General features: G+C 42.5%; 2 protein-coding genes across 7 annotated transcripts; one reads left to right on the top strand and one right to left on the bottom strand.

Annotated features, from left to right (window-relative positions):
* Positions 1–16,677: 16,677 nt before the first annotated feature.
* FAM120B (family with sequence similarity 120 member B) lies at positions 16,678–69,431 on the bottom strand. Of its 4 annotated transcripts, none has more exons than XM_074580178.1 (11): positions 69,310–69,333; positions 64,841–65,886; positions 61,389–61,569; positions 55,570–55,665; positions 49,444–49,616; positions 45,316–45,408; positions 28,401–28,607; positions 24,382–24,490; positions 23,000–23,113; positions 20,861–20,939; positions 16,678–18,605 (listed from the first exon to the last, which is right to left on the bottom strand). In XM_074580178.1, the coding sequence occupies exons 2-10, from the start codon at positions 65,858–65,860 to the stop codon at positions 20,878–20,880; spliced, it is 2,055 nt and encodes a 684-aa protein (XP_074436279.1). In that variant the 5' UTR covers positions 65,861–65,886; positions 69,310–69,333; the 3' UTR covers positions 16,678–18,605; positions 20,861–20,877. The 4 variants fall into 4 exon arrangements, with proteins under 4 accessions (XP_074436279.1, XP_074436282.1, XP_074436281.1 ...); XM_074580181.1 differs by having other exon boundaries at positions 64,841–64,964; positions 69,310–69,329; XM_074580179.1 differs by lacking the exon at positions 16,678–18,605 and adding an exon at positions 20,273–20,390.
* Positions 69,432–75,787: 6,356 nt separating this feature from the next.
* On the top strand, positions 75,788–85,067 carry DLL1 (delta like canonical Notch ligand 1). 3 transcript variants are annotated; one of them, XM_074580184.1, is made up of 11 exons: positions 75,788–76,927; positions 77,137–77,448; positions 77,691–77,751; positions 78,024–78,281; positions 80,756–80,816; positions 81,296–81,426; positions 81,567–81,736; positions 81,885–82,101; positions 82,817–83,609; positions 83,719–83,833; positions 84,226–85,067. In XM_074580184.1, the coding sequence occupies exons 1-11, from the start codon at positions 76,868–76,870 to the stop codon at positions 84,229–84,231; spliced, it is 2,184 nt and encodes a 727-aa protein (XP_074436285.1). In that variant the 5' UTR covers positions 75,788–76,867; the 3' UTR covers positions 84,232–85,067. The 3 variants fall into 3 exon arrangements, with proteins under 3 accessions (XP_074436285.1, XP_074436286.1, XP_074436284.1); XM_074580185.1 differs by having other exon boundaries at positions 82,817–83,657; positions 83,719–85,067; XM_074580183.1 differs by having other exon boundaries at positions 83,719–85,067.
* The last annotated feature ends 59,112 nt before the right edge of the window (positions 85,068–144,179 follow it).

Below are 144,179 nucleotides of genomic sequence, written 5' to 3' on the forward strand. Positions count from 1 at the left end.
GGGAGCCCTATAACTCATGCAAAGAAAATGCCATTATCAATATAACTTTTCAGTGTTTGGACAACCCTGGGAGCTTTCATCAGGCTTCTTTCAGAAATCACAAGAATTCACATGCCATCTGTTTGTCCCTAAAAGTGCAACAACCGATGCCATTATCAACCCTTCTCTGCCAAAAGGGATGAAATCGACTCCAGCCAGCTTCCCCCATGCAAAGATTGCTTATTCCAGCATGAACTGCATGCAAACTATTAAGCAGGAATTTGGAGATGATTCCTGCAATGTGAACCCACTCTGCTGGATCCAACAAGTTATGGCTGGACAACTGATGCCAAAGGGAATTTGGACATTCAGTGGATGCCTGAATCATCATCACCCAAAACTGTCTTGAAGCTTATGAATTACAGATGTGTAATGTCCATTCCTGCCAAATTGATGAATGCTTATGCATTAGTAATGGATTCAAATGCACAAAGATATGCAAGTTCCAAGCCATACCAACTAAGTGACTGATGGTGGAAAAGATCAGAGTTTGCAATATCACTCCAGTAAATTTGGCAGAGAAAGGTGAAAAAGAGAATAATTGTGTTATCTGCAATACCATGTTCAAGAAGCGTAGTGTTATACAAGACCTGTGAAATAAATATATGACATGCTTCCATAGAGGGAAAATTCCCTACTTGTGTTCAGAGTCTCTTTTTCACTCACAAACTATATAATCAAAGTTGAGGATCATCATCAAAAACACGCTTAGCAGCACTGAACTACGCCACTGAGAAAGCTACCACATCCAGAGTTTAGAGGTAGAAACACCTGCAAGGAACTTTGTAAGAATTTTGACCACAGGAACCATCAGCAAGAGGAATGAATGACCTTGCCTCACCGGCTGTTGGCTGGACAAGACACTCACTTTACTTTGTAAGATCTCCTCAAGTGGCTTCTTTTGGAAGATGATCCAGCTGCTAAAAATGGTCAAATTTACCAAATGGAAAAACAGACAATAAGCTAGTGCTAACAGAAAAAAAAAAAAAAAAAGTGCTCCTGCTCTTTCTCTGGCCTGGGTGCTCAGTTCTGTTCTTGGTGGTACATGTGCTATCTACTGACACAAGGATTTGTGTAGTCCTGCAGTGAACTTGACTGGGAAAAATGGATCCACCTATGTTCCCTCCATCCTCCCGCCCCAAACTCTGAAGTAATCTGAGAAGGTTATTTCCAGCTGAATCTGCTCCAGTTCACCATTAGGCTGCAAAAAGAAAAGCATGGTAAAAGGAAGAGAATAATACAAGGGTGAGAACAAGCAGCCACAAGCAGAGGAAGTGTGGAACTACTGCTTTTATCAACACTGACAACTTATGCCGGCTTAAAGTATTTATCCGACTACAATCCTGGGATCTTCTAAATAGCATCTCATTTCAGCTTATATATTACCACTCCATAATCCTGTCATCACCGCCTGGAGCTGGTCAAAACACTGCAAGGGAAGAGTTTTTGGAAAAGAGAGTTTCTTTTTCAAAAACTAAACTCTAGCCTTTCTTCAGGTGTCAAAAGGACTGAATACCTGAAGACTACTCCTGCACATCTAGATCCAACGTGATTCCTCACCCCAAAATATCTTGCCTCTGCCCTTGACAAGCATGACTTCCCAATTACCCAGCACCCAAAGTCTAAATCAGAGAACATTCTATTGGGAAGACAGCTGAAGGGACTGAGAAGGAAAACCCAGAATAAACTTGTGAAAGCCAAAACTGAATAAATCCATCGGGCATATTCATAGACCATTTTGCCCTCGTGGCTGACTAATGTAGCTTCAGCACTCCTCTCCCCAAGCTACGGAAGTGACAACCATTACCCATTTCCTTCTTTCCTCTCACAGCACACACAGTCTGTTGTCCATGTCTGATAGTGTGCAAAACCTGTGCAGGTCTCTCGCCTCCGGTGGGAAAAACAAGCAGACTTCACACAGCTCTGATCACTTATTTCTGCTCACCAACGGTGTCGGCAGCAAGTGCCAGCTTGAAAGCCTTCAGACAGGATTTTAAAATAAATGTTTTTCTGTCCATCAGCCCCCTACCCCAGGATGCCTCCATTTTTCACACTGCTATAAAAAAAACACTTCGCCCTGAGCTGCAGCTCACTAGCAACAATTTTGCTTGTACTTTTTTGTGAAATTGATTGTTGGGCCAAAACTTTTCCATTCAGCACCAGTCCCTCTGGCATCTGCATGCTTATTTACTTCACCGGAATTCAAAGTTTCTTTGAGATCAGGGGGTTTTGCGTGTGAAAAAACACTCATGCCAGTTCAGATGATGGTGTTAACCTTCTCGGTGTTCAGGTGATGAAAGGGGTCTCATTTCAATCTAATGACCCAAACCCACCTTTGCTGTAACAGCCTCCTATCCCAGGCAGCCTATAAGACTGTCTGAAAAATGCCTGGAGCTCTGGGAGTCATTCTCTTTCTCTCCTTCCTCTCTCTGGGCACTTGCATCAGCGCTGAAAATAATACCAGAAACGATAAGAAATTCCTACTGGAGGGAGGGACGGTGCGTCCGGGAGGGAGGCAGGTAACGCAGCTCCCTCCTTCTCCCCAGCAGATCCTCCCCTCAACGGCCGCGCGCACGAAAGGTTTTATGAAAGTGACATATGTCTAATTGGCTGAAAGGTAATATTCAAAGGCCCGCCGCTCCTCTCTCAGCTCAGGGACTGCAGCTGGCAAAGTGTTAAATCAGTTAACAGTTGGGCCCATTACCGCGCTGCACCACTGCTGCTGCTGCTGCTGTTGTTACCGGGGCTGCTGCCCAGTTTGGCTCATTGAGCTCCCCAGTCAATGGAGAAGGCATCTCTATTGTGCACCTCAAAGCATGCTCACAGCCCCTGAAAGAGAAACAGGCCCCAAACTACTGGGGCAGATCGTATGACAGGATTACTTGCTTGTTGTTCCTCTTTCTTTTTTTCTTCTTTAAAGGACTTCTATTGGACTACAGGAAGGAATTACGTGAGGGGGAGACCATATTACATAGTGACAGCTGGAAAACTGGGGATTGCAGACTAGTAACAGAGCTGGGTTCCTTCTGTGCCGGCTGGACACCTACCTAAGGCATCTTTTAATTAATTTGTGCGGAGAGCGATCTCCAGAACCCAGGCAGTGCAGAGCAAATCCTCGCGCAACTGATGTTAGTGGCAGCCTGCCCCCCCGCGCTGCGGCGAGGATGGGATTTTTTCACAAAAGCACACTCAACGGCCCCGTTTTGCAAACCTTAGAGTACAGCAGTGGAAGCAACTATTTCTTGTTCTTACAGGATCCAACCCTCTTGACTCAGGAAATGTGTTAAAGCTGTGATTGAGCAGATCTCTGAATGCCGAACGCTCCAGCCACAGCAGAGATCAGGTTCTTGGCTGCTAAAAATCAGTATTTCTCTAATGGTGTCAACAGACATCGACCGGCTGCGGAATTTCCTCAGCAGCCCAACAGTGCTTCTGTAACTGGTTCTGATACCCGTGTCTAAGCAACATCAAACAGGCAATTTATATCCGCCCCTTTGCTTTTTGCAAGCCAAGGCTATGTGTGACCATCTCAGAAACCTGCACGTGTGCTTGCAATAAAACAAGCTGTGTCTGCTGCAGGCAGACACAGCACCAGGGACCTCCACCACCACTTCAGATGACAACAATAACTGCTACCCTTGAAGGCAGCAAGGGCATCGCTATCTGTAATTTCAACATGACCTTAGTTGTTACGCTCTCCTAGAAACGTGCAGACATTACAAATTTCTGGTTAAGTACACACATATGCCTCACCTCACCTTGTTAGTGGCATCTCAAAGCTTCGAAACTCTTTAATTTACCATTCTCACTGTTCAAATACCACTCAGTAAAGCCACGCTGTAATCTATCTTCTCAGCCACATGTAGAAACCAGTGCAATCATTTAATCTGAGCCTAAAAACTGAACAAAACATGCAGTCCTGTTCTGCGTGAAAACAGTACTTTCAGTTCGGAGCTGCAAATCCTGCTGGAGGCTGGGCAGATGGTGGCTCATGCTACCAGTTCTCCTTCATGTTTTTTGACTGAGGGAAAATCAAGTTGTCAAATCTTAAAGCAAAGTGTTAAATTCTGCATTGTTTTGATTCAAAATGCATAGCAGTCCAGGCGTGTAAAGCCAGCAAAACCCCCAAGCTCTATGACATTCTTGGAGGGGAGAAAAGTTTGGCCCAATTTTCATCTATGTCCTGGCACATTTGCACCATTCTGGCAACAAATAAGGACACCAAAGTGGATTTGAAAACAGACCGGCACCACACGAGTTGCCACAAGAGAGGGTATAAATTTAGAGTGCTGAGGCTCCATTGTGGTAATTGTGATAAACTGCAGATAAATGCTTTTATCATAACCACAACAAAGGCAAGGTAAGAGACCCAGCTTGCCACTCAAAAAAAGCGCAGAGCACTACCTCACACGCGCCACAGAATAAGACCCAACACTCAGGCACTCACCACAAAGCAGATGAGGCAATGTAAATCCCCACCCTTGCTGGCCTTGCGGTAATTTGTTCGTGAACTCGTCCCCGGGGTGAATAAAACCAGGCTGTTGTGCCAGAACATCCTGAAATAGCAACATATGCTGAAGCTGCACATTATTATTAACACCTAGAATTATGTCAGTATGTATCATATCTTATCCTGCTGTACCACACACATCATGTAGTCTCTGAGCACACAGCATTATTGTACTATTCAGTCATTTAATTAAAACAATAATTGATGTACAGGGTGAAAAATAAATAGCCCTTTTTCTGAAGAGGTTAGGCTTATGAAAAGATGGTACAGATATCTGACAGGATGCATGAAAAAATGGCAAGGGGAATTTTGTGCTAGGAACAGAAGAAAAGAGGACTTTAGAAACACGAGAAGCGAGGGGAGCTGGCAGAAAGGCCAGCCAGAGTACAACTGAGCGGCCAGGCTACAGGTACCTTTGACAGAGGACTGTGGTAGCAGACAGAAAGGATAGTTTGGAGGACAGAAAGGCTAAAAAGTTCACTTTTGCTATGTAGGGACTGCAAAGGGATAACATATCTCAGAAAATATTTTGGGAAAACAGGAGAGAGGCAACGCTGGACAGAAGGGAAAGGAGAGGAATGGAAGGACGATGGGAGAGTCTTTGTCCCCGAGGCTGGGGCTGACAGATCCTGGAGGTGACTGCTGTCATCCAGGGACCAAAACCCCACGGTCAGCAGGGAAAACACCAAGGAATACCAAAACAGCAAACAAGAGGCCAAGACATTTCACAGCTTCCGAGTGTTTAACACTGTCGAACACCTAGACTTTCCACATCCTAAAGGCCATTCCTTTTTACCTTTGTTATCATGGTCAGATTCACCAACAAAGTTCATTTATCAGACGCTGCTCTTTTCCCTTCACATATAAGATAGAAAGAACTACAGGACGCAGCCTACTTGGCCCTCGTGTCTGGTATGCAGCTCCCGTTGGCACCAGGGCTGAGCTGGGGCTCTTGGTGTGTAATGAAGGGCAATATGGTCTGGTGATCTCAGCAGGCGAGGGCTGGGAGGTGGGCATGCCGCACTTCTGGTGCCAGCTCTCACACTTTGCTTTTCCCACTTTAAAATGGGAATACCACCTGCCAGCCCCACAGCCTTGTCATGAGGATTGATTAAGGTTTGTAGACATTTTTAAGAGCGGGGGAAAGCTCACCAGACAGAGCTGCAAAAAGGCTGCATGAGGGCAAACGGTTTTATTATCACTGCTACGGCTTAACGTGGCTTTCACTCCACAAACAGAGGTCTGCACCGTAAAGGAATGTAAATGTAAATTTGGATTCAGTTGTGCCTGAAAGATTTGGCTGTCAGGCACAGCTACAACGCACAGCAATTACAGAACCAGTGATTCTTAACCAAGGGAAAAGTTGCCCATCTCTTGCCTTTCGCTTGGCTCTAAAAATCCCTCCGTAGCTTTGCTATAGCTTTGGGGCTATAGGTTTTTCTGTGCTCTGCCAGTCACAGTTTCTTCTTACCACACAAACCTTCTAACCACCACCAAACATCCTCCCCCAACCCTGGGCTCCCATGGGAAAGCGTGCCTGCCCTTACATCCCAGCCTGTAATGCCAACAGTTTATCAGGGGCATGTTAGCTCTGCTGCAGCCTTTCACATTTGCCCTAAAACTTGTAACTTGAATTTTGACTGCACTCCTCCAGCAAGTCGAGGGAAAAGGCAGGGATGGGGCAACCCATGTACCGCAGCGGGGCTGCCATTCCAGAGCACAGATAAAAGTGAAACCTGAGCGGAAAATGTTTGCAGTGCCACTGGCAATCAAGGGCCGGGTTGTCCCAGCAACGGGAACACTTCATCAGCTCAGCTAACAGATGGTCAGTGAGCAACAGGCAGCATATGTTCCAATAAGCACTGACATCAGCACAGATGGAGGGTGGGCAGGAGGCTGGCCCTGAAACATAACCTGACATTTCCTTCTCATTTGGTGCTGCATTGTTATAACTCACACAGGAAGATTAGCAGGGAAAAGTGAATAGCATTAGGGAATCTGCTCAGGAACCGATTACTAACACTTCACTGCAGTTTTAGATTTTTACTTAACCAGAGTGCAACATTGTTAACAACATTCAGGGGCAGAAAAGGAAAATGCAGTGGGTTTTAACGATGGGGCTTTATTTTCATCACAGGCGGGTTTTCCCAAGAACACTAATTAACAGATTGCCACCTTCTAGGACCCTAGATCTCCAGTTCCACTGATTTCTACAGCTTTTTCTTTTACTCCTTCCATCCCTCCTCCAACAGAATGCACCCAAATACCCCACAGGATTAAATAAACCCACACAACACATTGTCACAAAGGGTATAACTTTCCTCAGCCCACAAATAAACTTTAACGGTTGCTACAAAAGACAGAAAAACAGTCAGAAATAAAAAAAATAATAATCAAGCATATATCCCTGCTGATGAGCATTCAATAACAACTAGGAATCAAAGGAGACTATAGTCCTTGGAAATCAACAACAGATTGATCGGAGACACAGGGAATCAGTATGCAAACAGGTTACACACAAGTTGTATATTTATAGACTTGGCATTGAGGATAATGGGAAAGCACGCTGGCCGGCTCCAAAATGCCTCTTTGTGACAGACAGCAAGATGTCAAGTAGATACATCCAAATGATGTAAGCTACAGCTGTATCGCAGGCAGATATTAAAGAAATGCAACATGCGCAGCAACAACCTTCTGTTACCTCGTGAGATACCTTTAGAAGTCTTTTCCTCTGCTAACGCGTGGGAAAGTTTAGCAGGCACCTCCCTCCAATGCTAATGGGACTTGTATGTACATCCATCTCTTGTGTGAGCAGAAGAACAGACCCTCCAGTGAAGCCAGTCTACAGTCCTGGGGGACTGCCAAGCTGTTTTGGGGATGGCAAACCCTCACAACCCTGTTCCTTGTGCCTTTCTTTGGTGAGCACGGATTTGATCAGAGATTTGCAGTTTGGATAACCCTGTGTACACCCCCCTATTTATTAACATAGTTTCTTCTCTGAAGCTTTACCCAGATACTATGCAGTCCTATAGCCCATTCACATAAAGATCTCCTGCCGTTCCTCAAGCTATAATCTCTCTGAAAGGTGAATATCATCAGCCCTCTTTAAAAAAAAAGCAGCACAGGAAGTCAATTGCCCATATTTTCAAGTGTCTTCTAGTTTTGCACACCTCGGTATCTGGCCCTAGCATTACAGAGTTATTAGGGGTAATATTCCACACATTTAGTGGCCATCCACTACAGCAATCAGTGCCCAATGGATTTAAGCTTCATAGAGAACTCTAGAGATAGCGGGCTGTGCTCCAGCAGACGACAATGGGTAGCACAAGATGTTGGTATGTCTTGACCAAGGTCATAGAGTAAGTAAATGACAGGTCTAGGAAGGAGCAGAGGAATTAATCAGGTTTTCTAACTCTGTCCCATATCCTACTGATTAGACAGAATCCTCTTATGGAAGACCAAGTTAGATGCTCATCAACTCTGAAAACATGTGTTCAATGAGAACTCCCTAATGAAGCTTGTATGCCAACAACCAAACAGACAATCACACACAAACTACAGATTTCTGCTTATGCAAGAAATCGCAAGCAAGGCATCCCAAGCACGCACTCTTGTTGCTGACCTCCAGAGACACTCAGTGTAACTAGTAAAAATATTTAAGAATGCTTTTAACCTGAAAAGACTGAGTAGCTGAACCATTTCTGATTCATTTCAAGCACAAGGATGCCAGGCTGCTGAGATGTGCCCATTTTTATGCTCTGGGATGCTTTATGCAATCAATGACTTTTAGCCTATCTGCAAGGCAACCTGGAAGTCTGGGATTGTCCTGTCAGAAGCTCACCTTCTTCAGTGTCATTTGGGGGACGCTTTTCCAGTCATAGGGGATGTTTCTTTTCCTTTCCTCCACCACACATGAGTAAAGCTTGTGCATACTTACTAGTTTGGTGCAGCTTCACCATCCCCATTACACCAATGACACTTAGTTCTTTGGCAAATCTTCACCGAGGTTAAAGCAGCATGGATCCTTTATTGATCAACATGGTTCTTACATGGAAATTTAAGATGGTCAAAGATACACAAAGTCAAAATGAAAAATCCAAAGCATGTCTTTTAATTGCAGCAATAACGCTGACTGTTTACTGCAGGGTGAGCACATACGACCAGTATCTGCCATTTGGAATGACATTTAACAAATGAAGACTTTTAGGATCCAGAAGGATTGGCCTGGTTTTGTATAATATGCTCTTTATCAGAAAAAGTATCTTCTGTATCTTTATTTGCACTATGTATGTTCTAAAATATGAGGCAAGTAGGACATCTGAATTAGTTATCCAACAAAACAGGCACTGAGCGTGCCATTTCCCCCCATGTATATAACTGTATGAGACAGGGTCTGGACAGAGATAATCTCTCTAGTAAAACTGGCAGCCTAAGATTGTTAACATTGTTTAGATCTTCAGAACATTCCTGCCTCCACGTACATCCATCAAAGAATCAATCTGGCCAACGTACCTGAGCACCCCCTTCCAGTAATTCCCTCAGTTCTCTGAAGCAGTATGGATAAGGGCTTGGACAGCTGGCTAACCTGAGCAAGAAACAGGAAGAGAGGAGATGATTGCTTCCACCTCTCCTTCACTTTCCAACTTCCTCATTCCCAGAACAAGAAGCATCTTCACGTTTTGGGACCAGCACTATTCAATATCTTCATCAATGACACAGAGAGTGTGACTGAGTGTACCCTCAGCAAGTTTGCAGATGACACCAAGCTGCGTGGGGTGGTTGACATGCCTGAGGAATGGGAGGGACATGGGCAGGCTCAAGAAATGGGGCCATGTGAACCTCATGAGGTTCAATAAGGCCAAGTACAGGGTTCTGCACCTGGGTTGGGGCAACCCCCAGTATCAATACAGGATGGGGGATGAAGGGATTGAAAGCAGCCCTGTCGAGGAGGACTTGGGGGTACTGCTGGATGAAAGGGACCTGGGGTCCTGGTAGACAACAAGCTGAACATAAGTCAGCAGTGTGCTGCTGCAGCAACAAAACCAAATTGTATCCTGGGCTGCATTGGCAGAGGCATTACTAACAGAGACAGAGGCATGATGATCCCACTCTACTCAGTGCTTGTCAGGCCACATGTGGACTACTGCGTCCAGTTCTGGTCCCCGTAATTCAAGAAAGGCACGGACATCCTGTGCAAAAGAAGGCCACAAAGATGATCAAAGGGCTGGAGAACCTGTCCCGTGAGAAAAGACCTCACAGGATTAAGGTCTTTTCTCTCTGGAGAAGAGAAGGCTCAGAGGGGACCTCACCACAGTATTCTACTACTAAAAGGACAGCTACAAAGAGGACAGAGGCTCTATATTCATAAGGAGCCACATGGAGAAGACAAGGGGCAATGGTTACAAGTTGCCCTGGGAGAGCTTTCATCCTGATATAAAAAATAAATCCTTTCCAGTGAGAAAAATCATTCACAACAACCTCCCCAGGGATGTGGTAGAGTCATCACTGGAGGTTTTCACGATATCATTGGAAAGGGTGACAGATAATCTTATCTAGGCTCCCTTTCCCATGAAAGGTTGGATGAGATTATGTTTGGACATCTTTTCCAACCTCGGCTGTTCTATGATTCTGTATCTCCCACTGCTTAATAAAGTTTTACAAAAGGCTTTTGGGAAGAGTCTGGGTTCACTTTAATATGGAGCAAGTCCTTCCACTAAAGGGAAGGCCCTGTGTTCCCTCACCTGCTCCCAGCTACCGGTTTCTGCCCCTCCATTGTGCTGGCACTAGCTTTTGTGCAGCCACAGCAGACAGATCGAGTAACTGATCAAAACCTAGTATTTATTTTTAGTTCCTTAAGCAGGTTAGCTTTCAGTCAAGCCAACTCCCTGACTTTGTAAACAAGGCATGAGCAAAGCAAGTCTGTGGACAGCAGTTTTCAATTTGCTATAAAGCAGTCCACTGGAAATTTTCAGGACAGACAACAGTAACATCAGTCGACTTCAACTTCTGTGGACATGAAGCCACAGAGATGTCCAAGAATTAAATGGCAGACACTGACCAATGTGGGCCCTGTCTTGAATTTTAACCATTGAAGCTGCAAAGTACTAGCACAGACAGGACCCACAGCAAATACGCCATACTTACAAGTAAAATCTCTGACAGGATAGAGAAACGAAACCAGGGCATTAGAAAACACTTCACTGTGAGCTTCCTGAACATTTGCCTTTGGGACACGGAAAGTAGGGGTCATAAAATACAGAATAGTCCTTACTAAGAGCAGATCCTGGAGCCTATGAATGAGCACAGCAAATGGTGTAGTTGCTTTGCCTAACATCCCTATCAATATGAGGGCTTCAGTAATATGTTAAAGCACCGCAAATAGAGAGACCCCAGCAAAATTTGCTGTGAGGAAGCATAAACAGAGCAGTTCTAACGAGGCTCATGCAATGTTAGGAGCATATTTGTGCAGAGACGGGCAAGCAATTGCAGGTGCCTGATCTTAATGCTAGCAACCGCTTCTTTTTGTCTGTACTGTAGCCAGGACTTGTGAGTGTGAGAGAGATTGAATGCTTTGTAATGAAGGTATATTGTAACATTTCTCTCCAGGTGGCACTTTGTTAACAACAATTAGATCCTGATTGATCTTTGAAGGGCTAATTCTTATGTGGTTTGCAAGGGTCCTACAAGGAGCAAGTGTTGAGTGGGGGCACTTTAAAAGTATTAGTGAGGAAAAAAAGAAGAATAGTGCCATAAGAAATTTGCAATACAATGCCCAAGCCTCCTTTGCACCCCATAGTAATTTGTTCTTATTCCTGTTATTATCCCCTCGGGCACTAATGGTCACTTTATTAATTAGTTGAAAATTGCATTCTAGGTCAAATGGCAGCTTTTTTCCTTCCCATTGTTGCAAATTGCTAGTGGTATGGCCCAGTAAATGGCAGTGTTACTGCAAAATGGGAAAGATCCTTTGCTTTTCAAGAGAAAGCCCGTGGACCAGCTGCACTTTCCGTGACATTTCTAAGCAGAGCATTTCCCCAGGCCTGCTTTTAAGCAGTTAGAAATTAAACAGAACTCACTGTCATTGTTAAGATTTCTAATCATAGGCTGTTACTGTATTTGCTCTCGCTCTCCTCACCCTCCCCCCACCATTTTAATTCTAGCCGAGCTTGTTTTCTAAGGTGCATCTCTGCAGTGCTTAGCCTCATTTTTCAGGAAAGTAGGCAGTGTGTTTAGGTGCCTTCGTTTCTGGTGCTCTAATGGAAATACTTTAGAGACATCTGCTTTAGCAGAAGGAGACAGATCCTCAGCAATTTCTGAGAAATAAGGTCCTGTCTGTGGCATCTGAAGTTAGAGACTCGAAAATTACAAATCGCTCTTGAAAATATTTGCTGGCTACTGAATGTAGAAATAGAGCAAACCACAGTCTCAGAAAACAAAGTGGGAAATTACAGATTTTGTGAAAGTTTTTCATAAAGAAAACTCCTACTGAGGACAATAGATGTTTAGCCTTTAAACCAGAGGATCAGCCCACCAGAAGTGAACATCAAAGCAGTCTATTTTCCATTAACTACTTTCTGCAGCCTACTGTGCTGGATGCAATCTGTCATGCGAGTTTGTAGTCCAGCAGTCAGGAAAGCTACCAGAAGTCAGAAGGCCTGGGCTAATTTCCCAGCACTGTCAGACTAACATATCTAAAAGGGTGCAGTTAATCTCAACACAGTTGTACAAGCCATCTAAGACAAAACCTAGCCCTTAATTTCTATTTTTTAAGCAATTCTGGCTTCATATTCTCTTAATCTTCTTCTGTAAAGTTACCTTTAAACTGATTTACCTCCTCTTCTGGCCCAATTTAAAACCAACAGAATCCAGGGGAAAATACTCCCTCTGGCCCTTCAAAGACTTAACCGAACTCAGAAAAAAGAGTAAGGTAACTTTTGTATGGGAGAAAAACGCTACAGAGTCTCTTACAGAAAATTCACATGCGCTACCCTCACATACCTAGAAGTACAATTGTTTTAGGCTTCAAACTACCCACTCTTGAAGGACAGATCATATCCAGCACACAGAAAGGCAAATGCATCTTATTCTCCAGCAGGCTGGACACTCATCCTCTCAAAATCTAAATGCTGTGGGCAGGCACCAGCTGTAGCCCCTAAGTGAGCACTACAGAGGGCAGTTAACAACCCCTTGAATCACTGCACTCCTGGAGCACAAGCAACAGAAGAGAAGCTTCCCCCCCCCCCGCCTCGCCCCGATCCTAATTTCTAAAACAACAAGCTACCAGCCTTGCTAGGTAGCTCCCTACAGACAGATGGGGGCATTTATCAGGGAGGGGGATGGTGGACTGATGAAGCAATAACACATTAGTGTAAACAAATGCACAATCACAAATTTGGGATTTCTTTCCTACTCCAAACAAGTAAGTGTTAGGACACACAAACTGGCTTCTATTAGCACTTAATACTTTCTTTCTTTGATGCTTTTTTTTTTTTTTAATTTGCTTGGAGCAAGTTTCTCACAGCCCTATTTGTTGCCAAGAATTAATATAGTAATCACTAATGCAAATAAGGAAAAGTTCATTCTCAGAGTAAAAGGAGGATGAATTTGCAGGTTATTAATTACTTTTTGTTTGACCACTTCAGGAAATCATTCAAAATGTAACCTTTATGTAAAGCATAAACCACAATCAGCGTCTAGGCTTGCAGATGGGTCACTTACAGCTGCAAAATGAGCCTAGATATGCAGAGAGTCAATTAAAAAAATATAACTAGATTATGTGTATTGCAACCATCATGGAAGTATGCCCTAGGTTTCTGAATTGTTTTTAAAACCTAGAACTTTTGGCCTAGCAGCACTAGCCACCTTCTTAATACTCTGCTGCTGTGCATCAACTGTGTAGCTGCCCCCCCTCTTTTGTTTGGAAATGAAACGTCGCTAGTGGATTTTTTTGAACCTCTCTTATTTGCTCCTTTGTGGAGTCACCCCTCTGCATAGGAAAGGCAGAGTAGAAATTAAATCACACCTACAAAATGAAGGCTTTGTTAAGGAGAGAAGTATTGCAATTTGCCCAAAGATGGTTAAGGTTCTGAGCCAGCCTTATCACCATATTTAAATGCGATGATCTTTCATATGCGTATTACATAACAAGAGGTTTAGCTTTATCACCAGCGTGCCTCAAACCTGGGTAAACTTTACTCAGTCTGAAAACCCTCCAGCAGAATGTAGATCAGAAGGACTAAAGGATCTGATGGGTAATTAAACCAGAGGGCAAAGATGATTATCAAAAGGCATCACACTATACATTTACATCCTTTTAGATGAGCTGCATCATCATCACAAATGAAAATTAAAAGTATTCTCAGAAAGTAAATACAGAGCCTGCTGGGGCTCTGCTATTAACAAACAAACAAACAAACCGTTGACTAAAATAAAGCTTGATCTGATAAAGCTAACTCCTGAATGGTTACCTTAACTTAAATTTTCCAAATGCCACAAATGACGTGAAAGTTTCTCATCACTTTTCTAAAAATTATGATTGCTTTCACTGAACACTGTCTTTTTGAGCTACCTACAGTATATTTAGAAATCACATCTGAGATCAGAACAGTTCTTACAGTACAGTTTTGCTCTTTAATAAGAGTCCAAAGGCCAGCCGCATACTTGGCTACCTAACTTTTGAGACAGGGGGCACCATTCTCTATTAAAAAGCCTTCAGTTATCAAGCATTTTCAGAGGGCTTATATACAGGATTGGTTTCTGTGCCTAGTATTTCTTGTGTCTTCTGGCATGAAAAAGAGAAGATGAATACATTTGAAATATCAACATATTTCATAACAAAATTCATACCTAGATTAAGTATATTAACATTAAATATATCCCTTTTTATCTATGTGATCACTACTAATAATAGGTCATTCAATAAGTGATCTCATGACTAACTGTGGGAGAATAAAAAGAACCAACACAAAGATAAAAGCCTAAAAATATTAAATGTTGTATGCGTCTCTTGTATTCTATGTCTCTTCCTTGCTTCCTAGACCATGTAATTTTCATGTTTGTGATTGTATTAGATTAGCAAATCAAGTCCTTCATCTCTGAAGGACTGGTGAGCAGTAGTTGCAAATGTAGTCAACAAGGAGAGGAGAGTCTTTTGGTGATGCTTACTGATGAAACACAATTTTGATGTCAAATATGAACACCCAGGGCAGAATGCAAGACTCTGTGATAAATTCTGCAGTCAGAGCAGTTCTTTGGCCCCAATTAAATGTCTACCTCCCTATTTGTAGTATATAGAGATATGGGAGACAGATATTACTGCACCTGAAGTCCCCCCTGCACTCTGATTTCAAGTGCATTAAAGAGTTTTTAGTTGTGCACTACCGTAATTCCTATTCATGCAATGAGCAGTGCTTAATACAAGATCAGGAGCGGTTCTTGGTTTTGATTCCTCACCTGAACAAACAAGCATTCAAAACTGTAGGGTTGTTTTTTTTTAATACAATAAAGATATGTTTAGCCAGTTGGCACAAGCAAAACCAAACATTAATCCTTAATTTTGTAGTAAGATCAAATAACACACATAGGCTGGTGAGTACTAAGGCAGAATACCCTGCTAGTTCCCTTTTTGTCTTTTACAGACAACTCTTCAACTCATCATGTGTTGTCTCAACTGCAGAGCCCCCAAAAAAATACACACTTCCAGGTAAAAAATCCTAGCCAAGACACTGTAGGTTAAACTTAACACCTAATGTCTTACCTAGGACTTCAAAAGCAGTACAGGCCAGCAGGGCTCTAGGAGTATCAGTTGCAGGAACGTACTCTTTAACAAATGAGATTCCATGTTCTGAACCAGCTTCACTTTTGTGGCATGTAATGTTGAAACACAGTGTACTCAGTAGCCTGATTATGAATGAGAAAGGTCTGGATGTCAGCTGCAAGGTCTAAGAAAGCAATGAGTGCAAGCTCCTAATTGTATAGAGATAAAAAAAGGCATTTTACTGGTTGCCGCTCTTTTCACTTTTTCAGCAGCAAGTAATCCCACAGGCCATAGGCACTGTTTTGACACTGTCCAATCACTATGGTAGCTACAGGCAAACTTTCTGACCACCTGTGCTGTCTGGGCCTTAAAGCCCACTGTCATGGAACAGCAAGGGTGGGCTCCTCCACAAGGGAAGCAAGGCAGCAGCTGCCAGTGACAACACAGGTAGGGCAGTGACTGCACTGGTAAGGGTGCAGCCCCACAGTACCTGAGCAAGAGCAGAGTAGGTCTGATGATGGTAATCAGGTTCACACAACAGTCCTGTGATCGCTGGGCAAGTCCATGGTGGTGATGCACGTCCCAGGTCAAAGCAGGAAGTCAGCAAGGCAAGGGCAGAATCAGCAAGGTACCAGGCTCAACACAGGCATGTCTGCAAAGTAGATTAGGCAAGGACCAAGGGCAGGACCTGAGCTTAAATGCATGTCTTGAGCCGAGGGGCAGAGGCCTCCCATGAGACTTTTCACAGCTTTCTCACACAGGTCTTTCTCACACACCAGCTGGACCCAAGGTCACCCAGCTGCAGGCAGCCAAACCCCTTGGGGGTCAGGAGGAGAGCCTGGTAGAACATTCAGGGTGCAGAGTACCACGTGGCTGGCAGGCACCTCTGCCCCTGAGACACTAGCAGACACTAGAGCTTGTATACTTGCCCCCATTGAGCCCTGTCCTGAGCAACCCCAGCAAGTCTGAATGACCTACATTCAGGAGGAACCTTCCCAGGTCATCAAAATGTACCTAGGAGGGCAGCCACACCAGACTCACACAGTGCCATGGTATCCCTACACGCTCAAGCATGACTTCTACAGCCCCTAAGCTTTATGGTACTCTGACCAATTTAAAGTTCAGTGAGACAGGAAAGTAGCACCTCTATGTTTCAACTTCATGCTTCTGCTTTCACTCTATGATTACTGGTGGGAAAAAAAAATAAAAATCTTTTGGCTTGGAAATAATAATAAGCAGCTTCTGCTTATGGTCTAACATTAGGAGGAAAAAAAAACTCACAGAGAAGCTAACAGTTCTTCAGTAGTCAGGATAATTATTACCAACAATTCATAACATACCACAACTAGCACAGCAAAACTCCCACTCTAACTGTATTTAACTTTGTTTATTGAGGCCAACAGAAATCTTTTCTCATATCAAAGCCTGAAGGGAGAATTACCAACAAATTCTGGCACACAGTTACATTCTTTTCAAATACACTATTATACATCATGAGATTCCTGAAACTAGAGAACTTTCCATAAAACTCAGACCACATTATTCCAAAAGGTTTGGGAAAAAAAGAAAAAAGGAAAAAGTGGTAGTACAATTACAGTCAGTACTGTAATGAGAATCAATAGAAAAAGGATGCAGGAATGCCCCTATCATGACAGGACCCCTGGAACGCAAATCAGACAGTGTTGTGTAAAAATTGTGTCTGTTCAGACTTTTAACAACTCGAATCCTGTCTTGCTGCTAATGTATTTGTTTAGCTGGACTGTTGCTACATGCAGAGTATGAAAGAATATATTTATTGGGTTACAAACAGAAAAATACATGCGAGGAGATTACAGTATTGAGTTGTGTATGTCTGACAATACTATTCACTTTGACATAACCTGTATACTAAATAGGAACTAAGTTCCACTGACAGTTGACTCAAAGGAGTTACCAGCACAAAGCCTAAGCAACAACGTTAACACAACAATAATGGACTAAAACCAACAGAGTTTAAATCAGTAATCATTGTACCTTAAAGATAAGTTTACGTTGTACAGTAGCTATAGTGCTTCTTCTGAAATAGATTTCAAAATTAGAGCTAAATTTTCTCTTTGGAATATAAAAATAATGCTTCTTCCTTATGCTAAACACTTCTAAGGACATGTAATTTCAAATGTACTTACGTACTATTCTAAAAACATACATATCCCCAAAGTAGTAACAGTCTGTGTGATGAGTAATAGACCAATGAAAATTAACACCTGATTGCCCTACCTGTACTCTGTCCATTTACTTAGACCTCTTGGGATTACCTTACCAGTATAGAGTGAACTCATGGTGCCACTAGTATCTGCAAAAGAAGCAACAGTGATGTCAACAGGGAATAAGTTTTACCCTGTGTACTTCGAACAACTGCCACTTAGGAAAAAAAAAAGCAAGCATTCAAAATGTCTGTTAGTTTCCCCTTGATTTAGAATTTCCTCCAAAATTATACTGTCCAGAGGCTCACACTCAAACCTTTACTTTGAGGCTAAAGACAGATGTAAGGTCTGGCATAAACCTTAAATGTTTTGTAAATGACTCATTAGATATGGAGGAGAATTCTATGTATTCCAGAAGAGGACTATGCATTTGATGCAGCTCTGAAAGACCCCCAAATAATAGGACATTAAAGCTGTAGCAGTTTTGTACATAGAAACCAATTTTACATCTCTCTGGAATATTTTAGCTACCCTTTTCTCATTCTCTGACACTGAGGAACTATGAAAGTAAGACATATGACAGAAAAGTATCATTTTTTTAACCATGACATCATTGTAAACACTTTAGAAGTACCCATTTTTGTCCAAGACCGGGCACTTTCAGTGTCCTATAGCATAAAGGTCTAACAGAAAAGACATGATAGTTTTGATGACACAGGCAGATGAATTCTTAAATTCTTGCAGCCTTCTTCAACACTTCAGACTGGCCTCTCTTTTTTAGACATAATTTTTTAATGTTCATTATTCATAACTGTGTCAACAAAGTTTTTGTAAAGCGCTCCAAACAGTACTATCTAGAACCTAAATTATATAATAATTGTTTCACAACATTCCATAATTTACTTCTCTATGCTATAGGCTAGAAAAAAAAGGTATACAAAATAAAATGGAACTAAAAATGAGGCATGATAAATTTCTGATTAGAGTCTTCCCACCCCATTCTAGAAATACTGATGAAGTTCTTATGATCTTCACCATACGACATTTCATTAAGATGTATCTTGTTCTCTTATCCATTTTCATCCATTTCCAGTATGAATTGGGTCATCTGGATGATCTAAAAGACAAACACTTGTGAGGAGACAATTAAAACACATGAACATCAACAACGAAAACAACTTTAGAAGTTACAGCCTGTTGCAGGGTAAGATTTTGTGGTCCGTATTACGTAGGTAATTAAACTACCATAACGATGCATTCTGGGTTTAGTGATATATGTTTTATATATCACTATATAGCACCTAATATATCACTATATATAGCACCTATGTTTTGAACCTTAAGTTCTGCAAGTCTCAATGCAAGCATTAAGTTTTATAGCGTCTGCTACTCACTGTTAGTATGGGTCAGGAGATTGATAGTTTTCAGATATAAATCCAATTTTCCAATGCTTATAAAAATAAATAATCCTGGCAGTAATACAATAAGAAGCCTAAGACTGAGATCAGTTTTTGTAACAGTAAAATCTAGAACAATGATTATGAAAACTACACTAACAGAATACTAATCCATATTATTGAAAACAAAAAAGAAAAATAATCCAAAAGAGTGGACTTTCCAACATAATAAACATTAAGGCCACAGTTTTCTGCATAAATACAAAGTTTTGTCCGTGTGCGACACAACTGACTTTACTGTTTGGAATAGTCACCATCCGCAACAACTAAACACACTCTTACGAAAATTTGCAAACTGTATCAGATTTCAAAGCTTGCTCTTAACATTTTGCCTCTATCTTTGGATATCCTCTTTTTCTGCTGCGCAGTCTTTTTTTGAGAGCAGGAACAGACAACAGGCTTTCATTCTTTCATCACATACCTCCCGTATGAGAGGAGAGGTTATTATATAACTTAAAGTACTGAAAATGCTGAAATACAAAACTAAAGATACTATGATTCCAAAGCACATAAGTAGACAAAAACCCATCAGTTCCATAAACATCCACTTCAGTCAACCCAATTCAAAGATTGCTAGAAACCTAAGAAAAGCATACAATTGTTGAAGATTACATAGATGAAGAAAATTTTCACTTAGGTTAAGATGCAGATCAGTAAAGAGATAACCATGGTTCTAAGTGTGTCACTCACTTTCTATGTGACATAAGTATTGACACTTTTTTATTCTGCTACAATTTTTACACTTTGTGATTTAAAATGGGATTTCTACATAACTGTCTAATTTTTCTTGCCTGAAGACATCGATTAAGTAAATTAATTAAGTAAAGATTATTTTTAACTGAATGGGTATGCAAATGTAAGACGTAAGAAAGTTGCTGTAATCTCTGAAACAGTTTCTTAAAAACCACAAGTAATGACTTGAAGAAGGACTTTCATGATACCAGTTTATCAATATATGATCCTATGATGCTGTTAAAAATCGCATGTGCTGTTATTTTATGTTTCTTTGGTACTATTTACAATAACTCTATATAACATGACTTAATTTTATATTTAAAGAAATACATACATCACTGAAATTGATTCACAAAGTGAAATATATCAATTTTTAATAAATAGTTCTGAAGATAAGTGTTTAAATTACAATTCTGGATAAGAAATAATACTTAGTTCTCATAAGTACCATTTATTACAGAAGTAAAGCATGACAAGACTCAGACTCTTTCTCTCCTCAGCAGGGATGTGGGTTTACTCCACACAGTCAGCTGAGACGGGTAGAAAAAGTTGCTTAATTAGAAGTTCCAAAAGTAATAGCAATTTTTGGCTCTTGAAAGAAAGTGCTGCATTTTACAGGAAGGTCAGTTTATTTCACTGGCAGATGATATTTACACGAGTGATGTCATGTTTCAGACTTTTCAACAGATTTCAGTAACAATGGTATAACCCTTAAAATAAAGATATAATCCGCAATCAAAACACAAATCACAATTCAGCATGGATATGCACATTATTCATGGTAAGCAAACTCTTGTAATATACACAACTATAACAAAAATAGGCAAAACTTATAGTTTAAGTCTTAAAAGTCACAGTCAGGAGTATCTATGTTGCAAAAGCACTTCATACCTTCCAGTGTCAAAGGGACAAAACAATCTAGCTATACTGGGATGCTACTATGCTTTAACTGGTATCTTTAACCTAAGTTTTAGTGATTCTGGTCTCATAGCAACCTTAGACCTAACATGACCAGTCATTAACAGTCTGAATACCCTCATCTTTGAGTGATTTCCTCCACAGTCACATTTTACTCTGTAAAGTTCATAAAGTCACAGTTACACTGTACAGTTCAACAAAAGAGGCTCTCATAGACAAAAATTATCTCAATGGTAACTATCCCATCATCTCAGTTTGCTACCTGTATACGTGTATTCTTTACTGAGGAGGATGGTGGAATCTTCTCCTCCGGTCTGGATGTCCCGATCTATATTCTCTACCTGGAGGGAGCAGAAGAATTAAATATTTTTAATTAACATTAAAGCAGGACAACAAAAGCTTATTCAGATAGGCTGCAAGAAAAAATACATTTACACCTATACATATATAGGCTTGCTACCTCAGGCAAGACTTTTAAACTCAAAGCATAAATATTATGAAGTACTGCAATGCAAAGTTTTATATCTCAATAACAGAAGCCCAACCTTAGTTTTAAATTAGATACTTATGATCTGTTTAACAAGCATCAGAACAGATGGACACTCAGAATGGGATACACAAAAGTCAGCGTGCTAAATAGGAAGCCTTCTAAATTAACAAACAAGAAACACTAAGGAAAAATCTACTTCACTGTGAGGCTTAGATGTCCTGCTCTGAGTTACATGGATGCACTCTCCATTTGTGACACACAGCCAAGAAATTTATGAAGAGAACTTTAAATAAATAAATATAAAAAATCAAAACAAAACAAAAGAACCGCAACCCCCTGAAAATCCAAAACACCCACAGCTGAATTCCCTTCTCTCAAAATACAGCTAGAGGATGAGCTGTTAATTACAACAGATCAGTGGTTAGCATTCACCATAAAATGAGGGATGCCTAAATTCATTTCACGTTCCACCTGAGGGGATTCAAACCACCACCTCAGAGAAACAGCAGTGCTTCTTAGGTTTATGCTTTCTGGGTGGAGGCACTCTTTCCTCCACAGGCTACATAATGAAGCAACCCAAATACCTCTCTAAATATTAGCAAACTTTGGAAAAAGAAACTTTGTCAAAATGAGTCATCTTAGCAGATCAGTTCAAAAGGAGTTCTAAAATATTGCAGGGCTCTTTTGTAAGGACAGATATATTTTTCCAATAAATCTTTTTTACTTATAAGAGAGACAATTTCACTGCACTTATGGGATCATGTTTTAAGAGCATCCAGAGGGTAGTAAATAGGGCTAGAGTAGAAGAAGCCAAGATGAATTAATAATGCTACTGAAACACATTTATGACACAGTTCAGCACAGTTACTGAGGAACACACTTTGTGGAATACATCTAGTCATAAGATCTCTGGAGTTGGTCAGAGATGACCCAAGCCCTGAACTGCAGGCTTCTAGAGATAGTCACAGTAACAACGACCGGATTTGGTTCTGCTCACAGTCAGCATGCACGCTCTGTATTTTAGCTTTACATTTTGTGTACAAAATCAGTCTTATCTGTGAATCAAATGAAAGTATCTCACTCTCAAGCATAGAACAGTGGCAGCTGAAACACATTAAAGACTTTACTGTATTTATTTATTATTTATCCTTCCTAATCACATCATCAGTCTTCTTTGAAAACCTCACCTGAAAACACAGAAGAAATTTAGGCTCTGCAGACTTAATAATTGATCTTTCTTAGACACTTACCTTCCTTTTCCTTATTTTCTTCAATCTACTTGTATATGCTGTAACTCGTAATAATAAGGAAAAAAACCTGAATTATGTTAGTTCAACAGCGTTATCCACAGTGAGGCTTCATTGAAATGTCTGTTCTGTTCAGGAAGTGAGGTCGTTGAATTACTTAAGATTAATGCCAAGACAAGATAGAACTTGCATTTATATTACTTAGGCAATGATCTGGAAACTGAGACCCTGACCTAGAAAACCACTTAAGAATGTCTTTAACTTTATTCATAGGCTTAAGTGTTTTGTTGAAGTATGAACTAAGATCTGCAGCTAAAGACTTCAGACAGACATTTCTGTGCAGCTGTGCCAATTTGTTTTAGAACTATTACAATTTTAAACACAGTTCAGCTGAGTCCAAGCATGGAAAGTTCAAATATCACATGAAAGCTTTTCCCTGGAACACTGTGAGTAAAAGATGACTCCAGATTATAATGCTACACTCTACCCCACCTTGCAGAGTTAGTTTTTGCTAATGGTAGCACGCAACCAGAACTGACACAAGTTTTGTTACTGACTGCTGTGGCCACAGGGTAACTGCACACATACAAATGCAAACTGCATATAGACACAGAGCTGTCACACTGCCGATAAAGACGATTCCAAATACGCATGTATTTTTTACCTTGTGGTTGAGGATTTCTCCATAAGAAGCCCCTCATCTGGTTATGATATGGAGGAACAAAAGAACTTCTGTGTGTTTGTTGGAACCTGGGATTAAATTCTCTTTGTTGTGTTCCTGAAAAACAGTATTTCCTAAGCAACTCTGACTGTATATAAGATTAAATGAAGAAAAAGAGAGACGCCATATTCTTTTTTGGGAAACAACATTTCTTAGTTTTATGCCAAAATACTTCTGCACAATTATGATTTTTTCCACACTAAAGTCAGCCTAATAAGCATGGTTCTTCTCCTCATTTCCATCTATGCACATCATGATTACAAGCTGTTAACAAGAGTATTTAGAAACCAGATCAAAATTTTATGACACAGATTTGGAGACTGCAGTCATTAAAACAAAACAGAAATCTCTGTTCAAATTGAAATCACTAATCATAATTAAAATGTACAGCTCTCAAGCAACAGCAGATGCTAACAAGGTCTGGTGTCATAAATCACCAACAGATACCCTTAGTTTTGAATGTCCAGCACCAATACGGTGCAGTAACACATCAGAAGTTTTGCTGTCACATAATGCAAAGTACTGAAGTAGCAGAAAATAATTTCTGTCTCTTGTAATTTGCTCAAGGAATTTTGAAGGGGTATTTTTTTTATCCTCACAGACATTATAACAGTGATCAAGTATTAAGCAGGTAACAATACCAGCATAAACACTGAGATTCAGTGTGAATTATTTCAAAGCCTCAAAAGCCTCAACTTTGAGGCTGATCTGTGAATGGTGCTGAAAACCTTTTAGATTTCTTTTTTCCCCTGAAAGTCAGGGAGATCAGGTGGGAAAACCAATGTCTGTAGTAAACTGAGGCATAAAGTTGGGGCAAAAAAGCTCAAGGTCTTAGGCAAAAAAAGGCCGTTCTCCAGGTTGCCCAAAAGCTTTCTTTTATTTTGAACTGTATCAACCAGTCCAATAAGGAGCACTCTCTCTTCAATGCCTCGCTCAGACCTTCAACTATCAATGTTAAAATAACTCCCCTGAGGGAAAGGAAGAAAAAAATCTCTGAGTCATCTAATTCCTCCAATAAAAATAACTTTAGTCACTGAGTAAATAGCAGTGATGTTTCTGTCGGTGAATGTATTTTATTTACTGCATATATCTCACTAACTATGTAGCTAGATGGAAATATACTTTTATCCAAACTTGGGTAATCAAATTCACATGAATTCCAAAAACCAGGAAATGTTTTCTTAGATGTCTCCTTTGGTTTCTTGGAGAAAGACTTAACGATTTACTTAGCTTGATGGGCTGCCTATGTAAATGCTGCTGCTGTTGAAGGATAATAGACCTCATCAATATATTGACTTTATTGAAAAAATTAACGCAATGCCAACCTGTGATAAATCCATCCCCTCTTGGTCTGCTCTGTATTGTTCTCTTCTTCGCTGTGCAGGCCTTGCAAATGAAAGACTTCAGATTGTGGAAGGGTGCATACAAAGACTCCTGCAGACAATAGGGTTAAAAAGCAATGACTGTTCTGCTTTTCTCTCTTCAGGCGTAGCACAAATCAACCGCATATACAACAAAAAAAAGAATTTTCTTAGCCCACACTCATACATATATGAAGGTGGTAGATCTGGTTCGCATTTTTTTGGGAAGCAATGTTCAAAAATTTCATATTACAAGTGGATCCTAGGAGGGATGAGTAGGGGACAAAAGGAATGTTCTCCCCTTTCTCAGTGAAGTTTGGTTTTCTTCTCTGCTCACATCTGTAAATCACTTGCTTTTCCTATTCTATTACCTTGCACTTGTAGATATACTTAACTAGACTTCTCTCAGCAATACCTCAGGCAGAGATGGTTAAAGCCTCCAGATAAGGCCTGATGAAATCATGGAAAACACACCAGTGAAAATCAAAGTATCTTAATCTCATACATTAAAACAAAACTTAACATACAGTTAACAAAACTTAACAATACATCAGCCCCAACTCCTGACTGATGAAATATAATGAAGTCTAAAGAGAAATGGGGAATTAAATAGAAAAGTTTACCTTGTGGTGTGATGACAAGTTCTACTATAAAAAGGACAAGCTGAAGCTATTTAAAGACACAATACTAAGAGATGTGGTATACCCTTAACTTTCACTGATTTCAGTGAGCTTTGAAGTATCAGATCTTAGAATCTATTTATTTTTTATTGATTTTTACTGGGCATATGGGTAATAGCACACATTAAAAAGAATTATGAAAAGACAGATTTTAGAGCAATAGCATAATTTGTGGTTTTCATAAAACTGAACCAATTTTTACAGGATGACAATTCCTTTTTGTAACGACCAAGGTGGAGGGTGAGCAGGAAGGAGGGGAGAAGATTACAGGATAAGGTAAAAATCCAATAGGTGGCAAGACTACAGCAACTAGAGAGGTTTCTTAAATTAGAGGCAGAATCTGAATCCCTGAACCCTCCCACGAACTTTCCTAGTACATTTTTTAAGTTAACAAACCTCTTTATAGAGCCTTAAGCAAAACTCACAGATATTTCTTTTTTTTCACACAAATGAGTACATTCTGTGAAGAACACTCACTAACTTTTCATTATATTCTTGGGAGAATAAATTCAGAATGTGTTGATGAAGGCTGGATGAAAGGCATGATCAGAAAAGGACAAAACATACCAGTTATGCTGACCCCATTAGGTAATTTGGTTTTAATTTAAAAAAATTGATCATGAACATACTCATTAGTAAGAAGCACAATAAAAAGGCTAATAAAGTGATAATATCATTGCCTCACTGCTTTATGAGACTATTATATCCAATTTTCTGTGTGGATAAACAAACTAATATGATTACCGTTATGAAAAACAGATAACTAGCATAATATGAGCTTAGCATATTTTTTTAAAAAAATCAAGATGCCTCTATTTTTGATTCTTATCAGAAGCTTTCCATTTTTTATCTTTAACAGCTGCTAGGCTACAAAGAGCTGAGCTACAGAAAAACTTGCCCACAAATATATCAACTGCATTTTATTTATACATTTTCTTCTTGTTGGTACAAGAATCTGTGGGAAGCAACCCTAAAATGTTCAAAATTTCCAGTATACATGTAAATATTTAACTGAGATGCCATTTCTACTGTAATTTTCATAAAGCTATTAACTGTATTTAAGCCCATCATAATCAAAACAATGCTGATTCTGAGATATCCTGAACTCCCTCAAGTAACGTAACCGTCCAGATCATAGAGAAGGGACCTTAGGAGTTAGGAGACAAGCATCAAACACCAAAAGGAGTAACTTTTTCCTATTACTTACCTTTTCTATGACAAAACATCCCATCTAGAATAACCTTTTTTTTTCTGAATACAGTGCTGTTGCAGTTATCAGATTAGATTTATGGTGCTCAAGGGTAGGTTGTTAACAAAGAAGCGCTGAAAGATCTTGGCTTCCAGTGGTACATTAAGCTCTGCCAGGAACTAAGTACCAGTTTTATTTATTAAAGTTGAACTTATAATAATAGGAAAAACCAATCACATATGCTTGTTGCCTTGCCAGTGTCCCCAGCTAAACTGGCATCTCTTGGCAATTCTCCCAAAAACAGATTCTTGCCTTAAACTGATAAGCTGGAAAGTTATATGTACCATAAAAACATACCTAAAAAAGAAAAAGATATTTAATCTACTCTAAAAGTTCACAGGGACTAGACTATTTTTCCCCACAACAGAACAGTTTATCTGAGGTTCGGTTAAACTAGAGTATCAGGATTTTAAAAACCCTAACCTAGATATTTTAGTTGATCAAGCAAATTTCCAACTCTGTTCTAGGGATCTAAGCATCTTTCAAGACAGGTTAAAATATAACTTTAACTTGACCACTTCAAGATTTTCAAATGTTAGCTAAAACATACTACCTAACATGTTTAAAAATACTTCTCAGCCAATACAAATTTTGTACATATTTAGATACATATTGTAAAAGTTATTCATTAACCTGAATTCTACACAAATGGAAAATAAGTATCAGTTTCACATAGATTTGTATAGTTTATTTTGTTCCATTTATTTTTTAGACACTATTGTTCTGCAAAAGTCCTACATGAAAAACTGGATGAACCACTGGCCCAATGCAAAAATCTACTGAAATCAATGGAGCAATTAATGGGAACCACAGGATTTGGATAGAGGCTATAGTCCTAATCATATGATTGATTCCATATGGAAAGGATTATCATCCTTTTCTATGCTGAAAACACATACATTCCACCCACCCACAAGCGTTCCACTCATCACTCCAGATCAGGACAGTATGTAATTGGACACAAAATTAGAAAAGAAAACTAATTATACAACAACTGATATTGAATGCATGAGATTAAAATCATTCAAACCCAAACCCTTTTTTCTCTGTAATCAATTCTATTTATTTTAACCTCAAGTGATATATGTATCAGCAAGTAAAAACATTTCAAAGGTAAAATTTTCAAGAGTAATTAAACAATACAGGATTTTCAGTTCCACATTGAAAAAGAGACACATTAATTGAAGGCCTTAAGAGCTATCTACATAGATGAGTATAGACCTATCCAAGCATCTCTTTACATATTCTGTGCTGGTGGGGCACGAGCCAGGTCTGGTCTGAGGCTTCACTGGTGCATTAGTAGAGCCTTGTACCCAGCCTAGCAGACGCTACCTCTGAGCCTGGACATGATGCCACCCAAGTACGCCAGATATGGCACATACCCAGCAAGACTCTGCTGATATCTCCCTGCCATTGCCTGGGCAGACATGTTTTAAGTCATACTGGTTTTTTGGTAACATAACATGCAAATTGTACAAATCCCCAGCTTCTTAAAAGTGGGACTGAGAGCTAAATAAATACTTAAAGGCACAGGAAGGTACTTGGTGAGATTCTAATAAAATACCTACATATATGCCTTCCTCTGATTTCCTGTTCCTCTTTGAATTCACCAAACCTTCATCTCAAACTTCAGGTTCCTTAATACCTTTAAAACCATCATTCTTAAACACTTTAAAAATTACACCCAGTACGCTTATTTAAAGGCATTCTTAATATTTTGCCTAAAATCTTACAGGAAAAAGATCTCATTAATATCTTAGTACTAGAAAACCATTACAGGCATTTTCATTTTTTGAAACTGAACCATTTTGACACTTCTTTATATTATTTTCTGACTAGTGGAAACAAAATAAAAGGTAACATTATAGCTTCCTTCATGGTCTCAGTATTTCTACCTTTTTTTTGGTGGAGAGAATGAAAGAGGAATAAGGAAGAGAGGGAAAATACAAAGAAAGGGGACCAGTGTAAACATGAATATTAAAAAAAACCAACAAACATGGCCAGCTATATTTTATAAAGAATACAGAACTATCTAAGAAGATGCAATTACTCACATTGCCTTCCAAAAGCCCTTCCAAAGAGCAACCTCGGTGCGACTGCTGGTATTTTTCTTGAAAAAGTTTCCCATCAAACATTTCCCAAGGCATCAAATCATCCATCCTGAATGGAAAGCCACAGGCACTATTGGCCAAGAGCAAAGTTGTAAGGCCACGAACAAACACAGCACCAAGATGTACAGCTCTGGAGTCCACTTGCGGAAGCTGTTAAAATTAAAAAAAAAAAAAAAAAAAAGTAGGCCTCACAAATCAGGGAATATAAGCAACCTTACCATCATATATAACCATGAGAACAACAGAGCAAATGATAAACAGTCCCAAAGCTGTGACAATGATGGTCCTCTATTGCACAGTAGGATTCATCAAAGGATTCTGTATTTGTCTTAGTTCAATAAGTGAAAGAAGTGAAGTTCATTTAAACAAATACAGCATCTCACTCAAGTTTGTAATACAGATAAATTCAAAATGAAAATGTAAATACAAAACAAATGGCTGTTCTCCATAGTACTTCTCAAACATTAGCAGTCCCCTGGAAAAAAATGTTAGTGGAATGCAAAACATGAACTGGGAGTATAAAATGATGTGTACAGTGATCCATTGACCTTCCGCAGTTTGATCAACTGGGAAATGTTACAGCACTTAGAAACCATTTAAATTATAAGATTTGACAAAACAAAGTTTATTGTGCCCAGACCTTTATTTTAAACACTCTGAAATTTCCTCTGACTGTAGTCTGAAAGTCAAATTATTTCATTTCAACATAGATGTCTCCAGAAGAAATACCGGAATGGTATGACAACATCCAGAAAATGCAAAATGAGAAACTCAACAAGACAATTAAAACTTATGGCCAAAATAAACTTGATGGGTGAATTTAACATCCTGCTGTGGCAGAACATAGCAAACTATAAAAGCCTTGAATCCAATATGGGAAAAACTGTGATTTTAAGTATCGTGTAAACAGTACAAAGCTCCTCAGTGGGGAATGCCTCTTCCACAGTCTGTACTGAAGCAGTCTGTCAGGATCAGGTGGGATTCATAACAATGCAGCCATCAGTACTGTAACCCATGGCAGCTGCTGTACCCTTACAGTAGTTTTCCTTACAGTCTAAGTTATACCAGGAATGGAATTTCACCTGAAATAGTCCAGAACAGAAAGGACAAATATGTGGCTCAAATTTGTCTTAGCCCTAGCTCCTGAAGAGCTGTAAATTTTTTGTTTGAAATGCAATGGAAGGGGTTGGCCCATTATTACTATATGTACAATAATAACATGTTACATCTTGAGAGATCCACAAAAGACTTAAAGGTACGAACATACACCATTGGTGTCCTATTTTAAAAAATGACAAGTAGCAGCAGACAACACGAAATGTTGTACTAATGGATCAGAACTTTTACCCCCATAAGGTCCACATAACAAAATCAGGAACCCTTTGCTAGCAACACGGATCTACAAAACTTCTTCCAAAAGAGAAAAACCACAATAAATAATTTCGACAATATTGCTAGAACCTGGTCAAGCACTTAGGTTTTCTGTATTATTATGCAATGAGATGAAGTCTGTTGTACAATTTAACTACATGAAAATGGCTTCCGTGATGGGGTTCCCCCTAACCAGAGGCAAGGGGCAGTAGGGTTCTGTGAAGCCGACTTGAAGATATGAGGTGTACCTCTACTGGCTGTTTTTTCTACAGTGTAAAAGCAAAAGAGGACCTCGAGATGCTGATGCAGGCAAAAAATATGAGGCAGGGTGGGCCAGAGCCCTCTTTGAAGACATTCTTCTGCCTCTAGTGATTCCTGGAAAGGCATCAAGCTGGCCACCAGGGCACTGACCCAACATGACATTCAGTATTTTAAATTCACCCCCCACTTCAGATAACTGAAGGCAATCACTGACCTCCAGAAAAATGCAGAAAACACAAGTCAATTTGAGCAGTCATTTAGAAAATGAAAGGCCCATCCTTTTCTGACTGTGACACTCATGCTTGAGTAAGGGAGACCTCCTTCTTCCCTCCCTTTAAAATAAACGTATTTTCAGTATGGGATCAAGCTATTTAGTTATTGTCTCCAGATGTAAGCTATCATTTTGCCAGCTGAGACTAGTAACTACAAGCACACTCATAACTCTTGCTCTGGCAAGTAAAGCAGGTTTTTGCAAACCACTGAACAATGCTGAAAGGTACTTGAAAGAGGAATGTGGTTTAAGTAAACCAGTATTATTTGTAATAAAGTAGAGTGTAAGACTGCACACAGCCCGTTATCATGTTTCTTGTATCGCACTAGCCAGATTGTTTCTGATCACCTGATCAAATCTCAAGACCTGCTAAGGAAATGAGTCCACATCATCAAAAGTTTTACGACGAAATCTGCTTGGTTTGTGATCACAAAGAAAGACTTTTTGAGCAGAAGAGTAAGAACTGCTGGGAATATTCAGAACTCCTTTTTTTAATAAACTAATCCAGCTAGGGAATTCTTTCATAATTTATACACCCTGGTCTCTTTCTCAATGCAACAATAAATTGAACTTTAAATAACTTCAATAAAATACTTTAGAACACTTTGACAAGCACTAAATGTAGGTAAAGTTTTGCTCTTAAAGGTGTAAGGAAAATGGATGTGTCAAGCTACAATTAGCAGTAGAGTCCAAGAGTGACCGTAGCACACCAACCAGCTGAATCCAACTTGGTCAAATTTATATGAATGTGATTTATACCATCAATAGTCTCTTTATTATAGATCAACACAAATTCCCTGTCATACAAATCAGTATTTTCTGTCACTGAACTATCAGTAAGTACTGATAACGTCAAAAGATTTAATTGCTGAAAACAAACTTCCATTAAGAATAATGAAAACAAGTACTTAACCTGCTGAAAAGAAAACAGTAAATGCTGGCATCTGCAGCAAGCAATTTCCATCTTCTAATTTAATGGCTGTGTACCTTATGACTATTAATTCATACCTTTTTGTCATTTATTGACAAAACTGCTTTTACTGTCCTTTTTAATCCCACTGGTACCAAGGATCTAAAACAGCTGTTAGAACAGATTACTAATACTATTGTGGAAGCTGGATGCCATCTGGGACATAAATCTTAAAATAAAGCTTTTATATCTTTATTTTATTTTGAAAACTCTAAGCATATACCCCAACACGAATATGTGATTTTCTTCAGTGACGTTATTCAAGTTAGTGCAAAACAAATGCATACGTATTTGCAGAAAAAGTGTCTAAATGAGAATTTGAAAAATTTTGCTTTTGATGGTGACGCACAAAACAGTAAAATATAGAAGAGGACCTTGAGTGCTGTCTCAATCTGGAGATCAGTGCAGTACTGTCACTAATGGTAATTGTTACTTACTGCCTAAGTGAGCATGAAGTCTGAGCCACCAATACAACCCTAGTTGTGCTCTTTTCAACTCCACTGGACACATACTGGTTAAAAAGATAAAATAATATTGCTGGTGACAGGTTTCACAGGTAGAAGACTTCACTGACTAGGGATATCAATCCAGAACTTTCCTAAAACACTGAAGTATCGGGGGTGGATATCAGGTCAGGCTTGTTTTTTTAATGGAAATCAATATCAGCAAGACCAAGGCAAGAACTATTAACAGTGATTTCTTTTCCATGTCCGGCATTGAAAAACAAGGAAAATGAAAGCACAGTGAGTCTGTAACAATAAGCCTGTGCACATGGCAAACCACAGACTTGCTTTGCCATGGGAATGCTCACAACTGCTTGGTGCCTGCAATGCAAAGACATCACGGCGAGGAGAAGTGGAAAATTCCAAAAGAAAAGACGGCTTGCTTCCAGGGCATTTCACCCTAGAGATTACTTCTTATTGGAAATTGTGTCTGTTCTTTTTACTATTTTTATAAACTCAGGACCCCAGTGAATCATGTGAGATACACCCCTGTGATCTCACTGCTGCTACTTCTACCACCAGCTGATGACATTTGTGTGTGAGAGACGGGGAGTGCGTGAGAACTGCTCCTCCTGCACCAGCTGCCTGCCCTGTGCCCCTGCTGCTGCTCCTACCAACAAGCAGCTCCCCACCCTCTCAGGGTCTGGGGGAAAAGATTACTTTTCCTATTTGCCAACATTAACTGAGGACTGAGAACAGAACTGAATGCCCACGGTCCTCTGGTATCATTGCAGCAGAGGTTACTGATATTGTGCTTAGAAGGCCTGAGCTAAACTGGGTAAGCCCACTTGAAAAGAGCAAGAGAAGTGCTATAGCACCCACATCACTAATGAATAATGTTTTTTCTAACAATTTGGGAAATGTCTTTGCTAGAAGAGCCGTCATCATAGACTCATCTCATATCACACCTTTTTCTGCTCTACAAACACAGGGCTATAGCCTGTGGACCACAAGTTCAGGCTGATCTCTGTGCTTGTGTGCATCCTTGCTAACCACACAAAGAGGCTTTGCAAGAAGGCAAGTGTTTGCTCACAGGAGCAGTTTGCAAATCTTACACCCAGAGACTGTACATCCTGCTGAAGAGTTTTTACTTACAGGAAGAAAAATACATGGATCTTGTATATGAAACACAAATTTCCAGTTCAAATTACATCTAATTAAATAATAATTAAAAAATAATCAGGATCTAAAAGTACCTTTATGTTTTAAGGAAATGCTACTAGTCCTCTGAGGCTTCTTTGTGGATTCACAACTGATTTTTTGATAGAGGTGTAAACTTTATCCTATACACTTTGAAAGCTGCACAAGCTATTTTCAGGAACATACTAAAAAAACCCCACAACTCCGTCATCCTTTTAATAGAATTTGAACCCTCTAAACTCCATAGAAAACAAATAGGTTCTACCGCACTTGAAATGTGAGGGCAAGTATCTGAACATGCCAGATGTCAGCAGACAGAAATGAATGCCAGAAGTGTACCCACCGGCAAAGCGTGTCACTGTCTTCATTTGTAGAAACCAAGGAGAAAGGTAAAGATATGATAATAATTTTACAATTCTTTACTTGTGCTACTTAACACGTCATCTGTATCTCAATGCACTAAATACTACATTTCATTTAAGAACTGGTTCCTTTAGTAGGATTTTCAACATTCTGGGGATGCACTTTTTCAATGCAAAAAAATGGTATTAATAATTGTTATTCGGGTTAAAGTTGTTCTTATGCATTTCATTTTTTTCCCTAATCTGCTGCCTTCTTCCTGTGGTTGAGCTGAATACAGAATATATGGCATGGCTAACATTTTGAAATATAAATTTAAAAAGAAATAACTTGAAAATTATATAAGGCATTTTTCCCTCCCCTCCCCCCTTCTCCACCCCACCCACCCTCAAAAGAGCATACTTGTTTCTGTTATGAAAACACAATACTCAAGTACAGTTTAGTATTTGCTAATTCCTAGTTAAAATTAATCAATTGCAGAACACCAATTAAAAATCAATTAAATTTGACCCAAGCAATAAACTGCTGGAATTCAAGTGATGGTGATCAAAATCTGAGTACTTTCCTAGTTTAACCGGTTCTTTTTAGATCCATTTGAACTCAGTCAGTATATTATCAGTATACTACTTCTTACATTACCTCCCCCAAACCCACCTGTATCCTTAAATGATCAAATATTTAACCACAGGCAATTTATGCTTGAGCAATAAAGGCAGCAGGTAGATCCTATCTCAGGAAATTGTCATTAAAACAGTAAGGCTTAGCTTTGCCTAGGAGAGGCAAGGCACATTGTGTTCCAGATACGTAAACTGTCAACTGATGACAACTTCACTGAAGTTAAATTCTCTGCAATGGAAAGTATCACGAAACAACTTATTTTGATCAAAAGACAGAGTGCTTTCCTGAATTTCAGATCTTCCTGCCTCCAGCCATTAGTAGAAATTCCCAGTGTGAGTTGTCAAAAGACACTAAAACCTCTGTGCACTGGAGTTTTATGCTCTGTTCTTGAGCAAAGATGTCCTAAACTGGTGCAATGGTTGTGAATTTAAGGAGCGTTATCCTACAGAGACGGCTGGTGAAATAGTAAGTTTACTTGCCATCCGTCAGCTTTAAGCAATAGGCTGCTGGAACGTAGTACATCACCGGTTTCCTTGACCTGTCAAATTGAGCAGGGAGAGGAGCAGCAGTATTTTGAAAACATGACAAAGGTTTATTCTGATAAAAGATTACGGCTTAAATTAAGCTCTTCCTGCTTAAACAAGGCGTGTGCAAAGAAAAATGGGGATTGAAAAGAGATCCTATGAGGGCATCTGCTGCAACAGAAACTAGAAAAACCAGTTTTTAAACACTTCTAGGGCTTTGCAGTAAATATTTAGCAGTAAACAACCCAATTGTTTAGTGTTTATATGTTGAGAAAAGTTTATTTACTGGGTTTTATCAGAAGTTTGATGTAAAACGATACCTCTGTGGAACAACACTGTTATTTACATTAAGCTGAAACCTCCAGTGAAGTCAACCTAAAAAAAGGTTCAAAATTGCTTTTACCTTCAAGCACCCTACAAAATAATACCACAAAAGTACTACTGCTAACCAATCTGCAATCAGATCAAAATCTCCTGCAGTTCCAAATAGATTGCTTCTCATTTCTTGTTTAATTTTCAAAAATATTGGCCTTTATCAGAGCTCTTAGCCATACCTACAACAAAACTCAGCATAAATGACATTTCTGTGATGATGAATATCACCGGTTAAAAAGTTTCGCCCCTTCAGCTTATTCGTACATGGTTATGTAATAGACAGTGCACTAGCACCTACAAAAAAGATTAAAATAACATTACTTTTCTTATTTTAGCCACATCTGCTTGACTCAGATCTAAAAGATTACTGGGCTAATGGCAGTCCATAATACATGTGACATTGACAGAACATTCACATAAATTTTGAGTTATAGTCATCAGGCTAACCATCTGAGTGTAGCCCAGCCAGCGGCCTCATCCTTTCTATTAAAGTGAATCGATTCATTAGGATTTTAATTCTTACTGTCTTAAATACGTGCTTGTGTTTTTGGTGACATACTTATCTTTGAACCTCCACACCTTTCCCTCATGTAGGATTTATTTGGTAGCAATATATATTTTATTTGTTTGTGACTCTGAAAACTCTTATGACCACATTTTTTACCCTTTTTTTTGTTTTCATATATTAGTTAAATGTTGTGGAATTATGAGAAGGGGAAGTATTGGTAGCTCCATCTGTCTTGCAACTAATAAAGTTTGGCCTTGCTGGGGGACAAAATGCTGACAGACTCTTGGTACATCCGCAGCAGGAACTGATGGGCTCCTCTATGTGCTATGTCACTGGCATCTGAAATGGTTCACTAATTATTTGAAATTTTTTCCCATGCCTGTAGCAATGTCTCCCTCTCACATGGATGCCCTAATAATGTGATGTCACATTAAAGCATCCTCCTGTTGGGCAATTTAGAGAGCCTTCCCCTTCTCCCCAGCTGTCCATTTAAAGCAATCAGCAGTAATTTATTTCTCTCAGAGACTCCTACATCTCTGTCAAATGTGGCTGAAATTAGCCAACATATTCAGAAGTTATTAGGGGACACAGAGAAAAAATTAAAGAACATAACAAAAGGTCACCTCCCTCTCTTAGTTCCAGTAACTTTCCATTGTAAGCCTTCAAAGATCATACTTCTTCCACTCCCTTACTTTCTGACAGTCGCTATATATTTCTGTATTCTACTCCACACCGCCTAGCTCCTTTACCAAAATCTTTAAAATGAGGGGCTTCATTTGCCACTACCTGCATCTTGACCATACTCCTAAAGTCCTTATCCACACCTTACCCCAGCCTTTTCCCTTTGTTTAATCATAGGGACTGGTTCACAGAACAAAGTTTTTTGGAGTAAAAATTCTGCCACCAACACAACTCCTGGGCAGAGTGTGCTTGGCTGCCTTTGCTAACACAGTGTGTCCTTCCACAGCCACACATTATACTGGCAAAGGACAGCTGGTTTGGCATGCAGCTGCTCAGCGGGCTGCTGTCTGGTGGCCTATCTTGTGGACATTTTTTGCAGTGTACTGTGAAACCATTGCCGCGGATTAAGACATCATTGTGACTGCAAAGAAATTTTGATAGGTGGGAGTTCACTTCTAAAACTGTCCAAGGATTAATTAGCCAAGCTTAAAAATTAGTTTTGTGTTTTTTCCTCCCCAGAGTCGGAGTAGATGTTTAAGATCTATTTAATTGTCCTAATGTATGGCCATTCCCTCTCTTAAACTGTTTTGAGTATATACTTTTTAGGGGCCCGATATATTTCCCACTGAAACCAACAGAAAGACCAGTGAACTTCAGCAGAATTAGATTAGGCAAAATTTAGTATGCCCGAAGCTCTGTAGCTTCCAGAAATATTATGACAACTGTTACTAATGTCATGTCTGGTATATGAGCTTTTAAAATAAAACTGTCATTGAACCAGTATGGTTAGTATAGAGAATTCCAGGAGAACAAATACTGTTTGCCAGTGCAATATAGGTTTTCTCGGGGGTTTTTTTGCCTTTTTTTTTTTTCTCCTCCTAGGGTTTCTTTGTATTGCAAAGCAGCTGCACAATAAGATTGTTGATACTACGGTTCACCTTTTGAAGTGATATGGTCCAAGGTAAACAGCCCTGGCTAAGGAATTTTCCAGGTGTTAAGTCCACAGGTTGAGGAAGAAAAGAACTGGTCTGCTTCTATTTCATGACAATCCCGAGGTCCAAGACAAATCAAACTACGAATCAATGCAGCAGTATCTCAGATGACCTATGAAAGGAACCGGCAACCTGCAGCCTGTGATCAGGTATGTTCGAGATACTAGGAACTGATTTGTAATTAAGCTGCAATAGGGTATTCACTTCCAGAGCACCTATTTCTTTTGGAATGGAAAACTGCCATACACGGCTTGAAAGCTGCTACCTTTTGGCACAAGAACATCAACCCCATGCTGTAGTTTAGATGAACACATACAGTTAAATCAGACAATCTTTGTTTGGTGCACACAGCTGTTGCATGAAGATGGTCTTCTGAGCTATTCAAGAACTGGCTACAAATAAAAGTTTTAAAGAAAGTAACATTACTTACATGTAATAGTCTACATTTTCTTGTATCAGCACTATGTCAGAGCAAATTGAATACAAATAGGGAAACAGTTTATGTGAGAGTAACTTGGCCATTTTTAAAGGTGTACTTAACATGGAGAAGAATGCTCTGTAATAAGCCAAATGTTGGGATTTCAGCACTTCAGCCAGCATTGGAGTCTGCAGGCACTTTGCTGATGAAATAAGTGTTCACTGACATTCCAGCCTCAGAAACTGATCCACAGCCATTTTAAAACAAAAGGTACCTATTTTTTTTGGCACAAGGGTCTGTGCCAAAATAAACTTCCTGCAGAACCACTATGCTTTCAGCCTCCTATATTTGAAAAAATATTACTTGCCATTGTTGCTAGACTGAAGTATGCTCTCTGTTGTATTGAAGCCTCACTGTACAAATACAACATACAATTGTATAATTTTGCTAAAAAGTAAAAAACACTGAGCAGATTGAGGGATGTTTTTTTCAAAAGCGTATTGGCATAGCTCTGCTTTTATTAAATTCAGTAGTAAAGCTCTCATTCACTTTAGTAGGAACTTATGGAACTTCAGGCCTAGCATAGAAATATTTTCTGCCAAGATGTATTTCTGTATTCTATATGCAGAAAGTAAATAGAAAACTATTGCTAAATAGGAAACGATACTTAGGTATGCATTAACTGCTCTTGCTGAAACCAATACATACATAATTTCATATTTGTCAAGGAACTGAACGTCTCTTCTTTTAAATCTATCAGGGGAATATATAGCAGCCTAGCTGAATGTAATATACCTTTGTAGTTCCTGTGCATATACTTCCTACTAGTTCTGGTGAGACACTAGACACGCTGATTAGATTCCTAAACAATTAACTAAACCTCCCCCATATATCACTAATTTTGTTAACACACAATCACATTTACACATCTGGTGTTTACTGTCCCTGTGTGTTGTTTTCTCGCTTATAACACTGAGATAGAATTGTCTTAACGAGTGATGATGTCTTGAGGTACTGAGATATAACACTGGTATGGGATGTTATAATGTACATGTATCAATTTTCTCTTAACACAGCTCCATTTCTTTATAGAAAGCTCCTTTAACCACATGTCAGTATATGACGTTCAGTGGACATCAAATGAAATAATGCCAAAATAAAGGTGAAAGGGAGGAGAATATACTTGACATCAGTATTAGTGATAAGAATATATTAAAAATTCACATTTATACAGCACTTTTGACTAAAGAACTTGTATTATTGAGACTACTGGTTCATGAGTGTTACAACTAAGAACTAAAATATGAGAAAGAACTGAACAATTTGACCAAAGTCATAGAGGAAGCAACAGATAGGAACTGGGCACGGTCTTGACTTTTAACCCCTGGACAATGATAATGTCAATCAAGAATACACTTGAGAAGAAAGGGAACAAATCAGTTCTTGGTTAGCTTTGCTGTTTCTGGTATCTGCAAGATGAACATTTCAACTATTGTAATTCGAAAAATTCCACTACATCCTGCAAAGCACTGTAACCATATGCCTAAAGGCTTGTTTTATCTTCTTTCTCAATCCACCTATAAATGGCTCATTAGAGGCCATTTCAGAAAACATTTTTGCTTCTCCAAAGTTACACACAGCCATCTGCTTCTCCAGGGAAAGCCTAGACAGATGTGCAGCTTGCATTCCTGCTCAGGGGTGACAGGGGCAGGCAGGCAGGTGCAGGCAGCCCTGAGCAGATGACAGGCAGGTGCACACATGCCATCTCTTCCTGATGGCACGCTCCCTTCCTTCCCCGGCTCCAGCCCCTCCATGTCACCTGCCCTGTGGGTACACAGGTCAGCCCTTAAAGGCAATGGAGAGCAACCCCACCTACGCTACACAAACACACCTCCAACCCTCACGTACTGCCTGTCCCTTCTAACATACAATATGCAAGGAAGTGAAAACTATTTATCTCATTAGTAAACGTACACTTTGACCAACATCAGCTTAGCAGGAAAACGTCAGTTGATACCAGAAATTATTATTTTCCCTCTCTAATAACTTATCACTGACTTTTTCAAAGCTATCAATTTGCTTAATATTTTGGGAGAGGTTTATTACTGTCACTACCAATAACTACATTTCACCTTCTGCAGTATTATGGAGCATGGATTAAAAATTAACAGTAATTTTGTTATCTGAAATTCCAGAGTGTCTTTTACCTTAAACATCGTGAAAAATTCTTTATGCTACATGAAGTCTAAAAGGAATTTATAACTGAAACATTGCTGCTGTTTCCTTGCTGTTGAAACCTTGCTAATAATGAGCTACATGGCAGTAAAGGGGAAAACTCACAGACAAGCAGAGCAGACTCATACAGTTATGGAGAAAAATGCAAGATCATCTTCCACAAAAAAAGAATATGAATCCTCTGGTTTAAGGCCCTTGCTCAAAATCTTGCTTAAGATTTTCTCCATAAGCAAACTGTGCCCAATGAAATGAATGCATTTTTCTCAGAAGGTAGAAGAGCTGATCTAGTCGTGCTGGGGTTTGTATTTTTGCCAGTGACACATAACAGAATGCACGGTTATGTGAATTCTGATACGTGAGCTGATGCCAATGTAAAAAACGTTCAGGGAAACAGACTCTAATAATACTAATAAATATACCCAATTTGATAAAGAAGAAAATGGGGGAGAGCGAGGCAGAAGAGCAATCTCGTCTGGAAGTTGAATATGTTAGCCTAAGAAAGTCTTTTTTATATATTTATGAACCAACAGCAGCAAGGAAAGATAGAGCCAGCTGTCCATGCAGCAGGACCAAGAAAACTCGAATTTCTTCAGAACTTCAGAAGGTTATTATGAAAATAGCAACAGATTTAGAGATGGGACTTCAAAAAAAATACTGTAAACAGTGACTAACTTCAGCTCCAGAGATATAATTGTATTTGCAATGCTTGATCCATGCAAATGCAATACTTTACTTTCAGTAACACAACGGGGGAGCCATACCCACCACTTCAAAGTCATCAGAGAAACTAAATAGATGCTGCGATACTGAACTAGGCATGGAGGCCTGGGAGGCCAAAACACAGTTATTAAGAGACAAGCAGAGTATGGAAGCCTGAATACATTCAGCCTTAATGCACAGATTTAATATAAGCAGGTTCATTTGATGCAACTTCCTCTTGATTAATCATGTAATTTTTTTTTAATGTTTTAAACCAGAAGTAATTTAGCTGCTGGAGGACTTTAACTGTTTCTATTTGGATTAGTTCATTTAAGACTATCTTGAGGAAATGACAGGAAAGTTATATTTCTGAGGTTGAACAGGGACTAAACCAATCTCATCTTGCAATCACATCTCTTACTGCTGACTTTTGTTCCAGATTAGCCCAGAACACTGGGAAAACCTGAAGACTGTGGATGAGAGAATGGGCTGGGAAGCAAAGCCAAGATCAGTAACCCATCTCAAACCCCCACATTCCCCATTCCCTGCCAGTTACAATCTCACCTATCATTTTAAAACCACTTTTGACAGATGCAAATTTTGAGGGAATATAAAACCCTGATTCAGTAAAGCATTTGGGAATACACTCAAATTCCGCTTTAGTTAGTATCAATGTACATCACAGAAGCAGGTCCCAAGTATGTAAGAGAAGTTTATCTTTGAGATCTTTACAATATTCTTACTTGTATTTTATGTTTTCCTCAATCCAATTAGACTTCAAGCTAATATTTACTAGGAAACAGTCACACAGGCACAATAAGCATACACCCCCTGGGAGAGAAAGGATTTTTTTTTAAACAATTATATTTTGAAAAACATAGAGAGCTCATAAAGCCTGTTCGGAGTTTGTCTGAAAAGCATCATATCTAATGGTGTTGACAAACGTATCTAGGCTTGCCAAATAGGTCAGAAGATTGAAATTCTGGAATGTTCAGAATCTGGATATTATTTATGCTTTTCTGTCTGCATGGCAAGGGAGAAAAAATACTGAGTTTAAAAATACAGAATAGATTTAGCAACATCCTTCTGAAAGTTGCGAGACCCTAACCAAGATACCTACACACTAAAACATATCGTGTTTTTGCATGCATGAAGCTATCTATCCCTCAGGAAAATATTCAGAGAAAAATATCTTGTGTAATATTGGTATAATACTATTACCAAGCTAATTCTGCTTCTATGACTCTGTGACTCTTCAATGACAATGGAAAACATTCAAAGGTTCCATGCAACTACAATTCTTGCTAAAGCTACTTCTGCCTGCCAAACTAGTTAACTAGTTTGGTGAATATTTTTTTATTATTCCAAAAGCTAATTAAGTAATACTTAATATGCATTTTGTGGAAGTTCATTTGCAATCAAATTGCAAAGACTCTCTGGAGCTTATCATTTAAGATCTAAAATGACTGTGCTCATTTCATATCAGTAATACTTTTTAAGTAACTGGATGCACTTGAAAAATTGAAGGAATACAATTCAGCGCTTGACTTTCTTACACCTCATACACAGTCAAACTCTTCCTTTTACAAGTGGCACAAAAGATATAATTATTTCAAAGCAGGTATTCTGGCATAACTGGATATTTTATGGCAAAGCTATAAAGAGCTTGCAAATGCCGTGAATTCCAACAGTAGGTGATGTGTATGTCCAGCCATGCATCTGCTACAAACTTTGAGTTCATATTTTCTGACATACATTTCACTTTTAAAAGCATTTAACAGGATCCAAATTTCATCTACCATTTTCCAGGTGTATTTCCTCTTTAACCAAATTTTTCTATCTCATCTTTGGCTACAATGTTCGAAAAAGATATGATTCACAACTTTACACCTCAAATAAATACAAATTTTTCATATATTCACACACTTAGAAAAATCTTAGAAGAGGTATATTTCTGTTTATAATTCACTATGGCCTCTCCTGTTTGGACAGCATTTTACATGCATTACAGGTGAAAGATGATCTATAATTGCAATTGTAAACAACAGAGGCCAGGACAACATAAGAAACAAGACTGCAAGCATGACTGCTGGTGCCTCTTTCTCTACAATGGCCTCAAAGTTAGACTGATGGCTCTCTGGGCTTTTTGCCAAAACCACACACCAGATTAAAATAGAAAGAAGGGAAACAGGCAACCTGGGGTCCAAAATTTAATTCTGACCTTATGTATAAGTTCTATGGGAGGTTCGGGCAAAGCAGAATGTTAATCTACCATATAAGGGGGGGGGGGGGGGGGGCAAAAGGAAACTAGAAAAAAAACTTATAGGGGAAGAAAAAAGCCCAATGTATAAAATCTCTTCTCTATCGTGTGCACATTTTGGTATTTTGAAACCTACGGTCTTGAAAAATAATCAAATCTTCATGTATAAACATTATGTTATTCTCAGAAAGTAACTACTTAATGTGCATTTAAGTTATATGTCCACAGCCCGTTTTCTTTCAGCATGAGACAAACTATATTTTTTATGGATTTAATCCACTTTATTCAAACCATGGACGTTTCTGTTTCATAAATTTGCAGGTTTATGGACCATTAACTATGAAATATGGATAGCATATCAGAAAGCAGATTTGAAAGTGAAGGCTGAAAAGAACTCTTCATCCTATGAGAAGAACAGGCTCTATTTCCATTTTCTCTCATACTTCACAGTGGAAGTTAAGTTTTCTTCTGATAAAACACATTTGCTAATTGACTCTCTTGCAGAAACAGAGCAATTTATTTTTTTAATCAAATCAGTGTTCTTCACAGAACTGTTTACAAGGAGTAAACACTTCTACATTTAAAATAACAATACGGTGTTAAGTCCAAAATTGCAAATGACCATTTTCATAAAATTTGGCAGACGCTACAGTTAACAGAGCTTTCAAGGAAGTTATGTTATTAAATTATTTCTGGGGATCATGTTTGACTTCTCAGTAGAGAAGAAAAAGTTAAACTCTGTTCCTCTGTTTTCCTACTATAAAACCCATATATTAATTAGCTACATACTAGTGTAATTCATTGCACTTGGATTCTCCACTGATTTAAAATACAAATACCTAGAAAATTAAGCTATTAAATATCTATTGATAACCTACTTACTACCTATTAAAATAACTTAACATCATAACTCAATTTTGTAAAACTTAAATTAACACAGTAATGAGTAAAACCAGTTTAAACTATTTGAAATGGAATCTTGAAAATAAGATACTTGAATTAAAATGCTCAGTATGTTTGCTTTATTGATCGTTATTTTTAGAATATTCATATAAGATATTCTATTAGTTCAGTCCCCTGCCCTTACAAGAGAAAATTCACAGGACATTAAGTTCACCCACACACCCCATTTCATAAGCACAGAAACGAGAAACAGACCATTTTACGCTCTTCCTGTGAAGAAAGATTAACCTCATATGAATCTTCAAATTGATCCTGGTGCTACCAAAAAATTACAGGTGGCTTATATATGAAGAAAAAAAAAAGTACTTCTATGGCAATTAATACAACATAACATCCTCTCTTGATATAGCTTGACCAGTCAGAGATACACAACAAACTGAGAAACAGCAACTATTTGCCACTGGGAGATCCAAGTCATTAAAACAGAGGAAGGGAGGTTAACTGGAAGGTAAGAAGGGAAAATTGTGGAACTCACCTATTCACAACCTCGGAAGGGAAAGAGGCCAAAATCTTTCCTCGCTATTCTCTTCAGAGGGATTTATTCTGGCTCAAACTACTAACAAAGGCACTACCATGAATTTCAATAGAATAAGACAAGGAAGTGCTCTACAAAATAGGCTGGTACAAAAATTTCAACTGCATTATATGAATCTTTTTTTGGTTTTTAGCACAGCAGAAAGCATTATGTGTCAGCGCGTGAAGGGCTTACACAAGTGGCAGAGTGATGTAACTTTGGAAAGAACCTGCCAATAGCACACACAAGTCGATTCCAACAACATACTGTCCACTTTCTGGGGTGATACATGACACAGTGTACCCCAGACATACTTTTATGTCAACAGTGGAAGAGCAGACAATATCTGATCTGCCATAAGCTTTGTGGGAATGTTACAAAATTTTGTGAACAGCTTTGAATTAGTAGAATGGCTGCTGATAAGTAGTATACATTGATTAATATTATGTGTTTGGATGCAACACTCATTTATAGCTTCATAGAACCACAACACAAGTGAAGCACACAAACTATTTAGATGGTTCTACTGCAATAACCACCAGGGAACCTGCTTTTCCACATGTGGATTCAAGAAGATAGGAAAGCAAAAAAAAACAGATTTGCACAGAGTATATAAAATTTTTTAAAAAAACTCCTGAAGAAGTACAGAATAGTGTGATCCAAAAAGTCTTCATTACAGTGGGCCACATTAGGTAACAAGACTTTTTTTTTCTGGTTAGGTTCATGTTATGTTTATGGTCTCCCGTAGGCAGTAATACTAAACTTCATTTAATGTAGTGATTTTCATAAAACTTATGTCCCAAAACACTATCCTCCTCAGGAAAAAAGAATGAAGCAATGTTGCAAGACAGGATTCACCATTACAAATTTTCCATCAGCTGGAAGTCTGGAAGCCAAGCCAGGAAGAAATTTGAGACTAATTCGCTCACCCTAGGACTGCAACCACTAGAATATGTTCTTTCTATTTTATTTTTTTTTAAAGTTATTAACAAATTTAAGTATCCACATGAACTGCAGCACATTAAAATTTGGTATGGTATATATTGGTATACCATATGGTATATAATGGTATATATTTACCATGACCCTCAGTTCCCGTAACTGAAAAAACTTAATGTAGAAGAATTTTACCCAAAAATATTTATTCCAAAGTTACTATGAACATTTTATGTTACTCAATTATTCCAGTCCATACCTGCAAACCGGCTAGTTGAGCAGCTGACTTCCCTTTGAGGCAGAGAATGACTGCCACAAATGCATTTAAGTCCTCCAGAGAAAGGCTGCTGACCTAAAATAGATGAAGAAATAACACATTATCTGAAGACTCTGAAGAGAAACTTTCTGAAAATTGGCTTCTCTTGCTCAAACACATCAAACTTAAATCAATGATGTCGAGATGTTACAACCACCGTGAATGTATCATCTAGGAAAAGACATTAAAGGGAAAAAAAATACTTACTTTCACAACTTGAATGAAGTGCATATCCCAATACCCGTATATAGTGTATATACATGGATTTTCACACACCAAACAAAATGCCCACCCTTCATGTATTCCCTTTTCCTCTTCCCTTTTTGTTTCTTAATAACAGGAAATTTCTTCATGTCTATAGTACTAAGCACAGTAAAAAGCATTTATAAAAAATATAAATTGCTTTACAATCAAGACCTAGAATAAAAACCCACCTCAATGAGCCACAGATGTGATGACCATTAGGATTTCTTTCAAATGTTTACACAGTTATCTGTTGGAAACTTTAAAAACAATCTAAAATATTTTAACTACCTATTTTAAGCTAAATTGTAGGATCTAACAAAACACGTTTGTATTCTTTTAGTTTTTTAGGTTACATATTGAAGTGTGAAGAACTCAAAACTATATGAAAACTAAGCCTGGGAAAACATAAAGGAAAATTTTAAATTTGTGTAACAGTTCACTCTAATACTTCTATCAGAAAAGGGAGAATGGAGGCATTTACTGTTGTGAAAAAGTATTCTGAGATTCTGTAGAGGCACACGGTCACCTCAGGAGAAAAACAGTGTCTCTAAACCAGCTGGGCTGATTCCCTGACAGTACCAGTGCAGTTCTGATCACTTGCTTCCTCTTACAAGAACACTACTGATTATACACGCGCACCAAGACCAAATACCTATTACAAATGTTGATGCTATAAAGAGGGCTCTAAGTGAGACCCATAAAGCATTACAATTTGTTATGAATTGGATTTGGAGGGAAGATGTCTCCTGCAAAGCGTGGAAATGTGCATTGTGGGCTTACGGTACAGTTAAAAGGCCACCTAGAACTCTGCATTGCCTTTCTTTTAACACCTTGATTTTCGGGGAATGTTGTGTTCAATCCATTAAGAGTTTCTATTAAGGCTACTAAAAATCAAGAAGTGACATAAAAATGAAGGAGAGAAAAAGAAAAAAAACACCACTAAGAAGCCGTTTATAATTACTTCATTCATTTATTTGCTTAGGAGGAGTAAACCATTCTTTCCTCCTCAAGATAAAAATTATTCAGCCACTACTGAGAATTTCTTTTCTTTCCTTTTTTTTTTTTTTTTGTTTTAAAATCAGGCCTTGCTGCTTGTCCCACTGTAAAATACTTTGCCCCCTATGTCTCTGTTAAAACTTGCATAAAGTACAAGAATGTGAGGGGTATCAGAAAAGTTTTAAGCTTTCAAAATGCTCCTTGGTATTCATTAACTCCACCTGGCTGTTAAGATCTGATAATGGCCCTACTTTACCCTGTATTTCAAGTCAGGTGTCGCCTTTGTGCAGATGGCAACAAGATAGATTTACTAAACCTGCATATTTCATACATTGCAGTAACAGAAAAAGTGACTTTCATCTACAAAACAATTCTTAATACTTGCAGAATTTTGGACTGAGACAAGTAAGTCAAAGATCACTTGCAAGTACAAGAGCAAGGAAATGCCCCCAACAGAGCAGATCAGCCAACATGCTTATGAATGTCAAAACACTTTTAAGAAAAATACTTTATTTAGTAACCAAACTTGGTGAGTTATCACACGTCCACTGTTAGACTTCCAAAACTGTAAGATCTTGAAAAAGAAATTCCCCCTTTCTATGGAGGCTCCACAGTTTGATATTTGAACTCATCTACTTCTTTCCCTAACCTATTATTTTTGGGTTTTTTCACTATTTTTATTCTTAAATATGGAGGATATTTGAAAAGTAACCTCACCCAAAAGATTACTCTTCAAATCAATACTTTCTTTATATAGTCAAGATTTGCTTATTGGAAATTTTTTCTCACTTTAAAAAAAAAATTGCATCTGAAGTTTTCATTAAATACTTGCACATAAATTTTGAGGAAACCAGATGGGTTGTCCATTATGCTGGTTCCTGCAAAAACCTAAGTTTTAGGTTAGATTAAATGATAAGTAACGAAATTTTTAAGAAGCGTATTTCTCCCTCCTTCCCTGAAGGAAATTATGTCAGTCTGCTTCGAGGCAACCTACAATTGCTCAACTTAACGTTACCTTTAGGGTAACAATCCACTTTCCCTCTCTAATACAAATGTAAGACTAAATTAGGCCACAGTTAGACAAGCATTGTTTTCCCAGCTACAAAACAAATGGAAGCAGTATGGCAGCTCAAAGCATGGTTGCTGACACTCTAGTTCTCATTTTTTCCTCTCAAACGCTCCAAGAAAACAAATGGATAATATCAGACAACTAACAAAGTTTAGAAGAACTCAGCAATGAAAAACATTTTAATGCAAATAAATTCCCTAGTCTGGTTCACAGAGTAGATTTATCATTGCAACTCAGAGGGCAGAAGAGAACCAGGAAAACAGGACACGTGTTGAGAAAAACTGCCATGAAAAACCTTCTATCAAACAAAGCCCTTTGCACGATCTCTCTGCTATTATTCTTGTTGAAAACATGAGCTGCAAAACTCTTTTCATCTCTGTTTTTAACACTAGCCATTGGATAATAAATTCTTAAAACCATATCCCTAACAAGGAATTTTTTTTTCATTTTATTAATACGCTGTGATCAAGACTCAGTAAATCCACATTTCTGTAGGTGTTCTGTTATTCCTCTTCTTAATCCCACTAAAGAAACACTTCTCAATTTAGTAACCATGCTATGGAAGGGTGCACAATAAATAAATTATATAGCACAATAAATGAATGAAACTGGAAACAGACAGATAAATCAAAAGGTGATTTCATATCCAAATATGAAAAACACTTAAAAGTTTGTTTAAAGCTAAGTACATGATATGTATCTTGCTGAATAGAAACCACAAGGTATAAAATGATGTTTCATGAGTTTCATCTTCAAAAACCTTTCCATTTCCTTTGCTATACAAAAATTAAAGAAAAAAAATAGCTATATGGATCATTTGTATAATTCCCATATGTACTCCCTCAATGCGTCATCTAAGTTCAAACAAACACATATGAAGCAAAAAGAAAGGAAAAGTCAGGGAGAACTTGTTTTCATGTTATCACACACCAGTATAAATCTGTTATTGAGGCAAGTGAAATCTGAAAAAGCAAAATGAAAGACAAAATGTAGTTCGGTGTAAGTAAAAATGCAACAGAGCTTATCAGATTAGATAAGGGCATTATAATTTCCCCATCCTTAGAGAGGAAAATCTGCTTCCAAGATCAGCGTTTGAAAGGTGGCAAGTACAGACAATATACTAAACACCTAAGAGAAATGTAAACAATGAAGCAACATTGTATTTAATCTTGTGTTCCTTTTTATTACAATTAAGGTAGATTGCAGGCTGCCAAACGTTTGGAATTATAACAGAACTGCTACCTAATGATCACCTATTACTCAGAATTTAATGAGAAGGGCCATATCCTCAGTTCTGGCTTGAAACCGAGTAGATTGACAAGATGGCATGAAAGAGTAGTGAGAGCTGACTAAATATTTATATTGTCTGTTTGCACAGCCTGCATAGTCACCTGAGGGAATGTTTTCTTTTAACAACAAAAAGGAAACACAAAAAGAGTAGCTTTAATTTGCAAACAGGTCCCAAAACGTGGGGGGAAAACCCTCAGTTTATACTCTGTTAAACTGCCCAAGGGGTTTTGTCATGGGCATGCGAGAGTTATGATTAACTACTAAAAAAATCCCAAGCGTTTCTTGAACAGGATGACGCACGTTAAGTGGAGTAATTAAAAATACTGTAATGCAGTGCTATTGTATTTGATCAACTATGCCTACAGTAAAGATTAAGACAAAAATCCAGCCCAGTCTAGCAAGAAACATTTTATTAGTCCACCACATCTATCAGGGCTGACAGCGGAAGAAAAAGCAACTGTCTGAATTACCTGCATCATAAGATACGCCAGCAAGCAGCAGAATGCTGCAACAGGTGCTTCTAGAGCTTGGAGCTCTTCCATTCCATCCTGAAGGTGAAAGCATGCCAGAAATGTACTATACCGTTGCTTTTCCACATCAGGGCCTTTGGCAAACCACAGTGTTTTCAAATCAGGTGTTCCACCTAGAAAAGAAATCCATTATTTTATCTTGGCAGCAACAAGATAAAACATGCCTACCTCATTACAATCTGAAAGGAAACAACTGATCTGCTCTTGGCACTTGCAAGGACCACAGAGTTGGAAAAAAAAAAAAGTATTTGACAAAACTTGGCATTTGAAAAAAAATTAACAAAAAAAATTAAGGCCTATAATTTAAACAAATTGCATGGAATACAGGCATGTTTAAGCAGAGTGGACTGAATTCAACTGTTACAACAATATAGACAACTTTGAGACATCAGGCTTTTACCCTTTGCAAGAACAAAGTTTGCCTACAAGTGTGTCCTTTCCCTTGGGAATCCACAGCATTAGATGAAGTTAGCTTCATCATAAAATAGCGATTTAGCAGAAAACAACCATACCTGTTTCTTCTCTCTCTCTTAGAGCTAGCATATCAGGAGTCCTTGAGGGATCCTCGCATTGCCTCCCATATAATCATCTGTTTCAGTGAACAAACCGGTCACCTCTGCCATTTACTGGCAAATGCATTCTCCACAAAACACTGTGCTGGTATGACTCCTCTGCAGTAGGTTCCAGGTTGGGAACAAAAATCAAGGCTATCTAGTATTTTGCACTCCCTAGACTACTGTATGAAACGCTGTTGCAAACACACACAAAAGAACTGCCATCAGTTATGTATAATGTATCTTCCCAGACTTTCTATAGTATCTTCCACTCTGGTCTCTAAATCCTTAATATTTACCTCATGTTGCCATCTCCCTACTTGTGACACGTGTGAACTAATGTAGAATTTGCTCCCCATTGAAATTACATTTAATCCATTATCAAAATAAACACTAATGCACGTGAAATAACAGAACAGCTAACTGGTTATGCCTAAGAATCCCAATTAAAAACAGAATCCTCCCATAAAGTACTGCTGCTTCTGTAGTTAAATAGAACGAGGTGTGAATTTTAAATGTGGACTAATTAAGCTACATTTGGTAACACCTCTTTTTTGTGTGACATGCAGCAGCTGTAGTCCAGTCAGGAACACTTGGTGATAATAAATGGTTAAAGTGACAAGGTGCCGAAATCTACACAGACAATGTTTATTTAACCAAGAAAGCCCATTAACCAAATGGTACTAACTCTTTGGAGAGGGGGAAACTGGAAGAGAAGTTAGTATTTTCTTTCTTCATCTCCCTGATGGATGTTTCTTTTACTATTTTTAAGACTAACTGCCATCAAAAGTTTTAACCATGTAAAGAACTCCCGTCATACAATCTGTAAGTTTCTAACTTTAGTTTGTAGGGAAATATATATATATTAAGAAAAAATGCCAGTTTCTTGATTGGAGTTAGAAATGCAAATTAACGATAACACAAATGCTGGCAGTGAGCCGACCAGTACAGACAGCACAATAAGACTTGGATTACTGGTTTGCATGCTGGTAATTGCTGCCTTAAGAAAAAAACAGAACAGCAGAGACTGACTTCCAGGAAGAAAAGCAAAGATAATATGCATAAAACCAAAACAAAGTCAACTTTTCCTACCAAGGCTAAGCAACTTTAATGTGTGAGACAATTTTTACATAGGTAAACTCAAATAGTTTTGATGGTTTCTGCTTTCTAGAAGGTTCCCAATCAGCTGCATATGAACAGATATGCCAAGAATCAGTTAAAGGAAAGTAGTCTTTCCATCTGTAAAGTTTTTTTAAATGAATTGCATCCAGGGGTATATCCAATAATAGAAATCCTTCTTTCTTCAGAGTAAAACCATGAACTACACCAATAATCAAGATTGCATATCTATATTGAGAGAGCTGAACAAAAAATTCAAGACATCTCTTCCATAAACACTTCCTTACACTTTCAGAAACAACATCTACTTGCGCCTGGGAAAAAAAAAAGAGGTACTGATGAATTATGAGTTATTCACTCTGGGAAAGAAAACTTGACGCTATCTCCTTGTAAAACATGCCAACCAAAAGCATAATTTTTCTGAAAGGATCTCTTCTATAAGTAATTAAATTCCATGTGATACCCAAGAGTGAGCCGTTATATTAACCCTTAAATGAAAGATAAGTAAAACAAAGAAAACAAACACACTGAAATTTAATGACTCTCTCATCATGCATACAGTGACAGAATCATAGAATGGTTCATGTCGAAAGGGACCTTAAAGATCATCTAGTTCCAATCCCCCTGTCAACGGACCTAAGATTCATATACAGCAGACCTACAAAACTGTTCTCTGCTCTAGTTAATCCTCACGACATACTTCACAGCAACTAGAAAGCATTCCTGAAAAACAGAAATTTTCTGGGATAGGAGGGAGAAATATTTTAATTTCTGAACACATCTAAATATTTGCTAAATTAACCTAAAAAAAACCCAAAACTGAGTAACAAAAGGGAAACACACCAAAACATACTTAGATATATACAATTGATACATCTTTACTGTAAAGATTAGTCACGAGAAAATGATCTATCCTACTGGGGTCGTAGGAACTACACGTTCCCGTGAATTATAGAGAGATACTCAAACACTACATATGCTTATGGTTATTCTCAACATGCACAAAACTGTGTGAAAACCATATTCAGTACCATGTAAACTGTAGTCCTTGGGAAGTCCAAGAAGAGGAGCATCACAAAGACCTCCACGGAGGTCAAGATGTACTACTTGCCTAAGCACAAAAATGGACAACCAACAAGTTAAGAGAGAAAGCATTGATTGTGTTATTTTTTCTTTTTTCCTTTTCACTCACACATTTAAAGACATTGCCATGTAGAAAGCATCATGATAAACAAGAGCACTTCAAGGGAATACATATTTTTTTTTCCCATTTGTTTGAACTTCAATAACTGATTTATGAATATGCAATGCACACAAAAGTTGTGGAATACACTAATACACTAATATTACAGAATCACAGAATGGTAGGGGTTGGAAGGGACCTTCGGAGATCATCTAGTCCAAAGCAGGTTCACATAGAGCAGGCTGGACAGGAATGCATTCAGGCATTCCTCAACAACCTTTCCTGTGGTATGAAGCTACAATATCCTACACATTTTCAGAAATAAAATGAAAAGCAGAATCCATACATTTCCAGTAAAGACTTTAAAACTTCCTCTGTTCCATACGAACTGCACACACACACCAAATAGATCAGCAATGTTCACAAGATATGGATGTTAAACAGCATTTTCTTGGATCACAGATCTTGTAACAAAATTCATTTCTCAGAGACATTTTTTATCAATTTAAGTGCTGCTCTGTCAGTGTGTGGGAAACATCATGTTCACATTCATTCAACTGAAAGGAAACATTCCAGAAGGGAGAAAGAGAGACAGAGAATGTGAGCGAGCGCAGATGCTAATTCAGAAGACTGCCTCTCAAGAAAAATACATATACATAACATACACTATATTTTAAATATATTTTAAGCTATCATCTTACAGCCTTTAGGATTCAGTATTTCATTTTTTAAAAAAAGCTAACATTCAATAAGTTACCTGCAAGCTTTTCAGATGCATGACAATTCTGCTGTTCTATACACCCACAAAAAAATCAGTGGGAATTCTACTTTTTTTAATTTATTTAATATCAATGTGAAATCTGAAACATTTATGGTTACGCACATTACAGTTCAAAGTTCATATCAAATGTTTTTTCTTCAGACTTTTTAATCTAAATCACTTTCAAGAGTCAGGATTTCCCATATATTCTCAGTACACTTCTAAAGTGGTTGTGATGATGAGGTTATTTTTTCAAAAAAAAAGATAAAACAAAGAACCTTTTCAGATTAATTGCACCTGTGATTTTTCAAATAATTTCTGGTAAGGTTTTTTTCTCTTTTTTGAGTAACCTGATCTTGATTGACAGCTTTGAACTTTAACTTCCTATAACTACTTCTTTAAATTTAGCTCTAAGTATGATCCCTGTCTGAAAAATGTGATGCGCTGTTGAGAACCTTATTTGGTGAATTAGAAAGTCATGCGGTGGAAAATAAAAGATGCATGAGCGAATGTAAGGCATACAAATATGGACTGCAAAAATTTTAGAAAAATATTTGTTCGCTGAAGGAATGACAACAGAGCACTAAAAATAAACACTAGAAGTCCTCCTCCCCCTTTTTAATAGTCTGCTTGAACAGCCTTTCATTACTGAGTTAGTAAAGATTATGGCTGAAAAGATGCTGTTTTTATAAACTCCTCTTGTACAGTTGCTATAAACAAACACACACAGTGATTTTAAATCCTGTTTATCGTCAATATGAAGATGGGTTCTATGTGTAGCATGTTTGCAGAGCAGTAGAACCAGAGTACATGAGATTAAGTGGATTCCTCTCCAGAAAGGGAGTAAGGTACTATACTATCTGGGAAGGAAAATTTCATAACAATAAATGCAGTGTATTTGCCATGCAAACTGAAATTAACTACCTAGGTTTGGTTTATACTTCATTGAGTTTTGTTTGCTTGTTTTACAAATGCATGTTCCCAGACCATTGTATGCTGAAGTAAAACAGCTGTACAGTACAGACCAATCAATTTTTACCCTGCATACTCATATCCATTTGGAAAATTTCACAGCAATTTCATGCTATCATCAAGTCAATCAGATAATCACTCTCCTAATATTATATCGGGGTACTGGACAGTGCAACTACTGTATATCAAATGAAACCTTGTTTGTACTTTGTCTATGTAACTCATTTCTTTCCAAACAGTTCCTTTCAAAAGGACTTTGAAAAGGCTGATTCTAAAGAGCAACTGTTTTTCCTTCATCCTTGAATTTGAAGACTCTTATTAAATATGTGAGTTTCAAATATGAAGATAAATGTACAATCTTAGGATACCTTAAAAGAAAATTTACTGTAACCCTAGAAAATTAAAAACAAGTAGGTTCTAAAGCAATCCCTAACCAAAATAAAAATATAAAAAATATGTGCATGTTTTTCATCGTCTGAATCTGGACTTAGATGAGATCAGAACAAGGACTGCTACAGAAAGCTCCAGGGAAGAAGAACTGGTAATTACTCTGAAAAATCAAGTAGATAATAATTTTTCTTAATAAGATATCAACAGTATTGCATATAAGTCATTTCATATGAAAGACTAAAAAAACCTCTGAGCTCTTGATCCACATGACAGCAGATGCTAGACAGAGAGTGAGCTGTGAGAGTAAAGATAGAGGGGTTATGACTACAATAGCATGGACAAATAAACCCTCTGAAATAACATCATTGATACAGTACTGTTTGGTCCCTATCTTAAACTTACATTGCATGATACAATTTAGTGATAAAGAGATGAGTGACATATACAGTGCCCAATCTTTTCACTAAAGTCTATGATACTTCCGTGTAAATGTAACACATTCCTTGTAACACTAATTTCACTAAAAGCGTTCACGAATGCGTCCTTTACCAAAGGAAAGAAGACAAAATTCACACAAAACACTTGATGCTTAAGACAGTAGAAACAGCTTCACAGAAACAGACAGCCTACTTATTTTTTATTGAAAGCTGGATTCTCTTTTTGGGTTGTCACAGGTGATCTAAAAATGGTCCTTTTTTATATTCTCCACAAATCTCGTTAACTCATTCTCTCAAACAGCTTAATAGAAGAATTTTAGTATGGCCCTACACAACCACTTATCCTGGCCTCAGAGCAGTATTTAGCAATATTTAGAACCTCTAAGAAATTGTTTGCATTTTAGAACTGATGTCTGAATTAGCACTGGGTTTAACAAGACATAGTAATAACATGTAGCTCAAAGCTGAATCCTATTATAATTACATGGGGTAACTAAAAAAAGAAGTCACAAGCATGCAGCATTTCTACTTGAGCTCCTTGTTCTCCACACTTGTTTTGCATTCCATATCAAATATGTGATGATGGATTGTCTAACCTGATTTTAGTGATGTCATTATTTCAGTTCAGATTTAAACACATTTTTATTCTACCTGGAACAGAAGGTTGTACAGGTTGTATCAGCTCTGGCTGCTGGAGAGGATTGCCAAAATAGACAAACCACTCTTTTACCAAAGGATAGGCTCCACCTAAAAAAGACAGAATTGCATCAGTAAGTCAAATGCAAGCATTGACAGTAGTGTAAAAGTTGGAAGCAGTGGTGATCAGGATTGTAAAGTAATAGAAGGCACTTCATAATGACTTGTTTGCTCAGCTTCTTTAAAAACAAACCAAGAAAAATTAGTTTTAGTATCTTTATGACAAATCATCAGAACAAATGAGAAGAGTTTGAATTATGTACTATAAACATGAGTTTGCAGTCGGGAATTGCAGCCAAAAATGTAAGTACAAGTGCCTGTGGAAAGCGTTCTAAAATGGCTTTCAGCCAATTTTAGGCCTTCCCATTCCAAGGCAGTTCAGGAAGCTGTGGAGGCATCTGGCATAGCTTAGGGACCTACATGAGCTACCTCAGTCTCTCAGGGCTGTCACACTGCCACATATGCAGGCAGTCCTTAATATGATTCTCCTCCCAACTTGCCCTGACATTTCCCGTGTCAGGGTTTGAGGCAAAATCTTTATAAGGAGGCCTTGATGGCTATTTGAAAGCTGACAGCAATGGAGTCATCCCACCATCAGATGCAGAGCTTTTACAGCCCATTGTTCCAGACCTTTTATCTAGTATAAAGGGATTGTTTATGCATAATAGCTCAAGTGGCTTCCTACCCTCTAACCTCAACTCTGCCCCGCCTCCCAGTAAAGAGCAGGGTGCCTCTTAAATTAAAAATTGTACTACTTGAGTTAGCATATAACTACTTGATGCTTCAAAACAAACAAACAAACAAAAAAACTAAAAATGAAAATGCCCTCAGAAAAAACTCAAGCATTTCAGAATTTTTGAAATGCAGTCTATCCAATTTCCAATAATCAGCTCATAATCATTCCAATGCAAGTCTTAAAAAACCTCCTTCGTTATTGTTATACCTGGTGCTTCTGCATTCTGTCCAGATTTTGCTTATGGTAACCATGTCATAGTGCCCTAAATTTCCACCCTCTGCAGTCTGGTAAACAGTATGAAGTAAACAGATTCAGCCAGTCCTGGGCGCTTGGAATAGTGTTTTCAAATCTTTTCCAGGCAAATCTCAAAGCTTTTTTTTCCTTCCTTTGTCCCTTTCCAGATTCACAGAATTGCATTTCTAATTCCTTCCAGCTCTCAGCCAGTGCTGAAGCCACTGTTCTTAAAAATTCCTACCTTTTGTCATCAATTCCAATCACCCCGCACTTTACTGCACAAGTATTTCCGATGCCACATTATGAACCCTAATCAAAAACTTCATCTAGCTTAAAACAAACCAATCAGATCTCTCCAATGCTCCCCTTCCCTTCCCTATACCACGCCAAACCGTTTGGTCACATTAATTTCCTGATCACACTCATAGCTCAACGCTGCAAACGACTGTTGGCACGAATGAACAAGCAGTGTGCTATGGTGCAATGGCAGAAATTCCTCAGATGCTAGTGTCAGCGATAAGAGCGGGGGAAAAGAACATGACAAAATCTGTTTTACAGCCCTGCTTCTTCTTCCTTCCTTACCCATGGACCTACAGCACAAACTCCCAATAAAGGTGAGGGACTAAAGAACCAACAGCTGGACTATGCGGGACAGCATTACAGTTGCCTTGCCATGCTTCACTGTTCATAAACAGATGACATTATGAACAAAATGAAAAATGCCTATACTAGGGAAAAAAAAAAACAAACCTTAAACTGCACATTCCAGTAGCTGAATAGTCTCACATCTTGATTATAAATCATTGCCTATGATAATGCTATTTCATGAATAAAACCCACCAATTTAATATCCCAAAGTCACTTTCAGAAAGCTTCTGATGTTTTAGCATTCTGTTTTAAGATTTATTATGTAAATTACTCTGCTTTATTCAATCTATTCAGCTCAACCTCCCAAATTTTAGCCTGGCTTCTTAAGGAAGAAAGCCTAATACAATTAGGACATCTGTCATAAGTAATTCATGGATGCACTGCTCTGTTTCAACTAAATCTGACAGAGGAGAAGAGATTTCAAATGTATTAAATTCCTAAACAGTTTGTGAAACTAGTGACTCAGCTGACAGAGGGATGCTATTAGGGCACCAACTGAAAGACAGACATGAAAGTTCAAGTTACCTGTTGTATCTGAACGCACTGGATGGCAAGTCAATACACAAGTAGCTATGGAAGAGCTAGAGCTGAATAAAAAGGTAGACAGGATGTGGGGAGAGCAGAAGGCAATAGGAAACATACTTGAAAACACCATATATTGCAGGCAGGAGTTGTGAAGGACATGGGAAGAAGTTAAGAGCTGCTAGGAAGGAGCCTGGAAATATAAAACCTTTGCTGAGGGGAAGCTGGCGAGGAGAATCACTCTTTCCGAGTTCCACAATTCACAGAACTTATCAAAATGTCACTTGATTCCAAATGGCAGTGAAATACTACCTTTACATTACCCATCAGGCCCAAGCACAGTAAAGAGAGAAGTCAATAGGAAACCTCTAGTTTTTTTTCTTTTAATCTATGTGAATGTTAGTACAGGACATAGCACCACATCAGTACTTTTCACTATTATAATCCATTAGCAACAAAAGTATATGACTATTCATATAAGTAGCCAAACAAATATAGCTGAAAGCAAGATCCTGCAAACTGACAGCACATTAACATACCAAGAAAAAAATGGAGACACAATTACTAAATGCCAACCCTCCTTGCATGGAAATGTCTCTGGAAAAAAACAGTAACTTTTCAAACTTTTTTTCCCCACAATGCACATACAGAATATCATCAGTCAAATTCGAAACATAGCAGTTCCTTTGTTTCAATAGATTCCAAACAACCTGTGGAACAACCTGAACAACCTAGGCAGCCTAAGGAAAATTTCAACTATGTACAAAACACCAAAACACGAGACAGTTGGAAATGCTGTTATGTGTGCTCCTCTATGCCTGCAACAATGCCAGCCCTCCTGAGTGGTCACTGGTGATAACTGGCAAAAATTCTGCTAATGGACTTTTTTTGACAGAGTCAAAGCGAGGGTCAGTCTGGCCTGCTAATGTTAGAACTGGGAGTGATGCCAGGACTTCCAGGAGCTGGCCACAGGCTTAGGCTACATTACACAACCTCCTAATTGGCAACAGTCACGCAGGTGCAGGTATTTCCATGGACTGTGCTAGTGCCAAAACCTGCCAGCTTTGTTCTGAAATCTTAGCACACAAAAGAGAGCTTGGCTGGCCTATCAAGCTGCATTACTGTTATTTTCCCCTCCTTCTTGAATTTTTCCAATAGTACTGTTTTTCTAGGAAAGATGCTAAAAGTTAACAATTTATATGTCACTAGAGGCGATACTCCACTTAATGATCAGAAACGGTTCAATTAATTATAAAAATGCTTTTAAAATACACAGGCAACAAATGCCATGTTTTCAGGACCACCATCAACCCTCTATATATTTTTGTAGGGTCAAAAATAGGCTGTGATTCTAGTAACATTTCCATGAGTAAAGGTACGCACATGCTTACCGTATACCAAACTATGCCAAAGGCATAGCTTCATGAGCTTTCAGCAGCACTGCGAACTTTTACAGGCGACCATGGATTTGCTCATTGCCACTCCCTGCCATTCCCTTGGGCTGTTTCACCACAGCTGTTTGTGGCTACACAAAGAGTCAGGTGGAGAAACAGAACCAGGTTAGTTACCTGACTGCAAGAAAGGGAAGAAAGAGAGAGGGCTATTTTCAGTATCTCAAACTAGGCCACCAAGCAGCTGCACAAACTGCTGCACCAGCACAACTGAGAGGTTGCACAGGGACTGAAATGAGTGGCTCTGCAAGAGAATTACCTAAACTGGCACTGACAGCAAAAGAAACACTGGTCACACTATAGCTTCAGGCAAAGTGGCATGGTCTATGCAGGTGATTTCAAAGGATATGACAAAATCCAGCTCCTATGGATTCTTGGGTCTCTTAGGCACATTAATTCTACGTTATCCTACAACCCACATACAGCGTAGGTTACTTCTTCCTATCCTACCCCTCATCAAATTGCAAAAAACAGTCAACTTGACCTCATCTGAGGGAAACTGGCATAGGATTCTACTTACTTTGTAAAGAACAAAACTTCCTTGTAGGTCTAGCAACAAATTCATAAAAAATAATGCTGACACTTACTTATGAATTCCCATACAGACTCTGATTAATGGTCTACACTCTTGACTTAGAAGCAACTATATGCTAGGATAAAATACCAACCCATGAACTACTAGGAAAAGACGTGGTTAAAGCAGTTAGAGGTAGACACATGCACTAAAAATGCAGATTTAATAGGGGTGCCCACGCAGACACACTCTACCTACCTTTCTGGAAGGGTTAAGGACTGAGGATGCACTATGATTTACTTTAGAAAATTATCTCTGAAATTTGAAACATGAACTGAGAATAAATAATACATGTTATCTGTGATTTTATTCTAAAATCACTTTCTTAAAAGAAGACCTCTTTCACGTCCAAATTTCATTTTCAATAAGATTATAAATTAATGTTTCTGATTTCATTTCTAATCTTTTTCATCTGAGTACTACAAACACTGTAACACAAATGCAAATCTGCCTACTACCCTGCCATCTTGCAGCAACAATTGTTAATTAGAAGTTTTGGTCTGGGTGTTTCTGAAAACATCAATGAATATCCTGCTGCTTAGAGGAATAAACAAAACCCAACCAAGTTATAATTGTCTACAAAACTTAGAGGCAGTAGGCCGAAAAAATGAAAAATGACAGATGTGCATAATTACTGCTGAGATTTTTGTTACTCTCTCCAAATGCCTACGTAAACTCTGATTCAGTTTTTCCTATTTCTTTTTTCCTATTATGGCACAACATCAGCTTCTAGTTGCTGAAAGAAGTCAGGTACTTAATTACCTTTCTGTGCCCTTCTAAGCACATAGTTTGAATATTAGGTTTGATGGCAGTGCACTTTCATCAGTAAAGATTTCCTTTTTACCAAGGAAAAATCAACATATTAAAAGGAATAAAAGTTCAGTACATTTTTAATTTTCAACTCACTGCCTAGAAGACACTGTAGCTAAAGAAAACTTTTAACTACTGGAAGTCTTTAGAACATAAAATTTGTCCAAGGATGTGAATAAAGAATTACCTGTCTTAAAACAGAAGAATGTAAGCATAGATACTTATACCTGCTACAGAATCTGTTTACACCACTGGATAAAGAAATCATATTTTCTTGCACTTTGATGAAAGAACTAACAATCACTGGCATGACTACTTACATTTGTATTACCACTATAACCATATTTGACTATCCACTGTTCTTAAAATTGCAGACTTAAAACCAACAGAAGGTAAAACTGTAACAGTGCATTACACTGTATTACAACTCACTAATTCATCAGGAGCTAGACTTAGCAAAGTAACATAAGGTTTCACATCCTCTCAAACTTTTAAAATCTTCTAAATGTTATCGCTTTGCTCTACCCTTTGATCATTAACAACTTTCACAACTTAACAAGGAAAAAAACCCCCAATTTTTAGAAAATCTCTTTAAAAGCACTGAAATCGAACAGCATGTAGAAAAACTGCAATTTCATTGTCACATTTTCTCCTGATTCCTTAAGAAGTACACTTCAGCTGCCCACAGTTTTTATCCTAAATGTCATGCTGATGTAGCCACTGAAACAATTAATTCAAAATTTCATATTTCAAAATTGAAAGCATACTTGAATAATGGTGTAAGTAGTTTAATCCTTACCTTTTCCAGATTCCAACAGGACAGAATAAATATGCTGACGAGCAGGACGGTAGATAAGTGCCTGTCCGGGAATCTCTGTATCACATTCATCTTCCAAAGAGTTGCTGCACTCAGTCTCTCCACTGCTCAGGATATTGAAGATTGTATAATTCTCAGATCGGATATGCTGTTCTTTAGCTACCTGTTTGTTCAAAAAAGGAAGAGGGCATTATCTCCAAAATTAAAAAGGATCATAAAGCAACAACCTGTTCAAGGAAATGGCACTTTCCCTATCAGTGGAAATGGAGGGAATAGCCAGGGAGAGAAAAAGTGCCTGTTCAAATAACAGTAGTATGGCATACTTTCAGACATCTATCTTTTTTGTGGACAGGAATCCCCAGGAAACCCTGGGGATCACTGCCTTTTTTAGCCCCTCCTTGCATTCTTAAAACTTGGCATTTTTAATGACAGTTTTTAGGGAGTAATTATTCTTAAAAATGAATTCTGAATTCAGAAATAGAAAAATGAGCTGCCCTCCTTTAGTCACCTGAAAACATACCTTCCCTTTTTAAATAGTGAGTGAAGGCATGACAAACCCCAAACTTCTAATTTTATTGCAAGATGAGCTACATAAGACAGCTCCATTTCTTTCAGGAGCTGACTTTGCATAGTTTACATTGTGGTGAAATTAGAATACTTAAATTCACCACACTTTTACTTTGCAATAGCTCTTCCTCAAGAAAAGAAATACAGTCTACTCTAGTGAGGGGTCTGCAGGCTGTTGCTGAAAAGTAGAATCACAGCATCACCCAGGCTGCATACTAACCATGCACTGTATGCAGACGCACCTGGCTACAGCAGCAGGCTATAAGCAGCTTCAGTACCAACAGGGACAGCCAGTCTGGAGCCGCTTAGATGCAGAAGCAACCAAGCTGCTCTCAGGCAGCACAGAATTTCAACCAGTAACACCTGTAACCTAGACTGGCCAAGGGCAAAACCAGACAGACTTTCTACTCCACAACATCAGACCAAAACTGTGGGGGTGTTCAAACAGCTGAGCGGAGCCAATTATTTCCACGAGATGCCACTAATAATAATTCTCCTGGGCTCTCCATGCTGGATGGTGAGGAGGCACTGATGTTTCTCTGCTCTGCATTCCCTACACGTGCCACGCTATCTGCATGATTTGGATTGTGCTATCCATGCAGCTATCTCAGCCTTTTTCACTAGGAATTACCAGACCACTGGCCAGAGCCAAATTCGCCAGTTCTGCAGAATTCCAGTATCCGCAAACCTGGGAACTCAACAGGTCAAAGCTGCAGTCAATCACTGGGTCATTACTGATCAAAACTAATTCTACTGAAATGTCATACTTTCAGAAGAAATTCTCACATGAGCATAAAATCAGTGATAGGCTTCTGTGTACGATGCCTATCAACAGAGTATTTTCTTACAGCAATAAATTAATAGTTGCCCTGAAAGAAATACTTCAATATCCCCTAATATACGTAAACAATGTAATTCCCCAAATCTACTTTTGTATAAAACAAAAGCAGAGTTAAATATTTCTAAGCATGATTTGAATGAAGCATTGAACTATTTCATACAAACCACTATCACAGATATGAGATAATTTGAAAATACTAGTTTCTTGCAATTTGCCAATAATCTATACATCCTTACATCCTGAAAAAGACACAAGCTATTTCTAGAAGCATTGCTGTATTCAGTGCTGTATCTTTAAAAATATTTCTGATTTACACATACAGTCAGCTAGAAAGTTATGCTCCTTTTCTAGAGAAGCAGCAACCTGAGGCTATGTCCTCAAGGTTGGAAGCGAGCTGTGTATGTCATTTACGTGCAGTTTACATTATGTGCAAGGTAAGCGGAAATACGTATAGGTTTCAAAATACAACACAAAGCACACACATTACATATACAAATATTTAAACACCTTTTACAAAACCAAAAGACAAGTTAACACTTCTACAACTTTGACTGTAATTTCCTTGGCCCTGGGACTGGCTTAACATAGGATTTATTCAGCAACAGTGAGGCATTCTTCAATAGTGTTTCTAAACATTATTATTTTATTACAGCAGTAGCTCAGCATGACGCTAGAGAACTGCAAGCCTTCAAATGAAAGATCTAGCCAAGAAATAATGACCACTTGTCATAAAGACCGCATGGTACATTCTCTTAAGGAGCAAGGATATTACCACTATTGTCCTGGCCATAATCCAACCAAGATAATTACATTCTGGTTAATTTTAACTTGCACTTCAAGCATAAACAATATTTTTCAACACTTTGTTAGGATGTAGGGTGGTTGTTTTTTTTTAAAATAATATATTCTATTTAACTACTACAGTCAAAAGTGACACGTATTGTATCTATGTGTGGTTAATTAAAAAACAAACGTATCTGCAGTTTAGCTGAAATGAGAATTGCACAGGTTACAATGTAGTTTTTAAATGTTTTAAAGTCTTTTTAGGAAAGGAAAATATAAATTACATTATTAATTTAGAGTAATATGAGGAAACAGAAAAATAGTTTTAAAGAAAATGCTCAAGATAAGTAAGAGAGACAAAAAAAGACTATTTGAAGTCTATAGGTGCTTAATAAAATAGGGAGTGACAGATGGCTAATATAGGGTCTAAAATACACTACCTTGTATATACTTTTTTTTTATCAAATCTCAATGCATTATCTTACTTGCCACAAATTTACAGAATTGTACTCCGGACTTGCTACTATTGTATAAACTCTGATGTAAGGTAGCTCAGTTTTCTATTACCCAGGTAGGCTACCCTAGCTAATACATCCCCAGAGTGACCCAATCTGACTGTACTGTTTCTCACCCCAACACTAGAGCATCCCTGCCCATGTGGGAAACTGTGAGTGAAACTAGCTAGTGCAGCCCTGCCCTTAAGAATTAACAAGCCACTTGAAGTGCTTTTGGTTCCTCCAGGGACAATGAATCTGAAGGATAATTAACCTGATCCAAAACCCACGAGATACAGATTTATAGGAAATTTCTTCATCTCCTCCACAAGAGCAATTTCAATTTCTGCATTAGCCCTTTTGATACCTTGACTGCATGTGCCAGGCACAGCCAAGCACACCGCTAAATAGCTGTAGCTGACCTGTGTGCTCTCAAAGCAAAACCCAAGTAATTACACCACGCAATACACAGGAATTACATCTGTATGCCCAGCTATAGGCATATGCAGGAGCTGCTCCCCATTATTTGACCTGCCTGATGCTTCAGCAAGAGAGGAACTGCTTTTAATTAAATGTGCTGCATCGGCCCTCTTCGTGATGCATGTAATAGTCCTAACCATGGCTGTTCTTAACAGACAAAAGATTTTGCTCAAGCAAATTTAAATCAATAGGTTCAGTGTACTCATTACCAACTTCCATTAAGCAGTCATAGCAATAAAGTGACCATTAAGCTTTAAAAAACAAGGTACCTGAAGGATTTCCTTATCTTGACACATGGCTGTTTGTTCTTGAAGGGAGAACGTTTGGCAATTTGTTACGTTGGGAGGAATCCACGGAGACCGCTGCCCAGGCAAAAGATAGGACTGCACTCCTCTGTAAAGTAATGTCATGTCTGATCCCAAAGGTAGCACCTCTTTCAAGTGTTCCAGGCTGCTGTATGAGCATGGAACTTTTGAGATGTAATTTGCTACGGCTAGAATTACATTTGCCCTTCTGCTGTAGCTGTTATTCTTGTGGGGACTGGTGACTAAACATTTATGCCAAAAGCCTTCCAACAATCTTTCTGGAACAACATCATTGCCAAGCAAGCAAGCAAAGAGAGGGAGGTGTGTCAAACTAAGACCCAATGCATGGCAAAGATGTTCTCGAGAGTACATAAGAGTGACCAGTCTGTCCAAACGGAGCTTCTCAATGGAAAAGTAGGGGCATGTGTTATAGATGAGGTAGTCGCTATCTTGGCCAAGAATTCCTATGCAGTTATGTTCCAAACCATATGCAGCCACCTCAAAGTCTGCCTCTTGCAACGTGCATACTGTTTTTTGACCAAGCGACTTTAGGGCAAAACGCGTAAAAGTAGGCAAAGCTGAGGGAACAACAAACATTCCTCTCCCTGGTTGTTTCCTGTGAGTCTTGATAAATTGAAAAATTCTGGCTATTTCCTTGTTATTCTGAAACCTCCGTTTGATCCATTCATCTCTCTTTTTCTCTTCCACCACTCCATCAAAGTAAAACACCAACTTGATACCAGCTGCCATAAAAGCTTTAATAAAATCCTCTAAAATGGCAAGGTACTCCCGCCACTGTCCACCACATACCCAGGATTCTGGTGTGTACCAGTATCTAACACAACTCATGGCATCTACTACGATAACAGGTGGGAAATCAGGGTGATCGATGCGATGTTTTTCTGCTATTTCTCTCAGATCTACCATTCTGCATACATCAGGGCAAACTGTTGCCACAAATCCCTGCAAACCTTTAATGCCCATGGCTGATCTCTGAAACCCACAGCAGTCTGAAAGAAGAAAAAGAAAAACAGCATTCTAAAATGCAATACTGAGAAAATTAATGAAATTCTACAATCAGGAAAAAAAAAAAAAGCAGCTTGGGAACGGAACTGTTATTTTTCTGCTTTTGCTGAGAGCTTGTTGTATTGTCCTGGCCTTTATACAGTTTGAACCAGTTTTCTTCCCATCAACAAACTGAAAATAAGTGCCCATTCACTTTGCCTTCCACTTCTGCTTTTTATATCAGTGAAAACTGTAAATATCAAAAGGTTTTCATGAATATGACTTTAAAAATTTCTGGTTAATAGCATAACATATAGAAAAGTACACATTGCTAGATAAACAAGTATAGACCTAATTAAAAGCTTTATAACATCTTACCTGTACAAGCTTTATAACATCTTAGTGTACAACACAGGAATTAATGGCTTGATTTTCACACTAAAAGTATATGAACGTCTTTAATTGAAATCAGCAGAAAAAAATACATAATAACTTTGGAAATCAATCTTGCACCTTGATTGTGTGAATGGTTCAGTTACCATCTGAGTTTATAGACAATAGTTCATTGATAGGGCAACAGTTGCAATGCTTCTGGTAGTATCAGTTCTGCTTTGAATCAGAAATTCAATCCATTTTACCATCCTGTCATTTGAAGACATAATTTTCAAGACTTGTTTAAAGAATTAGAGGTTTACCTATATTTTGTGAATCTACAAATCTGACCATCATTAATAGTGAAGTTAATAAATTAAATGGCATTTCTAACATGCACTGCAATTTTGAACCAGTCAGTTTTAGAAGACACACATGCAAACATAAACTAGACATTAAATAATTAAAATTGTATAAGTCTATTTTCAGTTTAGGAAATACCAAAATATTGAAGAAGACAGTCTCCACATTCTGTGGCAGAACTTTATAGCATACCAAATGAAACAATTTACGTATTCCTTAGAGAGAGAGTTGTGGGATAAAATGAAAACCATTGATGACCTCCATTTTTATTTCTGGAAGTCTCAATGCAAAGAATTTTGGCATAGCCTGTAGGACAGAAGTGCTCTTTCCCCTACGACAGCATCAATTTCCTCTACCTTAGCATCATTTTATTTTAAAGGACCTTCTAATGACGAATGGATGTAACAAGCTCCATTAAGCTTTGTTTTCTTTTTTATTCTCAGAAAATCTGTTTTGTTTTTATTTTGATTTTACTCGACAGTTAAATCCCTTCTCAGTTAAACAGTGAAGAAATTCACTATGTTTTAATTAAACAGGTACAATTTTTCCTGTTTTTCACACTGCTGACATTTCAATTACTGACTGTCTCAGGGGTGTTACATTACAATATACATGCTTATGGTATACAAAAAGAAAAAAAGGAAGTTGAATTCACAGAAGTACTGTGAATTGACAGCTTTTAAAAGTATTCCTGCAGCCTCAGAGTTTAAATATCTAATACCCTCCAGATACAGGTTTTGAATAGCATCCTCTTTAATCATAGAATGTTTTGGGTTGGAAGGGACTTTTAAAAGTCATCTAGTCCAATGCCCCTGCAATGAGCAGGGACATCTTCAACTAGATCACATTGCTCAGAGCCCCGTGCAACCTGACCTTGAATGTTTCCAAAGATGGGGCATCTACCACCTCTCTGGGCAACCTGGTCCAGTGTTTCACCACCCTCATTGTAAAAAATTTCTTTCTTATATAATGTAATATGAAATACATACAAAATAAAGCTAAGTGCATACAGTAGACCACATTGTTATAAAATCAGAAATAAGTGTGTATAAATCTGCTTCATTGCTGCACATGGATACAAGGTAGGACACTGCTCTCTCTATGATGCTACTTCCAGTGTTACCTGGCTGCCCTTAAGACTCCAGCCATTTGCTTTTCCAGGAAAGACGCATCTCTGATTCCAAACGGTTTGATCACTGGGAGGTTACCGGTTTTTGTTACTTTCCATGGAGACTGAGCAATGTGTCTGTGAAGGTCTTTATCTTTCAATCACTAACACGTGCGGTCAGACTAAATGATATGAGGTTGCTACACAGACGCAGTATATCATGGCAGGTCTTACCTCTGCAAAAATGCATTGCGTCCAAGCAAGTTTTAGTTATGAGTCAGTACAGTGGCTACACTGTTCAGATAGTGGCTACACAGTAGCCTAGAGCAAGAAGTGCCAGTAAGTAGCAACTTACTAGTTATACTGTACTATAACAAATGGAAACAAAATTTCCCCACCTCCTCACACCTGTATTTTGAAGCATTCCTCTTGCCTAACAATTTAACCAAGTCTACAATACAGAGTTTCTCAGAAAATTTTCCAGTGTTAGTTTAGCTTAATCAATAGCAAGTTCACAGCCAAACACATAAGCAAGCACCTTGGCCGCTTCTAGCATTTTCATATTACTATCAAACACATTCGTTGAAAGCATGATAAAAAATGCAGTTTATATTCTGTCAACTGTCCTGTTTCACTACTAAACAGTAACAGTCATGTTAAGGAAATTGCTCTCTAATCCATCAGAGTAACAGAAAAGAGAACAAGTAAGATCTATCTACTGTCTTGAGAAGTACTTTCACCAGAAGCACCTCAATAATGTTGGCAGAATCAAGACTAAAATGTTTTATGTTGTAATGCTAAGTTTCCCAAGAGTGAAAAACATGCACATTCTGTGCGACAGACAAACAATTTAAGACTGGATGCTTATTTCTGATGTCACTTGTGTGAAATGGAGACCTCGGGTTACCATAGGATCTCAACTGCATTACTATCAACTGCATGAATCTGCAAGGTGAAAAAAAAAAAAGTTTTCTCCACAAACTAAAATAACCAAAAAACGTTTTCAAGCCATTTTATACAGACACAAAAATTCCGAGAGATGAGCCCTATAACAGCTGATACCACTAAACTTCATCCTGCCAGCAAGCAACCACCACGATACAAATTTTATTATGCCCACAGTAACACACAGCATTGCAACGGGTTGTTAGGAGAAACGTTCACAATAACCACTCCAGCAACAGCCCAGAGGCCCACAGCACAAGGAACTAGGAGCAAAGTCCTCCACTTCCGACGTGCAGCAGCGCCGGGACAGGCCCGCAGCCCCCCGCCGCCTTGAAAGGCCGGAGCCTGTCCCCGAGGCAGGGCAGCGGGAGGCCGCGGGCAGGCCAGGGCCGGCGGCATCTGCCCGCCGCTGAGGGGAGGGCCGGGACTTGCACCGGGCGACCTGGGAGGGCCGCTGCCTTCATCCCCGGGAAGGCCTCGGGAGGCCGTACAGCGCCCAGGCCACGCCGCCGACCAGAACCGCAGCTCTATCCCCTCTCACCCGCAACGAGTTCCCCCTACCCGCCCCGTTCCCCCGCCCCCGCGCGGTGTGGCCGTTAAACGGCCGCCCGCCCCCTCCTAACGGCCCCCCAGCACTGACCCGAGCCTGCGCTTCCGCTTCCCGCGGGGCGGGGTTGCGCATGCGCCCGGCGGCTCGGCTCGGCTCGGCTCGGCCCGGCCGGCCCGGCCCGGCCCTGCGGGAGCGGCCGCACGAGCGGCCGCGTCATCTTCGCTGTCCCTGTCCCTGTCCCTGTCCTTGTTCCTTGCCCGCCCCTGCCGTACCCGCTGGTAGCGCCCTCCCTGCCCGCTCTGCCGGGGACAGCCGGCTGCAGCGGGGTCCTTCGCATGACAGCGGCGGGGGGCCGGGCTGGTTTGAACAGCGGCTGTCCCCGCCCGCGGCCTGGTGTCCCTCGGCTTTGTACGGCCACAATGGGGCCGGAGGGGCCATTGTGCCCCCGAACAAACCCAGCCGGGACGGGGGCGGGGGACCGGGACGTGGGGAGATGAAAGCTTCGCGCACCGAAATTGCTTGAAAACGCCCGAGTCGTACACGGGAGATTTATGTGGCCCCTGAGGGCCGCTGGCCGTGGGGGAACAAAGCGGCCTGGGGCAGCATGGCGGGCGGCTGGGCAGGACCCGTCCCGGAGTGGGGAGGGGGCCGAGTTTGCTTTGCGCTGGTCGGTGCTTGCCGGTTGGGGGGAACCCCCGTTTCCCCCGGGGCACAGCCCGGGTTAAGGGCCTGGCTGCAGGCCTGATGGCAACACGACCTGCTCCCACCCTGCCGGCAACAGGTGGGGACCTGAATAACTTCACATCTTTTCGCGGAGTGGGGGGGAGGTAAAGAGGGACATGGGGGAGCCGGTGGGAGGATTAGATCAGATGTTATTGCCGGTGAAAAAATTAAACAGAGTGGTGCTCTGGGGAGCACAGATTAATATATTTGGTGACTCCATGCGCACAAAGGCTCACCATTGTAGCTGTGTCTGAATGCCTGTGAATAGGACGGAGCATATGTGGCCTGTCACCGCAGGTGCCCACATCTGTTCGTCTCCGGGCAGATGCTCTCAGAAAAGGGGAGAGCATTTCCAAAAGCTCCGGCCCGCCCCATCCATACCCATCCTCTTTCTCATAATCACCTTCTGCAGAGGAAGCTTCTGCCCCCTTCTCCCTCCTCCCCCCCTGCTTTTCCCTGCACATGGAGAGATGTGGAAAGAAATAAAAACGACGCAAATTGGAAGTGGCTCGGAAAGCCCTGGAAACATACGATCGAACTGCCCCCCCCCTTCCAAAGTTTATTAGCAGCAGGTTTTGCGCCGCAGCCAGCAGACAATGGACAAGATGTGCACACCGGGCAAAGGGGTCTGCAGGCCACAGGGGAACAGAAAAACCCTTCATGCATGAAACGCAGTACAGTACAGCAGCACGCTGCGCTGGCTGTCATAGGGGAAGAGCAGTCTGGGCAACTACTCTGGAGCGGTAGTTTGCCGTTACTATTTAGACTGCTGGCTTAATGAAACTGGGGAAAAGACAAGAGGGGTTTCCCTATGAGAACTGGTGAAAGCAGCGAATATTGCTGATGAATTCAATATCAGAAGGGAATATTTCCAGCCATCCAGTGAAACCTCGTAGCCGGAATGCAAAACATTTTTCTGAGAAGTGCTGTCATGTTTTTTATCCCGTGTACATGATCTGAGACCAATCGCTCGCCCTCACCACTCTGCGACACTCCACCAAGACAAGCCAGGCCTCGGTGCTGTGTGGGGTTACACCGGGCTTGCCTGGTGGGGCAGACGGGTGCTGGTGCACAGGGGAAATCTCAGGATCATGGGATATTTCGTGTGGGAAGGGACCTCAGAAGGTCATCTAGTACAAACGCGATCCGTGGTTTCTAGAGTGGCAAAGATCGTGAGCGTCTTCATGGAGTTAAAGGGGGGCAAAGAGGCCAGTTCTCCGAATGCGAGGCCGAGCTGCTCCCCAGTGGGACACGGCGGTGTCCCCGAGCTGTGACCAGGGGAGGCAGCGGGACCCGCCCAGCCCGCGGCACCCGCGGGAAGGTTCGGGGGAAGGTGCTCTCTGGGCTCGGGGGGAGCCCGAGGGCCCGGGGAGACCAAGGCAGGGGGAAGCCTCCTTCCCCCGGGCCTCTCGTCCCCGGAAGGCCCCGCGGCTCTGCCCTCCGGGCGGGCGGTGTGCTCCCTGGCAGGGCTACGCAGCCCTTCGCCTTTCCCTTCACTTTGGGAGCAGCGACAGTTTACGCACACGAGTGACCAATTTTATCCCTCATAGTTTCCCATAAGCAAAATCCCGTCGGAAGCAAGCCAGGGAGCAAACCCAAACAAACAAGAAGCGCAAGGGAGCGGGGCGGGGAGGGGGGGAGGGGGGGGCTCGCTTTCTCCTCGTGTGCAATCAGTAAAACACATATAGGGGCCACTTCGGGATTTGCCCAGGGAAGGGTTGGAGAGCAGCTGGCTGCGGTAATCTCCTCGGGAGACAAAGGAATGCCCCGTCCCAGGATCACAGGTAAACACACAACCATTGTCATGAAAATGAGGGGCTAGGATAGGGCCGGAGCAGATGATTTGCGATTTGAAAAAGGGGGCTGGGGGGGAGGGAAGGCCCAGAGCTGCTTATCTATCATCTGGCCTCGCTGTGTGCCAGCTGAGCCACGCGACTGCCCTTTCTTATTCTAATCAGCACATGCCTTTGCAACTTTGGGCTAACCTACACGCTAAACTTCTTAATCCCCCTCCCCGCACACGGCAAGGGCGGCGGAGCGCCCCTCCGGCACCTCCGCGCCCGCCGCCCACCCGCCTTGGGTCGGGGCGCCCGGCGGCGGGGATCCGGGCAGCCGCCAGCACCCCGGTCACGCCGCCGAGCCCGGGGCCAGCGGGGCAGCCAGAGCTCCGGCCCGGCGGCGCCCAGCATTGCCCTCCCCTCCCCTTCCCATCTCCTTCTCATCCCATCCCAATCCATCCCATCCCGCACGGACAGGTGAAGGGGGCCTGCGGGGAGGGCTGCGGCGGAGGGGCAGCCGCGAACACATACCTCCGTAGGGACTATAGACCTAATTAAAATATTATGCACACTCGGCTACACATAGCTACACACGTACACGTCCCTCCGCCGACGCACCGTTCGCCATATGCCCGGAGCCGGCCGTCCCGGGAAAATTCAGGGTTGCGCGCCAGCGATGGCAGCGCGTCGCCCTAATTAACAGCCCCCCCCCGCTTTGAAGTGACTTTTCCCATCATCTGGCGGCTGATGGGGAGCTCTCGGCCGCGCTGCTGCGCGGCGGGACCGTAAATCCTCGCCGGGGCAGGAGCGGGGGGGGGGGGCGGCGTTGCGGGAAGGTTATCAATTAGGGGCGAGGGAGGGGGGAGCACAATACCCCACCAGCTCCGGCAAGCCGCTGGCAGGCGGGACAGGGCCCGCCGCGTCCCGGCCGTGCGGGGTCGCCGCCGCGCCCCGGCGGGGTCCCGGGCACAGCGCCCGCCCCCGGGGGGGGGCGTCCCGCCGCCGGCTCGCCCCGTCGGGGTGGGCAGAGCGTCGGGCGGGAGCGGGCGCGGGCGCCCGTCGGGGGCGGTGGGGCCCGGTGCGCGGGCGCGGTGAGCAGCGCGGGGGCGGGCGCGGGGGGCGGCGGGGGGCGGCGGGCGAGCGCGGTGCGGAGACACGCGGTTGGGAGCGAAAAAGCGCCATTTGGTTGGGAGCAGATGGCTGGCTGGGGGGCTGATCGCGTCTAAAGGCGTGTCATCCCCCTTCAGCGAGAATCCCTAAGGGCTCCCCTTGTCTTCGAAATCAATGAAAATTAAAGTGCAGAGAATGGATGAATAGTTAGACCTCGAGTCCCTCCTTTGTTCGCCTCAGCTACTGGTGGGCAGGAGTTAAACTACAACAGCCTCCTATAGAAACACTTAAGTTAAACAGTCTCCCCGTTAGCCCAGCATCTGAAAGAGAGAGGGAGAGGGGGGAAAAAAGCAGAAAAAGGAGCTTTCTGCTTGATTTCCCCAATACAGAATCGCGTGGCATAAATTAAGCCGGAGAAGAATGAGCGCCGTGGGCAGGATCCTGCCGGCTCTCACGGCGCCTTTCAGTCACGCTCAGCAGCGGTAATCGAGAAATCTGTGCCACGTCAATTTAACAAATACCCGGTACCGAAGGGGGGTTGTTAAGGATTTGGGGGCAAGTTTTTTCGGGTCTTTTTTTTTTTTTTCTCTCCCTATCGCTAGGTTAAAGCCCTCGCGCGTGTAACTTTTTATTTCCAGTTTTTTAAGCAAGGGGATGCTCATGGACCAACTTTCTGTCTCTCGTAGATTAAAAGATCGCGGTGATATATCACTTCTCGCCTCCACCCACGGGCTACCCCCAAATTTCAAGACATATATTGCCCCCCCCCGCCCCCCGACCCACTCGCTTAGTAAACCCGATACGAAATGATTTCTCCCCCGCCTCTTTCTCCGTTTCCCGAGGGTAACGCCGAATCAAAGTTTGCGAAGCAGCGGCAAGCCACTTGAAAAGATGTTGACGCTAGGTGGCAAAAGTAATGTACAGTTAAACCCGGGGTGGCTGCGGGGCGGTCCCCCCCGCCCCCGCTTCCCCGCTCCCCGCCGCAGAGGCCGGGCACCTCCGGGGCGGGGGGGCGGCCAGTCCTCTGGGGACCCGCCGCCCGCTCCGCTCCCTCCCCGGCCGCCTTCCCTGCGCCCTCGCACCGTGCATGCGGGATCGCTGCTCCCCTCTCTGCCCAGAGATAACTCCGGGGTAAAAAAAAATACCAAACCCCCAAACATTCCTGTACATTTAAGCTTTCACTTAAGCGTCGAGGGGCAGGGAGAAGAAGAGTACCTGGATGTAGGTGTCTCGTTCGACCAAAAGTAGATGTAAAGAACGCACACGTTGAGTGGCGAAACGTTGCTACAGTCTGGATGCTTGTTTAAGTACCGAGGGTACCTGCCTGGATTTGGGGTAGGTGCCACAAGTCTCCAGTAAATGAACGTGGGCAGCCACAGTCTTGGAACAGTCAAGAAGTGCTGGGCTGAATGAACTCATTAGTGATTTTCTTTTAATTGGTATTACCCAATGCTTTTACTTTAAGAAGTCTTTAAGATTTTTTTTTCCTAGCGCATTGTAAGATAATTTGTGATCTAGACATCTGCTTCAATGAAAGTCACATTTTGCCATGCAAATGCACGTTTCAACCCAATAAAGTCGCCATAATAAGGCTTTTAGCACGGCATACCTACAGTGAGGTTATTGTAGCCAAATCCTCTCCTTTCGCACACAAGCTTAATCTGTGCTGAAATGATCTGTTACAATTAAAATGACATTTACAGAGACAGTTACACCTTGCATCCTAATGAATCCGCCTGCGCCTACCGAAGGTGTTTAAACAGAGGGCCCGAACAAAGTGGAAAACCCCGCTTCGAGTGACATGCCAGAGTCAGCCTCCAACTTTTATCCCCCGCTTCCATCCATCATTAAGAAACTGCTCAAATGGTAATCATCTCTATCCCTCTTTCACCGCACCAGTAAACTCCTTTCCATGTTTTTAAGATCAAAACAAAAGTTCTAGTGTCTGATGGATATGTAAAAAAAAATAATAAGGTGACGGTTGGTGTAAAGTTGGGTTGTGGTGGTGGATTTTTTTTTTTTCTTTACGGAGGGGGGAAGTGCTGGAAGGGATTTCTTTAAAAAATGTGCGGACATTGTTGTAGAGGCAGTAGCGTGCGCCGAGGGGAGCTCTTTCTCTCCCTCGCATTGTGCAGGGAGCAGGTGCTGTCTACATTACCATACAGCTGAGAGCACAAAGAGCTAACTGATTCAGCCCTCACACAATAACAAACGGCCTTAATGACAGCCACGCGAACGACACACACCAAACTCACTTTTTACTAAACTGAAGGAGGAAAAAAAAAAAGAGAGAGAGAGAGAGAGGGAGAGGTTGCTGGTGATGATGATAATAATCATAGAGCGGTGCGGGACCCGGGCGGAGCGGGTGACTCTCTCCGGCAGCGGTGGTGGCGGGGACGGGACCCGCGGAGCCCCGCACACGGGTCCCCTCCACGGGTCCCCTCCGCGAACCCGCCCGCGCCCTGCCCCGCCGCCGGGACCCCCGGGGACACCCCCCCCGCTTCCCTCCGCCGGGACCCCCGGGGACCCCGCTTCCCTCCGCCGGCGGGATGAGCGCGGCAAGGAGAGCCGATGGAAGGGCGAGCCCCGGCTCGGTGCGCGCAAATTCATCCCCCCCCTTCCCCAGTTATCCCGGTTACACCAAGGGGAAACGCGGTGTGAATTTCAAGGGATCGGATTCCCCTTGTTGTGGCTCGCTGGCTCCCACCTCCCTCGTCCCTTTACAGCCGAAGATGCCCCTTGGAAGTGGTCATGATCACCGAGTCACTTTTTTTGGGGGCACGGCGGTTGCTTTTGCACATTTCAAGAGGTAATTACAGACCGCCGTCCCCGGGGTTTTCTCGCCGGAGCGTGTTGCGCTGCCTTCTCCCCGGTGCAGAGGGGGTGTTACCCTCTCCCCGGAGCAGAAGGGGGATTCTTGCGGTTACCAAATTTGCAGGAATGTAAATGAGCACGTTTTGTGAGCGCGGAGGGGAGGGGGAGGAGGGTTGCACATTTTACAGCTCACTGACCATTTGGCGATCCATTGAGAGGAGGGTTTGGAAAAGTGGCTCCTTTGTGACAGCTCTAGCCAGATTGGGGGGCTGCTCATTTGCATCTCATTAGGCATGCAGGCGGCCGGCGGGATATAAGGGAGGCAGGCGCCCAAGGAGAGGCAGATCCTTAGCGCTTCACCCTCGGAGAGAGCCGCCGAGCCGCGGAGCGGAGCAGGGCAGGGCAGGGCAGAGCAGAGCAGGCACCCCCCTCCCCCGTCGGAGCACACCCGGACACGCTCAGTGCGCCGCTATTGAGACACGAGCTTATTTTTGTTGGCTGGGATTCCTCTAAAAACAAAAGTAAGCCCACAACAAGGGAAGAGAGCTTCGCTTCTTTTGCAAAAAAAAAAAAAAAAAAAAAAAAAGGGAAAAGAAAGGGGATCAAGGCTCCGACGTGACCTGCCCGCCGCCGCTGCCGTTTGACACCCACCAGCCCCGACGTGCGCAGGGCGAGCGCAGCCGCGCAGAGCCGCGCAGAGCCGCTCCCGCATCTCACTGCACCGGGAATTATCGCCGCTGCCGCCGCGTCCGCCGCTGCCTCTGCAGGGATTGCCAGATCGACGATTTTTAATCTTCCTTGGGAAGCCTTTTCTCTGCCTCTGTTGGGAATTAAGTTGCTTTTATTTTTTTTTTTTTTGTTCCTGGAGAAAAGGAGGAGCACCGTGGATTGGGAAAGAAAAAGAGTTTAGCAGATTAATCTTAACCTTTTCTTTTTTTTTTTCCTTCTTTTTTTTCTTTTTTCCCTTTCTTTTTCCTTTTGCCATCCGAAAGAGCTGTCAGTCGCCGACAGGCTACACCTAAAGGCATCGACAGAGGGAGAAAAAAAAAGTCAGAGACACTCCTGAAAGAAGGAGACCGTGACACTAACTCTTCCAGCTCTGCTGGGGCGAGCGGCTTTGGCCGCTGTGTTTTTTCTCTTCCCCCGAGAGACACTTTCCCCTTTCCCCTCGGACGAGAAGACAAGGGGGAGGAAAGCGAGGGCACCAGAGCTGCCCCTCCAAAATGGGAGGTCGGTTTCTGCTGACGCTCGCCCTCCTCTCCGTGCTGCTGAGCCACTGCCAGGTAAGTGCCCGCGGCGTTGGGGGCAGAAAGACCTGCGGTGGTCCCTGCACCCGGGGGTCCCGCGGGGGTGCCGGGGACTGTCGCTGCCTGTTGCAGCCGGGAGAAGCAGGGAGGGGGCTCGGGGAGGGGGGTGTCAGTCCCGCGGACGCCTGGCGGGCCGGGGGAGCGGGCTGCCCGGCGGGCTGACGGCCGCTGTCCCCTCCCCGCAGGTCGGCTGCTCCGGGGTCTTCGAGCTGAAGCTGCAGGAGTTTGTCAATAAGAAGGGGCTGCTCAGCAACCGCAACTGCTGCCGCGGGGGCGGCCCCGGCGGCGGCGGGCTCCAGCAGTGCGACTGCAAGACCTTCTTCCGCGTCTGCCTCAAGCACTACCAGGCCAGCGTCTCCCCCGAGCCGCCCTGCACCTACGGCAGCGCCATCACCCCCGTCCTCGGCGCCAACTCCTTCAGCGTCCCCGACGGCGCGGGCGGCGCCGACCCCGCCTTCAGCAACCCCATCCGCTTCCCCTTCGGCTTCACCTGGCCCGTAAGTGGGGGAGCAGCAAGGGTTGTGGGGGGGCGACCCTCGACCCGTCCTGTCCCATCCCATCCCACACCCTCCAGCCGCCCCAGCCGGGCGAACGCCCATCTGAGGGGCCGCCAAGCCCCCGAGGGTCTCTTGGGGGAATGTGTGTATGACTAACCCCTGGAGGGCTGGGGGAGCTGCCTCCCGGCCCTGCCCACTCTCACGCTCTCCCGGTGGGTTGTCTCTGCTCCTTCTTTCCCCAGGGAACCTTCTCGCTCATCATCGAGGCTCTGCATACGGACTCACCTGACGACCTCACCACAGGTAACTGTCCTGAAACAGACCCTTCCCCGGAATAAACCCAACCCCGTGGCCCCACTCAGCCCCTCTCTCTGCAGTGTGCAGTGTGTTTGCCCCATCCCATCCCTGCTCCTCTTTGGGAGACCATGGGAAGAGAGGCCAACCTGTTGGCACACAGCCCTATCATCCTGTCCCTGTGGTTCCCGTCCCACCAGAAATCCCCCGTTGAGCATCTTCCTACACCCCTGCTGGCTTCGGGCTCCCTGACAACACTTCCCCTCTCCACTTTCATACAGAAAACCCCGAGCGCCTCATCAGCCGCCTGGCCACCCAGAGGCACTTGGCGGTGGGTGAAGAGTGGTCCCAGGACCTGCACAGCAGTGGCCGCACTGACCTCAAGTACTCCTATCGCTTCGTGTGCGATGAGCACTACTACGGAGAAGGCTGCTCTGTCTTCTGTCGCCCCCGGGACGACGCCTTTGGTCACTTCACTTGCGGAGAGCGTGGCGAGAAAGTCTGCAACCCGGGCTGGAAAGGCCAGTACTGCACTGAGCGTAAGTGTCCACCTTCTTGTCTCCTTGGGCCCCGGTTGCAGCAGTGTCCCCTGAGCTCTCGGGGAGGGGGGATGACACACGTTTCTCTGACATCAGGCCCCATGGGAGAGGGGGAACTACAGTGGGTGGAGGTCTGGTGCTGTGTACAAGCTTTACTGATGTCAGGGACAGGAGGTCTTCAGCATTGCCAGAGAAACTTAACGCAGACAGCCCCTTCTCAAGCTAATAAAATGTCAGTGTCAACATTACACTCTTTACTCATTTGCTGTACACATCAAATCTGATAGAAAAATGTTCAGTAGTTGCTTGAGGATTTATTAAAATACATCGGGACTGCTTTTTATACCTAGCCACCCCTTCAAACAGAGTATATTGATATCATCATCTACATGATGCACGGCTTCAGGAGAGGGAGCTAGGCTTTGGCAGCATCCATGTGGCAGGCCTATTGGTAGGCTCATTATGGTCTGATGTCTTGCCACCTTGCACTGAGAAAAGTATTGGGAGGTACAAGATAATTCTTTGTGGCCTCTAGACCGTATGTTTCTCATTTGGGGTACTCATAAACTGCCAGTAACAGAGATTGTTCCACAAGAACATTCAGCTTCTTCCCCATCTCTCTTCTGTGCCATTGTCAAGATCATTACCACTAATAAAGTAGTGAAGGACATGAGTTTTAAAGTACACCTGAGCTTGAAGTTGTTGAGGAATGGGGTGTGTTGATACAGCAGGAAAAGCTGGGACAGTAAGCAGATCAGAGAGAGGATGGTCAGAGATGTCAGATGCCTCCAGCTTTGTACAAGATTACTGCCCTTTGTAGATCCATAGCGGTGTACACCCAAACATGCACACATTGCTCCTGCAGCAGCATGTGATGGCATTCTCTGTTTGTGTGTAGACACGGATCTGAAGTAGCTGGCAGATGACGAACTGGGTGAGTGCTCCTCCCCAGTCATCAAAGTGCCAGGCAGGCAGGGAGAAAACAGTTACAGGCTACAAAGCAGCCTCTTGGTTTTCTTCTTCTTGTGTTTTTGTTTTTCTTAAAGCCCACCTACACTGTGGTCTCAGCTGAGCTGCTACCAAATGACCCCAGATTGATTATTCAGACTGTTAGTGACTGCTAGGATGCTTTTAGCAGTTCATGGTACAATGTTGCACAATAAACAGCAGGCAGAGGGGCTCGCATTTCCTTTGATAGTGTTTTAAATAGGAACTACAACCTTTCCCATGATCAAAAGTGCCTAGCCCAGTTGTGTCAAGGGGTGGGGAAAAAGGAAGCATTTTGATAATGAGCTCTTTTGGGGCTGTCAGCACTTTTGGATGCCTGTACATCGCTGCTCTTCCCATAGCAAAGTAGAAGGCTGTCCGTCTTTCTTGACTTGTTACGTATGCTCTTCGCTCTGCTTTCCCTCTCAGAAAAAAAAAGCTTATAACAGCGAGGCAAACCTACTAGGCAGGGGAGATGTGTTTATGTGTGCATGCAAAAAGAATGTTTTGCCGTTAGCGAGCGGAGCTGCCAGTCGCAGATTGCTTCCCGTCGCCTTGCCCCCAGCTCCATTCTTTCCAACTTGGAGGCGATCTGATTATCAGCGCCGATTCTTTCTTTCTTTTTCTTCCCCCCCTCCCCTTCCCCTCGCATGCCATTGTCTCCGGCTGGCTTTGTTGAATTAAAACTTTGCAGTGCCTGCTTAATGAGTTCCATAACCAGGCGAAGTAATGAGCAGAAGTCCCTTTTTTCCCTTCCCTCATCCTCCCTCCCGCTGGCCCGCTTACCTCTTTTACCAGGGCTGCACCCACCCGCCCGCCCCTTTTCGGAGCAGGATGGAGAGGCGGGGGGCTGTGGGGGGAAGGAGGGAGGAAGAACTTTAGACTTATTTATTTGAATAAGAAAAAAAAAAAGTTTTTTTGCAGCGAAATCACGCGCGTGCCATAGATTAGCTGTGGGCAGGGATAGGCTGCCCGGCCGCCGGCCGCCGGCCCCATTGGCTCCGGGGCCGGGGTATTGTTGCAGTGGGGCAGCTGCTGGGAGAGAATAGACAATAGAGCAGCTGTCTTGCACTGGCACCCTGCACACCAGCTGTCCACTCTTATCTGCACACACACTTTCGGGGGATATTAAGAGGTGGAGCTGTGTGCATAGAATTGGAAAAAAGGACTTCTGACCCTCACTGGGAAGGGAAGGGGGGGGTGGGGGGGTGAGGGGCTGTGGGGAAGGGAGCAATTGTGAGCCCTCTTTTGTCTGTGTGCAACTGTATTAAGAAGAATGCTCATCCCTGGCGATAAGTAAAGTGCCCAGTTACGGGGCGAGATCAATACTCCTGCAGACTCCAGAGATTAACTCAGCTGCGCTTAACTGCCCCGACCTAGTAAAAAGGGCTCGCTCCCCACCCGCAAGGTGCTCTCGGGATCGGACTTGTAAAAGGGAAGCGTTCGGCCCCAGCGCTGATGTCTCTCTCTGCTTGGTTTGTTTACAGCGATTTGTTTGCCTGGATGCGATGAGCAACACGGCTTTTGCGACAAACCTGGGGAATGCAAGTAAGTTTTCCAGCTCTCCTCCTGCTCCCTTCTTTGTCTTTAACGTTGATGCTCTGGTGTTAAGTAAACCATTGGTCATCGGAAGGGTCAGTTTAAATGCCTTTCTTCATATTAGATGGTAATTTGAGAAATCCAGGTGATGCCAGATCAAAGTATAAATCTACAAGTCAAACATCAGTGCCATTAATATTAACCTAATGAGTTTACAGTGCTGTGTGTAAGGTTTAGCTGTTTGTTACTAGAGTAAACAAATTAACTACCTGGAACCATGGCTCTATCTAAGGAAGTGGAAGAAATAGCTGGGACCGATGAAAGCTGATGCTACGGTTGGACTCGGTGACTTTCTCACATGAAGGATCACTGAGGGCTTTTAGGAAACTTGATCCCTGGCATCAGTGTGTTTGCAGAGTTTGCGATAGGGTTTCCAACTGTGAGAAGTCTAAATCTGACGAGACTTTGTTGTTGGTTTTTTTTTTCAGATGCAGAGTGGGTTGGCAGGGGCGATATTGTGATGAGTGCATCCGATACCCAGGCTGCCTTCACGGTACCTGTCAGCAGCCGTGGCAGTGCAACTGCCAGGAAGGCTGGGGTGGCCTTTTCTGCAACCAGGGTGAGTTCTCAGTCCTTGTCTGAGCGTCTGTTTTAAAACGCAGAAAGCAAGCGGCTATTTCCAGCTCACCCACCCTGTGCTAGCCTTGCAAAGTAGCAAGTACCTTGACCGCCCTCTTTTTTAAAAAAAATCTTTTGCAGACCTGAACTACTGCACCCACCACAAGCCCTGCAAGAACGGTGCCACATGCACCAACACTGGTCAGGGGAGCTACACTTGTTCTTGCCGACCCGGGTACACAGGCTCCAACTGTGAGATTGAAATCAATGAATGTGACGCCAACCCTTGCAAGAATGGTGGAAGCTGCACTGTAAGTTTGAGTTGCTTGTGCCATTTGAAACCACAAGGGTGGAGTCAATGTCAGTTTTACCGATTTATTTTTTTTTCCAAAATCCTTTTTTGGATTTCAAAGCAACTTCAGATAAATATTTTGACCGTTTCTCATTTCTTCCCCCCAGGATCTCGAGAACAGCTATTCCTGTACCTGCCCCCCGGGCTTCTATGGTAAAAACTGTGAGCTGAGCGCAATGACTTGTGCTGATGGACCATGCTTCAATGGTGGGAGATGCACTGACAACCCTGATGGGGGATACAGCTGCCGCTGCCCACTGGGTTATTCTGGGTTCAACTGTGAAAAGAAAATCGATTACTGCAGTTCCAGCCCTTGTGCTAATGGTAAGGCCAAAGATGCTACAGTGAGCTTCTAAAATGAGACCATCCAGTTACTTTGGCTTCTGGTCTGTTCATAGCAAGGCCCACTGATCAATCATGGTCTATGTGATGTCAATAGTTGACTTGGTGGAGGAACTGTACTTAAAAAGTAATGGTGTGGTTTGGGCCACTGCTGCAGATTGCATTTTCTCAAGGCGTGACTGTGGCCAGGTAACTTGGCCTGAAGCTTCATGCATAAAAACATGGAGGATTGTATTTAAAAATGTTCTGCAAAGACTCTTTGAGGTCTGTGGATGCAAAATGCCATACGAGTGCTAAATATTACTACTAGCAATCTGGTAACAGTAATCTTCCTGTTTTGAATAAACTAGTGAAGACTTTCTTTACTGCAGTCCTCCTTATTCATCATCACTCAAACTCTGTAACATGAGGTTGTGGTATTAACCTGATCTGGACTAGCTTTGTTGTCCAAGCTGAGTGAAATGTCAAAAAGGGAATAGGATGGAGAATGAAAAATAGAACTGATTAACAAATATCTTCCTTAAAAAAACCCCATACTTTTTATGGTGGAGTGGACTTGTCAAATGTTGAGCTAACCTCTCAAAAAGAAAACTTTTCTCAGCTGCCGGTTGCGATGGTTGTCCTGAGAGCAACAGGTGGGAGGCTGTCGGGTCTGCCTGTCCACCACTCAGTGCTCATCCCCTTTGATGTCTTGCAGGAGCCCAGTGCGTCGATCTGGGGAACTCTTACATATGCCAGTGCCAGGCTGGCTTCACTGGGAGACACTGTGATGATAACGTGGACGACTGCGCCTCCTTTCCCTGCGTCAATGGAGGGACCTGCCAGGATGGCGTCAATGACTATTCCTGCACCTGCCCCCCGGGATACAATGGGAAGAACTGCAGCACCCCGGTGAGCAGATGTGAACACAACCCTTGCCACAACGGGGCCACCTGCCACGAAAGAAACAACCGCTATGTCTGTGAGTGCGCCCGGGGGTACGGCGGGCTCAACTGCCAGTTTTTGCTCCCCGAGCCGCCTCAGGGACCGGTCATTGTTGACTTCACCGAGAAGTACACGGAAGGCCAGAACGCCCAGTTCCCCTGGATCGCTGTCTGCGCCGGGATTATTCTGGTGCTCATGCTGCTGCTGGGGTGTGCAGCTGTGGTCGTCTGCGTCAGGCTCAGGGTGCAGAAGAGGCACCACCAGCCTGATGCCTGCAGGAGCGAGACGGAGACCATGAACAACCTAGCGAACTGCCAGCGCGAGAAGGACATTTCCATAAGTGTCATTGGTGCCACTCAGATTAAAAACACAAACAAGAAAGTAGACTTTCACAGCGATAACTCTGATAAAAATGGCTACAAAGTCAGATACCCATCAGTGGATTACAATTTGGTGCATGAACTCAAGAATGAGGACTCTGTTAAAGAGGAGCACAGCAAATGTGAAGCCAAGTGTGAAACGTATGATTCAGAGGCAGAGGAGAAAAGTGCAGTACAACTAAAGAGGTATCTCTCACATCCAAGCGCGGGGGGCAGCTTGACTCTGAAGGGTGTGTGTGTGTAGCATTAAGCAACAGCCATGTGACCTATGTTGTCTCTTTTTTGTCCTCCATAGTGATACTTCTGAAAGAAAACGACCAGATTCAGTATATTCCACGTCAAAGGACACAAAGTACCAGTCGGTGTATGTCATATCAGAAGAGAAAGATGAGTGCATCATAGCAACTGAGGTTAGTATGCTGCCTGGCAGTGGGAGCAGCAGAGAAAAGTCTCGATGCGCGACCCTCATCTAACACACGTCAGGGCAGCTAAACTGTTTTCCTTGGTGCCGCGGTGATTTGTACCTGCTGAAATCCAGCCAGCTCGAGCTTGTTGTGCTGTGGATACTGTAAAGACAAGCTCAGTGACTTGCTGCACTGGCAGTTATGGGTACGATGACCTTTGCACACAAGGGTACAATGATAGTGTGGTTGTGGTCTGCAGACTTACCCCTTAGTGTCCTTCATGGAGAGCCCGTTCTTGCCTGGTGTAAAGAGAGAGTCCCAACCCTCTGCAGCTTTATAGCCCTCTTCTTACTTTCCGTTAACCTCTCCTGATCTCTGCTCATGTTTTCTCTCACCAGGTGTAAACCAGAGGCGATATGGCAAGGTGGTTGTTCAGAACAATTTCAGAGGAGACGTGCCCCGATGAATGCTGCTGAAAGAGGAATGGGAGATAGATTCCTTCACTGACTGCTGCTGAGAAACTAAATTCAGGCTTGAGCTGGTTCTCTACTGAAGTTAGCAAAGTGACTGCAAAATAAAGAAACCAGATGGACACCAGGCAAGGGTCTGTGTTCAAGGATTACTGTTGCACTGCCTTTTACGAATTTTATCATTGCACTATGGTCAGTTGCTTTTCTATATATATTTAAATGAATGGACTTAATTACTACATAAGAAGCATGCACTGCCTGAAGTGTATATTTTGGATTCTTATGAGCCAGTCTTTTCTTGAATTAGAGACACAAACACTGCCTTTATTGTCTTTTTTGATACTAAAATGTGTTTTTACTAGGTGAGAAAAAGTGTGTTATTTTTTTGAATTTGTAAAAATATTTTCATGATAATTGTAAAGCTTGAGTATTTTGTGATGTTCATTTTTTTTATAATTTAAATTTTTTGGTAAATATGTACAAAGGCACTTCGGGTCTATGTGACTATATTTTTTTGTATATAAATGTATTTATGGAATATTGTGCAAATGTTATTTGAGTTTTTTTTACCGTTTTGTTAATGAAGAAATTCATTTTTAAAATATTTTTCCAAAATAAATATTATTAATGATGATCAGAGTGCTATGTTTATTCTGTTACCAATGATAAACTGACTGAACCTTGCAGCCAGGCATCTGACAGGCTTCTGTGGGCTCATGGGTGGATGGAGTAGGTCTGAGACCTATCACAAAGACTGGGGAACAACTTGTTCTGTGTAGATCCCCCCCGGACTCTTTCCCCTCCTAAGCTTCTGAACTGTTGACTGCATGGTTGTACTCACTCTTACCCCAAATGCAAGTGCCGGTCAAAACCTCGAGCAATGTTTGCTCAGTCATGTTGGACTGTGTATATATAAACACATTCGGCATCACTTCCCGAGGAAGAGCAACATGAGCGCAGTGCATTGCAATCCAGACACGGGGCTTGTCGTGACTCAGCTCTTCATTTCTCTCACTTGCCTGGAGCCCAGGGGAGTCTGGGACACTCAGGGCATGTCAGCAAGGGTCCCCCGGCTCAGGCCTTTGCTGCACACCCATGGGTTGTGAGGTCCCCCAGTCACACCTGCCGGGGGATGGCACTTTCCTCCCTGGGAAAGGGTGACACTGAATTGACTGGTGGCCACAGCTTTCCTGTCTGTGATACCTGCCTGAAGTATTAGTTGCACCTCTGGTTTCAACTCTGCCCCTGGTCCCTGCTGCCTTCATACTGGGGCAGGGTGTGATCCCATCCCCTGGCTTGGCCCCGAATGCTCAGGCAATTTCCCCAGTTTAACTTGCCCCAACTAGCTCTCCTTCAGGTTGTGCTGCATGTTAAAACAGAAACAGGAGAAGTGTTCTTCCGCTTCAGGAAGAAAAGGAAAATCTAGGAAATAAATAATTTACTTTTTGATTCATTAAAGCTGAACCCACCCCAATCATTGTGGGCCACCTCCTGCGTCTTCTGGGACCTGAAGAAAATATGCTGTTTTCATTCCCTTCAGGGGAGGGGGATGCAATCCTAAACACAAAGAATGGGTTAGAAGATATGATCAAGCGATTATCGCAGCTGGTGATCTATAACTGTAAAGTATATAGGTGCTCCCCTTGTTTTAGTGTACATAAGTATGTGAACCACTGGAACTGTAGTTGGTGTGAGATCAATAGAAAAATCACGCTGACAGCAGGGGCTTGTCCGCCCTTACAGATCCTTGCTAAGCCAAAATTTAGACAAGATCTACTCACTCACTTCTCATGAAGTGGCTCACCAGGGTAATCCTCTTCATTTATCCCAAAGTGTCTTTTTAGGGAGAGTTTGCATGAGGAGAGTGATGGGAGGTATTAAAAACCAGAGTGTCAGCGATGGTCCGAAGAGCATTTTCAATCTGAGCAGTAACATAACAACCTGCCAATAACCAGTCAATGCATCATATATTAAAGGAGGCATGAAGGTGTGTATGGCACCAGGTGTTCAGAGCAACATAATTTCACAGATTAGGCAAACAAGTGAGCCTTGGTAGGTTTTATTGCCACCTCTGTTGCTGACTTGCTCTTCAACCTTGGGCAAATCACTTTATTTCTCTCTGTTTCCTCTTCTTCCCAAGCTTTTTGGAGCAGGTTTGTCTCTTACGACGTACTGCACAGTCAGTGCCATGGTCTCAGCTGGGCCCTCTTAATGCTGCTTCTGTAGAAATAGCAATCACTAACGGAAGGTCATTGATGGCTGAGTGCCTCTGTAATGTCAGGTCTTTAGAGCTGCAGCAAGTACTACTTTAACATGGTGTCAGATAAAGGTCTGGAAAAGCACACAGCTCCTTGCTCTTGTAAAGAGGCACAGCACTGGCGTCTACCTAACTTCGCTTAAAAATAAAACAGCTTCAGAAAGCTCAGTTTGTCCAAGTGTGCTAATTACCAGAAGTGCTGAGCTTGATGAGCGAAGGAAAATATACTATGGGCAAAGAGAAAGGCATGGTCTTGTCCTTCTGAAGCACCTTCTGAAATGATGGCTGTGCATATGAGCCCAATGGCATCTTCTGTTTCTGCCTTGAGCAGTGTTGGGGCTACCACCACATGTAGCATTTATTTCTTGTACAGGAATACTAAGTCCCCCAAAACCTGAGTGTGTGTGCGTTTACTGGGGCTCTTGGTGACTGGAGCAGGTTGAGGTGTGTAGTGTGGAGCACTGGATCCATGCTCCTCACCTCTAGTTCCAGGGCCTTTCTGGGAAAAAAAAGAGGACGATCTGGGCAGGGGGTGGAAGTGTTGTATGCATTTGCTTGGGCGGGAGCGGGTGGCCCCGGCAGGCCCAGCCGTGTGTGCAGGTGATGCAGGCTGTGATGAGGGGCAGCCATGGTGCCTGCCCTCCCTGGCCCTGCCAGGGCAGCACTTGCCCGGGTTTGGGAGTGCTGCTGCCAGAAAGCGGCAGGAACCTGCCTGTCAGCAGGGTCTCCGAAAGGCCTCCTCAGTCTAAAACGAGAGGAGAGCCTGCCTGGGGAGGCCGTTTAGCCAGGACAGCTGAGAATTCAGGGCCTGATCCAAAGCCCATTAAAATTAATGGAACGGCTCCAACGAGCTGCAGGGACGTGGCACCGTGCCCCTCCTGACACAGCACATCTCCAGCTCTCCCCGGGGAAGCTGCACGCACCGATGCAGCGCGTGTCCCTGCAGGAGGGGACATGAAAGCCCATTCCCGGTCTAGCTGGCTCATCCCCCCGATGCCAGGACCTTGGGGGCCTGGGGTCCCTCCTCAGGCCATCGCTGTGGCACCGTCCCTTCATGTCCCCACCTCGACCTGCACCATCCCCTCCCCTCCGCCCAGGGAGGGCTTGGCCCTGTTCGGTGCCAGGTCTCAACAGAGTGGGCGGAGAGGACACCCCTCAGCCTGTGCCTCTGCCTGCAAACCTGTTTCTCTGTGGCAATCAGCAACGTATTTTGCAGGGCTGGCATGGATAGGACACGTCAGAGGCTCAAAGGCACTGAGAGAGCAGGAGAGGTTAGATGCAGGGAGGTATTAGCTGCCCTGTCTGTGCAAGGGGTCTGTTTAAGCGAGGCGTGTCACAGCTTTCGAAACGTAAGAAGCTCTGGGTTCAGACGGCATGTCTCGGGTTTAATGGCAAGACATGGGGTTATAAGTTGCTTTAAATTGATATTTGTGCTTACTGTGCACACAGTGCGGGAGGACGGCTTTGGGCGTCAGGAAACTTGGGTACTATTCCTGTCTCGGCCGCAGACTAGATGTGTAACCTTGGGAGAGGAAGGATGGTCTTGTGGTCAAGGCACTGCGGAGGGACTCAGGAGGGCCCCCTTCTATTTCCAGTGCTCCCTCCAGACTTCCTGTGCAACCTTGGACCTGTGTCACTTAATCTTTCCAGGGCCTTAGGAAAATGGGGGCCTCCTGGTTGTGCTAAGAGGGAGAAGGTCATCTGTGCTTCTGAGAGGATGCTGCAGTGGTGGGGAATGTTAAAATACCCTCCAAGGCAAGTAAGGCTATTTCCTATCTCTGCATGTCAGAGTGCTTGTCTGCGAGGTGGCGAGCTATTTTTGTAAAGCGCTTGGAGATTCTTGCATGGAATAAAGACCCCTGTCACAATTGACACATCCATCATCTCAGAGAGGATACGTAAACCCTGCACTGGCAGCAAGGAGACAGACTGGCGGGGGGATGGATGCAGCTGCGGTGGTAGAAGCGTGTGTGCAGCGTTGTGCAAGGGGAACGTGATGCAGCTGCGTGCCCATGGGCCAGAAAGGATGCCACTCATGGCTGTGTTAATGTGGGGGGACCACAGTGCCATCAGCCTCCTCTCACAGATCGGCACCTGCAACCAACGTCTGCAGCTGGCTCTCTGCTGTAGCAGGCTCTCTTCCAGCAAAACCATTTTGCAGGTAGAGGTACAGGTTAAACTTGGCTTGGGACTGTGGGGGACAAACAGGAAAGCTGCAGGAATGATACAGATGGGAATTCTCTGATGACAGACCATGGGAAACCTCCCTATTGTTATGGTGTAACATCCAAAGTCATATATTTCATAGAAAATGACCTGAGAACTACTTCTCGTAGGCCAAATCCCAAACTGAATAGTGATCTGTTATGATGCCGGAGATCTACTTGTGTCAGATGAATGGGGAGACTCTCCATTCTCTTCCCTCCTGGGGAGCCACTTTTTTCACCTGGCTGTTAAGACCTGTGTCTCTGCTACCTACTATGCAAGTCAGAGAAATCAAGAGCCCAGCCGGAAAAGACCCAATATGCACTACGAGGCAAATTTTCAGATGAAACATGGGGCCTGCTGTTGTGAAAACGTGGCGGCCAATCCTGCTGCTCGTGGTGAGGCAGAGGTGGACGACAGACCCACTGCTGTGCGGGGGCTGCTGCCTGGTCAGCGGGGCAGGCAGGCGGGGGAGATGAGGCTGGAGGCCACAGCACCCTTATGACAGGGAAGAAACAGAAGAAACATCCTGGTCTTTTCTCCTGCTGCTACGGCCTCATCTCCTGCACCAATAAATTCAGCACTGCTGGGGCTGCTCTCTGGCCCTGCATCCAGTCAGTAGGGACCCGTCTGCATCCATGGTGTTAAACTGCCTTACTGTCCTGAACCGACTGCTTACATCCACACCACCTGTGGGGAACGGCTCCTGCTTTGTGCCAGGGAACAGCCTGGGACGCTGCTAACTGTGGGGGCAAAAGCATGGCAGGGACCACTGTAGCAACGCAACTATACAAATGATTGAACTCCAGAGACCAGGAGCTGCTTAATTTCTCAGCACAGGTGTATCCAGAGCATCTTAGTGCCATTTTCAGGAATGCCTTACTCCTTGGCCTAGAGGAGGAATGCTGTGTCAGCTGTGGGGATAACCGTGAAGCTCAGTGCAGAGTCACATCACCTGCTGGGGCAGCTATATAAACTGGCATTGCTTACTTTAAAGTCCACTCTATGCATGGGTTATATATGACCAGGGTGATTATTTTATTATATAAAACTATACCAGCTGAACAGCCAGTGTGGATGCAGCTACACTGAAAGAAAGGTCACATACATCAGTGCAGATACCTTCCCTTCCTTTTTTTGTATATCTAAACCACGCTAGTAAAAGCAACTTAATACCACCGTGTTCTCCAGAGCATAGCCGTGCAGCTATAAAGACACAGGTATAATTCAGAAAATACGTGTCTGTTCAGACAAGGCTTGAGCGCTCACAGCCGCGCAGGATCAGGATTGCTGGTTAGTGCGTGTGTCTTCCACAGGGTGATTTCCCAGGCTGCTGAAGGCTGAGCCAGCGAAAGGATGAGGACAGGGGTGCCCTGTGTTCTCTTTCGTAACACGAAACTGGAACTTTGTAAGGACAGCACTTTCTGTGGGAAAGGACAGAGAGATAGACAACTCTGACCAGCCCCTAGTGCGGGGAGGATACGTGCTGCAGAGCCATTTCTGCATCCAGGTCCCACCACTACCAGGATGTTCATGCTGGAGGTGGCTGATGATAATTTCTAATCAGAATTTTTACTTAGCAGAAAATTATATTTTTCTACAACACTTGAATGTCAGTATTTTTATGAAGGACGTTTTCAGTCAGGAAACTGTTTTTCAGCTATGGTAAACTGAAACACCCTTTTGAAAAGCTCTCATGAGTTTCACTTTCTTTGTGAAGCAAGATAGCAAAATGACAAATGCGTGCTTCCCGACAAACACCAAATTAGCTGAAAACTTCCTTATTTATTTTTTTTTTTTACCCAAAATAGAATTGATCTGGGAATTTTATCTCATTAAAAAGTTGTATATTATACTTCTGATTTTGCTTTAGAATGTGAACATCTTTAAAGATGTTCACCCCTCTCACCCCATTTTCAGGCCCTAAGTAGCACTTTAGTGGCCTGAGGAAGGTCGTACTTAACACAAGCAAAGTTCAGGATTTGACCATATGTCAGAAAATACTTTTAATGGTAAACTGCACAAGGAAAAACTGGTATCCTCAAGAACAACTAATTACATGAGGCACAATGCATTATGAGATATGAACTCCTAGCATAAAAGGTTAATACTTTACCACTAATATAAATAAATTAAACCGCTTCAGAACATTTTCATCAGGCATAGAGTCAAAATACCTCATCCGCATTTAAAATAAAAATTGTACATAGGAAAATCAGGCCTCCAACACTTGGATGCAAGTTCCGCATCCAAGATAATTTGACTATTACTTGCGTGCTTTTCTTATCAAGGCACTAAGAGATTTTCCTTTACAAGATTTTTCATAAATGCAAACATGGGTGTTTACAAAGGCCACCTGTCTGAAAAATGTAAGCTCTTTGCTTGGGTCTGGTTTTACCTTGGTCTGAATCAAAGGGCCCGTGGAATTCTCCACTGACCCACAGTGGTGATGGTTTGGCACAGCTGCTGCTGCTGCTGCCGTGATTGCGGGCGTCTTTGGAAAAGTCAGATGCCCAGCACTCTGGTTCAAAGTGAGCTGGATTGTTCAGAGCAAAAAATAACGTGGAATGACTACGTATCATGCTGCAAAAATTAACGTGGAACGACTATGTATCATGCTGCTTGTAGCGTGCATCTTAATTTTCTTTCTTTCTTTCTTTCTTTCTTTCTTTCTTTCTTTCTTTCTTTCTTTCTTTCTTTCTTTCTTTCTTTCTTTCTTTCTTTCTTTCTTTCTTTCTTTCTTTCTTTTTTTTTCCATCCTTCCTTCCTTCCTCCCATCCTTCTTTCTCTCTTCCTTTCTCTCTCCCTTTCTTTCTGTATCAGTTTAATAAAGGAACAGTGGAAAATGTATGATGTTGTGTAAGTTCTTCTAATTGACTTCAGGAAGTGTTATCTGGAATGGCAGTTGCGAGCACACAAACTCAGCAGACTTATCTGCGTTATCTAATTACCAGACTATAAAGTTCTGCTGACACTTCCTTTTGATAAATACAATACACTGCTTTCTTTATCTATCTGTATTAAAGAAACAATGTTCTCCTAAATCCAACCCCATGCACGCTTTTTACTAAAACAATGTTATAAACCCCAAGACTAACAAACAGAAATGTTGCCAGAACTTCACCAGTCCTAAATGAAAGCAGCGGCTTTCAGATGAAAAACATTATCTAACGGTGGTAGGAAACCACTACAAATCTCAATGTTTAAACTGTCAATAAGCATGAAACAGATTTGACGGATACTTATTAATGAAAAAGAGAGAACTGGAAAAAGAAAAAGGAAACGAAAAGCAGCAATGCTTTTTGTGAGTGTGGGGAACAAGCAGGAAAAGCAAAGCAGTATGCTTGCATTTCTTCACTGCTGCTGTGTTTAACTATGTGCATAAATATAGAATCATTGAATCATAGAATCGTGTAGGTTGGAAAAGGCTCTTAAGATCATCAAGTCCAACTGTAAACCTAACACTGTCAAGACCACCACTAAATCGTGTCCCTAAGCACCACATCTACATGACTTTTATATTATACCTTAGCGTTTACCGTAAGGTTTTCAAACTAGGATTGCCAGAGCCAGCTGGACTTTCAGAGCTCACTTTTGCGCGTGCACAGGAGGGTTTTGGATGATGGTGGAAAGCAGGACTTCCCACACCAAGCTTTGGCACTGGGAGCTTACAGGTAATGGATATAAAGGAAAAGTGCCTCTAAATGATGCTCATCACTGTTTGATCTCCCCTGTTTTCTTCTGCTATGTGAGAACAGGTTTGGGTGCCTCCTGCACTGGGAAAGGAAGGGACAAGAGGCAGCCAGGGGGTGTTGCAGGAAGAGGTAAGTAAACCTGGGCATCATTTTGCCTGGGGATACCCCCTCCTCCAGATGGCGGTGGGGAGCTGGGGGAGTGGTGGTCACCTAGACATGCTGTGGGGGGAAGGTGGGTGAGGAACCTCCTCGCCAGCTCTGCAGGGGACCCTGGCTGGGCTTGCTCTGAGCAGGGAGGTGGAGGCTCCGACAGAAGACAAAACTGACACAGAAACATTACACCACCTGTAATGCACTGAAATCCCAGCTTGTAAGCCCTCCAAGTTCCCATTTGCCTCAGTGAGAATTGGGCATAGGGGGGACGTGATGGTTGGTAATCCTTTGGCACCTGTACACACCCCACAATCACTGCATGCCCCTGCCCCTGTGGCCAATTAACCAGGGCATACCAAAGACTAGAGGCTGCACAAGTATTCAGCAAAAGATATGGGATGTTCAGGGCTTTTTAAACCTATGTTTAGAATAAAGAAAGAACCCACAAGTGAAAAAGAAAAGCTGCGATACCATGTTGGGGGAAGCCATAAACACACCTTGTTGATCAAATACAGCCACTGAGTTCTGGGGGTGTTTCACAGAGCACAGGGTGTTCAGATGGAAAAGATACCCATTTCTGTCAGAAATGCTAAAGGAAGTGTTAATGACGGGAATAAATAACAGGTGCTGGGAGCAGCTGTTACTGATTAATGACTTGTCTTTTTTTAAATAGGTTTTCTGTTGGGGGAATCAGAAGTTTTCAGTAATGCTTCATTGTCAGATATTTGAGGAATGCTTTTTCCTTTTTCTAATAAAGAGCTTCCCCATTATTTCTAAGGCAGAACAGACTCAAGAATCAAGCTAAATTAATAATTGAGTTTCAGGCCATTAATAGTTGAGGAAAATCCAAAATATAAATGCTTTTCAATTGCACAAATAAGCTTTCTTTCTTTCCTCTCTTTCTTTCCTTTCTTTCATTCTGTTCATTCCCATCTTCTGCTCTCTCACTCTTCCTGTTGTTTTTTTCTCTCTTTACCTCTCCATTTCCCTCTTGTTGTCTGCCTGAACTGGAGACAGTGGTTCCAATGCCATGTATATTTGGCCCTGAAGTTGTCTTTTTGTAAGCATATGAGGGATGATGAGATTGAATGTTACAAGAAAGACTGGCACTGTTGCCATTTTTCAATGATGAAGTAATTTAAAAGTCATTGAGGACAGCTCAGTGAAAACATCTGCTCTGTGCCTTCGGGCCATCAGAGAAGCAAACAAAATAGTGTGATGGAAAACAATATGGAAAATGCAGTAATAATTATAATTATTTTGTATTTAATAATTTAATTTTTATATACATCTAAACCCACTTCAGAAACAATGGCAAGTACCATGATATCCCATTTTTCAGCACAAAAATGAAGGCACAGGGGCTGCTATCCTGGCCCCTTCAAAGTCAATGGCAATGCTGGTATTGACTCAGATGGAGCCAGGACTTCTTACAGAAATCTAGGTCACCCAAGACTGCCTTTCCAGTAGTCTAGAGACCCACCTTCCTCTATCCTAAAATGGTCAGAAAGCCACAGTCAGTTCGCATTTCAAAACAGGTAGGCTCAAAACTGAATGGACTGCAGAGATTAACAGTGGAGGTGATGAGGCATATGGAAAGGCTTCCATGTCATGATAAAATGCTAGGGTTTCCTTACTAAAGGGTAAGTAAAGGTGGAACATAACATGGAACATAACATGGAACAGTGAATTGGCTTCTCCTACTTGCTTGCTGGAAAAGGCCGAAATAAGAGGACTTGAAACCACCACTTACAGTTCACCAGTGGAATTCAGAGCCTATGAACAACTTTGAAGTCATTTCATGAGCTTAGCATGCTTTAGAAAAGCACTGCTGTTCATATCAATAGTGAGGATCTCTACAGTTACATTAGAGACCACAAGTAATAGAATACAAGCCTTTATATACTGAAGGGTAACATTATCATACCTGGGACATGTCTTGTGTTACATACTCTTCCAAGGCTAGTTGCTGTCCTTATTTTTCATTGAAAATCTTTGCCTCTTTCTTTTAAAGTGACTGTTTAAAACAATCACCAAAGACAAGATGCAGTATTAAATAAACACAGAAATTTGTTCTGGTTTAGACAGAGAGCTGAAGCGAAGAGTTGAGAGTTGCTTCCCCGCTGTCTGGGAGTTTTCAGTAACTCTGAGTTATCTTCATCTGATCTTGGTTTTTCATTCATCTGAAGATAATGTTAAAAGTAACACTATCATGCTATGACTTCCATGTACTGAGCCCCTTAATTATCTTTGCTCATATAAAGAAAACAAACTTTGCAACGGAGCCATCACTGGGGAAGAACACAGCACTATTTTGTACAGCACCAGTTAGGTGTGTCAGGTTGAAGAGAAAAGCAGATATAATTGTAAATATGAGGGGAAGAGAAGAACGTTTTGGTTAGGCAGAAGGTAATGGTCCTTATTGGCATAGGTGGCAAGGGCCATTAGCTTATGGGCTATAAGGATAAACCAGCCCCTGTTCTGCACTGTGCACGGGGGTACCACTGAGTGATGTTCCAGGTGGAGCAGTGCCACTCGCTGCATCACCACTGCCACCTCCTGAGCCCTGCGACACCAGGGCTGTGTGTGAGCAGTCCCACTGCAAACCTAGTGCTGTCGTGTGCCTTCAGCCCATTTGCAAGGTGTAGGGAGTTCAAGTAGTTCAAGGTAGCGCAGACACATGGCTATGGTCCCAAGCAATTCTAGAGCATCCATGCACAGCAGTCTCTTTTTATCTTCCACCCACTGTATTTCTCATCTGTAACCACAGCTAAGATTTTTTTTTTCAGCTGACATGACCGAAACAAAAACTGTCTACATTTAGATTTGCTGATTATTATGAACAAGCCACTTCACAGTCGTTCCAAGAAAACATCCTTTGCTAAAACAGTTTCTGAGAACACGAAGTGCCAGCCCTAATGGATCTGTTTGGTTTTGCATGCTAGTCCTGACCATCCCTGACTGGTTTAAAGATCTTCAAGAAGTATTCCCTCTGCCCAAAGAAATCCATTCCACAGTTTTCAGCATCCCTCTCTGACAACCAGGATTTCAAATCCCTTTATCTGGAGACAAACAGAAAGAGTGTGCTTGTGGTGAATAATTTGAGCTGATATTCTTGCCAGCTGTTAAGGGACACATGCAAAAAAAAAAAAAAAATCAGTGACATCTGGTCAGCACTGATATTTCCTAACAGAAGTATTTGTTTCGGGGTGGGGAAGGGGCGGTGGGGGCAAAGAGAAATACCATCTCCATGCACCCCTTTGCCCCCTTTTGAAAAGTGAAAGCGATAACATTGACCACAGCAACTGGAACAAAAATTGCAACTTACATCATGGGGAAACAGTGACATTACATTAGCCCATATTACACAATGGTTGAGCAGTTGCTTTCACACACTAAGCTTTCAACTTTAACTTTTTTTTTTCCCCTTAAGCTACACAATGGATTTTTTTGCTGAGTTGGAAAATATCAGGAGACAGGCAGAAAGCCTTCCTTTTGTTCCTTCATCCTGCCGAGCACCTCACCATAAAGATTTTTTCCCTTCTGTTCTGTTTTGCTTTCCCAACTTCCTTTCCCCTTTTCACCTTCCCCCACTTTTTTGTCAAATTAATGTGACTAATTAACAGCATGACTTTTTTCCACCAAATTGTAAAACCACCTCTTTTGACTTCATAAAGGTGATAACACTGCATCCTGGTTTGTTCTTGGGAAGTAGAGTTGTAAACTACCTTCTAAGTTCTTTGCTTCGAGTGATGGTTTTCTTGGGCCTCAGACTGGAAGACAAGTTGACTTTAGTTCAAGAGTAACTTCAGCTCTCTCCTTCTCTTTTGGGCCTTTTCACGGAAGTACACCCAGCTCAAGTCAGTAGATAATAGAAATCCCAGAATGGAAACACATAAAAAAGTTGTTTCCTGGGGTCAACAAAGGACAGGAAAAGAGCCAACAATTACTTAAATAAACAGTATTCAGAGAAACAAAAAAAATAAAAAAATACACGCCTGGACAAACTGAGTTACGTATGAGGGAAGCAATGGTTTAAAGCAACCCAGTGCTCATTCTGCTGAAGTTCAATACTGTTAGGAAAAGGAAATCAAAACCAAATAAAATTCGGAGGGCACTTACTCTCAGAAAAACATCTTTCCCCCCCGCTTTCTCACCTCATAATAATAGTCTGCTCTTATATAACACTTTTCATCCTACGAGCAGTACTGACTGCAGGGTGGACATTTCCTGGGGATTAATGACTAGCTGAAGGTTAACGATTTTCTGCTGCACCTCGAACCAACAACTCCTCCTCACTTGTCAGGAGCGCTTCAAAAATAATCCCTACGCCTCAGCCATTGCTGCTTATTAAGATTAGGAATAAAAGCATCATAGAATAATTGTGAGTTTTGTACCATACAGTTATCTTAGAAGAAGCTTTGTAAGAAAGAAAGTAGAGAGTTGAATAATGTCTTTAAGCTGCAAGAGAAAGATGCAATGGGGAATTCAGTATTTGCTTACTACTGACGACTACTGTCAACATGGCAAAAATCAACCATACTAGCAATTGCTCTAGAGATTTCTGGCTTCTTAGAGAAACCATAGGGCAACTCAGGGGAGAACATGCAAGCAAAATTGCCCTCCTGGGAGAAAATGCTTTGCCTTGATATCCAGAATGCTCAAGGAAAAATCCAGGCCCCTACAAAGGCAGGTGATGTGTGAATTCAAAGTGTGGGAAGCTCTTTGCTCCCCAGCACTGGCTCAGCGGGCAGAAGAAGCTGTCCTCTGCGAGTTTCCTGGCTGGTAAAATTTAATGTTCTTTTGCAGAAAGCAGTGTGAAAGCAGGAGATGGGAGTCAAGACTCTGAGAAATCTGTGAGAATGGTGGGTCTGGCCCTTCTCGAGTCCCTGAGCAAGGAAGGACGTGCGAGGACGCGCTATTTATTTTCTTCATTCCTTTGGGCTGTGCCTCCTACATTTCCCTCTGTACTTTGGTGTTAGAGACTGGCTCTCTGCCTGCAAGGTGGGTGAAGTGCTCTGAGACAACCCATCTGATATTATAGACTTAGAGTCTCCATTAAAGGAAGGAGCTCTAACTCCCTTGAATAGCTACTTCCAGAAACACAAAACCTATCAGAATACATATCAGGATCAACTGGTCCACTCAATTCTATCTAATCTGCTTCTTCCTAATTGTAATCTTTTCTTGTAAATGTGAGTTCAAATGGGTAAGGCATTTAAGGCCAAGTGAGAAGAGGTATACATGCGTCTCCGGTTTGCTGTAGTGCCACTTTTTACCTTGCGAAGTCTTGTGGATGAAATTCATGTCTTGCGGAAGAAATTAATGTCTTGCAGAAGACCAGCAAAAAGCTGTTGGTTCTTAGCACTTAAGTCCTCAAAACAAGACTTCATTGGCACGCTGGTTTGTTCTGGCTGTATGTGCAGAGCCTGTCTTTGCTCTATTAGAAAAACCCAGTACATTCTGAATCAACATCAAAGGGTCCAAGAAAAAGCCCTCCTTGACTCTAGTATTTGGTACGACCTATTTTTTTTTTTTAATTTATTTTTTAAAACACCTAGAAATAAAGGAATGAAGCAATAAACTGATGAGAATACTTCACTTGGGTATGTATGTATCTATCTGTACCTGTACCTGTATCTATGTCTATCATCTCTATCTGTATCTCTATCTCTATGTCTACCTCTGCCTCCAGACATGCACACATACACCACACACAACATCATATTATATTTCTTCCTATTAACTCCTCTAAGACTTTTTTATTTAATGAAACTGAATTGTTCCTTCAAATATTTTTGAGACTGTCTTATCTAACAAATTAATTCCTGAGGCAGCTAACAGCAGTTATTATCTTCCTCAGGCCTCCCCTGCCTAGTGTTTATTTTCAGAGAAGTGTGCCCTCAGAGTCAGGAGAGGGGTCTGGCACTTCTGGACCATAGTTCTCACAGTGCCCAGAAATGAGGGTGAGATTTTTGGCAAACTGCTTTGCCCCAATGTCCCCATCTCCAAAAAGGGAATCGTTGTGCTTCTACTTCTTGCAGTGTTGTGGATGCATCCCTGAACATTAGCACTTCAATAATTGCCTCCAAAACAAAGTAGGAAATAGCAAATGAGATCACTTCTATCAGGAACCGAGTGGCAACCTCACAGAGACCGAAAACAGCCCTTCAGAGAGCAGACAGCACTCCAAGTACAGTATAATCAGCACTTCAGGTGCAATGGCTTGGGAAGCAAAGTGTTGCATAATTAGGTGAGCATAAGCGGTGAGGTTCAGCGGTAAATGGCAGTGAAAGCCTTTCAGTTTATGAGTTCTTTGAGAGCAGTTAGAACCATTTAAATTGTTGATCTTGTGTGGCTGAATTTCAGTGTTATTATCACTGAAGCAGCATTGAATTATAGAGTGTCACAGGTCGACTGAACATGAGAGCAGAGTCAGCAGGTGATCTGAAGGACAAGAAACACTTCTGCAGTAGAGTAATGAAAACGAAGCTAGTCACATCAGGAAGGTTGCTCAGAACTGAACTTAACTTTATGAGGATCAGCCTGAAAGGTGTGCTAACAACTAACCAAATATTAATCTTATTTACACGACTTATTCAATTATAGTACCTTGAGTCACCAATGAAGGATCAGGTACTAACACACAATAAAGGCATAGGGCGAGATTGAAATCACCTCTTCCAGCACCGTATACAAAAGCTAAACAAGACTGAGGCACAAACAGATTAATTCAGAAACCCAGTTCCCCATTGCTGGGGAGGTACCTAGCATCATTCCTAGCATCTGAGCTTTCGATCACAAAGTTCCCTGAAATTCTTCCATTGCCACAAGAGCTATATGGTCATGAGGAAAGACATTTGTCCAGGCTAAGCTCATGGAACTTTGGAGACACCTATGCTCTGCCTGAGTGCACCGACAGGGCTGATCTCTCAGTGTGTCTTGACCCTGCGTAATGCACCCCAAGAGCATCGAGGCCCTTAGAAAGGGTGCTAGCTGTGGTGGAGCAAGCAGCTGCTCACCTGAGCGCACAAAGCTAGACAAAAAAGTGAGTGCAGAAGAATGAAACACACGGTTTGCAGCCACAGTAGCTTGCTGATCAACTGGCAGCAGAAAAAGTGATGCAAAAAAACCCTCTCGGCTTTTTACTGGGGAGTTAGGAAATTTGTGGGGGACAAAGGTGAATGTACTCATGTATTGTCCCCCCAGAAGAGGGTCCAGTTGAAGATGATGGCATTCACGCAAGCAGTATATCACTCTCAATCTGTGATGGCCAAGCTGATAGCCAAAATTAAGTTTAAAAAAGTTCTAGTTTAAGGACTGAGAAAACAAAACCTACTTGGATGGAAGTAACCCTGGCCTATCCAATCCAGAAACAAAACCAAACTCAGATGACTTCTGTGAAGTTCAGGTGGAAAATTCTGAAGGAATGGGAATGTGCTGAAAAAAAGCCAGCCGCGGACAGTTTGCCAGTAATCTGTGACTATCTGATCGCCATGAAAGCTCAGGAACGAAACAGTTTTGCTTAAGGAGCAAATTAGGCCTGTGCGGCTACTGACCTTGCAGAACCTCACAAGCAACTGAGGATTAGCACTTACAGAGGCTATTTGGGTCACGGAGCATCTTCAACTGTGAGGTATTTCCCATTTTTCTACTCCTCTTGATGCTTTCTGATCCTCAGCTGCAACGCAGAGAGCCTGATATGGCAGTGAGGTCAGCTTCAGCAGGTAAGATCAAAGTCCGACGGCAGAGGCAGCCCCACACTGCTCTCCGGCCAACCCTTTTTCATTAATGGAGGCACAGGCCAACGATTGCTGCAATTCTTGGCACATAACGCAGTCGTGGGACTAAATCCCTCTGCGCCGATTTTTGCAGAAACACAACGGGGATCTCTTGCTCCGTGCTCTGGCCTGTCATCTTTTCAGTGATTGCAAGTAGCAATAAAGAAGAGTGTGTGTGGGGGGAAAGAACACAGTATTTTACAGTAGGTGGATGGGGTCTCGGCGCGTGTGCGTGGCCCGAGCGGCAGTCTGCAGTGTACGCCTGGAGCAATGTGCGCTTACAATTAGTTGAATTTCACTGTGTTGGAGATGGAAGCTGACAGGCCACCACACAAAACCTCCCGGCAGCCAGACTCATGCTGAGATCCAGAGCGGAAAAGGATTTTAAGTGAAAGGCTTTGAAGGCTTTAAATATGGAGGCAGTGAATTCATGCACTGTTTACCTTTGCAGGCCTGCCTTTGACTCTGTCTTTCATTTTGTTTTAATGAACTAGGTGGTCTCATGTAATTCCCAATTATTGCAAAACTCCAGTCCCCTAAATCCCATACCTTACAAGTTATGAATATTCATGGAGGCTCACCCAAATTCTGAGGAGGTGACAATACTGCAGTATTTAGACAGAAACAGCTCAAAACAGGTATATCCTCACAGAACTGTCTATTACAGGGGCTTAACAGCTTCTGAACAAGCATGTGCTGGTGGCTGCACTGGGGTACTCAATTAAACGGACCAGAAGTTTGAGCCACTATGGAAATAGTTTCTGGATTCTTCTGTTTGCAGCCTATTTATTCCAGTGTTGATCTTATCTCCGAAAAGACCAAATTCTTCAGAGGAAGGTCTGACACCTCACAGGTGCAATTCACCTCTGGATCATGTTTCTACCTGCCCCCGAACATTTTGTTCTGGTTTGTATTCTCAGAAATGAGGACTATCATATAACACACGTGCATTTTAGTTTAACAGTTGACTCTATATGAATGAATTTCCTCTTAATATAATTCCTCACCCTTCTGAGAATCACAAACCTTATATCCCACAGCATACGGTGGAAATGGGCTCATCCCACAAGTTCTCCATCTCGGCTCTGCCCTTTCTCTTCCTTGCCCAAGACAGGACAGTGACCCCAGCTCATCATATGTGGCAAGAGAATTCATCTTGCACCTACCCCACTGGTAAACCTCTGGGAAAAGTGAGTTTAGCTTGGATTAAACAGAAAAAGGATCCTACGGAGTGTAAGACTCCATCCAAAAACCAGCTAGCTCAGTTGTCATAACACACATCTCCCACTTGCAGCCCTCTAAGTGCTTGCTCTTCCTCCTCCTGCCTGAGGACTGACTCAGGCTGAGGTGGGACGAGTGCCTGTCAGACCATTACTTCTTCCCACTGCCTTCTGAATCATTTCCGCTAACAGGAAGGCAACAGCTCCCTTTTGGATTTTGGAGATACCCTGAGTATTCCCACTCTTCAGGTTCTGAGCTACAAGGGAATTCAGTGTCCACAGTCAGCTTCACTAGTGGTCAATATTCATTAGTGCCCAGACTGAAGTTGCTAGAATATTCTTTTCTTGACAGTGATATGGGGGATCACCAGTGCAAACTAAAAAGGAATTTATTCCATGCAGACACATCACCTTTTTCTCTCCAGCTCTAGATAAATGGACTAGAGTGTACATGTGTTGGTGAGGACCACTGCCAGCCTTTGACACAGATTGCCTCTGGCCACGGTCTATCTGACAACGGCAGCAGCTCAGAAGTATACCACATGAGAGAGCATCATACCTTTTTCTTGCCCTTACTTTGAGAATTGAGGTGTTGCTTTCCCTAGCACCCAGCTTGGTTTGGGTACTGGAAAGGACATTTGTGTATATGTGAAAGAAGATCATGTATGGCAAAGACTTAGTTGCACAAGGCATGACTTGCAAAACCCAGGTTCTTCCTAATATTTTCTGGATTCTTTTCTTTCTTGTTCCTATCCCATACACCTATGTTTCATAGTTGTAATATAACACAATCTGCTTGTGAAGTGCAGTGTTGGGAGCACCTCATTCAGTTGTCAGGAAATCCACTTGCAGCATGGATCCTTCTACCTGGAGAATGCATGATGGGACCTCACTCTCTTATGCGCCTGTGTGTATCCCTGAAAGGGGCAATGGATATTCACAAGGTGAATTTCTCACTCTTTCAGGCTTCGTTTCAGAGCTCTGCCGGCGGTTCTAACTTCCTTCACCCACTCGGGACACTCTCCCTCTTGTCTGCAGTGGCAGACACAGATTTACCCTGTAGAAAATGTCACTGGCCAGAACTATTTGTGCAGGCTTTGGAGCACGTGTTGGTGCCCCCTGTTAACTAGACCATCCTGGCATCTCTGATCTCCCATGGCAAAGTCACCATTCCCAGGGGGCATCCAAGGGAGACAGGGTGTCTGTGGCTTAAAGTGTAATTGAAAGTCCCCCTCGTAATATTATCTTCACAGTACGTTATCTCTTCACAATAGCGGAGGTATCAGCTGCTCAGAGAAACACTGATAAAATTCATGATTAAAATTTTCCTCTCTAGGGCATTAGTTTTTATTAACCTCTTGACGTTCATATTTTATTTCTTCCTTTATTATTTTACCATCTTAGATTCAGCTCACTGTGTCAAGTCACCCCTCACATGAGCTTGCTTCATTAAAAACTGAAATTCTCTGAAAATGTCCTTTGGACATATGCACATGTGAGTGAGGCCAGATGTCCTTCCACTGCCATCAATGGAAGTTGGACTTAGGCCTCCTTGCTCCTGTTTTGTGGATGGAATTGTAGCTATAAACCCTCAGGCCCCAGAGACCGGGCTCAGTAGCCTGATGGGTCCTTTCAGAGACTCGTGCTTGCACAGACACCCTCCCATGGGGCCACCAACAAACAATGGTATCCACCTGCAATGCACTGCAGGCCTGGGGCCTTATTACCTCACATCCTCCCCAAGAAATCTGTGTTCACAAGAGGTCTTTACCACTTCAGAGGACTCCCCTTTGCCCCGAAGTCTTTTGTTGGTTCAAAGAGCAGATGTGGCGCAGGCAACAGCAGTGCCAGCTTCCCCCAGCACTCACCTGGAGGGAGCAGCTGGACAAGAGGAGGAGGTGGTTCAGCCCTACTGCTTTTTCCATTCTTCAGCCTTTTAGCTGAGCTGGCCTCAAAAAAGTACCAATTACTGCCACTTGTAGCAATGGCCTTGATGATGGGGAGAGCTGTCAGCTGGGAAGTGGACTGACACAACCAGTTCATTTCACATAGGTCAGCAAACAGCCATCAGATTAAAATGATTTTTGTTCGCTATCGACCTGGGCTCGATTGGAACCAGTGACCCAGAGATGAAAGGCTCAGAAAGAAGGGTTTCTATTTTGTGTATGGTCACACATCACTTCTGTCTCCACCTCACTCATTTTCTTGTCCAAAAGTCTTTCTTTTCTTTTTCTTTTCTCCACCCCAAAAATTATAAATCCATCCTCTACTCTTTTAATTGCAATGCACCATATGGGGATCTGTTGAGGTTTTGTTAAGGCTTCAGTAATCTATTAGTCATTCTCTCCTTTGTGTTACAAAAGATCTATCCTTCAAGAGGCATGTATTGATTTCAGCATTTCTGCAGCTTGTTTGAGTTTGGAGGGCACTTTGTGAAGTAAAGCAGAGCCTGGTTTGAAATCAAGAATGACAGCAAATAGCATTAACAGTATCAAGAACGATCTTATAGAGAATTCAACATGCAAACTATACAAGAAAAAGTTAAATGAATGGGAAAGGAGAAATACTGGTAGCCCAGATCTTCTTCTTTTGGGGAATAGAGTAATGTTCTCTTGGGTCTGAAATTTCTCTATCCATTTTTAAAACGTGTGCAACTCTTTAATTCTATCTGATCACATCCTTTTCTCTCAGGTTTTGTTTTCTTGCCTCTCCCTACAACATATAAATGAAGTTTATAACCCTTTTTTTATGTTATAAAGAAGGACACGTACTGGGAAATGAATATGCTTAACAAATTTTTTAGTGCTAATTTATTGTTCCAGACCTTCTCCATTTATCCTTTGTTTGAGAGAGCTTCCCTCTCATCTATGCTTGTGTTTAAGTCCCACTGTAATAACAGGACTCTCAACATTTTCCTGAATTAGGATCTTTGTTGCTTATGAATTTCACAAGATGCTCACAAACCTTAGTTTCTTTTTAGCACGTGCATAGTTTTTTCTTTCTATGCCAGGGACAAAACAAAGATGATATAAATGCGGCAAGTAAAATTTTAGAGCCTATAAAAATGATACCAATAAACATGTGGGACTCTGTAATGGCTCTCCTTACCATGATCATGACATTAACACCCATTTTTTAAGGATGGCAAAGAGTATCTACATAAAAATGCTACATTCTCTCTTCTCCTACATGAATAGTGCAAATATGGTAGCCCACTACTTAAATCAATGTAATTTTCAGGCATTCAGAACAAGGCATTTTCCTAGGACCATATTCCCCTGTAAAATTCATTATCTGTGATAAACTATTCATTTTGATTAAACCTGTAATCCATCCCCTAAAACACTGGTTATTATCATCCTTGCTACAGTTGAGCAGTATCATCATCATCCTCACCACCATCATTACCATATGAATCGCTGGTAATAACTGATTTTGTTGGGATAATTGCTTCTTTGTCATGTCTGCTGTTGCATTTCCAGTATGTGGGTGATGGTTGAAGACCAGGAATGGGCAGTAGTTAATTCCTCCAGACACTTGCATTTAACCCACAGAAGTCTGCAGGCACCAGCCCTTATTCTGAGGCTTTTACCACTCACAACCTGGATCTGGCTAGTATGGGTCTTCGGGTCTTTAGAGGGAGAATTCTTTCTCTTTTTTGAGACTGAGCCCTTTTCATTCAAGTGGTAACACTTAAAACATGGACCCCAGAAAAACAGTCCTGGAAGGCATCTTTGGAGGTCATCAAGTCTGTAGCACTTCACGAAGGCAGGATCAGCTCTACCTATGTGATATATCTCCCTTCCTGAGAGATTCTTTAAGAAGTTCTAGTTTCTTTAAGACCTTCAGTGACACAGACGCTGCAACCACTCACACTGACCCAGTTGGTCACTGTCACGACTATCAGAAAGTTTTCCTAATGTCAGAATGAGCTCCTGACCTGTGGATAAGGAAAGCAGGTTATTCTCTTCTCCTTTATTGGCAGCCTTTCACGTATTTGAAGACTTCATCCTGGTGTCCCTCGGACTTTTCTGAATGTGGTCACCCCAAGTTGTTCAGCCTTCTGTCATCTCCTCTGGGCTTCCTCCAATTGCCATGCATCTTGCTTCAACAGTGATACTCAAATTTGCACGGTGCACCAATGGTGAGCCAAGTACAGGACTGTCATACACTGACAATACCTGCTGTAAAGTCAATATATGCTTATAACATATATTATAGTATTACACATATTTATGAAATTAGAATATATTCTTATATTTATACAAGCCAAATTAATATAGCAGTGGCATAATTCATTAAGAGCATACAATAACTGCAGTCTGGCACTATCCGGGCATGGGGCTCACATCTGTGGCTTTGCCAGTTGTTTTTCTTTGGAAGAATGCTATTCTGTCCTTGACAAACTTCTAGGCTAAATCAAGTTGCCTCTTTCCTTGGAGAATTCACATCCAGTATTAGAAGATTTTGACCCTTGTTTTTGTCTAACTAGAATGAATTCTAGAAATGGGATTGTTTCTGATGAGTTGTACAGCAATATTTTTTGCTGAGAGGTCTCAGGCAATGGACTTTGGAGTGTTTTTCCCCATCTCTCATGCACACAGAGTATACCAAATGCATTATTGTATGGTGCGATGGCTGTGCGATACCCTACTTGTTCAGTGAGGTAGCTGGACCCATGACAGCTCCAAACTGGAAGCTGTGGCTAGAGGGGTGCTGAGCCTTTGCTAAGAAGTCCTGCTGGGAGATGGAGGAGAAACCACCTTGGATCCATGCAGCCCTAACACAGCTGCATGGCTGCTAGAACAAAGTTTCCTTGGTTTTGACTAGGGTGGAAAGAGTTTGTGCTTGCCTGGAGTGTGGGCAGAGTAAGCTTGTGTCAGCCTACAAAGCTTTTGCAGCCAAACCCTAAGAGAGTGATGCAGAGTCTAGGTATTTCTTTAATACGTTCTGATTCATTTCAGAAACTCTGGCCCCTGGAGCTTTTCTGAAATACTGTCTAACCAGTTGTTTCCCAGCCTGAGTGCAGTACACCATGGGCTGTCCAAGGAGCTAGTTTATAGAACAATCTTCCCTTTAGAGTGCACTCAGCTAAAAGGTGAATGTTTAAGGTACCTCGTGACTGACAGAAATGAGAATGGCTGTCGCAAGTCTCTGATCCAGAAAGCCTGATAACTCCCATACTGAGAAAGTCTCCAGACTCTGTACCACATCTTCTTCAACCAGTAGCTGGTTTGAAAGACCACAAAATCTGGTACTGTTCAACAGAGTACTGATGCCTAAATAGAATGGGTCCACAAATAGGACTCTGTAATGCTGCAGAAATATGAACAACAGAAGAGGCACTGCACAACACAACCAATGATGGAGTAGTTAAAGCTTGGAAAAGTTGCTAGATGTTGTGCAATTCTCTGAAAATGTTTCACGTATCAACAAAGTCTCTTTATTACTGTGTTTAGTTCCTTTGCTGGCTTATTTTTAGCCACAGCTTCTGTCTACAAGATATTTCTGGGTAAACCAGGGATTGCATGGTATGTGGACCAAAGCAAATTGTGTGAATGCTGGTAAATGGAAACTGCAGATTTTTGTTCAGCTTTCTTGACTGTCTGCTGCAAAAGAAGTTCAGTATCTCTGGCTGTAGTATTAGGAATAGAAAATTATGCAATAATAATAATAATAATATAGCAGCAATTATACCACTTCTGCTCTTTCCTCACTGATTTGCAAGAATAGTTGGCCTCAACCCTTTGTATAATACTGTGTTGGGTTGCAGACATTGGCTATAAGAGGCATTAGTGCTGGACAATGTGGTGACTTTTTTTAAAATCTAATAATTTCCTCTCTAAGAGCAGTATTTTTATTTAAAATTTGGCAATGAGTTCCTGTACGGCATCTTGGCTCCTATATTGCCTAATCCGTATTTTGGCATTGTTTCCATGAAGCTCAGACTCAGGGATTTGGCACCAGAGCCCAACATGTTTCTCCTCTCACTTTTCTCCCACTGCTCCCCACCAGCTAAACTGGAACAAGAAATAATGACATCCTTACATGTTCCAAGTGAGGGGGGGAAAATGCGCCCTATGGTAGGACTGACAGTCCTTGTGCTGTGTAGAGATGAATTCTCGCTGAGAGAAATATTTGTTTTGCAAGTAGATATTGAAATCCCATTTAAAAAACTCATTAAGGTATATGGGTGAAAATCAGAAATATTTATTCTGTTTTCTTTTTGTTGTTGAGTTCTTACTTGAGTGTAGCAGAGGATATTTCTCGCAGGAACACTTTCTTCAGTGCAGAGTAAGAACTTCTTTTACCTAGTGGGTGGCCCAAAATGCCTGGATTTCTCTCTCTGTTTAAGAAACAGCTAACACCATATGCGCTCTGATGCTCATTTCACACAGAATTATCCAGGGAAGCTAAGCCTACCTGCAGATTTACTTGAGGTGAGAAGAAGCTGCAGTACCCTCTGTAGGTCCTGTCTCCCTCATACTTTTTTACATACAGGGGGTTCCCAATGTCCGTCAGCCCAAGCAGAGCAGTGCCTCTGGCTGGATGTTGGGCCATTGCTCACGTGTGCTCACAGTGTACTGAGACAGTCCTGCCGGTAACTGCACACCTACCATGTGCCACACACCCCCATATTTCTGCCTGGGATTTCTTGAACTGGTTTTGATGCTTCCTCTGCATGCTCTTGCCAATGTGGCACAGCCCTGAGAATGCAGTGATGCAGCCTGCAGCTCTAACCTGGGACTGCATCAGAAGTTATCGACATATTGGTATATATCTCCTTTCCTCTTGGAAAGAGGACTTCTTTGCACAAACTAACAAAAAGTTTGTTTACAATTTCTTAGATTTCCTTCAGGGAGCCAATCACAGTGTTGATGTACTAAAAATGCAGTACATCTTTATATTTTCTCTGGATAGAAGTGATATTTTACTGTAATTGTGCACTTATCATAGGAAGAAACAACAAAGCACTAGCAAAATATTGAAAGCAGCAGTCATAAATAAGAAAGCATAATGAAAAAGTTAAAATTGGTAACAAAGGATATAACAAGGGATGAAATGGAGAAAATTGATAAGGGAAAGCCAAAGTTGGGTAAAACCCTATCTGGAGTTGCTGAAGACAATGAACAGCAATTTTTTAACTACTGTAGGAACAAAAGAAATCCTAAGGAAGGGATATAAATATTAGCAGTTGGAGATTACAAAAGAGGATTCCCAGGATCTGGAAAAATAGGTATTTCACAGCTATGTTTTTTTTTCTTTTCTTGATGTACTTCTATTTTATGAAGATCATAGAAGCTCCTTTCGGAGACTGAGTCACTGTAAGGAAAGCAAGGCAACATTTTTTAGTGATAATAATTTATAAACCACCAGAGCTCAGTAACTTATAATCATAAGTTCAGAAACCATTGACTGAGGAAATCTTCAGCTTGTTGACATTAATTTTCAATTCATCTCAGAATACCAAGGATATTCCAGCTGTACAGAGTTCAAATGACCTGCTGATATTCAAAGAGGGCAAGTAGGATGACCCAAGTAACAGTGGCTCAATTAGCCTACCATTTATCTAAGGGGAAATAATGTTTAGACTGATATAGATTCTAATCAATAAAGAATTAGAAGATGGAAATATCTTTGGATTAATGACACCAAAAAAAGCTGATCTTATCCAATAACTGCAGCTCCTTCTTCAATAAGATTCAAAGTTCAACTTTTAAAGGTGGCTACAGAGATTTAATGTATTTCATACAGCATTCATGCTATGGGACACTAATTAAGACTGAAGTTCTTTAAAATACCACCAGATAGTGTGATAAAAAGATTAATAGCTAGATGCTGGCCTGTATTGAAGAGAAGTTGTCCCTGGGTAGTTATCTTTCAATGAGATTTTTCCTAGTGTGCTTGACAGCAGCCAGATGCACGCCTCATCTTGCTCATCTTGGAGTAAAAATAAAATGCCCTTCTAAAGATAGATTTACATAGAAAGATTAGTAGAATGGTTGAGGACACAGCAGTCATATGGAGCACTATGATCATGTGTCAGACAAACACAATGTGTTTAAAACTGCAAAATGGTACACACTTAGGAGCAAAGAAGGCAGGCCACTCCTTGAGAAAGGGGGGTTACCTCCTGGAATATGTCAGTTTTGGAGAGGGTTGGCACTCACAGTGGACAAGCTGCCTGAGCATGACTATGGCAAAAGGGTCAAAGCAGTTCTTGGGTGCCTGCATGGGATTAGCAAATGGGAGTTGGTAATCCCCATTTAACAGCCAAGAAAGATCAAGGAAGTGGCTTCCAGTGAACACCCTAAGGAGTTCAACCAGTTTATAATGTCAAAAAAATTGACATGAAGACACAAAGATTGCAAAGAAATCTACACACTTTCACAAGATGAGAAAAACAGGTTCAGGAAGGCTCTTTTACTCCAGTAGAGCCTAATCAGGCAAAAACTGAACACTGAAGCCAGGCCCACTCAAATGAGAAACTATGCACGTTTTTGAAGAGTGAAGGTCATTAAAATACTGGCACAAACTACTACAGGAGGTAGTAGTTCATCTCATTAGGACAGGATGGGTGATCTGTTTTAATCAAGTACAGGTAATTAGGCTCAATATGGGAATAACTGGGTGAAATATGATGGCATATGGTACACGGAAAGTCAGAGCAGATGATCTAACAATCCCTGTGGTCTTTGACTCTGTGAAATTATGAAATCTGTCCAATCAAATTTAGTGCTAGCAAAGTGCTGACCTCCACATCCAGGCTTGACCCAGGAGAGTCTTTAATGTCTTTGGACCCAGGCAGATCAGCCTGCTCTTACTGCAGGCTTCACAAGTGGATCCTGGAAGTTCATAGAACTCATTGAACTCATTGAATTTATGGAACATTGAACTTGCATAAGTTTGCAGTACCAACCAACTGTGATTAGGTCTGGGGAGGCTGACGAAGGTGGTAAACAGCAGCAGATGTTTGCCACTAAGCAGTGACTGTATACAGAGATGGCCAAATCTAGAAATCAGCAAAATCAACGCAAGGAATCTCACTGACTTAAGTTGACTTAGGATGTCAACCTAGGCAGCACCTAGCAACCTTAGGCAGCACCAAGGTTGTGATGTTTCCACTTATTTACATAAGAACAACTCAAATCCAGAGGAAGTGATAACAGGGTTTAATATAAATACTATATACAGGCTGCACATGGAAGTTGATGCTGCATTCACTCTCACTCAGTGGCTATTGCCTGTTGAAAGCTCTTCTCTGAGATAGCAGACATATTAGCTTTTAAATATTTAGCATATCATAAACTCATAGGTTGCAATGTCATCTTTGCTGTTATCTGTGAAACAGGTCCCAGTCTTTGATTACTAAAAATATAGAAAAACTAAAGAGCATTTAAAGTCTGACCCAGGCTAACCGGAGGCACTAACCACCAAGCCCAGACTGACACACAGGCACCTCTCCTGCTCCCCTTCTTGTCACAGAGCAAACAGCCCTATGTCCTGTGATGGCAACAGGACTGACTCCTTCCATCCAAATGACGTTCCAGCATGTGGTGTTGAGTCAAGTTGCACCCTTCCCCTCCAGGGGACTTGGCAGCAACACTCCCTTCTCCTTCATTTTTCATCCCAGGAACGTATTAAAAGTAATCAAAGCCATGTCCTTTGCCAGGCACTCTGTGTCTGCGCAGGAAAAAAAATGAATGAGTTAAAGGCAGGGCACCGGCCACTATGTTGAATTTCCTGTCTTTTGTGGTCAGCCTATCTTACAACACCCAGACATTATTCTGAGGCTGTAGTGGAGACCGATATAGATTTGTATTTATTAATGATTTTAGTGTATGTGAGGGCTAGTCACTTTTGTGTGCGGTTTTGTTTTTTTTTTTCTGTGTTCTGTTGTTCTTGCTGACACAAACACTTGTGCCTGGAGAAAAAAAGAATTAAAACGGGGGAGAAAAATATATCGGCCTCTATCAATTGGCCTGTTCAGCAAAGAAGGAATAGATTTTACTCTAATCTGTACCATTAGCATAACAAGAGAAATGCTGGAGCAGTTGTTAATAACAGCAAAGAGGTTGTTTAAGTCAAGCATGTGTTTCAGCTCCACGGGCTGATTAATCTTGTCACCATTTTTTTTTTTTTTTTGTTCAGAAAACTTTTCACTGGAGGCAGAGGGGAAGGGAGGGGGAGCGAAAAAAAAAGCCAAAAAAAAAAAAAAAAAGGCAGCAGAATAGCCACGTCCCCGCCTTCAAACCTGTCTCTGTGTCTACCCTTACTTCTGCCTGGATTAGTCGACATAAAGCTGTTTTCTACAGCCAGGGCCCTCAATGGCAAGTTAAATTCAGACAGATTGTGAGGAGTGGAGAACATGGGCCTGAGAAAAGGGACCCGGCTCCCGCCCTGACCCCGCTTTGTTCCCCCGCCGTGGTCACCTGCCACCCCGCACAAAGGCCCGCGCCGCCGCCGCCGCCGCGCCGCCCTGACCCGCCCCGGCCCCATTGGCTGCTGCCCCGCTGTTGCCGGGGAAGGAAGGCCGGGAAGAGGCCGGGGAAGGCCGGGGAAGGGCCACAGGAGGCTGGAGGAGACCAGGATGACAGGGGAAGGCGGAGGGATTGGATCCCAGCAAACCCAGCTGGAGGGTGGTGGGGCGGAGGCCGCAAGCTGGCGCCTCGTGGGCGATGGGCAGGAGGTGGCTCGTGGCCGTGAGGCCGTGAGGTGGGGTCGGGTGGCCGATCTCCCCTGGCGTGCCACCTCCTCCTCCAGGGACCCCTTCACGGTCGAAGTACAGGCCTCTCCTGCCACCGCTTCGCTTTATTTAAATCTCTGTTTGGCGTGGTGGGAGCTCTAGCTGCTTGGCTAAATTAAAAAAAACAAACCACCAAACAGTGGGTCAGTGAGAGGCAGCCTCCGGCTCACATTTGCTATCAAAACCTACTTGCAGAAGTTTTTTTCTGGTTTGCAGACAGGTCTGCTGACAATAATGCTGGAGGGAGGAGAAGAGACAACAGATCCTAGCCTAAATACCCTGCTTGCCCATAATAAAGGAATTTTGTCCATACTTGTTGCTGCTGCTGAGACAAACAGGGGAAAAAATATCGCTGCCGCCTTGCAATATTTCCTGATTCAGGAAAATGTTTACACACATGCTTGTCTGCAAATGTGCCACCGCTGCTTTTCAGCCAGGGAAGCTGCTGGCGGGCTTGAAGTTAGCTCTGGTTGACAGCGCTGGTGAGGCCTGGGCCCCATGTTGGCATCTGAGGGGCAGGGTGTGCCCACCGCCTCTTGCAGGAGCTGCTCACTGACTTCAGGCAGACCTCAGACAGGAGTGAAAATGAAGAGCAACAACAGAGTCCCTATGATCGGCCTGAAATAGGAAGAACTATCCAGTGAGGCTTGTTGAAGTGATGTTATGCCATCAGCGTGCAAATCTCTTGCTGTTGAAAGCAGTGCTTTTGTGCCTCCTTACATCTGCTGTATTCTACTGAAGATCTCAGGAAGGTCATAGTGCCCTTCGTAGTAATTCTTACCTTGGTTCACCTTGTCACAAGAAATAAGCACACAGATCCTCCTGCAAAAAAGCTGCCAGTAAAGGATCCTGTATCGTGATGGAAATAGCAAAGAATATGGTGGTGCCTCAGGGAACTTACAGACTCAGAAATGGTGGTAAGTTTGCAGCAGTTGAGCTTCCACAGCCAACTTGGGAGGAATCTGTAGCTTGACATCTGTTGTTCAGAGCATTTGTATATTGTGATCCCACTCAATTATTCTGTCACAAGTTATGTTATGTGGCGGCTAGGATAATTTTATTGCTTTCCATCTATGGATATTAAATGCTTTATAAAAGTGGGTCACATAGAGTTTGCACCTGTGGATTCCTTCACGTGCACATCTTCCATCTTTTGTTTCCAAAGAAATCACTAATTTCTCGATGCAAAACTGCCTGTGCAGATTTTGCAGCCATTGTGGAGACCAGGTGCTGTTAAGTACCGAGGTCCAGCTCTAGGTACTCTTTGTTTCCCCAAGCTCGTCCTGTCTTAGCAATAGAAAAGCTGTGAGTTCCCAGCCATGGTTTTCCTTCTGTTACCTGTTGCCTCTGGAAAAAGGATTTCAGAGTGCAAAGAGGAACTTGATCTTGGATTCAGCAATGTATTTTTAACGGTCTTAACCAACAGCAGCTCGGCAGATCTGTTGTCTAACATCATACCTGGCTTAGCCTATAAAATGCCGTATTCTCCCTCGCCTTTTACATGCACAGAGAGAATGTGAAACAGTTTTAAATCAGACTTCCTCATTTAAATTTATGATAACAGTGAATATGGACTTTAAATAACTAGAAAAAGTGTGAAGGCAAGATGAACTGGTGCCAAGGAGAGTAGTCAGTCTGTACAGTACTTGTTCTTTACATTCCTTCCATGCTAGTACTACCGTCAGCAGTATTGGAGCAGACAAGGTAAAAACACAGTTGAAACAACACGAATCCCCACTGAAAATAAGAATCACAGAGATTATAAAATAACACAATTTCCCCCTTCCTCAGAAGCCCTCTTCTGGGGTAAATGTAATGTAGGTGATGCAAAATATAATACAAAGGAGGCTAATAGGGGAACATTAGCCAAATGTAGTCTTATAAATGCTGCCCTGATATTTGCTTTGTCACCAGTGCTCTATTGCACTGCCTGACAGTTCCTCAGGCCTGGGCAGGAGAGATGAGGATTTTGGAGTGGTTTAATTTTAAAAGCCTTCTTCACAAGTTCCCTGTTTGTTCCCATCCTCCCTCTCCCTCCCATCTCCCCCCTGTCTCTCCAGTATTTTGGTCTCCTCTGAGATGGATTTAAAAAATCCGTTAATTATCAACATTGCTTCCAGAGTCAGCCACGTTCCTTACTTTAACTATTACAAAACTGTGAAAGTACCTCTGAGGGGATTTAGGTATGATTCCATACATAATAAGTAGCCCCAAAATAATGAAAAGTTAAAAGAAGGGGAAAAAAAGGATAAAAGATGTATGAATGCCTTTGGTGAGATAAAACATCACTCATGCTCTATGTATTTTAGGAAGAGATATTTACAATTCTTATGCAGATATACAAATTACCATAAATAAGCTGGAAGTGATAACTAATAACGATATTATTTGAAAGTCCACACTGTTACAAATGATCTTGGGAGAATGGGAGTGGCACATAAAAGTGAGAGATGTGTTGTCTATTTTAATCGGACTAATTCTCTATGTGAAGATTTATGTGAACAGAACTGACTTAAAAATCCAACCGCTACGAACCTGGCTGTCTTTTAAGTGGGTTTTGGTCAGAAGGTACATAAGGGCAATAACTTTACAGAATTGTAAACATGGTTTTACTAGTAACATCTGTTGCGCTTTCTTTCTCCTTGCCCCATAGTGGGCTATTCTGAGCTGACACCAAGGATATTGTCGTGAGTTAAAAGTGGCTCTCTGGAGACCGGACTGTTCTGCGCTTACAGTCTCTTACTCTAAAAGTTCCCAGGAGAAGCGCTTGACACACTAACTGTTTGACAGAAGGACAAGGCAAGATGACAGCTTGGGACGCCTATGTCCATCAGAAGTCTCAGTCTGTATCCCACTAGCAGAGGGTATTTAAAGATCAGACACATAAATAATAGCATTCACACACATTTGGTTACAATGCTTAATAGCCGTATCAGGAATCAGGAGAAAAAACAATGCATCCTTTATAGCATTTTTAAAGGAATTAAAATTGCTAGTTAGGACATTTTTTGATTTTTGTCTTTTTGTTTGTTTGTTTTTAAACCTCGAGTTTACTTAATGCCAAACTGTCATTATTTTAAAAGTAAAAAAAAAAAAACCCAACAAAAAAAAAAATCTGTTTCACTTTCCCATCCCTTGCGAGCCCTGAAGGTTTTCCTTCCAAAAATGGTCCAGGCTGTTTTTTTTTTTATTTTAATGGTTTGATGCATAGGAAAAGGGTTAACTGCATAACTCAATCACACAATATCTTAGATTACAGATAGCCTGCAAGAAAAGGTTTTGCAGCGTGGTAATAACTACCACTGCATCGTGGGAACAGGCTGTGGCAGACAATGATGGAATTGACAATGGTGCATACAAAGGCCACCTTTGGGAGAAACCATATCTCACAGCATGCTGGGAAAAGTGAGAAATAGTAGCAGATGCTGTCAGGACTATAAGCAACAGATGCCTCCTGGCCAGCGTTCAGCCAGTACAACCAGATCACACCATTCATAAGCAGGGAACATTTTTTTTCTCCCTCTCTTTGTAGGAGGGAGGTAGCAAATACAAATATTGCAGAGGAATTAAAAACAGCAGATGGTGGCAGCAGGATTTGATGAGATCAGGGTCAGGTATGGGTATACATTTGGTAGTGGCATTAATCATCCTTTCCCTTTGGGAACTGAAAGTTCAGGCCACTAACACAGCATTAAATTGACCACCTTCAGGTTATGTTTTACTTACCCAGTCACCCTCAATACCCCCTTGTCATCCTCCCCCCACTTCAACAGCATGGCCGCATAGCTCTCCCGCGCAAGCTCTGGTAGATTTAAGGGAGTTTAAAAGAACATATGTTCAATATTTGGTTAATTCAATTTGTGCTTAAATCATTAATAAGCCAGCCAATCCCGAACAGGAAATGTTAAAAGCCTCCTATTAAACCCACTGCATTATCTCTCTCTCTCTTGTGCCGAGCTGGTTGTTTTCACCTTCAAATGCTCTCTGTTTATTATCGGCTTGAATATATTTGGTCACCTTTCATCTTCCATCTATTGCTCGAGACATTTAGCTTATAGCTCCCATCGTAAGAGCTCCAAAGGAAACGAGGAGGTAAATAATACAGCTTCCTTGGAAAAACAAAGTTGGAAGTGTAAATGAGCTTTCTTGCATGTGTTGCTCAGTGCATTGGGTTCAATATAGCCAGATCATTAAAGGAATGTAAATGAACAATTTGTTTCAGAAAGTGACACAGATTCCTTTTCAGAAGCTTGTTTCAGATTTTAGTTTTATTTTAAGAGTGGTTTGAACTCATTACATGTCTCTGTGTGACGACTTGTGAAATCTCTGCGATAATTTTTCAAAAACAAAATGTATTTTCTCTCAGTCATTGCTCTATTACTGGATTGTTGAGCAAACAGGATGGTGATGAAGGCATAATCATTCTTCTGCTAGGGTTGTGGGTTTATTTGGCAATTAGGAGAATACAGTCCAGTAATTAGACGATCTGCGTTCTAGCATTGTCTGTGATGCTGGTTTCCTCACCTTAGGTAGGTAATATTTTTTCCATTCCTCATTTTTCTCTGTTGTGAAATAGAGATTTTTGTTATACCTGCATCAAAGGAGTAGTGTGGATGCTTAAACAAATTATTCTTCATTTGCCCAGTGAGTTTGTGGAGTCTGAAAAACATGCCCAGTAGGCATGTTGAGTCAGATGCCAAAGCCTGACAGTTTGGTGGTTGTAATCTGAAACTTTGACACATAAAATGTAGGTTCTGAAATTCAAGGTGCAGGAGAGGTGAGAGCTGACTTCCCTTTATTGAATTTCTTTTTTGAAACTCTGGTACTAGGTTTGCGCAGAGTGTTCTGGGAAGACGCCCAGCTTTGCCCAAGCACCCTGACTTTCCAGGCCAGTGGACCTTTCTGGCCACCCAAAGCACTGATTGTCTAGACATAACAGGGAATCTGGCAACTGGTTGTGTGTCAAATCAGGTCCTCCAATCAAACCACTAGATTTTACTTTATATGCTTTTGTAGATATTTGCTATGTGGATAATAAACTTCTACATCCTCATTAGAGGTTTTTCTTTTAATTCTTACTCTAAAATTCATCCTAATTATCAGTGAGTTAGGATTTGGAGCATATTGTATCCATATGCTGGGGATAAACTGGAGATTAGGGAGGCACTATTTAATTTATTAATCTGTCTGTTGCATAAATACACTGGCATGAGCAAGAATGAAGAAGATATTCTCTGGGCAGCAGGGGAAGAAAATACTTCCAGTCTCCTCTGCATAAATTTTTCTTCTCCCAGATTGCTATCTTCAGCACCATCAGATCCGTTCTCCTCAGGGTCTATGGCTTGATCTTTCTCCTGCTAAAGCCAAATGACTCATCACTACTGAAATGGTAAGAAGACTGGGCTTTCATTATTTAGTATACTCTTCTGTTGTGAATATTGAACAGAAATGGGGAAAATTTGTGTGTTCAACAGGAGATTGCACTGGAGATAAATGTTACTTCCTACTTACTTCTGCACACAGAGTACATGAAAAAGGAATTCTCTTAGTTAAAAGGCAGCGGGTGTAAAATGAACAGAAGGGCATGATTCTTTATGCTAAGTTGTTTCACAGAGCTCTGAGCCAGATGGGACAACTAGATAATTTAGTTTGACCTCCTGTTTATCAGAAATTATTACATTTTTCTCAGTTATCTCTCTCTCTCAGCCTGGTTGAATGCATGCTTGCCTGAAGCATAGCTTGTGCTTGGCTGATGCACATGTGGTTATCTGATGGAACTCACAGCTTTGGGATATTAATAAATAAAATAAATAAAAAGCAGTAGACACCTGTATGGATAAAAATATTACCCACATGAATGCTATCCGGTCTTTGATTATGAATGATAAGGCTCTTCTGGGACATTAAAATTCAAGGTATCTAGAGTTACAAAAACTGAGGGCTTTATGAGGCATTTTATTATTCTTTTGAAGGCTCTGGCATTGGCCGCTGTATTTACAATACTGGCAGAGTTATGACAGGGAGATATTTGTTCTGTTACTGCTGTGATATTCTGTTCGACTCAGAAGGTATGGCAGACCTCTGCTGGATCTTGTTGGATGAAATGTTTGTATCAAAACCTGGGCAAGCACTCAATTTACAACTACCAGCAGCTAAATGCCTATAGAGTAGTGTAATCAAAGAGAATGCTTTTACTAGATAGATATGGTTCCTTTGACTGAAAGAAATCAAGCAACCATCTCGTCTCTGACTTATTTGAGGTCTTGAAATGCGAACGATTTTGTTGTACAAAGTGACAGATTGGAAGTGAATTTTTTTGGAGTCCAAACCCTACCTTCCTCTTCCAGAGGTCTGGATTACAAACTAAACTGACCCCTGAACCAGATGCTACAGAGCCCTGTAAATATGAATTTGAATGATGATGTTTTCGAATCCATGTTTAGTTATGGAGGCAGGTATTTAGAAATGGGAAAAAACTGCCCCTGAAAATGACCAATCCTGAACTTCGAGGTACTGAAATCTTGCAAACAGGATTACAGATTTGCTTTCCTGAAATACCTTTGATGATTGTAATAAAATGACACACTTAAATATGTTGACTTGATCCTATTCCATGTTACCTTTTGACATGCTAAGAAAGACGGTATGTATTAAGTACATGCTATCTGATCCTTAAAAAGAGATGTTCTGAGGATTGGCAGCAAAGAAATTACCCAGCAGAGAAGGCAGAGCCATGCTCAGGGTGGTGCGGATGAGCTTTGCAGTGTGGAGTGCAGGCATGGATGTGACCAAGGCAAGATGCGTCCATGCTCCAGTGGGGATGTGGGAATGCAGCTTTGGAGACTTTGGAGCAACTTGACTCTGGCAGGGTACGATCCTGCCTGATCCTGCAGTCCTTCACATGCTGAGATATAGGTATCTAGAGTTAGGTCCTGAAAGATCTGGCCTGACTTTTAGAATATTGACCTCCTTTTTAACTTATATGGGGGCTACCAAAAGCTTTTTACTGCCTCTGCACGTGAGACCTTTGATTGAAACTCGAAGAGCTGGATGCAGCTCTGACCTCCCACACCTACCTTGGAGGACCAGAAAGATCCATTCTTTTAATTTCCAAATTGCAAAGAAAAAGACTTGTTTGGGAATGTATTTTTTATTAATAGCCAATTGTGTGTGGACGACACAGTTCTCTCTTATTGCGCTTTCGACAAAGTTTGAAACCCCTGTGATTGCTAGTGAAAGCAAAAATTAAAAAATGGAACTTTAGAAGCCTAAACAAGCTTGTGTATTTGTTTTCCTGCTACGTTTGGGATAAATCTTTCCACCCAATAGGAAGTTCTTTTGTTTTAACTTTCTGTCTCGAGGAGCCAATCGTCCAACTTCCCCCAGTGCCCACAAGTTCAGCTGTCATTAGTCCTTTCTTCTGAAATGACTAATTTCCATCACTCCATGTCATCCATGAATGGGAAAGTAATCAGCACCATTTAGAGAGAAAAACCACTTGAGCTGCAGGATCCTTTTCTCTCTGTCGGCTGATTGTGATTTCATATCTTTTATGTAAAGCAGACTTTCAGAGCTGTTACCTATTTAAGGAATTTTTCAATTAACATTTTTTTTCTTCAAGAGTGACCAGGGCCTTTCGATTCCACCACAAAGGATTGGCTTACTTTTCATATAACACTGGGCTCAGTTCAGTTCCTTCATCCTGAAGGTCTTTTATTTGGCAGTGATAATTTAGTTTAAACCCTCACCAATCAATAGCTGATCAATGCACAGCAGGAGAGGATTTCTATTGAAAACCCATTACACTTCAAGGAACTAAAATTTTCTCATTTGAACAAAAAGTGCTCCAACCTTATTCAAAATCTGTCTAATTGGCTCTTGGTTAAAAACAAAAATAAGCCTAAAAGGGAAGAAAGTTCCATGTGAACATTAAGGAGGGACCGAGGTTAAGGGCTGTTCCTGAAAGGTAATGAGAACCTTTAGTTTTTGAAGAACTCAGTCTTTCAGGACTTGGTAAGGTTGGGCTCTAATGTTAAAGTGCATTTTATGAAGAAGGTTATATTTATTTGTAAATGTTTGCATTAGGATTGATTTTCCTTGAGTGTGAAGTATATTATTTCCAATAAATAAATCCTTCGACGCACATAGTTCTTCTGCCTTCACGGGATGGGGTAAAATCAAATCCCAAACAGCATGTGTAATCCATAATTTACCTACCTGCTAGCTGGTTGTTCTCTTAACCAGCGAATATCATAATCATGGGGTGTAAATGTTGTAAAGCTGGCCTCAACACTAGTTGTGATATCGAGGCTTGAGCTTTCCTGCAGAATGATCTCAGCTTTCACCTGTGCTGTGAACCTCACCTGATGCAACTGATGTTGTGGGGAGCTTTGTCATTGATTTCTGTGTCATTGCTTCTCTGTCCAGCTGAGATTGCAGGACCACACTGATATGGTCTCACGACCACTTCTAGGACTGCTCTGCAAAACGCCCATTGCAAACTCCTGGTTCATCAGGTGTTGGCTGGATCTTGGTCTGATGTCTTACAGTTTTGTCTCCATCTCCCTTCTGCTCCTTCCTCTGCTACTTCTCTCCTCTGTCTTAAGCGGATGAAGTGAGACAGCGCCATCTCCTCCATGCTCCACGCAAGAGCATGGGCTCCTGGCAAAGATGTTTCTGTGCCCCAGCTGAGTGACTGCTGACACAGAGCAGTAGTGGCTGCCTGATGGCCTCAGAAGGCGTACAAGCTCCGTGAGTGCACCTGTGCATGTGGGGCCCCAAGGAAGCCTTCTGCTGAGTGCCACCTCTCCGAGCCATACAGAGATCCTCTATTCCCCTGCTCAAGGACAGGCTGTGCCCTAAGCCACCTCCCTAGGGAAGAAGTGACCGTCTCAGGCTTCTCAGAAGTGGGGGAAAATTGTAGTTCTCCATGTGATCTGCAGAGAGAAGGCAACACCTTGATCACCCACTCTTAACCCCACTGAGCAGCAGATACTTAGGCTCTGGGTTTGCTTTGTCCAACCAGATTAAGCCCGAGTCCCCACAGAGCGCTGCTGTCCTCTTTGACCACTTCTGGTGAGGGTCTCCTGATATGGGAGACCCCATGTAAGTGAACAGAGGTCTGATCCCAGCTCTCCTCCTGCCCAGCACCCATCCTGCCTGCTACCGCCTCGCTTGCTGCCTCTGTTGCCAGAGGTGAAATCCAGCCCTGTGCAGAGGGTACAGCACGGGGTCCCCATGCCACTTAATTCCTCCTTAATCCCCATGTGCAGGGGCGGCACTCCTTTAGCCACATACGTCTTTGTCTTGGCTTTCTGCACTGAGCCATCTTGTTTGTTCTGTCCCATCCCACTTAGACATCACCAGGTGAAACAGCTTCCTGGGTGCCTGTGATTTAATGCAGTGATAGAGTACAAACAGTGACACAGACACCCGGTTGGTAACTCATATCCCTCCCTCACAATACACTGTTTCCTAATCCGTGGCTGTTTCAAACAGCAGGGAAAGCAAGCATGGCCACATTGGAGCTGTTACGTTCTTGCATGAATGTGGAATTGAAAAAGTTGCCCTTAGAAAACCATTGTTCCAATTCTTATGCTAGATGGTTTTATTTTTAAAGCTTCTTAAAGATGGTGAAAACACCAAATCATCGTCAGAATGGTCTTACGTTGTAAGATTCTTCTCCAGTATTTTTTATCAGGACAACACGTGATTTTTTTTAAATCAAGCACAATGTATTTTCTTAGTGGAAAATAACTTTTCATCAAACAAAATCTTTTTGTCCTGTTCTGAATAAATGCATAATTAAAAAAAACCACCTTCACCTAAAAACTTTGTTAAAAATTTTAGTAGAGAAAAAGAATATCTGAAAAATATGCTAGAAAATCGTGAAAGAATGTATCCACTGAAAATTCTGTAAAACGAAACCAGTTTTGATTTGCACTCCTATTTAGTAAAATAATTTTCCTGAGTTTTGGTCAATTCCTTGAGAAATGTAAAGAAGTTAGATTCAATCTTAGAAACTAGAAGTGGAAAACATTTACATTATTTTGCTCTCTCTGGAAAACAATGGATTTTTCTTCTTCCTACCATGTGTCTTCCTACATTATGCTTTTTCCCGACTAGGACATTTTTTCATAGAAGTAATTATGGACATTAAAAAAAATACAATCTTTATGAGTGTTATCAATTTCACTTTGACTAATAAAATATCAGATAAAGGGAGGTAAGGCATTCTGCAGCATTGAAAATACTTTAGGAAGGTGAAGACATTTAGGTTGGTTTTATTTCAGTTCATTTCAACTAGTTCCTGTCTCTCTGAAGTTTTAAATTTTCTATATCTACTGAAGATTGCCTACCAAGATGACTTGTGTGGCAACCCCTCAATGTTTTAGTGAGAGGGTTACCCCTGCAAAGGGACTCTAAACTTAAATAAACCTTTAAATGGGAATGGATGCAATGACCAGTACATTTCCTGTAGATTTTTTTCTTCTCACTGAAATCTGTGTAGGTGGATGGAAAATCTTTTTTAAAGAAACGAGCACAGAATGAATTGTTACAATAAAAGTGCGATGTGGTGTGGTTTCACTGGAGAAACCCCAGCTCCCCTGTATGATACAGCACACAGCTGTGCTCCACGGACGCAAGCAGGTTTCTGGCTGTCCTATTTCCCCTCCTCAGCATTGTTTGGGACTTTTTGTCAGGCCGCCTTCCTCTAAAGCCGCCTCCCCTGGGACAGGGGCTCTTGGCTGCCTTTGAGAGATGACCCGTCCTGCCGCCAGCCCCAGCTCTGCAGCCCCGCAGCATCCTCCCGCACAGCCCCGCGCCTGCTGCCCACAGCCAGCGCTGCTGCTGGAGGGAAGTTACGGCAGGAAGGGCTAGTCGGATGTAAAAAAGAGTGCCCCAAACTCCAAAAAGCCAGAAAAACATATTCTTATTCATGAAGGATGTGGTCCTCTGCTGCTTTGCTTAGGGGAATTTACACAAGTAGCACATTGTCATAAGTGGGTCACTCTGGTGAGCAGGAATGACTTGCATGGGAGGGTCTGCAGGAACCAAACCTCACGTTCGGTCACAGTTATACTGGTTTAACTCCAGGGTAATACTATGCCAGTACTTAATTTGGTTTGGTTTCAATTAACAATGGACATCAAATATTTCTGCTGCTCTAAATTCGAGGGAATGTCATGTACGTAAACACAGCCACTCCCATCCCAAATACTGTCAATAATTATTTTTTTCTGAAAATATTTCTTAGTGAGTTACTTGCCTCTCTGCACTCATTTTAGTGAGGATGAGTCCTGTTTCATGTGGCAGAAATTTACCCGTTGCTGATGTGAAAGGCCTTGCAAATCCCATTACGGAAAGGCTCTTGTAATCCATGTCCTCAGAAGCTGCGGATGAGCCCTAGCTGTGAGACCCACACCACACCCAGCACCCAGAACTTCTTTTGTTCTGCAGTGCAGTTCAGAATGGTCCCCCTAGTTTGGCCCGATCCAGAGATGGACTTAGGCTCCTCAGTATGGAGTTAACACCCCAGATTTCATGCCAGAAGCATCTTCTTGAAAAGCACCCCTTAAACGTCATCAGACAGATGTTAGGTAAAATGAGAAAGGATGGGAAATCTCAGAAGGGATCCTGTTTTCAGACTTCCAGATCCGCCTGCAGATCCTCTTGGAGGATATGGATCCAAATAACAGTGCTATAATAATAACAGCAACAGAAACAACAGTTTGCGTATGATGCCTACTTTTCAGTAATGTACTCAGGAAATCACGCTATAACGCCGGTTCTTGAGCAGCTTTTGCAGGAAGTGAGGCTTTACAGGCTGTCATTTTAGTACTCTCGCTCTTCTATGCCACTTCCTCGACCATTAGCCAAGATTTATTTTGTAGGTAGATATTTTGCTATCTTTTAGAGAAGAATTGGGTGCTCTCATTTCTTCCTTTCAGTTTTCTGTTTTAGCAGAAAATCCAGCAATATACCAGCAATGTGGTAAAGCCACTGACATTTCCAGGAAGGTGGCGTTCCATATCGATATAAAATGGTGACCATCAACTTTGAACTAAGTTTTCTATACACTGAAAAAATTCCCAGGGGATTAGTCTAAGCATCTCCAATGACCATTAAAAAGCAGATAAGCAAGCATAAGGAAGAGCATTTATTTTGACAAGACAAAGTAAGTTTTGGCACCTTTACCCATGCTCCCTAATCTCTTACACCGAGCACTGACTTCAGCAGGCTCCTGGGACAAGGTACTATTCAAGAGGGTGAACCGAAAGCCCTCTTTAGCCCTGAGTAGTTAAAATCCAAAAAGGTGCATTGTGCTAGTAGCCCTTTCATTACTCCTGCCTCTTCAATGATAGCCATTTCTCCTTTTGAACCCTTTCTACTCCTTTTCTTCTCTGTTCCTCTCTCCTCCTTTTAAGGCTCCTTTGAGCGAGTGCTGTGCCTCTTGTTTTTCTTTGCCTGCTTCCTCCCTCTTATTTGTTTAAACCATTCCCGTGTTCATCTGCTCTCATTTTCTTTCTGCCTCTAACCCCCCCATTCAGTGTTATTCTCCGTTGTTTTTTTCAGTGTGGGTGTGAGCACATTCTCCTGCCTTATCAGCTCTCTGGCCCTTTCTCTACAACATCTGAGTGGATGCTGGAATGATCTTTAGCCAGAATCTCCCTAGGGGTCTCAGTCCCAGGCTCCAGAGCTTCTGAAATGAGATGGAAAAAGAGAGACACCCTGGCAGCAGCTTGTCCCTAATGGCCAGATGGCCAGCACTCACATTAATACAATATCAGGCATTGCTGTAGTTCTGCCTTGGAAACTGCTTGCCTGTGCTGGCATCTTCTCACACTCCTCTGACAGCCATGCCAGTCCCAGCACCCTCTTGGGAAAAGAAATGGAAATGACCACATAAATACTTTGAATTCAAGTCACTGTGCAACAAGAATTATCTAATATTTTCATGCGTGAATGTTTATGTTATCCCCTCCCCCCGCACACTCCCCCCTCTGTCCCCCTCCATTTCCATTATACATTGTCCTTTCCTGTATGTTTTGCTGATATTGAATTCAGCTCCCTTGCAGCCTGGGACTGATGTTTTTGAATTTACCCTAGCTTTCATGTGTACATCCTTTCACACTGTGCTTTGTCGGGTGGGAGACCAGAAAGCAATTGCACATGTCAGGACTGGAAGCAGCCAACTATCTACAAAGGAACAATCGGTTGTTAATGTTTGGCTATGGTTAGATGGAGGAACAAGCAGGCAGTGCCTTTTTTTCCCCCCCCCCCTTTTTTTTTTTCATGACCTTGTAATACCGTGGGGCTTTGCTTTGTGTCATGCCATTCCCAGAAAAATACGGATGTGAAAGAGAACGTTTTGTGGCTGATGGCAGGATCAGAGGAGGCAGAGGTGGAAAAAAGCTGTTGAGTGCATCTAGCGCTCACAATCTCTCTTCCTTCTCTCACCAGGAGTGCATTATCCAGCCTGCCTCTGTTGCCAGAGCTGTCCCCCCGTGTCTCTCTTCCCCAAAACTGTGCTGAGCACAGTGCAGTGTGAGCAAGGGCTGCCTGCGGGGCTCTTCTTCCTGGCCTCTGACAGGGTACGATGCGGTTCAGCTTTGGTTGTTGTGAGCTCAGACTTGGCCCGCTGAAGAGCAAGACGTGCTTGGTGTCACTTGAATGGCCAAGCTGCAGTTGCCCACCCAGGTGTGGCCGCTTGTCTGCTTGCAGCAGGCTCCAGCCTGTGTGCCAAAGGAAAAGAGTTACCTACCTGTGTGGGAACATCATCTCCTCCTGTGGATCCCAGAGCTTCCTGCACTCATGTGTCAGGATGGGTGGGCAGCCTGAGCGTGTAGGAGCACCTAACACCTCAGTGCAGCATCAAAGCATAAGTCACTGAGTGGAGAGGTGAAATGTGAGGTAGAGGTTTATTCTTTCAGAGGAACCATGTGTGGAGTCCCTCACTCCTGTTGGTAAAGGAGGGCTCGCCAGGCCAGCCCTGCTGGGACAGCTCAGGTGGACATTCACTTGCTGGTGTGAACAGGGGCACCACCCAGTGCTGTGCGTGCAGCTCTGTTTGCTTTTTAACCTGTGCTTGTCTCTTGCTTGTCTGTCTCCCTTACAGCTTTCTAATCTTTCCTGGTTTTCTTTTACTTGGAGCGGAAAGGGGAGGGAGACTTAATCCTGTACTGCTTCCTTTTTTTCAGTAGGCTAACCCTTGCTTGTTTAGGATCTGACCCTGTTCCCATTAAAGTAAATCCCAAAACCCCCATCAAGTTCAATGAAAACAAGAGCAGGCTCTTAAACCATTACTGTTATTAATTATGTTACGATGATGCTAATTACTACTGCTATGACTATTATGTCTACTACAACTATTACTACTACTAGTATTTCTAGTATCGCTATTACAACTAATAATACGATTTATTACCTATTTCTTTTTTTCTTTGGAGCACTTTGTAGAGGCCGGGAGCAACACATGCAGCTTAAAGGATTTCCAATTTCTGGCTGAAAAGACAGAAATTATTTTGGTGGGAACCTTTAGCCAGGAAATTACCTCTTAGGCTAAAAGAGGCAACAGCATTTAGTTGAGTTTACATCTAGGAAGTGAACAATGGCTGAAGTTAAAAAAGAAGGGGACTGAAACAAATAGAGCTTGGCAGGTCTGTCTCAGCTTTGTCGGAGACGTTTATGAGCCTCTCAAGCGTCTTGGACGTTGCAGGTCCAACCAGACAGTGCTACCTTTAGACTTAGGGAGACACAATGAGAGGGGAGAACAGGTGGCTGGGCCCTTTTATGCGTAGAGGGTTAGTAAATATTTGTCAGCAAACAGGGTTGGCATTAGTGCACAAGCCTGAGTGGGGCTTCATTAAACACAGTTTCTGCTTCAGATCATTAATTCATTTTAATTATGTGTCCACTGGTCAGCGCGGGTTGGGGGGATGAATGGGAAGCCGGGAGGTGAGGGGCGCACGCGAGGATGCCCCGCGCGCCGCAGCCAGGAGGGCGTCCTCCATGCACCCAGCCCACGTGGCCCCTCTCCTCCCTCTTCCTCTCACCCGAGTGCTAACAAATTTTGCACAGGACATTTCCTCTGGGATTAAATAATGCCTGGCTGGGGTTAATAGCACTTGGCTGTGCTTCATGTCAGCAGCTCCACCTAGCTGGTCATTAATCCATGGCCTCAGGGGAAGTCCTGTACTTCAATTATTGTTGGATTAATGAGATTAGATCTAGTCTGTACCACTCAACAGTTAATTTCCTCGTTTGAATGTTTAAAATTGTGTGAGTGATGGGGAAAAAATTTTTGCTCTTAATATAAAAAATTCTCATCTCCTTTATGTGAACTGCGTTGTGGGCCCTCGTTTGATTGAGGCAGCGCTCCTGAAGAGACAGCAGGTACTGAGGGAATCGGTAAGTGCAGAAAGGTTAAGGTCTGTGTTAGAAACAAAAATTGCACTAACCATGGCTGTCACGTTAGAATTAGTGCAATGGACTGACAGTGAGTTCCACTTAAACACCAATCAATATTAATAGCAATGGAGAGAACAGCTTCTGGCCTAAGCAGTATGTGAAGTAGTTCTCATGCATATTTATTATGACATAAGTACGTAGTCTTGATCTACGTAGTACGTAGTAGATCTGCTGATCTAATCTGGTTATATTATCCAAGACAGCTAAATATATAGATAAAAAAGCATGTGCTGATATATCATTAACTTAAACAGCTAATATACAATTTAATTTTCCTCTATCATGGGAAATAATCTTGATTCATCCGTTATTATTTCTGTCTCTGGATTGCTGAGTTTGCATGTCTTTTGTTCATGTCTTCTCTCCAGGTATAAGACAGGTCTTGTCTTAATCTGTAGTGCTAACATATGTGCACCTTTGCATATGCATATTGTGAGACCGCTTGCTTCGCTCTTCTCTCCATGCTGGCATCTGACTTCACGTTTCATGTCCGACAATTAAAAGCGGCATAAGTGCCCACCGTTCATCCCTCTGTGCTACTGCACACTGATGTGGGTGCTGCTGTTCCCCTTCCCAGACCCTGGACTTGCCCTCCTGTCCTCTGGCCTTTGCTGCTGGTGGGCACGGGCAGGAGATGCTCCCTAACAACGCTGCACACTGACCCCTGACTATGCCGAAAAAGAGGAGGGAAGAACACTGATTTCCTTAAACTTCTGATGTGTTTTCAGGCAAAACTGAAGTAGCTGTGAGTATTGTGTGAGAAGAAACACAATATAGGTCTAATGTTTTTTTCAAAAGCCTAACTAAAGACAGAGATATCCCCATTACAAATCAAAACTAGCAACTTCTGTCCAAAGACCGGATCATGTTAAGTATAAATCCACAGCAGGGTAGGGCTGAGAAATTGAGACTCAGGTATGCCTTTAAAGGCAGAGGCTGCAGCCTCCGACTGCCTTGGCATTGCCTCTCCTTCTAGCCCTCAAAGCCTTCATCCCTCAGAGGGCTGTGGCCACGTCTGGGAGGAGCGATGGAGGCATTGCCTCTCTGCTCAGCCGTTCCCAGCATCTTCACTAAGGCACTGCCTCCCCAGACCTGGGTTTCCCACTTTCTAGGGGGGTGTCCTGGCCCAAGTATACCACATCACAAGGCCAGTGGGGCTGCTGACACACGTCCTTCAGTTGTGTTTAAAGGGTAAGAGGGTCCTGTTCAGTCCTTGGACATAAAGCACTGAGGCATTAACTTCAGAAGGGGAGTCAGGGCAGTAGGTAAGCATGTGGTTTGTACAGTCCTCAGTAGGGTGGTCAGAGGCTTAAGATTCACTTACATTTCCCCAGTTTTCCACTAGCTGCTCTATAAGGCTGCCACGGCATCAACTGCAGTTGACACCAGTGGGCAAAAAGTGTGCGAAGTGCCTGGAGCAGGGAGAGGCTCTGTACCCCCTTCTTCTTTGTGCGGGTGATGCCAAGAATCTCAGGGCAGCGGAAACCTCGCTGAGAGGCCCGAGATCAAAGAAGGAGAAATGAATGGGCAGGAGGATTGGCCAGCGACCCTTTTATCAATATTAAGTTATCAATAATAAGTTAAAAAATAGCAGCAGATAACTTGCAGGCATCATGGGGTCTCAGCAGTGATCTTATTTGGCCCAGTATCCTATCTCTGATGATGCTATTATTAGGGACTTATTAGAGGAAGGTGTATTAGACTCCTCAAAATAGTTACAATTCAGGCAATGTCAGTCATTGTCTGAATTACACTGAAAGCACACAACTCTGTATCTCACATACATACATACGTAAAATGATTCTGTCTGCTGTAACCAGATGTCCCCATTATCCATGTAAAGGATAGAGGGCATCGTGAATTTTTCATGCAGAGTGATTTCCATTTAAGTGCTGATCTGGATAACATTGATCTGTAGTCCCCTGGTCATGCTATTATTCTTCCATAGACGTGAACAGTTTTGATTCTTCCAAGGGGAAATATTATTTTTTTTTTCCTCCATGTTGGTGTAATGAATGGGACACTGAAATAAAAAGAAAGGTTGAATGGAGCAGGAAGCCTGTGTATGACCTAACAAAGAGAAAAGTTTTGTGGAAAACTTTCTAAAAAATGCAAAACGTTGACCAGAAGTATCCTTTAGGAAAATGATATATTTGATTATTATAGCCGTAACAATGAGCTTTAGTTACAGGAGTGGTAAATTGAGTATCTCACTGGGGACAAGCCTGCAGATTAGACTTCAACTTGGAAATGATATACATTCAAGTAAGCTGAATTTGATCCCAGCCTGGCTGTGTAATGTGGTGTGGGGGGGCAGGGAGAGCAAGAAGAAGAAGAGGGAGAGAGAGATTATAGGGTGTGTGGACCATATAATGCCTGTGTCTGAACCTGATCCACTTGAGGAACCAGCAGGATGTTATGGTGGGGGCCCACCTTGTCCCTTTCATCTTAAAATTCAGAGAAAGGAACTGTTTGCATCAAAATTTGTCCTCTATTAGAAGTTTATTTTTTCATAATGCTCTTCAAAGCCAAGCAAGGATGGGCAAATATCCACCTACATGTAATTCACCTGCATGCCCAAGCACATGGCAAACATGAGGAAAGCTGTTAACATGTGCAGAAAGGTGGGAGGACATGTTGAGGAAGTTCTTTACTGTCTTGCTTGGGAGATGGGCTGAGGGGAGCAAACAACCATCACTCAGCTTCCCCAGGCCATTTTTTCTGGGTAGAGATGACAAATACCCATCTCACTTTATGACTGTGGCCCATATCCTGTGTGATGAGATGCTGCTGAGCAAGGGAGAACGGCGTCTCTGAGAAGTGTCCCACATCCTCAGCCTTTCTCAAATGGTAGTCACTGTTCCTGGCACCGGTTCCCTTGTGTCCGAGATGAGCACTTTCCCAAACATACTGTGCATGGCTTTGCCTGCTCTCTTGCCCCAGCAGAGCCAAAGCCAGGAGGTGGGAGTGGGATTTAAGCCTGTAGCATCCTCCCACAGAGAAAAGGGCGCAGCGTGTTTAGTCTCTCACTCTTTTGTACAAACATTCCCTGAAATCAGCGGATTTGCTCACTTCCACGAATTTTTCACTTTTGCTTCCTGTGCTGAGGATGTTGTTCCAACAGACCCCTGGGTACCAGGTAGCGAGAGGGCCGAGGCAGTAAGACATCCCTCTCTCTTCCCCCACCCCCCTTTCTTTTTTGGAAGCCACCAAATTTTACACAATCTGTTCAACTCATCTCCAGAGGTAAAAGACAGAAACAGTTGCCAGTTATGTGGGGCTCAGTGATCAGCGGTATCAATGCAGTCCCTTCATTTGCCTCCTGGCTCCGGCTTCCTGATCGGTATGGCCGTTAGCGGAGACAATGCCAGCAGAGCAGATGCAGAACTACAAACCACTGAAGGATGAAAGGGAAAGAGAAAAGTCTGTTTATTGCAGCCAGCTCTAAAGGGGGGAAAAAAAATGACCCAAACTCCATCCAATTAAATTTTCTAATTAAACTGAGGACACACACATTCTCTCCCTCCCACATTCCCTTTCTGCGCGCGCGCGCACACACACACACACACACACTCATGCACACGCGCACCCCGGTGCTTTCGGAGTGGGGGTCCTGCCGTGGGGCTCATCCTCACAGTTCCTGGTGGGGCACATTATAAGGAAAAGAGAGGAGCCTGGTCAGTCTGCAGAAATTATAGTGATGCTAATGACTTTTTTTTTTTTTTAATGGAGAAACTTCGCTGCTCCAGCAACTGCATTTAAGGGAAGAGCAACTGGTAAAACAATATAGAAGAAGCAGTAAGGAAAAGAAGAAACAATGTGAAATAGGTCAACCCCCCACGTTTTCTTTGCAGAATCATAAAATTAAACAAATCGTCTGGAGGACTTAAACATTCCCTATGCTAATGCAGTATTTCGTTACTTCTCCAGTGCTAACTAGAAATGTGTGTGGCTGGAGAAATCCTGATGTGACTAGCTGGAAGTCCTTGGCCATGCAGCTGGCCCTTATTGCTCTCAGCTTTGGGAGGGGATGGCTAGGGTGACACACTGCTGGAGTCAGCTGCTGCTTATACCAGAAGAGTCTTCAGGGTAACTTTCTTTAAACAGGGCTTGGAGACAGCTAGGTCTCCGTAAGAGCATTGAGGAACTCCCATTCCCCCTGAGCACCTCTTTCCAACCAGAAAAATAGTTGGACGTGATCCTTAAGCAAGGGAAATGCACAAAGTCAGAGAATTTAAAAAAACAGGAGCTATAATGATATATTTGACAGTAAATACATCCAAGCTAGGCATGAGTCCCTCTAATTCAACTGTGCTTTGAAACTGGCAAAAAAATTGTCTTGAATTGAGACTTAATAAAAAATCATAGCCAAAACATAGTATATGATCTCAGACATCTTTTGCCAGTCTAAGCAACAAGCATCTGTTGATGAGGGTCTTGTGACTTGTCACCATAAACATGCAGTGTGCTGCTCAGAACAGGAACTTTTACAGGGTGATACAGAGACATCAAGTGTAAATAATAATCCAAATTAAAGTATGTCCAGCGTGTTGAGAACAACAGAGACCAGGGCAAGGGCACTGCAAACAGCTCATGGTAACACCCAAAGCTACAATTAAGGTAATCCCCTGGTCACCTCCACCTCTTTCCTATGGGAGGTCCCTGGGGCTTCAAGTGGTCCTGTCCCTGTGGGTGAGCCAGGAGAGGTGTCTGCAGCACGGAACTAAAACCTAGCGGGGTGTTCTCACCACAGTTGGTGTTGCTGGTGCGGTGGAAAGGATGATCTAATGTTTACAGAAGGTTTGCGCTGGGATGAAGGTTAACTGGCAGGAGTTCACACAAGATGAAACAGAGGGAATGGTAGGTTACAGACAACAACCAGAGGGGTTGGATACAATTATATCACTCCCACCAATTATAGTGTACGGGAAGCTGTTATTTATGAATCAAGCTGACAAGATGTCACTGGGTACCAGGCTGTCTCTCGAGTTCCCAAGTCGCCTCTATGCTTGAAGAGCCCACTTGGGCTTGATAATGGTGCTTGTGTGTTCACCTAGGAAATGTTTAACCTTCAGGTGAGACAAGCTGGGCTGGGGGTTAGGCACTGCGATCTCTCTGATGGAAGGGCTGGTCCAAGCAACAAGCTTCTGACTCTCTGATTTGCTTTCCTGCCTCAGTCATCTCTTCCCACAGGCTCCGTGGAGCGGGCTGGGGTTCAGTATCGGCACATCTTAGTGAAACAACGAGCCCAGCCTGAGCATGTTTTTTCTGGGTAGCCAACCCGAGTTAATGGGGTTTTATGGACTTTTGGTTTTGTTCTAACAAACAGAGAGCTTGAGGTCAACAGTTCTCAGTTTGGTAATTTCTAAATTGAAATAGACAAAACCCCAAGCTTTCAGGTTGTGGGCAGCTCTGTGTACAGGATTGACAGAACAAAAAAATGAAACTGAGCAATCATCTGCAGCAAGCCCTCATTAATGGGACTGCACATAGGTGACCAGAAGTAAAACTGATGTAAACTCAGTATCCACTCAGCCTGTAGCCTATGAATGTTTTCCACAAGCATTTCCCTGTTCAATCTTTCCAGCTGCCCTTCATATAGTCTTTCACCTGAGCATCTGTTCAGGGGAAGCTGCAAATTATTGACCACGCTCACAGCATCACCCAGCTACTGAGTATGAAAAGTTTTTCAAGGACTGAAGATGCATTGGAGCTCTCTCACATCAGACATGTCAGTTTGTTGGGAGAGGACGCAGGATTGCATCCTACCTCTCTGGACGCAATCCTGCAAAGGTTGTTGAGATCCTACCTTTTCAGCAAGTCGCCACATACTTTTGCAACCAAGACACTAATTCTCCGACAATGTTCTGCCACATTAATCTGTGAGACACTGTCTCAGATTAGAAAAGTAGTTTTTGCTGACTGCCACCAGTGTAAAGAGGCACATCAGGGGAGAAACTAACAGTTGACCCAGTTTTCAAACCAGGACCAACCTTAGGTGCCAAATCACTGTGTCTGAACATTCAAATGAGTGCACTAGTCCCTAAAAACCCATCTCACTAACCTAAAAGACACTTGAGGAATGTGCTGCAGGGTTAGGGTGCTAAGCTTCATTGTCTAGATTTGAAAATAGGGCATTTCATCCTAGGAGCACAGAAGCAGAAGGGAGCTTTGGTCACCATTCACTCCAGTGCTGGAGCATCACTTGCAGCAGCCGGGCGGTCTCCCCTGGGCAGAGGCTGAAGCAGAGAGCTGGGGCTCTCATTCTGGGGACAGGTCCGGGTAGAAGGGGTGTAGGGGGGATCAGGCTGGGTTTGGGTGGTATGACCATCTGCCCGGGGAGAAAGCAGAGGCAGCGTTGGTTGCATTTAATAGAAGAAATGCTTAACAGATCTTTTGGCATTTGAGTGGGCTGTGGCTTAATACCCAGGTCAGGGTATCTGACCAAGCCACCTCCAGCACCCTTTGGGCCTGAAAATCTGCTGCTCATACTCCTGATTTATCTGACCAGATCCAAGTAAATAGGATCTATGTCACTGACACCTGTGTGGACACACAGTGCCTGCACCACAGTTAGGTAAAGGAGCTATTTTATGAACAGATGATTGTTTTTCTTACATTTCTAAATCTAAATGACTTGTTTCTACTTAAGGTGACCAAATGCCTATTGTTAGCTGAGTTGATCCATGATCTACCTGGTCCTGTAGAGAGCCTCTGGTCCTTCCTTCTTCTGCATTCTTCCAGACAAATAGGAAAATACATAATTATTTTGTTCAATTAGCTCTCTTCTGATTCCCACTGGCAGTGGGACCACTGGATGCTTCTGTTCAGTGCTCCACCTCATGATAGATGTATCCCCAGAGAGGGACTGGTGTTCCTCACCAGGGAAGGGTGCATGTTGCTCTCACCTTTCTGAGGAGTTTGAAATTATTTATATTTGAGATATTACGGGTATCTCTGTGGTGAGACAGGACTAGTTCTACATGAATAGTACCACATAGATCAGTAGATGGGCAGACAGAAAGACATACAGAAGGATATCTATGGCCAGATTATAAAAAATGCTGGCACCTACTATTATCAGTAAAATTATTTTATGTTGTGAAAAGGAGCAATGGTCTGATATTGCAAGATAAGTACCTTCCTTAGGAGTAGAAGTTATACAGCATGTAGTAGGGTTTGATCCTGTGCAAGTTTTCCTTGACTCAATCTTAACTTTTTTGCTTCCATGAGGTTAAGGCAGTATTTGTTATACTTGAACAGATCAAAAGTAGTAATACACATATGTGCTTTCTGTGAAAAGACTAGTACCATCAGTTCTCAGAGGAAGACAAATACCTCCTGATGTGCCTCACTATATTTCAGGTCCATACGAAAAGAAACTTCACATTCAAAGAACTTTTACATCAGATTTCTCTGTGGGAAGCGGAAGGCACTGATATGTTCCTCACTCCTGCTTTCTCCTTTGCCAAGAGGTACACCGCACAGATGAGGTCTGGCACTGGGCTCTGCTCTGCTGTTTTAAATTCAGTGTGGGAGAGGTCCAAGTACCACATACTAGAAAAAATTTCTCTTACATATTTGCAGCACAAAACGCATAACAAAATCTGACTGCCCAGCCACAAACCACTCAGCAAACATACAAACATCTGTGCAGGTACGTCCACAGGCAGCAGCATCCCAGGAGGAGGCACGAGGGAGACACCTCTGTCTGTCAGTATGACCCAGATTAGGTCACCAGCACTGATCCAGCACTGATCAACGCTGGTGAGGGCCATGATTACCTTTTGCTAGAAAGGTGAACCTGCCTTCCAGCCATTGGTGCCAAGCTAACTTGGCACCAGCTGTGAGGAGGGGTGATGGATGTGGTGAGGGTGACAGGCTCCCTCTCTAGAAGTCAGAGTAGTCTCCTTATGAATCATGTCTCTAGAACTGGCTCCATAGGGTGCCAGGTTTTCACCACAGCACTGTGACTTTCTCTATAACAAAAGCAGAACAAAAACACAAGGTCGTTATCTTTCTGCCAGGTTGAAACTTTACGTTATGGGATATAAACCCACATGCAAGCAGACTGTAGCTATCTTCATGTCCAGTGATGGACTCAAGTAGCGAAAATCTGCCTTCTAGGCTGTAGCTTTGTTGGGTGCAGAACTGAGAGAGTATGTTGGACTACGTACAATTTTTTTTGCAACTTTTAAAACCCTCAAGCCCCATTAGATGGGATCTTCAAAGGTTCTAAAAGGAAATGAGGTGTTGACTTTCCACCTTCAGCTCCTTTGAAAGCTCCCACCTGGATTCATTTAAATGTTGTAATAATGTGTAAAACGATTAATTAGAAGGGTGTCTTTTAGCAGTGAGGTCAAGAGTGGGGCAGGGGGGTAGTCTGAAATACTGGAGAGGGAAGAACAGCCAAACGGAAAGCAAACCTATCGGAGCATTTGAGAGGAACAGTGTCTTCGGGAAATAAATCAAATATTTCCACATGATACTTAGCCATGCAATACCTTTCTTGTGTCTTTGAGGGTTTCTAGCAAACCTTCTGCCCTGCTGCCTAGAGTGAATCTAAAGCTAAGCTGATCAAAAGATAATGCCACTTAGCTTTTTGGATTGATTTTTTTCCAACTGAAGTGTCTGTGCTTGCCTTCTATTGGTCTTATGAGAAGTCTGCTCATGGTAGGAAGCTGAAGATACTTGTGTGCTCACTCTTTTGGAGTGGAGCATAGTTCAGTAAGATGCAGACCAGGCAGGTCTGGAGAAGGAAGCTGGCCAAGCCTCTGCTTGGATTCTTTGATGTCTAATAATGGCTGAGAGACTCCAGACAGCAGGGTCCTTCTGTATCAGACCTTATGAGGGACTCTTTCCTCACAAAGCCTTTCACAAACCTTGTGAGAAGGTGATGTACAAAATATCTCTATCCGTCTACCAGACTTCATTGAACTTGTCCTATCGATTCAAAAGTTGTTAAACAAAAAGTTGACATAAAGACACAAACAGACAGCAGCTGAACCAAAAGGTAACTTCAAGTATAAAACCTGCCATGCAGGATTACATTTGCTTTTCCTGTAGCCATTAAAACTGTATATTTGCTTCTCAGTACTGTTCCTGTGACTGGTTACCTTTTCTGCATGACACATTAGCTGCTGAGAGAACATCCAAGAAGGTATTTGAAGAAGCAGAGCATGGAGACAAGAAAGGTAAAAAACCTTTTCGCAGAAGGAGTTGCTTTCACATGTGTGTCTGTATCCCCCACCATGCTGGAGATTGCAAGTAAATAGGAGCTATTCATTTGCTAACCAAAGTTTGATCCGTCTCTGGATCCCAGTTGGCAATGCGGCCCCACCAAGGGCCTGAAACACTGTTTGCATTGTTTACTGTATGTGGTACCATAGAAAAGCTGGTGTTACTGTTATTTAGCACCAGCACTCTCCAGGCTGCCAAAATCCTTGTGCCAAAACCGAAAGGTCATTTGAACCTCAGTGTCTGAAAAACAAGACCAAACTGTCTACTGTGGGAACATGCTTTTTCTTGGGCTGATCCCATTCTGCAGCCAGAATGGGTAACAGCAAGCTCTTCCCCTCCTGCTGTGCTTGGAGGTGAGTCCTAAAATCCCAATGAATCATTTTGTTTGTTTTGTGATGCCTTTTATTTTTTAATAGACACTCTGCCTTTTGTTAATGACAAAGAAATGGCTCCTTCCATCTCTCCAAATAGCTATTGCTGCTGCAAGCTGCGTGTGCATCTTGTGGCTGATGGAGCAGCAGTGGGGTGTACACCAGGGCTACCCTGGTCTTGGGCAGAAGATGCTGATTTTGAACTGCTTTTTGCTAGGGATTATTTCCCAGTGAGCAGCAGAGATCTGGTTGGAGGTCAATGCTCACAAATGCCAAGGTTTAGGAAGGTTTTATCTCTGCTGGAAGCATCCAAATGTAGGTGGCTGGGAAGCACCTCAAATCACCCAGCAAGCCTTAAAGCATCATATTGCTCCTTTGGTATGAACAAGAAATCCATAACTACAGCTTCAGCGATGACACTCACCATTTGCTAATGTGCATTTTAATGGTTTCTGAATTAATGTCTGTTTATCTCTTTCATACAACCTCTGAGTGGTAACAGATCCAATAACCCTAATAGAAGAGTAGGGGTATTGGCCTGGTGGTCTAAACACAAGTTTGTTTTATCTCTGCACTCTAGGGCTGTAGATGTAAATCTAGGCAAAACTGATACTACCTTCCACTGCTCTGTAACTGATAAACCGAGCAGTTTGCTTTGCAGAAGTGGCTGATAGATGCAGTTCATGGTGTTTCTTATAAAAATAGGGGTTTACTTGGAAGGACTCTGAATAAATTTCCTTTTCTCCGAATCAGACTCATCTGCTGCATGCACTTTGACTTCAGCTCCTTAGCTTTCTTGATATGCAGTGTGCAATGCTGTGCATGAATTTTCAAGACTCCCAGGGTTTTTGTGCTATGTAAGTGTAAATATGATTAATTCAGAACAGCACTGCAGTTCTTTCAAAGATATGAACAGCTCCTGCTATTTCTACATCTGTCTTGGTCTTTATTCATGCATCCAAAAATAACCCCTCCATTCTGTCTTTTGTGATGCTGGCAGGCTCCCTTCCAGTACTGTGTATGCACCTCATTTACTGTTTTGGAAAAGTCTTTCCATGATAAACAAATCTCATCAGAAGTAGTTGTGTGACCTCAAAGAGGGTATGCCCTGGCGCCAGTTGAGGCAGTCCATTTGCAGAGGTCTACCTTCAGCCTAGTGCCATCCACTGCACCATACCACACGGGTTTTGCCATCCCTCAGCACTGTGGCTGTTTACCTTGGACTTACCACTGGAAAGAGTGATGGGGCTGTTTTTTTTTCTGAAGAAGAAGTTGGAGGAAGCCCTTGTTCACGCCCAGCACTATCCTCTGGAATTGGGCTTTCACTGTGTCATAGCTGCTGAGAAACTTTCACTTTCCCTGGTGAAACTGGCCTCTGCTGTTGTTGTGGGACTCCCTGGTTGTCCTGACAGGAATCTACAGTGGTACCTTCACATACCTGCATTAACCATCATGTGAAGAATGAAAACCATGTTGCCAGCATGGATGACTGGATTTTTGTGATCCTTTACTCTGTAATGGATCAGCATTATTTACCTTGCTCTTGCCATCTTTCAATACTCAAGTCAGAAATTTTTGTCAGAGTCAGGGATAGACTACAGATGTCCTCAGCTTTATGCTTGGGAATTAACTAGGGAACTCAGGGACCTTCTTCAGTAAGCCAGTTCTGTAAGTACCCGTCCAGCACTATCAATCAAAAATCAAAGCATTGGTGCTGTAGCAGCTTGTTTGCGATATATCACAGCTGAGTATGGGCACACTTTTTCGTGACCTCAGGGGGAGTTTTGCATGTAGATAAAGGGTAATAAATGGTGCCTTGTTTCGATATGGAACAAAACAACAAATGATGCTGGTGTAAGTAGCAACAGATCTACACTGTGACGGATCATCACTGGGGTGTGTTCTTGAAGAACAGCAGAGCACCAGCTAAGAGGAAGCTCCCATCACGGAATGTAGGAAACAGCTTTCACAGGTTACTGCAGTGACCAGAGATTTCAAAGCAAAGGACAAGACAGGAGAGAATCATGTTCTGAGTGCTTGGCTGCTCTCTGTACCTATTCTTGTAAAGCAAAGGTGCTTACAGTGCACAAGGGCACAGAATAAAAGAACTAACAAGATGGTGCCCTGCATTTTGAGAGTCTCTGTGCAAATACCTCTGATTCACTGAGAACTAGTAGACTCCTGCTTTCCTTTCCCTTCCAGGAGGAATGCAATAACACTAGTAAGGAAACATACCTGCAGATTTCAAGCAGCGAAGCATACCCAAGGCTGTCCGCATAAGACTTTTGTGTCAAAGTCTAGTTTGCAACTGTCAGTGCCTGTTCATAATTGCCAAACCCTGGTGCAGCACTTTCCCTGCCTGTTGGGAAGTGTGCGTGTTGTGTGCAGATTTGGCTTAGAGCCCAGAGCAGTCTGGGTTTTGTTTTCCTTTTGCATGAACATGGAGAAGATTTTCCAGTAGGATGGATGGCTTAGCAGATAATGCGCTGGCCTTTCAAAGTTGGGAGCGTGGTCTGGGTTCAGCTTGAGGTCTCAAGCAAAATGATATTACTGGTCTAGGCAATTCAGTCTTTTTTGGACAATATTTTGTAAGCTATAAATTTGTGTCTGATTTGCCCCGCACAGGTTTACTGTATTTAGAGCACAATACTAGCAAGGGCATACTGCTATGTCAGCCCTAGCTACCTCCAGTGAACATGATGGTCCTGCCACTGCCTGCCATTCCAAGTTCCGGTGAAATGAAGAGATGCCTATTATGTCTGTCGGATAGCCATAGTTTATTAGCTTAAATATTTCCTCAGTAAGGTGGGCCTGACTCTGCTCCCATTGGCTTGTTGGGAATTTTGCAGTTAGCTACAGTAGGCATAAGACTGTAACACACTATTTCACCAGGAGACATGACCTGTGAATCCTAGGGCAGCATGAGCAGCACCCTTAGGGCTCAAGGCCGTAAGTTTGCATTAAACTCAGTGTGGCCAGGGTGTGTATCCTTAGGGGTTTGAATGGATGATGAGACTGCAGGATCCCCATGCAATGGGCATCAGGGATTGCCCACAGTGGTGACGGCTCCTGAACCCCAACTAAGAGAAAAGCTCTCTGCCCTTGAGCGCACTATTGATCAACAGCAAGCAACACAACTAGTATCTGTTGCAAGCATTCCTGGAGTGCTGACAAGTGTGCTTCTTCCAGCCAGTATAGCCTTCATCGAGGTACGCGACAGGACTTACCCAAGATAAGGACAGCTATGAACACCTGATTATTGGCACACAGGACTGTTTCACTACTGCGCTCCATTGCTGTGAAGGCAATGCTTCACCTTCTCAGAAAACCTTTCTAAAGCTTGTTGCAGCATCCATTAGCCAGCATTGCTGCTCCTGTCTGTCACAAGCACACTATGTGACACTGCAGAAGATGGGTGCATGTCAGTGGAAGAGCTGACCCTGCTTGCCCTGAACTCAAACTCTGAGCTGATGTGAGACACACTGGTTTAGGTCTGGAAATCATAGCTCTGTTAGTGTGGCACTGAGCTGGAGACAGCATGCACTGAGTGCTATTCCTGTGAGCTCACATACAAGATCTTCCTTCCTTTCTGGCAAAACCTGAGAGCTCTGCATGTACTGAAAAAAAAGGCCCAAATCCAAATCAGCTGATTAAGTTTCATCATCAAATACTGTTATTGGAACCCAGTTACTGTCCAAAGGCATGGACATGACGGATCGTTTAATCTAATCACAAAACATTGGTAATGTCTTATCTGTACTAATGTATTAACTCCTCCATTGTTGGATTCAGGGGTAACTCCTCTGCAGTTGAGTCCCCCCACTTTGGTTGTTATTATGGTGTGACTGGGTGGCAGGGACCACCAGTGAAATAGTCCCTTTCACCTGGACCATCATAAACCAGAGCTTTATGGGGGAACAGATGCAGGATTCAGGCTGCCCCCCATTAAAGATCTGACAAAAGAAAACTACCCAATTAACCAAGACCAACGGCATACACAAACCAAAAATCTCCTGGGTTCGTTAGAGTTTGTGACAGCAACCCTCACAGGGCTTGCCAAAAACATGGAGGTATCTCCTGCCCCACGCCCCGAGGATGGGATGCCTCTCACAGGTATGTGGCGACTGAGACAGCAGTTGGCTCTGCCTCGCTCCAGGGGCACCCCTCACAAGTTCCCATCTCTGCTTTGCCTCTCTCCTGGAGGTTTTTCAGGACAGGTTAATCCTTTTCTTCCATCTAAGGGCTTTGCTACTTATTTGCAATCACTTCCCCATGAGTTTTTAACCCAGAAAACTGCTGTTACTGGCCACAGTTGTCTGGCATTGATCTGGTACCATCAGCCAACGCACAGCGTTTGTACTAGCTGTGGACTGCTCCCCACTTTCCAAAATGGTCCATGGCATTTGGATCTGCATAATCTGTCTCTGCCCCTCAGCCCCCTAGTTGTGACCAATTCTCACTTATGTCGTTCAGTGAAGCTTGTCCTGACTGAATATTTGTTAATCCTCCATAAAAACAGCACTTTCTTCAGAGAACGATACCCATTAGGTAGCTGATGGGCTGAGGCCACTGCCCATTACCCCTGATTGTTCTTTGCTTCCTGCCTCTCTGTCTGTATCTCCCTGTCATTCCTAATCTAAGTGAAAATTCTGCCAGATAGGGGCCATCTTTACTTTCACAGAATTTTTTCACGGAATTTTTCAGAGTGGGAAGGGACCTCTAGAGATCATCTAGTCCAACTCCCCTGCTAAAGCAGGATTGCCTAGAGCACATCACTCAGGACTGCATCCAGGCAGGTCTTGAAAGTCTCCAGAGAAGGAAAGTCTCCACAACCTCCCTGGGCAGCCTGTTCCAGTGCTCTGTCACCTCACTGTAAAGAAGTTTTTTCTCCTATTTGATCAGAACTTCCTATGTTCCAGCTTGTGCCCGTCACCCCTCATCCTGTTACTGGGAACCACTGAAAAGAGTCTGGCTCCATCCTCCTTAAACCCACACTTTAGACACTTGTAAACATTAATAAGGTCTCCTCTCAGCCTTCTCTTCTCCAGGCTAAAGAGTCCCAGCTCTCTCAGCCTTTCCTCATAAGGGAGATGCTCCAATCCCTCAGTCATCTTTGTTGCCCTATGCTGGACTCTCTCCAGTAGTTCCCTGTCTCTCTTGAACTGGGGAGCCCAGAACTGGACACAGTATTCCAGTTGTGGCCTCACCAGTGCAGAGTAGAGGGGAAGAATGACCTCTCTTGACCTGCTGGCCACACTCTTCCCTATGCAGCCCAGAATTCCATTGGCCTTCTTGACAAGATGGGCACATTGCTGGCTCATGGATAATTTACTGTCTACCAAGATCCCCAGATCCTTTTCTTCAGAGCTACTTTCCAGCAGGTCCACCCCTAACCTATACTGGTGCCTGACATTCTTCCTCCCCAGGTGCAGGACCCTACACTTGTCCTTGTTGAACCTCATTAGGTTCTTCTCTGCTCAGCTTTCCAGCCTGTCTAGGTCACGCTGGATGGCAGCAAGACCTTCTGGGGTGTCAGCCACCCCACCCAATTTTGTATCATCATCGAACTTGCTGAGCATACACTCTGTTCCCTTGTCCAGGCCATTGATGAATATGTTAAACAATACTGGTCTAAGTATTGACCCCTGGGGGACACCACTGGTTATAGGCCTTCAACTCAACCCTGCTCCATTAATCACAACCCTCTGAGTCCTGTCACACAGCCAGCTCTCAGTCCACCTCACTGTCCCCTCATCTAGTCCACACTTCCTCAGTTTCCTAAGGAGGATGTTGTGAGAGACAGTGTCAAAAGCCTTGCTGAAGTCAAGGTAGATGACATCTGCTGCTCTGCCCTCATCCAGCCAACCAGTGATAACATCATAGAAGGCTATGAGATTGGTCAAGCGTGATTTACCCTTGGTAAATCCATGTTGACCACTTCCAATAACTTCCTGCTCTTGAACGTGCTTGGATATGACATCCAGAATGAGTCGCTCCATTACCTTCCCAGGGACGGAGGTGAGACTAACCGGTCTGTAGTTCCCTGGGTCCTCCTTCCTGCCCTTTTTGAAGACTTGGAGTGATATTTGCTTTCCTCCAGTCCTCAGGCACCTCTCCTGTTCTCCATGACCTTTCAAAGATGATGGAGAGTGGCCAAGCAATAGCATCTGCCAGCTCTTTCAGCACTCGCAGGTGCATCTTGTCAGGGCCCATGGACTTATGGATGTCCAGTTTGGCCAAGTGGTCTCTAACCTGATCTTCCTCTACTGGGGAAAACTCTTCCTCTCTCCAAACCTTCCCCCTTGCCTCCAGGGCCTGGTATTCATGAGGGACACCTTTAACAGTGAAGACCGAAGCAAAGAAGGCATTCAGTAGCTCTGCCTTCCCTATGTCTTCCACCACTAGGGCACCCATCTCATTCGTTAGTGGGCCTACATTTTCCCTAGTCTTCCTTTTTCTATTGATATACTGAAAGAACCTCTTCTTGTTATCTTTAACTGTGGTGGCCAAGATGAGTTCTGCTTGAGCTTTGGCCCTTCTAATTTTTGTCCTGCATAGCTTCACTACATTTTGGTACTTTTCATAAGTAGCCAACCCCCTTTTCCAAAGATCATAAACTTTCATTTTTTTTCCTGAGATCCAGACAAAGCTCTCTATTTAGCCAGGCTGGTCTTCTTCCCTGTCTGCTTGTTTTTTGGGACTTGGGGATGGCCTTCTCTTGAGCTTTTAAGAGTTCCTCTTT

Source organism: Larus michahellis, chromosome 3, assembly GCF_964199755.1.
Source record: "Larus michahellis chromosome 3, bLarMic1.1, whole genome shotgun sequence".
NCBI classification, from domain to species: domain Eukaryota; kingdom Metazoa; phylum Chordata; class Aves; order Charadriiformes; family Laridae; genus Larus; species Larus michahellis.

Excerpts from the sequence above, each read along its gene's own strand:
- FAM120B (XM_074580178.1), bottom strand. The coding sequence starts at position 65,860 with ATGGGCATTAAAGGTTTGCAGGGATTTGTGGCAACAGTTTGCCCTGAT. Across the intron at positions 28,608-45,315 it reads CTCAACTAGCCGGTTTGCAG|CTTCCGCAAGTGGACTCCAG; the intron begins GTATGGACTGGA and ends TAATTTTAACAG. Across the intron at positions 20,940-22,999 it reads GAGAAATCCTCAACCACAAG|GTAGAGAATATAGATCGGGA; the intron begins GTAAAAAATACA and ends TGCTCCCTCCAG.
- DLL1 (XM_074580185.1), top strand. The coding sequence starts at position 76,868 with ATGGGAGGTCGGTTTCTGCTGACGCTCGCCCTCCTCTCCGTGCTGCTG. Across the intron at positions 81,427-81,566 it reads TGGCCTTTTCTGCAACCAGG|ACCTGAACTACTGCACCCAC; the intron begins GTGAGTTCTCAG and ends AATCTTTTGCAG. Across the intron at positions 81,737-81,884 it reads AGAATGGTGGAAGCTGCACT|GATCTCGAGAACAGCTATTC; the intron begins GTAAGTTTGAGT and ends TCTTCCCCCCAG.